General features: G+C 43.4%; 2 protein-coding genes across 2 annotated transcripts; one reads left to right on the forward strand and one right to left on the reverse strand.

The window, feature by feature from the left end:
• The first annotated feature begins 835 nt into the window (after positions 1–835).
• Positions 836–10868, forward strand: LOC139420851 (cysteine-rich and transmembrane domain-containing protein 1-like). Its single transcript, XM_071171210.1, has 3 exons — positions 836–1068; positions 1742–2093; positions 10267–10868. The coding sequence occupies exons 2-3, from the start codon at positions 1766–1768 to the stop codon at positions 10377–10379; spliced, it is 441 nt and encodes a 146-aa protein (XP_071027311.1). The 5' UTR covers positions 836–1068; positions 1742–1765; the 3' UTR covers positions 10380–10868.
• A 2612-nt stretch (positions 10869–13480) lies between these two features.
• Positions 13481–76169, reverse strand: LOC139420852 (teneurin-2-like). The gene is made up of 27 exons (XM_071171211.1): positions 76049–76169; positions 63048–63270; positions 53883–54121; positions 41500–41622; positions 39008–39213; positions 38488–38683; positions 36748–36849; positions 36202–36396; positions 34005–34205; positions 33497–33682; positions 29960–30106; positions 27874–28084; positions 27270–27389; positions 26828–27089; positions 26220–26487; positions 25554–25697; positions 24653–24905; positions 24526–24546; positions 21904–22136; positions 21144–21298; positions 19863–20737; positions 19331–19506; positions 17891–18126; positions 17222–17518; positions 15312–16932; positions 15076–15206; positions 13481–14939 (listed from the first exon to the last, which is right to left on the reverse strand). Exons 1-27 carry the CDS (start codon positions 76134–76136, stop codon positions 14202–14204), a joined length of 7647 nt encoding a protein of 2548 aa, XP_071027312.1. The 5' UTR covers positions 76137–76169; the 3' UTR covers positions 13481–14201.
• Positions 76170–144179: the final 68010 nt, after the last annotated feature.

The raw sequence follows: 144179 nt of genomic DNA on the forward strand, positions 1-144179 counted from the left end.
CCGCCCTAAAAACCAGATTCAAATTCGACACAAACCTTCAAATAGGTATGTAATGACATATTATATAAACTCTTTATAGTGTTTTATTTATATTTTAGAGGTGATAAGTTGGACAGATCGACTGAAAAAAGCAGTTTCCCCACACGGCTTATCTCACCCTTTCCCTATCACGCAGTAGGTTTCGCTTCCCCACCTGCCATTTTTAAAAAGACCCGACGGAGATCATTGCCTTCTTCAATCATGCAGAGACGGGCAGCACGAAGGCCTTGTCATTGATTTTGCTGGAAAGGGGAGAAATTGTGCTTTACAATGGTGTTCATATTACAGTTGACCTGGGAGTATTACGTTTTTTGGGTGCTAAAATAAGTTCAGTTGTACGTTACAGCGCAATGTACAAAAGAGCGTTAGCTAACTATACTACTTTACAAAAAAAGTATCTACATTTTTCTCTCTAAACAAGTGGATTATTTACTTGTATATTTAAAAAAAAAAATATATATATATAGATCTAACTTCATTGGAATATATCTACAACTTACCACAAAATCATTTTGTTGAAATATCTCCAAAAGTTGTGATGACACATTGGACATGTTTTGTTGAGCAGAGCAAATGCAGCTAGAAAAAGTGTTGGAAAAATAATTTGTTGACATCTTGTGGTCTTTATATGTATTACAGGGGGGAGGGGGTAGTTACCCCAGGGGGCTAGTTACCCCCTACTACCCTAGTAGTATTACAATGAAATGCCACCAATGTAAAGTTCAAATGTGAGTGTGATCAGCAGAGTGAAATTACTCATGGTTGTGACGTAAGGTTATAAGAGGTGGGGGGATAACCGAGTCAGATGATAGTAGGCCAAAATCGGCCGACCGGCTCAGCTGTCTCTAAGACATCAACGCACCCATCAGCTAGTTTTCCGTTGCTGCCAGTGAAAACGGAGGAGCGCGCCAGCAAGCAACACTCAATGGATTATACAACGTAAATCAAGAAAAAGGCTGTGTTGATGCCAATCCGAACCAAGAAGAGAGAAAGAAAGCACATTACAGATTACAGTTCATTCAACCCGAGGTAATACTGACATTATTCACTAAGACATACTATAGGTCGTTTTAACAAGGGAAGAGTAGAAATGGTCTGCATGATTTATTTATTCTTGAATGTCTAGAATCTGTCTAAGTAAACTAAGGAAAGTTTGAATATAACTTTGGTGCTGAAGCTGCCTACACTATAGTTGAACTTTTTTTAAACGTCAATAACTGTGAACAAATTACCCTAGAATAGTATTTTATGGATTGGAATAGCCAGCCACTGAATGGGCTCTTGGCCATATGATCCACATACTTCTTCTGATTAACTGTGTCTGTGGAAGTGGAAAGTATTGCCTATAATTGAATTCAGACCCTGGCCTTGTTCACTCATTATCATTACACTGTTAAAATAGTTGTGCCTCCAGAGTGGAATGTCACCTCTCAGACTGAGTCAGTCTTTCACAGTCAGTCACAGGGCTGACATCACCCCACTCGATGCAGCAGCAGGGCAACAAAGCTCTCATTCACTAGGTTGGACTGTTTTCAGTTAAACTTAAGCAACATGCACATTCTCCACTCCAATTACAAGACAAGGGATTCTGACAGTCAATTGTCGTGACTTTCTCATTCTGTTTCTGACATTTGGTCAGAGACATTACTTGTCACATGCCATATTTATGCTTTTGTTGTTTTGTGATTTCCCACATTCCTAGGCGGATTCGTCTTGCTGTCCACAGATGAATTTTGATCAGCCGCCTCCTTATGGGGGCCCTGGCCCCTCTGCCCCAGGATACCCTGCCCCTACAGCACCTGGGTATCCAACCCCCATGGCCCCTGTGTACCAACCCCAAGGGTTCCCAGATCAGGGATACCCAGCCCAGGGATACCCTGCTCCGGGTTATCCACCCACAGATCCATCCTACTCTAACTTCCCCCCAGGACCCCCAGGTTTATACCAAGGGCAGCCAGGTTACCAGGGTTACCAGATTCCGCCTCAGCCACAGTTAGGATGGCAGGATACACCCCCTGGTGCACAAATGTATGGAGAAGCCCCTAAGAACACAGGTGAGAGCTTGGAATTATGAAGCAGCTATGGAAATTAATACATAGAATAACCCACTGACCCACTTTTGTCTGGCTGTGTATCTGAATAGATTATTGTATACAGGGGTTAAATGTGGAATTCAGAGGTGGAGGAGCCGTATTTTGGCCGGGTTAGGTTAAGCCAGGGTTGACTTTAAGACTAAGGGTTAGAGATAGATAATAGGCCAAAATTGGGGTTAGGGTTCTTTTTAGTCTTCGTAATGGATTGCCAAATGACCTCTGAGAACTCCTTCCCCTTCACGCAATGTGATTGAGATACTTAATATCAAAGATGTTTGCAGTCACGCCACACCCTTACTGTACCAACGTGACCTGTCACTATAAAAGGCAGTGCGGTGTGACATTCTGTCTTTCTTCACTCACGTTTGTGTTTTACATTACGAGATTGCTATTAATCCCCTTCGTATTACTTCCTTACGGAATTACAATTCTTCAACAATTCGGAGGTGCTGTGAGTAGTTGATGTTAAGAACATTTTATTTGTCACATGTGCCGAATACAACCTTACCATGAAATGCTTGACAAGCCCTTAACCAGCAATGCAGTTTGAAGAAAAATAAGAGTTAAGAAAATATTAACTAAATAAACGAAAGTAAAAAAATAAAGGAGCAACAAATAAAATAACAATAACGAGGATCTATATACAGGGGGTACCAGTACCGAGTCAATGTGCGGGGGTCCAGGTTAGTCGAGGCAATTGAGGTAATATGTACATGTAGGTAGGGGTAAAGTGACTATGCATAGATAAGAAACAGCGAGTAGCAGCAGTGTAAAAAGGGGGGTGTCAATGCAAATAGTCTGGGTAGCCATTTGATTAGCTTTCCTCTAGGAGCTTATGGCTGCAGGGAAGTCCCCATCTACATTGAAAGTGTGTACGGCAGCCATCTCTATGGATCATGACCAGATTGCGGATGCATTACTACAGGCACACCCTCTAGTATCACAATTCATGAAAGGTGCTCTCAGGCTACGGCCACCCAAGGCTCCTTTAGTACCCTCGTGGGAGTTAGATGTTGTCCTACGATCATTTATGACTCCACCATTTGAGCCCCTGTCTTCACTTGAGCTATGGGAGCTCTCAGTCAAGACTGCCGTTCTATTGGCTATGGTTTCAGCCAAGCGAGTTAGAGAATTACAGTACATGCACTTTTCTACCCAACCTTCATGCCTCACTTTAGCTGAAGATGGATCTAAGGCAGTGCTTTGGCCAAATTCAACATTCTTACCTAAGGTCCTTTCATCATCACATGTTAACCAGCCCTTAATCATAGCAGCATTTCACCTGCCTCCCTACTCCTCACAGGAGAGTCGTGAGTTGCATACACTTTGCCCGATTAGGGCATTGAGTGCCTATCTTGCTGCAACAAGAACTGTTAGTCAAACAGAACAGCTTTTTGTGTGTTATGGGGAAACACTCTCTCAACCCAGATACAGTAAGTGAGCATACCGTGAACCTTGTACATACCTATCAACCATCAGTGAGATGGATGTTCGAAACAGAGGCCTTCCACTCTTGGTGCTGTTGCACCCAATTGAAGCCTCATGTTGTAAGTTATAGCTTTCAGCTTGCTTGTGTATACAGTTGTATATCACAGTTGAAATGATTTCTTATCCTGTTGGGTAATTATATTCTGTTGCCTCCTGTGGTGGATACAAGGTTTAGTTTAACCCTAACCTTTAAAAAAATATATTTTATTCTACATTTCTCTTTGGACCCGTAGTAGGGTGCTGGAGCTTTTTTCTGAATCAAAATGGTGGTGGGTGTGACAGTGGGCGTGGCCAATGGCGTCACCGCCAACCAAAAATGTTTGAGGCCCTCTTGTTGGCCCCAGTGACAAAATATTGCTGTTGTAAAGCTAATTTCCTGCAATTCTATACATTTTATAATGGGGTCTGAGATTTTTTTAAAGTACAGTTTTAAAGCTAATTTCCTGTAATTCCACACAGCTTGCCATGGGGCTGAGAGAACATTTGAAGTTTTAAACCAACATTATATTTACAAATATGTATGTATGTATATATATGTATGTGGACACTTCAAATTAGTGGATTCGGCTATTTCAGCCACACCCGTTGCTGACCGGTGTATAAAATCGAGCACACAGCCATGCAATCTCCATAGACAAACATTGGCAGTAGAATGGCCTTACTGAAGAGCTCAGAGACTTTCAATGTGACACCGTCATAGGATGCCACCTTTCCAACAAGTCAGTTTGTCAAATTTCTTCCCTGCTAGAGCTGCCCCGGTCAACTGTTATTGTGAAGTGAGCAACAATGACTCATCTGTGAAGTGGTAGGCCACACAAGCTCACAGAACGGGACCGGCAAGTGCTGAAGCGCTTAAAAATTGTCTGTCCTTGGTTGCAACACTCACTACCGACATCCAAACTGCCTCTGGAAGCAACGTCAGCACAATAACTGTTTGTCAGGAGCTTCATGAAGTGGGTTTCCATGGCCGAGCAGCTACACACAAGCCTAAGATCACCATGTGCAATGCCAAGCGTCGGCTGGAGTTGTGTAAAGGTTGCCACCATTGGACTCTGGAGCAGTTCTCTGGAGTGGTGAATCACGCTTCATCATCTGGCAGTCCGATAAACAAATCTGGGTTTGACGGATGCCAGGAAAACGCTATCTGGTCAAATGTAAATTGTAGTGGAGGAGTAACAATGGTCTGGGGCTGTTTTTCATGGTTCAGGCTCCTTAGTTCAAGTGAAGGCAAATCTTAATCATTACAGCATACAATGACATTCTAGACAATTCTGTGCTTTCAACTTTTGGGGACAGTTTGGGGAAGGCTCTTTCCTGTTTCAGCAAGACAATGCCCCCATGCACAAAGCGAGGTCCATACAGAAATGGTTTGTCAAGATCAGTGTGGAAGAACTTGACTTGGCTGCAAAGAGACCTGACCTCAACTCCATCGAACACCTTTGGGATGATTTGGAAAGCTGACTGCGAGCTAAGCTTAATCGCTCAACATCAGTGCCCGACCTCACTAATGCTCTTGTGGCTGAATGGAAGCAAGTCCCCTCAGCAATGTTCCAATATCTAGTGGAAAGCCTTCCCAGAAGAGTGGAGGCTGTTGTAGCATCAATGGGGGGACCAACTCTATGTTAATGCCCATGATTTTGGAATGAGATGTTCGACGAGCAGGTGTCCACATACATTTGGTCATGTAGTGTAATTTCCTTACATTTTACACATTTTGCCATGATTTATGCTATCTGAGTGACTCAAACATGATAACAAAATCAATAAAGAGAAAGGGGATACCTCGTCAATTGCACAACTGAATGCATTCAACCAAATGTTTCTTCCGCATTTAACCCAACCCCTCTGAATCAGATTGGTGTGGGAGCTGACTTAATCGACGTCCAAGTCATCAGCTCCCGGGGCCCATACCATGACAAAAATAAGGACCCCGTACCATGACAAAAATAAGGGCCCCATACCATGACAAAAATTAACCTGAATGCATAATGTTTGGAAATGTTAGACTGTCTAGCTTTTATTTTGGTGATTGTTAGTAAATTTGGTGATTTTGGTCATAAAAAGGTATATAGGCTCATAATCTTCTCTACATACTTTACACTGAGTGTACAAAACATTAGGAACACCTGGTCTTTCCATGACAGAGACAGACCAGGTGAATTCAGGTGAAAGCTATGCTCCCTTATTGATGTCACTTGTTAATCAGAAGGGGAGGAGCCAGGTTAAATAATGATTTTTAAGCCTTAAAAGACAATCAAGACATGGATTGTGTGTGTGTGTACAGTCATGGCCAAAAGTTTTGAGAATGTTTCACAAAGTCTGCGGCCTCAGTTTGTATGATGGCAATTTGCATATACTCCAGAATGTTATGAAGAGTGATCAGATGAATTGCAATTAATTGCAAAGTCCCTTCTTGCCATGCAAATGAACTGAATCCCCCAAAAACATTTCCACTGCATTTCAGCCCTGCCACAAAAGGACCAGCTGACATCATGTCAGTGATTCTCTCGTTAACACAGGTGTGAGGAAGGCTGGAGATCAATTTGTCATGCCGATTGAGTTCGAATAACTGGAAGCTTCAAAAGGAGGGTGGTGCTTGGAATCATTGTTCTTTCTCTGTCAACCATGGTTACCTGCAAGGAAACACGTGCCGTCATCATTGCTTTGCACAAAAAGAGCTTCACAGGCAAGGATATTGCTGCCAGTAAGATTGCACCTAAATCAACCATTTATCGGATCATCAAGAACTTCAAGGAGAGCGGTTCAATTGTTGTGAAGAAGGCTTCAGGGCGCCCAAGAAAGTCCAGCAAGCGCCAAGACCATCTCCTAAAGTTGATTCAGCTGCGTGATTGGGGCACCACCAGTACATAGCTTGCTCAGGAATGGCAGCAGGCAGGTGTGAGTGCATCTGCACGCACAGTGAGGCGAAGACTTTTGGAGGATGGCCTGGTGTCAAGAAGGGCAGCAAAGAAGCCACTTCTCTCCAGGAAAAACATCAGGGACAGACTGATATTCTGCAAAAGGTACAGGGATTGGACTGCTGAGGACTGGGGGTAAAGTCATTTTCTCGGATGAATCCCCTTTCCGATTGTTTGGGGCATCCGGAAAAAGCTTGTCTGGAGAAGACAAGGTGAGGGCTACCATAGTCCTGTGTCATGCCAACAGTAAAGCATCCTGAGACCATTCATGTGTGGGGTTGCTTCTCAGCCAAGGGAGTGGGCTCACTCACAATTTTGCCTAAGAACACAGCCATGAATAAAGAATGGTACCATCACATCCTCCGAGAGCAACTTCTCCCAACCATCCAGGAACAGTTTGGTGACGGAACAATGCATTTTCCAGCATGATGGAGCACCTTGAGTTTGAGTTTATTTTTATTTTTTACAGGGACAGTGCACATTAATCAACGTTTCAGTAAAAGTGCCGGTTTTAGCCAGCCGGCTAATTTTCAACCGCAGTCCCTGGGCAGGTTATTAAAAACAATTACAATATAGACAATAGCAGCATAGAACAAGCAAGACATAGCAACATAGGACAAGCAAGACATAGCATACAGAGCAACATAGGACAAGCAAGACGTAGCATACAGACAGAGCAACATAAAACAAAAAGCAGCAAGACAAAATTCATAAAAGCAACAAAGTGTTTCCACACCTCACAAGCTACAGACAACAGACAACATGGAAAGCGGCAACACACAGCTAGGGACCATGTTCACACATCTGATTGACCTTTAGCCATGTCTTCAAGCATTTTGTGAAAGTGTGATATGTGGTGCAGTTATGTGTGTCTGATGGCAGTGTATTCCAGACATGGGAAGCTCTCACAGAGAATGCAGATTTACTAAAGGTGCTTTTCCTTAGGGGAACTATACAGTCACCTCTCATGGCAGACCTTGTGGATCTGCTGCCATATGTCTGGGTTTTCTGTTTAACAAAAATATTGAGTGGAGGGGGAGCCAGGCCATTAAGGATCTTGAATACAAGACATGCGTCGGTGTATTGCACAAGATTTTCCCAACTCAAGAGCTCATGCTTTCTAAGAATGTGACAATGATGATGGCTATTGGGCTTCCTATCAAGCACTTTGAGAGCCTGTTTGTAGACAGACTGAATAGGTTTTAATGTTGTACAGCAAGCTTGGGCCCAACTAGTCAAGCAGTATGTTAAGTGGGGGAGTATCATAGTTTCGAAGTACAGTTTTGCTACCTCTGTAGTCAAACAATTTCGTATAAATCGGAAATTAGCTAGGTTGAATTTGGTTATTTGAATTACTTTTTTCACATGCTTTTTAAAAGAGAGGTTGGAATCAAGTATGATGCCAAGGTACTTAAAATCGGATACCACCTGGAGCTTCTCCCCTGACACATAGACATCTGGCTCAGTAGCATCTGTTGCCCTCTTTGTGAAGAACATGCAAACAGTTTTTTTCACATTGAGATGCAAACACGAGTCACTGAGCCACTTTGTAACCTGGACCATTACAGTAGTGAGTTCTTGTGCAGCTTGTTGTTTGCTCTTTGCATGCACATATATCACTGTATCATCTGCATACATTTGAACTTCAGACCCAGTACAGACAGAAGGCAGATCATTAATGTACAGGCTGAACAGGAGGGGCCCCAGTATTGACCCTTGGGGCACGCCCACATCATAGCTACGAGTGGGCGACAGCTCATTGCTCACTCTGACACACTGAGTTCTGCCTTCAAGGTATGATTTCAACCATCTCAAGGCATCAGGGGAAAAGTTGAACTTGGACAATTTTGTGATGAGAATCTCATGGTTAACAGTATCAAAAGCCTTCCTTAGGTCCAGAAACACAGCCCCCACCTTGCCATAAGGCAAAAGGGATAACTAAGTGGCTCGGGGAACAAAACATCGATATTTTGGGTCCATGGCCAGGAAACTCCCCAGACCTTAATCCCATTGAGAACTTGAGGTAGGTGGACAATCAAAAACCAACAAATTCTGACAAACTCCAAGCATTGATTATGCAGGAATGGGCAGCCATCAGTGTGGCCCAGAAGTTAATTGTCAGCATGCCAGGGCGGATTGCAGAAGTCTTGAAAAAGAAGGGTCAACACTGCAAATATTGACTCTTTGCATCAACTTCATGTAATTGTCAATAAAAGCCTTTGACACTTATGAAATGCTTGTAATTATACTTCAGTATTCCATAGTAACATCTGACAAAAATATCTAAAGACACTGAAGCAGCAAACTTTGTGAAAATTAATATTTGTGTCATTCTCAAAACTTTTGCCCACGACTGTACTGTTCAGAGGATGAATTGTAAGAGCCTTTCAACATGATATGGTAGTAGGTGCCAGACGCACTGGTTTGTGCCAAGAACTGCAACGCTGCTGGGTTTTTCATTCTCAACAGTTTCCCCTGTGTATCAAGAATGGTTCACCACCCAAAGGACATCCAGCCAATTTGACACAACTGTTGGAAGCATTGGAGTCAACAGGCTTTCGACACCTTGTAGAGTCCATGCCCCAACGAATTGAGCCTGTTCTGAGGGAAAATGGGGGTGCATCTCAATATTAGGAAGGTGTTCCTAATGTTTGGTATACTCCGTGTATATTTTTATTTTAGTTTAAGTTTACACTGAAAAGTTTTTCCATCCTGAAAAATATGAACTCATTTCTAGTCTTTTTTTGAATGTTTGGATTTTGGTGGCCCATAAAATAAATATTAGGCAGCCTGCCCAATACTTTTCCATGCAGAAAAACCCTGTCTTTGACCCAAGGTGCAGGAGCCAGGTTCTGTGAAGCTGAGGCACAACTTAACCACTGCCTGTACATACAGTATATGCATAAATCAACTATTTTACCATTTTATAGAAAGGATTCTTGATGACTAGTTGAGGTGCAGAATTGTCAGTGATATTTGTAGAGTAGGCCAGTACAACTCAATGAACACTAATATATAATTTTCCCAGTATGGAGACAGTCTGGGCCAGGCAATCTCTGGCTCTGTGACGAGGCCAAAGTGATTAAATGGATTTGAACGCTCATAGGAATGAAATTCAACTTAACCTCGCTAACCATTGAAGAGTCATGACACTAATGGCAGAACTGCTTGCTTGATCCACTTTCCTTCGGTCCCTGCTTCTGACAGTGGTCACCCCTATAATCAATGGAGTTCCACTCAGTGAGAGTCTGATCAGACCCCAGGGGCATCCAATTCCAGCTCCCAGTCTAAACCCATCTTGCTCTTGCCGGAAGTGAGGTTTTGTGAATCTGCCCTCATTCCCATTAACACACATTGACATTACTAGTAATGCGAATTAATGCCTGATAGCTAACGAGTGTCGTAACATGGAGTGGCCTAGCTCTGGCCAATTACTAGTATATGTGTCTAAATAATGGATACAAGCTTTTTGTTTTTCCAATATTATGAACATGCATGTGTGTCAGTGGAGGCTGCTGAGGGGAGGAAGGCTCATAATAATGGCTGGAATGGAATTAATGGAATGGGTTTGATGTATTTAATACCTTTCCACCGATTCCGCTCCAGTCATTACCACGAGCCCGTCCTCCCCAATTAAGGTGCCACCAACCTCCCGTGATGTGTGTAGTAGATAAGAGGGACTGGGAATACAGCACTGAATAACTTATCTTTGTCTTCGTCTCTATCAGTGTATGTGGTGGAGGACAGGAGTCGAGATGGCGGAGGCGGAGGGGAGCACGCCTGTCTCACGGCCTGTTGGACGGCCCTTTGCTGCTGCTGTTTGTGGGACATGATGACCTGATCCCTGAACCTGGCGAGACGAGACCTCATTGTTACCTCACCATGTCCTCCCCAGAGAAATCTTCCACGGTGTAAAACCGTCAGGAAGTTAACTGATCTTTTACTTCCTGTCTCTTTGTCTTATTTGTTGTAACTTTATTATGCCCGCTAAATTGTTGCATACGTGACTTTGTACATCATACGGCAACTAAAAACCTAGCCTGAACACTCAAAGTACTAAAGCTAACTTTAAAAATATATAAATATTGACACATCTTCGCCGAAAACAATGTTGATAATCGGTCTAAATAATTAACCGTTTATATTTAATTCTATTTTTTGTTTTTTTCATATTAGAGATGTTGGAAACTTACTTTTATCTTTCATCCCCACCTTTAAATATTTGCTTTTCATGGTAAAGAAAACTAGACTGAACAAAAATATAAACGCAACATGTAAAGTTTTGGTCCCATGTTTCATGAGCTGAAATAAAATATCCCAGAAAAGCTTATTTCTCAAATTTTGTCCACAAATGTGTTTATATCCTGGCCAAGATAACACCACCTGACAGTTGTGGCATATCAAGAAGATGATTAAACAGCCTGATCATTACACAGCTGCACCTTGTGCTGGGGACAATAAAAGGCCACTCTAAAATGTACAGTTTTGTCACACAACACAATGCCACAGATGTCTCAAGTTTTGTCAACCAGAGCTGTTTAATTTCTCTACCGTAAACCAACATTGTTTTAGAGAATTTGGCAGTATGTCCGACTGGCCTCACAACCACAGACCAACCACGTGTAATCACTGCAGCCCAGGACCTCCACATCTGGTTTCTTCACCTGCAGGATCATCTGAGACCAGCCACCCAGACAGCTGATGAAACTGAGTATTTCGGTCTGTAATAAAGCACTTTTGTGGGGAAAAACTCATTCTGATTGGCTGGGCCTGGATCCCCAGTGCGCCCTTGCCCAGTCATGTGAAATCCATAGATTAAGGCCTAATGAATTTATTTCAATTGACTGATTTCCTTATTTGAACTGTAACTCTTGAAATTAGTTTCCAAGTGTTTGATACTATTCCATTCATTCCGTTCCAGACATTATTAAGAGCCGTCCTCCCATCAGCAGCCTCCAATGGTTTACAGCCAGAGCTATTCACATTTAAATATGCACATTTTAGCTGTGTGTCTTAGTCAGGTGACTATATTTGCACAATTTATTTTGGGCAGTGCTCCTCACCCCTCTGGCTTAAAGCTCTCATGTGGGTTGAGTGTGGGGCCAGGGAGGTCTCTGATTCTATTTCTGAAAGGTCAAGATTTAAGCCCTGTTTATACCTGGTGCTAACACGTGTACTGATCTTGTCCACATTCTGATCACCATCAGTTATTTTAATAATCTACACCTGTCTAAAAATGTGGGCCCAATCAGAATGTGAACAAGATCAGGACACATCGCACCAGGGTATAAACAGGGCTTTGGACAGGGTGCAGTGAGTTTGATTTGCATGTGTGAAAATAGCTGCAACTCGTTCAGAACAGTCCGGACTGCTGAGTATCTCTGCTTACCGCTGTTCTATAAAGGTATGGAGGGGGCTCAGTCCTACTGTATGTCAATGGAGATGTTAATGATTAAATCTGCTTGTTAGCTTGGAGTCCCAACCTCACACTTCACTGCAGTATTCCAGTCTTTCATATACGTTAGTGCCGGGGGTCAAAGATGCTTCTGGCAGGTGCTAATTAAAATGGTAAAAATAACCTGGGAGCCATGAGAACCCACTGCAGCTGACAGGAAGAGGTTTGCCTCCAATGATCTCAATTTGAATGATACAATACCTGCCTTTAATATACATTTACCTCAGTAGTACAAAGGAAGCCAATTTGACCTGTCAATCAGTATTTGACAGATTAAATTGCTTTGATTTATTCACAATTTGCTAATTTACACTAATGACAAAAATACTGTAAGTGCTCAATGGAAGTTGAGGGTAGGTAGTTAAGTCTCCCAAATGACCCTCAGGAAAGCACGTCGATCCACAGCTGCTTGCTGAAAGTGGAAAAAGAACTTCATGCAACATGAAAAAAACACGTTTATTCTGATAAACCTTCCACATAATCCTCGTCTAGTGTAAAGAATGTTTCATGATACCTATTCATGTACATATTGACATCCGTACTGTGGTTCTTCACAGTGAAAAGATACTTTTTACATATATGGTTGGTTACAGAGAAACCACTAGGTAAAAAATGAATTAAAATCTCCAGGGGATGTTTGAGTTTTGGCAATCAAATCAGTCAAAGATCAGTATGTAAACCCCTTTTCTATGGATCTTCACAGAACTATAGTTAAACCACCTTTGAGAAATTTACAAATTAGACAGCTTTCAGGACATGGATCTCTGTTGCTGAATGAATGTGAATGTACACATTTAACTTGGTAATGTATAGGGAAACATGTTTCACAGTTGTAAAGACAAAAAAAAGTAAACAATATAAAAACACAACATACACCATCATTTAGGTAGACCTTTACTTGACACCCAGTGTCATAACACATTATGACACGGTCATAACAACTGACATAACTTGTCATAACCTGTCATTTTATGGTCATAACACTGTCACGTGTCTTGTCCTGCTCCTGCATTCATCCCAGTCATCAGCAACAGAGCACTAGCGTAGGTGCATGTCTGACATCAACGTGTGCGCAATTACAATGATAATTTAGTATGGTCAATTAAAACAAAAATATATATATATATAACAAGCATACTGTTGACACATAGGCTATGGTGTAATGGAATGTTTTGCCTTGTGTGGTAGGTTTGGTGGGTTTTGACACTTATGTAGGTGTCATAACCAGCCATAAAATAATACACCTTATGTCACAACAGGTCTAAATATATGTGTCATGACAGTGTTATGACCATATTATAACAGGTTATGTCAGATGTTATGACATGGTTCTGACCGTGTAATGACGTGTTATGATGCTGGCTATCAAGTGTTACCATATTTTATCTGTAGCATGTCTTGGGCTGCAAATTCAAATATGTATTGAGAAAACTTTAATATATATATATATATATATATATTTTAAAAGACATGTATTTCATCCTCAATACAAATTCTTCATGATTGTCATATAGTGCAAACAAAAAGAGCAAGAAAAAAACGACTATCCTGTGATTCCATTTGTATTTTTCTTGAAATTGTGAGAGAGTTATCTTGGATAAGTCAACAGGAGTGCCCAAGTGAATGTCTTGTTTCAAAGTCTACAGCACAGGAACATACAAATCTACATATATGTCATATCCTCAATCTCTGTTGTCGTTAAATTAAACCATATTTTACTATGTACTCTGAATGAAGAACAATTGAGCGTCCTTAAACATTGCTCATGGTTATGATGATGTTGGCAAGTGATGGCTCTATGTTCTTCAGATGGTGGCCTGAGACAGTTCAAGAGTTGTTTAGCCAGCCATTAGAAATAAAAGCCTCGACTGTGTTGTCATTGTCTGCGTTGGGTCAGATACGTCTGATAAGCTGTTGGAATAGCAGTTAACCTCACTGGCATCAATACCAATCCCTCAAAAAAGAGTGAAAAATAATTTAAATTTTTTTCCACATAAAAAAGTCTGTACAGTTCATATCATCAGTAGTTAAGGGTGCTTTTTTAATTCATAGTCTGAACTCATTCAGGCGTTGTTTTTGCCTTCAGCAAGACATCTGTTTTGTGAGATTGTGTCCTCTCAGATGCCCGTGCAGCACTGCCAGGGAAACCCCATGTTTACTCTCCCTAGGAGATGAAGTGTCAGAGGGGCTGTGTTGTATTGTACTCTGTTACCTCTTGCCCATCTCCTTCTGTCTGAGGAACTGGATGTTGCTGCTGCTGTCTGCCAGTTCTGGGTACTGCTCCACAGGCAGCACATAGTACCCATCGTAACCTGGCACCTTCCCTGCTGCTAGGAGCTGCTGCCTCTCTCCCTCTGCCCACAGCCTCCCACCCTCTCTGCTTTCTCTCAGACACTGCTGCTCCCTCATCCAGGCCCCCGACAGGGCCCTCTGGTGGGCCTGCTCCAGCAGGCGACCCCGTTCCTTCTCCAGCACGTCAGCCGCCAGGCCGTAACGTACACTCAGGGACAACGCTACCGTGTGGATCTCCACGGTGACGCCCCGACGAGAGCGGCCGCTTACGGTCACGTTGACGCCATTCTCCAGGGCTTTCCTCCCGCTGCTCAGTCCTAGAGACAGCAGGTCGCTGTCAGCCAGGCCCAGCTTCACAAAGAAGTGGCAGTCCTTCCCGTCTACGGTGTAGTGGGTTCCCTCCAGATAGATGGCGTTGTTCAGGACTTGGGCCACCTTACGGCTGTCCTCGCTGGCCAGGCCGGACACTCCCGTCACCACATGGCCCTCCTTGATGGCTAGCATCATGCCCCGGCCCACGATGGGGATTTTGGTGCCGAACCAGTACCCAGGCTTGTCCCGTTTGGCCCGGTGCTCCTTGTTGAGCAACCTCCCCTCCAGGGCCATGAAGGCCTGGTTATAGCGCTCCGCTGCATGCTGCACCCCTGTGATCAGCTGGAGACAGAGCAGAGGGTCAGCCAGTCACTTGATTATTTTGTTTAAATTAATAAACATAAAAAACATGGAGATTTGCCTGTGTAGTCTCAGTAATCAGTAGCTCAAATATATATGTATTTGCTACATCACTCACCTGAGCAGTCTCACAGTCCTGGCTTGCTAGTAGTTCATAAGGCGGCTCAACAAAATACATGGGGTGTCTGGGGAAGCCTGGTATGATGTTACTGAGCTGGAAACCGAACATCACCAGCCAGCTCTTCACATCTACAGTATTAATGAATTAGAACATGTCAAGATGTCATAACAACATACTTAGCTCACTTGATGGATCTTTTTGCATAAGAAAAAGCAAACTCAAATCATCCTCACCTGTCACATAGCTCTTGACGTCGATCATGTCACTGAGTGGGTTGTTGTTCTTGAACATGTACAGATTGAACGGGGATGGCTCCTTGCCAATCTTAGGTAGGAGTTTATGGTCTGGAGCAGTCCATCTGCCTGCCAGCACGTCGTAGTCTCTCTGGCCAAAGTGCACCAGCTTAGTGAGGGGGTCGTAGAGCCCTCCGTGGAAGCCCACCGCCATGTTGAAGTCAGGGTTGGAGTCGTGGTACACCTCCCCGTAGGCAGTGTACTGGAGCTGCTTGACCATCTGTCCGTTGCTGCTGAACACGGCGAGCGGCGTGCCCGTGTTGTCCGAGGCGATGTAATACTCCTCTCCGCCGGTCACCTCCATGGCAAACAGATGGCCCTGCAGGTCGTAGTAGAAAGAGGTGATCTCCCCTCCAGAGTGGTTGTACACGTGGGTTATCCTGCCGGGGTAGTTGAGATCTGCGTAGAAGAACTGCAGGTGCTCTCCCTCATTGGTCTTCCTGGAGATGCGGCGGCCCAGGCCATCGTAGCGGTAACGCACGCTCCACCCCCTGGGCGTACGGCTGTACGCCTGCTCCAGCAGCCCGTTGGAGTTGTAGAGGAAGACGTCAGCGCCGCGCTGGCCCAGGACGCCGTCCTCATCCACGCGGTACTGCATGTCGCCCAGGCGGGTGATGCGGTCGCGCAGGTCGTAGCGCAGCGGTAGCAGGCGCGCGCTGTTCCCAGGGTTCAGCAGGTGCAAGTTGCCGTTCAGGTCGTAGCTGTAACGCCAGGTGGACCAGTCGTTGACTTTGACCCCGACAAGCTGGCCGTCACCGTCATATTCATAGCGGTACTGTGTCGTGTTAGCATATGGCCCGATCTTCAGCTCTCTCTTGATGACCCGGCCCATGCTGTCATACTGTACCGTCATCCAGTACATGAGCGAGCGGAAGATCTCGTACTGCACCTCTTTGATGCGGCCGTGGGCGTCAAAGTGCTTGCTGAGGGTCATCACTGCCGTGGTGATTATCTGGTTGACGTCATAGTAGATAATGCCAAACTTGCCAAAGTGCTCCACCTTGCCTGAGATCTCATCGTAGCGGTAGAGGTCCACGGGCAGGGGCGTCTCGCCGATCACAGGCTTGATGCTGGCCACACGGAAGCTGTTGTCGTGGTAGGTGTAATCAAAACGGGCGTTAACCATGCCCTCCTCAGAGAAGCGGTACATCTGTTTGTCCACTAGGGGGCCAACTTTACGGTAGCGGATGGTGCAGGAGAATCCCCCACTCTGCAGGTTAACCATCTTCAACACTCCGGCTGTCTCGTCGTAGCCGAACGTCACAGCTGTGCCGTCGTACAGAACCTCAGACAGCTTGGCCAGCTTGCCATACTTATAGATGATGCGTCGACCTGTGCCTAGGTAAAAGGTGGCGCGGGGTCGCCCGTCTTCGCTGAAGTCGTGGATGACTGTGGCGTTGCTCTCGGGAGGGTTGTAGATGTTGCGGATGTAGCCGATGGACACGTGGGTGGACATGGTGTGTCTGGCCATGCTGGGCATGGTGACAGAGATGATACGCCCCGAGGTGTCAAACTCAAACACATACTGCCTTTGACTCTGCTGGAGGTGCAGCACCATGGACTGGGGAAGGAAGATAGAGAAAACAAAAAAAGGTACATCCATTTGTATTCTCTATTGTACATCCACAATAACAGAGACCTTGAAAAACTTCTCACAAAAAAAAAAAACTCAGGGACAGGCAAGAGTAAAAACGCTGTTCCCTTGCAGCTTACAGCACGCACGCCAGGCAGACAGACAGGCAGACAGACAGGCAGGCAGACAGACAGGCAGACAGACAGGCAGACAGACAGGCAGGCAGACAGGCAGGCAGACAGACCGTCACATCCAGTAGTGTATCAGAATGCCTCACCCTGTCCAGATAGCTGAAGCTCCACACCTTGCCGTCCACAAAGGTGCGTGAGAGGATGCGTCCGAAAGTGTCAAACTCACTCCTCTGGCTCATGCTGCCTCTCTGCAGGCCCACTAGGCGTCCGGTGGGGGAGTAGGACACGTTGACCACAGCCAGGCTGCTGCTGGGAAGCCAGGTGGCTGGACGGCCCTGCTGGTCATACATGATCCTCAGTGTGAACTTACGGTGGTCGTCATAGATCTTCTCTGTGCGAGTGTTGCGGTCAAAATCAATGGAGAGGAGGTTCCTGCCATGGGCCTGTGCAGAGTGTGAGGGAGGACATTTTATTAGTCATAGGTATAGCTAGGTCAAAAATGATTGGCACCTGACTGTACATGAAACATGAGAGGAAGACATCCTAAGCCTGTATTATCATCTGCATTCTGATAAAATCAAATGTTTTTATGGGTGAAAAACTACATTTTCTCTCTTTTGCTCAGAGCTGGCTGTGTATCATATATAGTTAAACACAACATTACTCTACAAATCCTATATTGTAGCTCTATTTTCCTTCTCAGTGATAGAGAGGGACTTCAGTTTGACAGAGAGCAAGCTGCATTGATTAAAAAACCTCCAGAAATGGATTGACATTAGAGACTGAGCACTTTAAGTGCATTGTGTCCAGCTTACTCTCAGCTTCCTGCCATAGACGGTCACTTTGCTCTTGATGAGTTCCTTCCTCATCCTCCACTCGATAGAGTTCAGCCCGCTGTCAGTGGGAAGACTGATGTTGCGCTGACCAATGGTAGGGCTGACTGAGCCGGCTAGGATATGGGGCTCTGTGTGGAAGCTGAGGCCCATGCCATTGGCATACGATACTCTTAGAGTACCATTGTAACAGAACTGGTAGTTGTTCCGTACTTGGTCTGCAGGGGGAGCAGCAGACACAGGCACACACACAAACAGGCACACACAAACAGGCACACACACACAAACAGGCACACACACACAAACAGACACACACACACAAACAGACACACACACACAAACAGACACACACACACACACACACACACACACACACACACACACACACACACACACACACACACACACACACACACACACACACACACACACACACACACACACACACACACACACACACACACACACACACACACACGTTGGATTAGAAGTGAGAAACTGAGGGCACGTTTTATTACAGAGAAGACATTACATTTGATCTGATTGAATGCTCTGCATTAGGGGAAATGCAGTCTCTGGGGCTGGATCTGTGTACTTTTCTACCAGACAATAACAAGTATCCTCTCTCATAATGACATGACCAAAGATGAGAGGGTTTTTAGTCTTTCAGCAAAATGCAGAACACGAGATTTTTATTCCATTTACATGCAGTAATGAGATCATGTACTACATTTGAGGAGGAAAGGTACCTGGAAGCAAAATAATCCATGGAGTTTAATGCGAAGGAAACTTCCCGAACACGTCTAACCAGACGAGAGTACTCAAAACCAGCTTTTAACGGCTTTCAAACTCAATTTATCTCCCTGAAACAGTAGAAGCAAACTTTGGAAGCCTTTATAGACAGATTTACTTTGTAGAGTCCATTTCAGTCAGAACTCTCGCATTAGATTGAAATAAAGTGTGCAGTTTAAGGTAGCCAAGTCGCTTTCCCTCTTTTATGAGCCCCCCAGGGCACACTTTCATATAAATCTCTTCAATTCTTATTCTCGCGGCTCCAGTAGTTTCCAGACGTACAGATGAGATTGCATTTATTTTCTGTCACACCCCCATGGGTCAGTAGGGAAATCTATACTCTCTCCTGCTCTTTCCTCCACACTGTTAAACAGCTGAAATAAGCTCTGGGATCAGGGGCCTTCTTGTTGGGCAGCAGCCACCTCCTATGGCGCCCACAGACACAGATGAAGATTTACTGTGTCCTAGGTAATGAATTTCCACCTTAATCGCATTTGTCATAGGACTGTAACAAGTGTCAGGTACCCTAGGGTGTTGGAGTTGGGGAGACAGAGAGAGCGAGCTGGGTTGGGGATTATAGTACTGTAGTTTAAATATGAGAAGGATGCTTTTAGGTGACATGTTTGCTACCTTGCACCACAGTGTAGGACGCCTCCGCAGAGGACAGGTTGGTGATGACGGTGACATCATCATCCCTGTTGGAGCTCTCCATGTCGATGTTGATTGACTGGTCTATCTCCCGGTGCAGGCTGGTCACCACTCCCGTGGGGTAGGTGACGTTAGTCAGACGCCCCTCACCATCATACCTGCATGGGAAGAGTAGGATGGAGCTGAGTCGAGGGGCCATGGAGGAAAAATCCTACATGTGCTGGAATGTTTGTCAAACGTGAGACCAACAGATGTCGTCTAGCACTCAGAGCAGTACCAGGGTCAGACACCAGACGGTGACAATGTGACATGACACATACTGTTGATTTGACTCCCGAGTGGCCTGACGGAATCCAGACTTCTTTTTCTCTCTGACTAATGCATTACTTCCACACCAATAAATGGCTATTGCTCCTTTTCTTCACCTAATATTAATACACTGCACTGTGAGCTATACCACTGAATACGTTAGGCTAATTTACAGTCACACATACACTAGTTAATTCCCACATACTCATAAAAGTTGGTCCATCCAGTCTCATCAGCCTTGGAGGACAGCAGGCCCGTGTTCGCAGCATAGCTCATCAGCGCCACCTCCTGGTTGAGGGCAGATACGGAGCGCAGGCCACCGGCAGGGTCCAACCCCAGGGTGACCACCTGGTTCTCAGGCAACAGCACCAGCCTCAGCTGGCCAGATCCGTCTCTCCTCACCCTCAGGGTGTTGTTACAGTTATCAGCAACAGCAGCCAGCTCCATGTCCGGCCCGTAGGTGAAGTTATAGAGAGGTTCCCCGGTGATCAGACTGACTGTCTGTCTGTGGAGCCCATCTCTACTGAACACATACAGCTCCTGCTCCCGGGGTGACCCCACCTCATATAGCCCCACTGGCGTGGCCACGGGCCTGTCGCGCCGCACTGCCCTCACACGGATGTTGTTGAGGTCAGCGATGAACAGCGTGCCGTCGGGAGACACGGCGAGCGAGGTGGGGGCGTTGAGCCCGGCGTCCGTGGCGTAGCCCTCGTCGCCAGAGAAGCACTGGCAGTTGACGTCGTTCTTGCAGTCGCACTCGGAGGTGGCGCCGGCCAGCAGAGAGGTCTCTCCGGAGGCGCTGACCTGCCGCACGCGGTTGATCTTCTTCTCGTCCGTCTCGGCGATGTAGAGCACACCGGTGTGGGAGATGGCGATGGCCGTGGCGCTCTCCAGGGCAGAGTGGATGGCCAGCTTGCTCAAGGAGTAGTCGATGCCCGGGACCTGGCAGTGCATGGGCCTCCCAGCGATGATGCTGACCTGGTGGTTCTCTGTGATGCGGAGGATCACGTTGTTCTCTAGCACGTACAGGGAGTTGTCTGTGGGGTTCACCGCCAGGTCTGTGGGCCACTCCAGACGCACCTGGATGAACAGTTACACAACACATAAGTAATCACAAATCCACTGGAACTCCCCAGTGCTCTTTAGATCTCCAAGTCTTTACGCAAATTCCTCTCTTTCACACACTATTCAGAAGAGAGCACAGCTAGGATAGCTTGGATAGGTGGGTATAAATACTGTCAATTGATGACAGCAAAGAGGCAGCCCTCTTTGTTGGACAGTAGTAGATGTATCCCTCTAAAGAAAAGTCTCTCATGCTTAGCGTATTTGGCCATAAGGCAAGGGGGGAAAATAGGACAGATGGGGATATCATTTAGACTGCAGACTCTCTTCCCACCTGGCTATTAAGAAAAACATATAGCCTCAGTACTACACAGGTTTCCTGCCCCAAAGGACGATTTTTTTGTCCCCCAGTTTTTCTCCCCACCTGACTGACGTCCATGCTGGAGTCACAGCTGAGTGGACGGACCGCTGTGAGGTCATTGGTCTTGATCACGGTAGAGATGATGCCGTTTTGGTCCACCCTACGGATCATGGTGGCGTCAACAAAGTACATTAGGCCGTTCTTATCCACCGCGATCCCTGACAGACAGAAAGATGGAGGCAGAGTTAGAAATCATAACATTCTGACATATCAAAACTAGTTCTACTTTACATCTGGGGCTGCTAACACAAACAGTCAAAACACTGTCAAAGTTGGGCTCATCAGGCATTCTGCAGCGTTGTAACCTCATCCTGACATCAGAATGTCTCTGTGTTAGAGTGTCACCTCTGCTGTGACACCAAGTGACAGTGTTAACACTCCGCCTGGCAGTTTGGTGTCAAGAAGACCCGCTGTTTCTGTTCCAGGTCACTGCTCTGAACAAACAGATTGCAAATCACTCGTTTACATACACCCTCCCTCCTGAGGACACCACTATATAGATACTGAGTGACAGCTAAAGACCCCAAAAGAATAGCAGGTGAACATGTGTAAACTCACACAATATGAGTGTTTCCTACAAGGGGGTATAAGTGACAGACTGTAAGTAACAGTCAGATATAACTAAATAATCCTGATGGAAATTAGATGTGTGGATCTGATTTTCTATGGAATGTGTGGAGCAGAGCATCCCTAAAATAAGGAAAGGCTTCAGTCACTGTCACCTCCACAGTAAGAGTTGATACACTATGCCCCTGGAACTCACCCCTAGGGCTCATGAGTGTGGCCTCCGCAGCCTTGCCCCCGTCCCCACAGCGGGCCTCATCGAAGGGGACACACTGCTCGCCGGTCCCAGCCACCACCTGGGCATTGTCCAACAACTGCCGCCCGCCGGTCAGTGAGCGCACGCGGTAGATCTGTCGAGAGTTGGTGTCCGAGAGAAAGACCGACCCAGACAGCGGGTCCACCGCTAGGTAGTACTTGTGTGTTGGGTTGTTCCTAGGTAGATAGGAAATGAGAGAATATTCTAGATAGATAATCCCTCAAAGGACTGAGACTATAGGAATTACAAGAGAGATGACATACAGGTAACCATCACTTTTGCTAAAGCTATATGTCAGGCAATGTTACCAAGCTGGAGGATACCAAAAGTGCTTCAACAAAGTACTGAGTAAAGGGTCTGAGTACTTACAGTACCAGGTTTGGACACACCTACTCATTCAAGGGTTTGTCTTTATTTTTTACTATTTTCTAGATTGTAGAATAATAGTGAAGACATCAACACTATGGATTAACACATATGGAATCATGTAGTAACCAAAAAAGTGTTAAACAAATAAAAATATATTATAGATTCTTCAAAGTAGCCACCCTTTGCCTTGATGACAGCTTTGCACATTCTTGGCATTCTCTCAACCAGCTTCATGAGGTAGTCACCTGGAATGCATTTCCGACAGTCTTGAAGAAGTTCCCACATGTGATGACACTTTGGTGTCACCAAAAGACACACATAAGGCACACACATAAGTTGGACCGCAGAGTGAAGAAAAAGCAGCTAACAAGTGGAACAGAGCAACCGGCTTTCTCTTCACTCTGCAGACGACGTCTGCGGCTCCCGAGTGGAAACTTTTAAAGTTCTTGAAATGTTGAAATTTTCCGGATTGGCTGACCTTCATGTCTTAAAGTAATGATGGACTGTTGTTTCTCTTTGCTTATTTGAGCTGTTCTTGCCATAATATGGACTTGGTCTTTTACCAAGTAGGGCTATCTTCTGTATACACCCCTACCTTGTCACAACACAACTGATTGGCTCAAAAGCATCAAGAAGGAAAGAAATTCCACAAAATAACTTTTAACAAGGCACACCTGTTAATTGAAATGCATTCGAGGTGACTACCTCATGAAGTTGGATGAGAGTATGCAAAGAGTGTGCAAAGCTGTTATCAAGGCAAAGGGTGGCTACGTTGAAGAATCTCAAATTTAAAATATATTTTGATTTGTTTAACACTCTTTTGGTTACTACATGATTCCATATGTGTTATTGCATTGTTTTAATGTCTTCACTATTATTCTACATTGTAGAAAATAGTAAAAAGAAAGAAAAACCCTGGAATGAGTAGGTGTCAACTTTTGTTGAAAAACATGTCATGTTTTTTTTTTTACTTTGCAAAAAATGCAGCCTTATTCTAAAATTGATTAAATTGTTTTTTTCCCACTCATCAATCTACACACAATACCCCATAATGACGAAGCAAAAACAGGTTGAGAAATGTTAAAAATTAAAAAATGAAATATCACATTTACATAAGTAAATTGGTCACCTCCCTGACCAAGGCCCTTCAATCCCAATTGCTCAGTTTGGCCAAGCAGCCAGCTCTAGGGAGAGTCTTGGTGGTTCCTAACTTCTTCCATTTAAGAATGATGGAGGCCACTGTATTTTTGGGGACTTTCAATGTTGCAGAAATTTGTTGGTAGCCTTCCCCAGTTCTGTGCCTCTACAATCTTTTCTCTTGAGGTCTAAGGACAATTCCGTCGACCTCATGGCTTGGTTTTTGCTCTGACATGCATCACATTTCCAAATCATGTCCAGTCAATTGAATTCCCCACAGGTAGACTCCAATCAGGTTGTAGAAACATCTCAAGGATGATCAATGGAAACAGGATGCACCTGAGCTCAATTTTTAGACTGATGAGACTGATGTAGACTGATGAGGAAATGTGTTTCTTCAATCAATTTTAGAATAAAGGCTGTAACGTAACTAAATGTGGAAAAGGTCAAGGGGTCTGAATACTTACCGAATTCACTGTAAAAATGTACAATATATTGATGATTTATAAAGCCAGGCACATTTAACAGTTACGCTATTGATTATAGACCTAATTAAGTTGGGGTTTCCTCTTGCCTTAGACAACTAAGGCAAGGGCTGTTTTCTCCTCTCCTAACTCCCCTGCTGTCTCCGCCCATTGTTCTCAACACCAATATGCTGGTTAACTTTGCTATTATTCACATAGCAACATGGTCTAGGAAAAGGCACCAATTCAACAGCGCAGTGATGTATTTCAGAACCGCGGACAGCGACCGCTACCCAAGCCGTAGAATTGTTATAAAATAATATCATTTTTATTAGTGTTGCACCATTGTTCTTACTTAATACAACCATATATATTTTCAGCAGCACATGTCTTAGAGTGATGGACTGTGTCATCCCCACGGCCTCCACAATAGATTAGTCCACTCAGACAGGTGTCTTGTACGACATCATTTAAAAAAAAATGGTTTGCTGCTGTTCGACTAAAGAAATCTCGGTTGACCAACAGCCTATCGACCAAACAATCGACCAGTCGACTAAATGGGGTCAGCCCTAGAGGACACACAAACATAACTTACCCATGCCTCAAGTCTTTATTTCTGGAGAAAAACAAAAGAAAACAACCCTGTTAGTTTCCACCTATCATGTTACTCATCCCCTCCCCCAATGATAACCTCTGTTCATCCGTCATGCCTGCCAACCTACCTGAGCTCCAGCACGGCTGTGGTGTTCAGAGTGGGGTAGACCCGGCGGACGAAGTTGAGGTCTCCCACATACAGGCTGCCGTCCCCCCCACAGGCCAGCGCCATGGGGGCCAGCAGCTTGTTGCCTTCAGCCAGACCACTGCAGCTGGGGCAAGAGATACTGCGCCTGCGCCCGTTCCCCATGATGCTGTTGATGACTGGAGGCTGCTGCTCTGATACAAACACGTTCTCCCCACTGCCCTTATGCAGGATCCCTGAAACAGTAGAGGCATTCCGATTCAAAACAATATCCTTTTAGATCCTAAACTTTACATCTACGCCGTGAAGAGAGCTAGGGAACAAAGACCCAGTGTCACTTTTTAATCAGCCTCTATCTTAATATTGACTTACTTATCATTTTAGACTTTAAATTCCCTGTGTACCTAAAAATAAAACAATAAAGTAATCCAATAATACTGTTCAAACTGTTGCTATAGAAACTGAGTGAGTGTGAAGGTGTGAGAGTCAGAGAGGTCTACTATTAGTGTTTTTCATCTTATTGACTCCCTGCTTGTCACTGCCCGGGCACTGGACTATTCCATTGGTTTTCAGTGGAAACCGGGTGCTGTCAAACATGGAGGCGAAAGAACACTGTTTTAGGAGATCCACAGTGGCACTGCATTGATATACAGATGCGAGACAAGAAAAGACACGACTACTTGGATGTTGAACATTCATTCATGCATTCCAAGACGTTGTCTGGTTTCAGTGACCATTTAATGTAGCTACACCATTAAATTTTTTTATTTTTTAATTCTCAACACTGACAAAAGATAACACACACGTGTAAATGATCTGTCCTGCTGTGAGTGAGGTTCGTTCTAAAATGTTCTAAGTGCGTTTTAAAAGGCTGTAGGTCGTACCACTGGCAATGTTGAGGGCGTGGTGTTTGTCCAAGGACCAGCCCCCCAGGTTGGACGGTAGCAGCTCGTAACCCTGCAGCACCGCTGTCCTCTTCTCCCATAGGATCAGACTGGGACACGTCTCATACTCAAACCCCACTGACACTGTAGAAAAACAGAGAATAGAACCTTTTCCTTCCCCATCCACACTTTAGCACCACCTCAAAGTAACACAGGGCGTCATCACACTACGTAGCACGTACAGTCATTGAATGCATTAAATGTACGGTACTCTCAATGACCACAGGAATCAAATGCAATACACATACGTGTGGACGAACGCAGCAGGTTTAGCCTGCTTCCACGAGAATGTTAATCAAGCGAGTGAGATTTAATGAGACGTGTGCGTAGGGAGAAACGTATGCAGTGTGATCACACAGTGTTTCTGTCAATGCATGGTTCACACCTACACAGCACCACACAGTATCTTACTGTGTAGGTGTCAACTTAATTAAACGCTTGTGTTGTGGCTTTCTTTTGTCAGGAAGACACAACAGAAGTTCTGCCAGCCTGTTGCGGTAATAGATGGCACGGTCCTGTGTCTTGACAGATAGAGCTACACAGTTACATCTAACATAACCGACAAAACATAATCCAAACACTACAGAATCTCACACTGCCACTCACCAGCAGCCTGGGTCAGCCCATAGACCCTCTGCCTGTAGGCGTCCGTCTTGTCCCAGATGTAGGAGTAGGCCAGGTTAGGAGAGGCGTGGAACCACTTCTGGAAGAGGTGTCCCTCCACGGCCACCATCAGGTGCACCTTGACCAGGGAGAGGGGCACCAGGGTCTGAGTCATGGTCACCTTCAGCAGGGCGTGGTACCCCGAAGCACGAGAGCTCAGGTAGCACAGCTTCAGACCTGTACCTGGGATCTCTAGCTGCTCATGAACCACCTAGGAGGAGGAGGGAGAGAGGGAGTTAGTGGAAGAGAGAGAGAAGAAAGTAACAGACACAGACAGCTAGAGGGAGGGAGAGAGAGAGAGAGAGAGAGAGAGAGAGAGCATGCTAATATATATATATATTTTAAATTGTGGTTTGATACTTTATTCAGACAGTAATGACATGAGATAGGGAGACAGGCAAATACTAGAAACAGTGGCAAGGTTGGAAGCAGGGATTGATCCCTGTTCTCAGGTGGAAAGTTGTAAGCAGAGAGAGACAGAGAGACAGAGAAGAAAGTAACAGACAAAGAGAGCCAGAGGGAGAGCTACTGATTGTATGTACAGTAAGTACCTGAGTCTCAGGGATGATGTGCCTCTCTGCAGGATGGGAGCTGAAGAAGGAGGAGAGGGGTGAGGCCACCACCACGGGGTCAGGGTGGACGTAGCCACTGAGGTCACAGGCTGGGATGGTGTTCTCCTCCGTCTTCAGTACCAGCGTGTCCATGGCATAGAACCGGTTCCAGGGCAGCCACACTGTGCGCTCTTGGCTCAAGAACGGCGCTCGCTCGAAGTGCAGGGTCAGAGACGCACCCCCATTGGCCACCAGGTCAAATCTACAGAGGAACAAAGACAGGGTGTTATAAAGACATTGATCCACATGGTCCTCCATTCACTCTAAGATGTTTGTAATTCATGGGGGAACTAAGGGACATACAGTAAATCCATTAATCATTTTAAAAAAAAGAACAAAAATGGTAGTCATTGTCATATTCAAAACCCAAACGGTCACTCACGTGCCGTCCTGTCGAGTCAGGGTGTAACCATAGTGAGGGTACTTGACAAACGTCACGTTGACCCCTACCAGGGGAGTCCCGTCCGTGGTCAGGACCTGGCCTCTGATCAACGATGCCAGGCTGCAAGAGGAGGTGAAAGAAGATACAGTTGCTTCCTAACTGACTGCCAAGGCATGAAGATGATGTAACAGCAAGTGATCCTAAAATCTCAATGAATTGCTGGCAAAGTCAGTGGTAATTACTTAGTGACAGAAAAATACACTTTTGGATATATTTGAAACTCTCATATATATTTAAGCAATAAGTGTGGTATATGGTCAATATACCATGGCTAAGGGCTATTCTTACAGCCCTTAGCCATGGTATATTGGCCATATACCACAAACCCCCAAGGTGCCTTATTGCAAGTATAAACTGGTTAAGAACGTAATTAGAGCAGTTAAAATAAATGTTTCGTCATACCCGTGGTACACGGTCTGATATACTACGGCTGTCAGCCAATTAGAATTCAGGGCTCGAACCACCCAGTTTACAAATGCTGATATCTATGGCATAGCTAGTTGATTCCATCCAAGAAAGTGAAATGGACAGATGGGTACACTACCTTGAGTTGAAGGGGTTGTTTCCAGGGATGATGTGGGTGCCATCCCTCCCCACCAGTAGCTTGACCCGGTCATAGAATGACTGGACTTTCAGGGATGGTGATTGACTTTGCTGGATGATCTGCAGTGGATCCCTTGCTCCCAGACACAGTGGATTGGTCAGGCACAGACTCTGAGTGCAGCAGTCGGGATCCATGCAGTCTGTCAGTCCGTCTGCACGGGGAAACACACAGAAATATCATCTGGACAGACAGACGGCGCCGCAGCTAAATAAGGATTCAACGGCATTCTTCATGTCAAATTGTTCCTCTTGTAGTTGGGCAGAACAGAACAAGGTGATTGCTCACGCAGGAGCAGAGCTGATAAAACAGTGCCACGAAGAAACTAATTTAACATTCAAAGACATGGCACGCATGTTTAGCATTCGGGGTGCCCTCTACACTGTGTCCATGTGAACCACAACGTGTGCATGATTCAAAATGTATAATCCCTTTCCATTCTTCTCCTGATTGTTTCATGAGACAGTTATAATTGAGCTCTTCATCTATAACGCTCTATTTTCATTAGGACGGGTGTGTGGTGTGGTATTTTCTCCAGGTTCTCCTTTAGAAGTGGTGCTCTGCAGCCTGCTCCCCGGCACAGTGCCTGCATGTCCTCCTTTTAATCAAACCCAATAACACTGGCATCAAAGTCAAACGGGACATAACGCACAACCCTGTGGGGGGGGGGGGGGGGGGGGTCTCCTCTTTTTCATCTCTCTTTACACGCCCGACACAAGCACGCGCGTGCACTCACCCGCCTCTATTTTCCTTCCCTCCCTTTTACACCTCCCATCCGCTTCAAACCTGCCAAAACAAACACTGCCAGCTACTTTCAGAGACTTTGTACACATTTTCCGTTTGATCTTTCAGGTATTATTTGGTGAAATAAAACCCAGACAGAGACAAATAGAGAGGGAGGGAGACTGATAAACACACAGACAGACATACATACACAGCGAGAGTGTTAAGGATTAAGGACGCGACTTGGAAGTATGACACAACATCTCCACGGAAGAAGGAAGACGATTGGATTAACCACATCAGCCAGCCAGTTAGGCAGCCAGGCAGCCAGCCAGTCACACATTGAAACATGCACTGAGCCAGTCTGGTAATGGAGGGCTGTTCAAGTGAGCCATGTTTAAAAACCCATTGTCCTCGGAGCCCATGACCTTATTGCTCAGACGCAGACGGGGGAGATGAAAGATTAAAGGCTTCCAGGGGCTGCATTAAGACACCTGTTCAATCACCACCCGTTTCCTTGGCGACAGGCATCCTCAATTGCATGACATGCCACAGAGAAAGCGCTCTTTAAAATTGACACAGCTCTGGCCTCTGCAAACTACTTAGCCGTTAATCAAGGAAAAATACACCTGGGTATCATTTTCATGTTAGATAACCCTGCCCTGACATGCTGACTGAGGCTGACTGGCTGACTGCTCAGAGCTGCTGCTTGCCCTGTGAAAAGCATCTATTGCCGAGGCCTCTTTGATCCTCTCACAAATGGTCACAGGAGGGGGTCACTCCATCTCCCACCAGGGAGGGAGGGAGAGGAAATAATATGGGCATCCATCTCAGCAAACTCTAGGTCACTGATCCCCACATGCTCTTAGGAGGAGGAGGAGGAGGCATTGATTCAACCAGCCTCTCCTCTCTCCCCAGCCCTCTCAGTACTCGCTCACACCGACAGAAGGATGCCATAATGGGGCCATTCAGACCTGATAGCACTAGCCCCGCAATCACACCTCTTTGATCCGCTAAAAACACTCACTGGGAGGAAACCTCTCAGAGAAACCTGGGCAGGCGTCTGGCTGTCTGGCTGACTGCTGCTCATCAGGGAGAATCAAGTAATTGTCACGCCTGAGAGACACTGCTATTATTAGGAAATAAACGGACTCAAAATCTAGACCAAATCAACAGTACAGTTGCACAAATACTGTAACTCCGCCACAGCTGGTTCAAAATCAGGGTATAATTTTTCATAGGCAAATCTACAAAGTGTCAGCCTGCCTTCCTGTGCTGCGATCCTTCACCTCTTCAACACACTCACCTCCTTCGTTGTCCTTGTTGTCAGCACAGGAGATCTCCATGGCAACGCTGCAGCCAGGTCCTCTCCAGCCAGTGTGGCATTCACAGTGCCAGTTGTTCTGTCCCAGGGTGCATTGGCCGTTCCCGTTACAGAGGCCCGGGCACCCGTCTGAGAGAGAGGGAGGAGGGAAATAGAGGAGGAGTGGACAGGGACCAGAGGAGAGGACCGATCAATAATAGTGACATAGTAACTTGTGCCAGCAAAGGGAGAGCAGCACACCAACTTGATATATTTAGTCTCTGTCTACCATTGCATCACACAACAAAGGCATAAAAAACGATTGATTACATGGCAAGGGGATTGCATCTCATCACAACAATTCTCTTCTTGTGGATGTGGATTTCATACAGCTACAATATATACCCTAGAGGCAAAAGGGAGGGTTTTGGCATGCGGTAAATTGTTTTGTTCAATATCCATTCATAGCTAAAAGTATTCAATAAAAGAAAGTACACAAGTTCACAGCCAATTCATTTGCAGTGGTTGATTTGCCTCTGGAGGCTGGCTGGGTTGTAATGCTGCCTCATGAGAGAATTTGATTAGGCAAAACTGATGAGATTACAAGCCACCTAGACTTTGAAAACAGGGAGGGAGAACAACAGGAGAAATGCTACACATTGATGACTGCAGTCCCCCTCAGCAGATGTGTAATATTCTCCCAGGCTAGGTTAATGAAGAGGACATGATGAATGCTGCTGGGACATCTGTCTCAGTGGTGTAGTACAGTCTGTACAGGAGACCAGACGTATGGGACCAGGCAGTCGGAGGGTATTGGACTGTAAACTCGCCGATGGTGTACCCACGAATTACCATCACCAAAAGGTCAAAAGAGCAAACCTCACTGAAAAAAATTATATATATGAAGTGATAAATATGAATCCATAAACTGCATTTACAAAAATCAGACACTTTCGTCAAATTAGGAAACGTCAAGATTAACATTAAGACCCCCCCCCCCTCCCCCCCAACAGACTAAAATCTCATTAAACCGTATTAACCTTTCATTTAAGCCAGCCTCCTAACAACATGTCCGCCGTCCTGTCCCGATGTGGAGCAGTACAGTCATTAGTATTCTCCCAGCAGGGATGAGCATGCAGCTTCACTGGTCCAACTCATCTATTAGTATTCTACCTACTGCTGGGCAGATGCAGCTAGAAGGCCAAGGCCATTAATATTGCCATGGAGGGAGCAGACTGCTGCAGCAGAAATAGCTGCCGATCGGTCTCCATTGAGCCCACTTAACATGGAGTAGCAACGCTAACGTACACTTCCAGCTAACTGTGTGTCTACAACAAGACGTTGATAGACAGATAGACGGACTGACAGGCCGGCAGTCGCAAACGAACACAGGAGGAACAAACTGACACACAATAGTCCTATGCTTAACAAAGCACAAGAGAGAAATCAAGGCAATGGATCCAAATGTTAAGTCTATGAGGAAGGGGTTCATCTGTAGTGGACAGACTAGTTAAACATATAAATGGTACCATCTGGGTTAACCAATATTAGGAAGTGGTAGAACGGGTGCACTAGCTGAATATCCCAATATGAGGGACCAATAGGGATTGGGGATACTAGCAAATGGGAGTTTGCATCACTCTACTGGAACTCTAAAACACCAGCTACCACTAAGACATTGAGTACAAACACTACTCAACACTTCACAATACTAAAGGAACCCTCTATACATCCCTCTTCTACACAAGAGAGTGGTCTGTTTGAGGCGTGGGGAACTAACGCACATGTCAGATCACCTCTTGTCCAAATACAATACCTTGTTCCAAGCTTTCCCAAAAGTCTGCAAGAAACCAAAATAGGCAGGTTTGATACGTTACTCGTGTGTGGAGGACAAAGTGGGATTCTTAACATGGCGTGGTTCATCACAGGTAAATAGGAGAGATAAATCTCCTTCAAACTCAACTGTCCAACACTAAGAGAGAGACACATAATGAACAGAGAATGGGAGCTAGCACAGCTCTAACAACACAGCCCACAGTGGAGCCCCAGGGAGGTGTTTTTCTCATCAGATGGGAGGAAGATAAAGAGAGGAAAATAGGAAAATAAAGCCCTCTGGCACTCAAGAGCACTCTGGGGGAGAATGAGGGGGCAGAGTGGCTGTCCCTCTCTGTTGGCTCCCAGGGAGGCTGAGTGGGTCTTAAGGCTTCCACATGCTTCGGTTCGGCTGGCACCTAGCCGAACTAGGCTAAGCAAATCAAATGAGTGTGCTGGCATACTTCCTTAAAAGACGTTCGCTTGAAAAACAAGAAAAAAGCTGCAATAGTACTGTTTGTCCATCTTGAGAAGCCGTAGCCAGTATCCACGTCCTCAAAATAGTCCGAATTAATCTAAGATATCTCAAGAAATCTGTCATTCATTTTGATGTTCTTGTTGATTAACTCTTAGTCCCGGCATTTAACATCTAACTAAGATGTCTGGTGCAGTATTTCTCAAGTGAAGAAATGTGCATGAAAAATAATAATCTATCGTAGAATGACAATAAACCCTTTATTGGAGAATCCCTACTGTTGACCAATGACCGACGAAGGGGCATAATAGACTTCAGCTATTGGGCTTGCCTTGAGCCCCAAAAAAGTGCGCACGAAGCAGGAAAAACCCTTGACGAAGACCAAAAAGAACAAAAACGTCACAAAAATGCACAATCTGTTCCGAACTGTTCTGGATGGAAAGCATGCAGACGCCTTAAGGGAGCACCGAGAGGCCTGCTGCCCAGCCTTCTCCACAGGAGAGTGGGTGACTAGGCTGGAGGGGCGAGGCTGCAAGTAGATGTGGCTGAGTACTTTGGTCATGGATGAAACATTTGCACTGTAGTGGAGAAACCATTCCAAATTAATGGGAGAGCTTCTTAATGACATGAAGGAGCAGAGCAGGAAAGGAGGGCACTCATCAGCATTGGTGGAAGTATCTGCTGCTGAGTGCTATACTTCAGCAATAAGGCCATAGAGGGGTGTGGTATACGGCCAATATACCACTGCTAAGGGCTGTTCTCAAGTACGAAACAACGTAGCATTCAGGGCTCGAACCACCCAGTTTAGAATGCTCTTTATATAGTCATAGAAAGAGACACATTGGACATGGCTACGGGAAGATGTTTTGTGTTAGGGGTGCTGTCGAGGGGGTAGGGTTTGGTGCTGAGGAGTATTTTTCTCCGCTCTGCTGACAAGTATTTTTCCCCGCTCATACAGAATTAATAAAGGCCGAGTTCACTAATAAAAAAATTATAACAGAAAAAAGTATATATTTTTTATATATATGCTTTTATTTCCCGCGGCTATGGACTGCCGGTACCTCCTCATAATCCAACCAGGGTATATAGTTAAGACAGCATAAAGGATGCTTCTTTTAAACATGTGGGGGTAGTGACAGTTCCACTCCTTGGCTGAGAGTTAGTATGGTGGGAAGATAGAAGCATGATACTGCTGTGTGTGTTAGCGTGCCAGGGTGTTGGCTGATTGGCTGGCTGGCTGGCCGGATGCATACCGATGGTGCAGTGCTCTCCGTTCCAGCCCTGTTGGCACTGACACTTCCCATCCCGGCATGTCCCGTGCTTCACACACAGCGGGTTGCAGACACGCTGGTCACACCCGGCGCCTGTCCAGCCCTCCTCACAGCGACACACACCGCCAACACACAGGCCGTGGGCGCCACAGTCCGACGAGCACACCTCTGTGGAGAAACACACATGTAGGCACATGAGCACAGTAACAGGAGAGGAAAGCAGTACAGTCGACGGACACAGGGAAATGGATGGGTTTCACAGAGGTGGTTGTCACGAAGAGATGTGGCCATGGCGTGTGTTGAGTGTCTTTCTGAGTTGTAGAGACTAGTGAGAGAAGTAGTATAATATATGCCATTTAGCAGACGTTCTATCCAAAGCAACAGACATGCATGCGTGGTCCCGGGTATTGATTCCACCATCTTGGCATTGCAAGCACCATGCGCTACCAACTGAGCTTACAGAGGGGAAGGTGTGTGTGGTATTACCTACCCATGGAGCAGTCTGGTCCCATCCAGTTTGGGTCGCAGCTACAGATGCCTGTGTCGGGTATGAAGGCACCGTGTCCGTGGCACTGGTCTGGGCACTGGGCCCTGGGATGCTCACAGAGCGGGCCGGCCCAGCCTGGCTTACAGTGGCACTGCCCACTCACACAGGTACCATGGTCAGAGCAGCCTGGGTCAAGACAGTCCACTGATACACAGATAGAGAGAAACAGAAGCATGACGTCAATGCACCTAACAAAAACGTAGTAGCAGTAGTAGTGAATAGTGAATATACTTAAAGTAGGGAATATTCTGAAAGAGAGGAGGCAAAATGGCCATTTCTGATGTATTCTCAGTCCCTCCGTATAACAAGAACTCTCTCTACTCTGCCATCACACATCTCACTTCTCTACTTACCCTACTTTTGGCTCCAACTCCACTTCATCCCAGATGAGCAGAAAACCCATCAGAACATAAGTGAATGAATCAGCTCCAGGGCAATTATTTAAAAGCGGGATCAATGGAAGAGATTCCATTCCCGTAATAACGTTTCTGATGTACAGTGGGGGTCTGAAATGATTGACGACCGTGACAAAGTTGAGCAAAGAATGACCGTGTAAAATAAATCATTTAAATACTGAGCTATATTGTATGCAAAGGATATGATATTATTTTTTTATACGAACAGAACTGCTCAGAGAACAACTCATTTAAAAACAATTCTCAAGAAGGTAGGGGGTCAAAATGACACCCCTGTTTTCAACACTTCAGGTGGTGAGGATAAAAGAGTATTTTTCTAAAATGTTTCATGAGATTGGAGAACACACTGGGAGGGACCCATGACCGTTCCTCCATACAGAATCCTTCTAGATCACCGATATCCTTCGAACTGCCCTGTTCAATTCAAACAGCAGGTTTTTAATGGGTTTCAAGTCCGCCAATTAACCATTTCTTTTTTTGAAGGTTTTTAGCTAAAATATCCTGGTACATGAAGTTCATGATGCCGTTGACCTTAATAAGGGCCCCCAAAGACCAGCGGCAGCAAAATAGCCGCATAACATCAAATATTATTTACTGATCATGCGTTCTCGTTTTGACGCCAAACCCACCTCTGGTGTGCACGGCCAAAGAGCTCTATTTTCATGTCATCTAACAAATGGAAAAGCCCGAACAGCATTGGCTCTTGGATTGGAACTGGAGCTTTGGTCTGATGACATGATACAAAAAGCTATTGTATTGTATTTGAACTATTTACTTTATACAGACAATACTTGCTCATCATTATCAAGGGTGTCAATCATTTCAGACCCCACTGTGTACACTGAGTGCACAAAACATCAGGAACACCTTCCTAATCTTGAGTTGCATCCCCTTTGCACTCAGAACAGCCTCAATTTGTCAGAGCATGTACTCTACAAGGTGTCAAAAGCATTCCACAGGGATGCTGGCCCATTTTGACCCAAATGCTTCCCACAGTTGGGTCAAGTTGGCTGGATGTCCTTTGGATGGTGGACCATTATTGATACACACAGGAAACTGTTGAGCGTGAAAAACCCAGTAGTGTTGCCGTTCTTGACACACTCAAACAGGTGCGCCAGGAACCTAGTGATACCCCGTTCAAAGGCACTTAAATATTTAGTCTTGTCCATTCACCCTCTGAATGGCACACATACACAATCCATGTCTCAATGTTTTATTTTACCTTTATTTAACTAGGCAAGTCAGTTAAGAACAAATTCTTATTTTCAATGACGGCCTAGGAACAGTGGGTTAACTGCCTGTTCAGGGACAGAACGACAGATTTGTAACTTGTCAGCTCGGGGATTTGAACTTGCAACCTTCCGGTTGCACCGCTCTAACCACTAGACTACCCTGCCACCCCAATTGTCTCAAAGCTTAAAAATCCTTCTTCAACCCGTCTCCTCCCCTTCATCTACACGGATTGAAGTGGATTTAACAAGTGACATCATTAAGGGATCATATCTTTCACCTGGATTCTCCTGGTCAGTCTATGTCACGGAATGAGCAAGTGTTCCTAATGATTTGTCCACTCAGTGTATATCACTGCAGTCTCATACTTTTTGAAACGTAATATGGCACTACATTGTGAATCTCCCTGAAGGCAGGTGTGTGTGTGTGCGTGTGTTTGTCTGAGAGTGGGCGTGAACAAGTGTGCGCGTGATCTACAGCGCTGTACACCCTACCTTCCTCGCAGGTGTCGCCGCGGTAACCTGCAGAGCACGTGCAGGAGCCCTCGGAGCAGGTGCCACGGCCGTTACAAACTGGGTCAATACACTGGCCCACTGGGACGTCACACTCTGAACCCTTCCATCCGCTGTAGCAGATACACGAGCCCTTGTCATACTGGCCATTGCCACTGCACAGGACCGGGCAGGCAGCTAGACAACGTGGGAGGAATGAGATGCAGCAAGGGAGACAAGGTGAAAGACATGGGCTTTAGGTCCTATTTGAGTCATGCTCCATTTTATTTCAGTAGATAATCACTTATGTTGAGATTGGACTCAAACTAGTCATGGTGGCTCTTGTTACGAGGATCAAGGTAGGGGTAAAATATTCCACAATATACATTTGAGTGATGCTTCATTTAAATATATCAGTATTGAGTCACTTACGTTGAGACGATCCTATTGGACATGTCTCAAAACGATGATGATTTTCAAGATAGGGGTGAAATATACCTACAGAATACACAACTTGACAGCCGAGCGCAGTGATACCAAAGTACGTACCTTTGGCACAATCCATGCCATGGAATCCTGGAAAGCAGTGGCACACGCCCGACATGCACTCTCCGTTTCCATGGCAATTCTGTGGGCATTCTTGCACTGAATCTACGATCGAACAGAAATCATTGAAAACAGACAAGTAATTACAACCAAAATATGAGATCTGATATGATACAGGATGCGATTGTTCCCACTCCTCTCACCTCCCTCTGTTTGATCCCTCTCCTGTTTTGATTAGGCAGACCTCCTCCCTCACCACCTCTTCCCTCCTTACCGTTCATAATTAGATGCGTCTAAATAATTAACAGTCGTTAACGTTTCACCGGAGGCCGAACCTGCGACTCTTTCTACAGCTAATAGAATAGTCTGTGCCAATAAGAGTTGAATGCAGAGAACGTCACGTGTTTGATGGAAGAACTACAATGAAGCGCCAGAATGGTGTGAACACATTGACATTACTCGAAAAAAGGGGGGCAGCTCCTGGGGGGGCATGTCAACATATACTCTATACAGCTTTATGCAAAGACTACAGCTCAGTAATTAAGAGGACAGGTGAAGACAGATGAGCTTTTGCGATTCGGGTCATTTATATTAAAAGAATTCTCTGTAAATATCCATTAGCAGATCATTCAAAAATGCCTTAGCACATTATTCAAACGATTCAGCGTACCAACACTCTTTTATAGCACACCCCAAATGTCCTCAAACAACCCCCCCCCCCCCCCCCCCCCCCCCCCCCCCCCTGCCACAAGTGAAAACCTCCCCCCATTACAACATTACTCATCCCCACTGCTCAGTTAAGTACAATTACTGTAATATAATTGCCTCAATCACTCAGTGTCCCTACGGCAGTAGGCCAGTGGCAGAGGCTACTCCACCACTGTATGTTGCTGCCACTGTTGCATGTCCTGTGTGCCTCCCCACGGAGGATTAGAGGTTCATGGAAGCATATAAGGCAAAGGAATAATGAGCAGATGTGTATTCATGTCCTAAGAGAGTCTACTGTTGAAGACAAAAGCGCCACTTTGACCTTGTGCATATCAATGTAGCCAGTAGGTCAAGCCAACCCATTCGTCTCAGCTCCCGTTCCCCTCTCTTTTAGTTTAAGCCCACGCCCTGTTCTGTTGCCCTTTGTTCTCCTTTTCAGTTGCATCATCCTTCAGACCAGTCTTCCTCATCACTGGTTATCATTTCAACTCATCTCTAAATCAAAAGATGTTGTTTCATGCCTTTACTGCAGCAGAGCCTGCCTGTGTGCTGTGTAGAGATAGTGTTTTTCTTCGGGGGAGCTCCTGACAGTCATGAAAACTTCAAAACCAAAGCAAGTGCAAAAATTAATGGTGTTTTTTTTCTTTTCTTGTTTTGTTCTCAGCTGTTGCAGAAATGTGTCATTCTCCCCCTGAACAAGGCAGTTAACCCACTGTTCCTTGGTAGGCCGTCATTGTAAATAAGAATTTGTTCTTAACTGACTTGATTATAGATTTTTTAAATGCAGCTTACAGACAGAGAGGACATACATCTTTTACAACTCAATCTCTCCCACTCAACCTTGCCAACACATTCAGAGTTCACTACTAATATCAGTCTAACCCAAACTGGCCAACAGGGCTGCAAACCTGGAATGGTGCATTTGTAGAACTCACTCAGAGGTGTTACTCGCTACCAGAATCCAAAAATGGTTTCCCTGCCTTTACGAAGAGAAAACAGAGATATAGAACAGGGAAATACAATAACAGCACCCACCTAGAGCCACGGTGCTGAAGGAGACAGACTCCTTGTCCTTGCCGTCGTTGTAGAAGGCCAGATGCCAGGTGCCAGGGTCCAGGTATTGAACAAAGATGGCCTCGTTCAGAACCACCGTGTGGATGCTGCGGCGCTCCCGAGGAGACTCCACCACACTCCACTTCTCCTTCCCGTCCAGACGCTCCATGTAGTCATACTGAACAGAGAGAACAGGGTTAGTCAGGAAGGAAGGGGCACGGCAAGTAGTCAACTCTGCTTAATAAACCCGGTTTATTAAATTCAGGTGGAATTAATGTCAAGGTCTATAACATATCTGTGACATATGTAATATACTTCTATGATAGCTATATCCAGGTCTAAAACATGACCTATCCAGGTCTAAAACATGACCTATCCAGGTCTAAAACATGACCTATCCAGGTCTAAAACATGACCTATCCAGGTCTAAAACATGACCTATCCAGGTCTAAAACATGACCTATCTAGGTCTAAAACAATATAGACGGCCATTGCTGGGTACCTGTGCATGGGAGGGGGGCAGACCCTTGCGGATGTACACCCCAAAGAGTGCATCTTTGCCCAGGGAGATGTTGAACTTGAGGAACAGGGGCTGGCGGAGGTGTAGTAAGGAGCGCCAAAACACTCCTGGGGGGATGTCCTGGCTCACCCGCCGACCTACCTCCAGCTCACCTGTACTTATACTACTGTTCCTGTACACCCATGGTCCTGAAAGAGAGACGGAGGAGGGAATGGGGATGGGAGAGAGAGAGAGAGAGAGAGAGAAAGAAAGAGAGGGGGTGAGTGAAAGAGAGAAGAGAGAAAGAGTAGGTTAGACATACCAAATCCAAGGTAAAGGCCCCTGTGAGTTTACCTCAGATCTCTGTCGAAATAACCCCTCTGCTGTGATAAAACCCAGAGGAAAGTCAATGTCTCCAGCTCATGGAGAGGCAATGCAAATATTTGTGTTTCATTGCGGGGGAAAGAAACCAACATACAGATGCTGTTTTACTAAGGTGTGCATTTTACAACACTATTAATCATCTCACACTGTAAAAGGGTTTTAGATTCATGTTTACATTGTAGTGCTGTAGGATGCGGCATCACACAGTTCCTGTAGCTCCTTTTCCCTATGGGGACTGGTGGGGAACTAAAGGTCTGCTACCATTCTCCTCCTCCCTCTGAGGGGGATTACCGTATTCCCAGACCTGTTTATCATGCAGCTCTCATGGGACTGAGGGGGTCGACAATAGTGAGGACTTTGCTAAATCATCGTAGTCCACCATCATCTGTGGTGCAACATACTGCATCTCCCCTTAAAAACAAAAAACGCTTGAGAAATTGATGCAGGAACAGGAAGTTCCTAGTATTAACTATAACTGCAAAGGTTGCTATCCCTCTCTGGTTTTGAGCAGTTAACCCCAAATAGTTTATTTTCCTAGCTGAGAAACCTCTAGCTGTATTAATATTGGATGAGGGAGAGAGATAAAGAAATAATGGGGTGAAGAGAGAGAGAGAGAGAGAGAGAGAGAGAGAGTGAAGAGATGAGGTCCTAGGTAGCGATCTATTCCTCCCACAGTATTAAAGCAGGGGTGTTATTCCTCCTGAACACATCAGGCAGATCTGCAAATGTCCTCCTGACAGTGAGGATCACAGACACACAGCGAGAGAGTCACACTAACCACAATGCTCTGGCTCGCCTCCAGCACAGTCTCACAGCTCCCTCTCTATGTCTTTACTGAGTGACCTCAACTCATCTAGACACCAGGATCCAAGCCCTGGAGGTTAGGGAGGCATCGACCGTTTAGTCTGGAGGTCTGCCTCACAACACAGTCTTATGAAAAACTATTCCCAGTCCTGCCAAACCCCAGAAAACCCAACGCGACTGCTGTATCTCTCAGTAGAGAGCCGTTTGATGCCATTCCCAACAGATGACAGATGTGCTCTCACTCATATCTTGTCCTTTCCACAACCTTCTCTAATTACATGAAGCCCAGCAAATTCAAACGCTCAATTTCAGCGTCTGGCTTAAACAAACTAGCTTGGCCCAGACATGCAGTGTGTGTGTGTGTGTGTGTGTGTGCGTTTATGTGTGTGTGTGTGCGGGTGTGTCGGCTCATCAGACAGCCCATGCTTGGCGGCTCCTCAGAGCCACTCCAGAGGCCCTCCATCAAAGCCAACGTCACGCTGTTGGAAAAACACTTCAGAGGACGAGTTCACAGCTCGAGTCTCCGAGAGCGATTTCACAGCTCCTTCCGCCCACACTACGCCTCCTCTAGTTGGATTAGATGGAATGTGTCGTTACAGTCCTCCTAAATTAAGACGTGCCTCTGACGCGGCCAGAAAATTCTACAGACCGAAGGGCGTGATATGGTGTTTTAACAGCAATCAAACAAATGTGCATTGGTATGTGTGAGGAATTACTAAATATTTTTCTGAGGGCTGAAGGCTTCCTTTCTAATGTGTTACTAATTCACAAGGGAAATGAGGCATTACATGCACTAAGCAGGACGGATGGTCAGCCTTGTGCCATCCTTTGATTGCGCTCCGACAGCAAACTTCAAAGCGCAAGGTAAATAACCTGAGTTCTAATGCAATTGGCAACGCTCCTTTAATAGAACCTGTGTAAGCTCTGTTGATGTGATTAGTATTCTATTAGGAGTTTTGCACCAGACGGGGTAAGCTTCACTATAATTCAAACACTCCAGACAGCAGAAAAGGGAGAACTCGTTATAATTTGTTCATTAACAAATGAAAGCCAGGGACTTCTTGTTCTTCGTTCTTGCACATTAGCAGGTTGTCGATTTCCACTACATCCTTCCCTCCATTCATAAACAAATCTAGCCCAGAGCTACCAGACCTCTAGCCCAGAGCTCCCAGAACAGCCAGAGCCTCACTAGCTGTTAGAACCCCCAGTACAGTTTCCAGTCATCCATGCTGCCTCAGTGTAGTGTAGTGAAGGGTTTCAGCACCATGGCCAGGGGCGGTAGCTGTGTGGACTCTGGCTGTTCTTACCTCTGCCTCCGGAGGGCACTGTTGCCACGTCGCTCCTGCCCGGCAGGCCAGTGCTCAGTCCGTTGTTGATCAGGTGACCATCGGCCGGTTTCAGCTGCCAGTTGAGCCCCAGCAGATTCAGAACTGATCGAGACACAGAGAGAGAGAGAAAGAGAGAGAGCGAGAGCGAGATAGAGAGAGAGCGATAGAGAGCACAATACCATAGTGTGAATATTGTAGTGTATATACCACTAATACACAGAGCTGGGCTGTTGAGCTGTGCTGGGTTGGGCTGGCCACAATGGCCAGGCAGCTTGCCCACACAGGTGGACTGGAAGCCCACAGCCCAGGAGAACAGTTTAATAAGCCTCTCACTTCACTACTTAATCACAATGGCCTTTAGGTAAATCACTTCATCCCAATACTCAAGAGAAAACTCTTTAAACAGCCATGCTATAGAGTTGGCTTTGTCTCATACCTTCCTGTATATTGGATTACATGCTGGGACATCCTAAATCTTGATTAAAAAGAGACAAATAGGCTGAATCTGAATAATAATAAAACAAAAATATATATAAAATGCTTTGAATTTAGTGACAAAGTGGCAAAGATAACTCTTCTTCTTGAGTTAATCAGCTCGTACATTCCATCGCTAGGAAAAGACCTTGGATTAATATCTCAGCAATTTTTCATCATCTCCCCAGAACTCCAATTACTGCTGCCAATGACCTTTTGCACAGAGCGAAACCCAGAGAGTAGAACATTCAGGTATATCAAAATTCCCAAAAATGTAGCTATTAGGTTGGGACAGGGATGGCATCTGCTTGAAGCACACGTCAACCTCACTATAAGTCAGACAGATCAACACTCTTATTTTATAATTGTTTTAATTGTACCTTTATTTAACGAGGCAAGTCAGTTAAGAACAAATTCTTATTTACAATGACGGCCTACCAGGGAACAGTGGCTTATCTGCCTCGTTCAGGGCCAGAACGACAGATTTTTACCTTGTCAGCTCGGGGATTCGAGCCCGCAACTTGTCTGTTATTGGCCCAATGCTCTAACCACTAGGCTACCTGCCGCTCTCTATGATAATATAAGAAACAGTGGTTTTGTCAGTCAGAGGTCCTAAGGTCATCTACATGACAACATGCAGAGTGGTCCAATGGCTGTTCATAACAGGGGTAGAAATGAAATCTACTCTACAAACGGCTACGTGGGGAGAGGCCGAGGGGGTCTTAATATTCTACCCAGTCCCTCTTACCCTAGTCCACATAGATGCACACCAGCACACACACTGACATTGGTATGTACAGGCACAGCAGTATGCAAACAAGCATACGCACGCAAACATATACACGCATGCATGCACACACACGCGCGCGCGCGCGAAGATGCAGATGTATGCAGTATCAGTGTTAATGACTCACCTTCATCTGTGCCCTACTATCCCAGCTACCCCCCCACCCCCCCCCCCCACCCCTCAGGGCTGAGGCAGACAGTAGGCTGAGGAGAATGAATGGAGCAGGATGGGCCCCTCGGTATAGCTCCTGTCTGAACTGTTCAGCTTGACTTGTGGGCAGGCAGGCTATGCTCCTGTGCCACTCCACTGTCAACCTCTCTACCGTCACAGAGATGGAGCAGCCTTTTTTCACTATCTCCATTTACTTTCGCTTTCTCGCTCTTCTCTCCTCTATCTGCTTATCTGCCACAATCTCTCTCCTTCAATCTACCTCCATCTCCACATCTCCTTCATTCATCTCACTCTGCAGCCTTTCTTTTCTCCCACAGCAGTCACTAGGCCTCTGTCCCAGATACACTTTGCTATCCAGACATTGGGCTGCTGCTGCTGATCCTGGCACAGATCAGGGACAAAGAGGTCCAGGAACGTTATCAATAATAAGCTCTCTCCGAACGCTTTGTCTAATGGGACACAATTCACTGCATTTCTGTCGATGCCGGCAAGAAACCCATGTCTTTCTACTCCGCCTGTAGAGGGCACCCTTGCTATAAACCATTGCAGAGTTCAAAGGGGAATTTTTGATTAGGTCTATGCATGGGGAGCCAAACTGCATATCGACTCGGTCTTGCAGCGAGACACACTTCTATACAGCAATGGCGCCACCTTCCGCAATTCAGGATGGTGCCAAGAGCCACATACAATCAATTGCTAATTGTATTAGATAATGTAACAACAATCAAACGATGCCATTCTAAAAATAGCACTTCTCAATGACTATTTTCAAACCATCTCCGCACGGCGTGCACACAGTCACCCTACATTTAAACACAAGAAACAACAATCAGGCTGGCTGTGCAGCTATAGTTATGCACACTATAAATGTGCCCATGGGGAGGAGTGTAGAAAAAGGATCAGAGAAACAGGCACTTTGCATACATTAGCTCAAAGACAAGAGCTGCAGCACTGCACTGCTTACTGCGGTCTGCATGCTGCCTGCACAACTCCCAAGGTTTACCTAGATAATCATTAGCTGATTGAATAAAAAGCTTGTCAATGAGGCGAAGAGACAGTAAAAATAAACCTAAATGACAGCCCCTCAAGCTGTTGGTCATCCTCAGTTAATTCTGAACAAGAACCCAAGTTCTGCCGAGGCATTAATAAATCCTCGCCTTCGGGTTCCTCCTCCCTCTCCAGCTTCTTTCGGTACAACACACGGTCTTCTGCAGGCCTCTCTAAAGACACACATATATACGTGTAAAGCAATGTAAGCTAGGTAATCAGTGGTTCATCAGTCTGTCAATGAACCAGCATGGCAAGTGTTAAATACTCTCTGTCGCTTCAATGCACTTAAGACTGCTTAATCACATCTGGGGGAAATCTTCCACAAACTCATTTTCGGCCCTGCAATAAACATGAATAATTAACAGAAAATGTGTTAGATGAGAAATTCATGAGATGGTGCATAACAATTTATGTAATCTTTATCTATAATTCACCTCCTCAAAGTGATGTATAACATTACCTAGAGAAGTACTAATCTGAGAGATGACCTCAACTCTACCGGGAAGGCACTGTGAGTTCCCCGTCTCGGTCTCTGCTGCAGGAGCAAGACGCTCCGACTTCAGGTCACATCCATCATCAAGGAACAGCACAGAGAGATACTAATGCAGTATAATTATTTATATTGGCTACCACTCACTTCAGTGGTTATGTATCAAAACTCAATGTGACGATCCAAAAAAAAGATAGTTGTAATACATTGGTCTGGGGAGTCTGATGAATTCTATGAATCTAACAGGTGAAGAGTCCTCAGTTTGAGGACCGAGACTGGGTGTGGCAACAACAAAAAAATGATTCCCGAATATTAAGCCTTTATTCTTGTAATACCCCCATGTGAGCTGCTCCCTCCAGGGGATTTCTCCTGCAAACGCAAACACAGCTAAGTCTAAAGGCTTTGAAGTTCAACTACAAAGTGGAGCAGACCCAGGGGCCAGGGGAGGGAGCTTGCCGGGCCGGCTGAGGAAAGGAAAGCAGGCCGTGCTGGGGATGAGGATGGGCCGTGATGTGATGTGATGGAGGAGCGTAGAGCTCAGGTCTGCTCGGTTGGTCCCCTGGCAGGACCAGCCTCTGATGAACCGGTAATGAAAACAGCCGTGGGCCTTGCTCCCTTGGTGCCACACCTCCTCTGACTGATGCAACTAAGTGGCAGTTCACAGCAATCTGAGGACAGGATTACAGGAAGTTAAAAGCAGGTGTGCAGTCTGTGCAGCACCACCACCACCACCCATCCCCCATCCCCGAGAGACAACTCAAATTATAGGTGTGTAAACACAGACGTTAGGCTCCAACTTTCACACACACACACACACACACACACACACACACACACACTATAAGTCACACACTTATCAACACAAACTCAAATCACCAACAATCTGCCACACACAAACACACACAAAAAAAGCGCACTGTGAAATAAAAAGCTTTTATTCCCACTGATCTCCCGGCGTGTTTCCATCTTTGAAGTCTGTTTGATTTGTCGTTCACAGCTTCTAGCAACACTGTTGTGAATACAAATGTGTGACTACGAGAAATCGACAGTGTCTCTCCTAACAATGAAAAGCCAAGCCAATAACAGCAGCCCTTTCTGGGGTCTATCCATCCCCGCAGCAGCATTCTCTCCAATCCCTCCACAGTGTGTACCTTATCCGCTGCTCTATCCTTGACCACTGAGGGACCCCAGCCTCTGAGAGATGATGAGACATGCCTGTGCTGCGGAGCCATTTTGTTGTCTGATCATCACCCTTTCTGCAGACCCATGGAATCTAAAAAGGATTACCACCCCACCAGCAACCCCCGCGACCCCCCTCTGCGAGGGCGAGATGTGGGTGTGAAGAGCAGCGTGACGAGATGGATCCAATCTATTCCACTCCGCTTGTCAAAATCCCTGAGCCCAACCATCGGTCCCCCAGACACCTTTTCTTTCTTCTATAATTACAACCTTCGTGTTATGAGTTTCTCTCTCTTACTCTTTCACCGACTCCAAATGGACCTTGTCACCATCCTGCCCATGTGCAAGTGCTGAGGAGACAATTTGTGTGACAGCGTTATATACCCCTGTCGGTCTCATGAAGGAGAGCCAGGGAGAACATCCACACATATGCCAGCAGCATACCACCCTGCATCCCACTGCTGGCTTGCCCCTGAAGCTAAGTAGGGTCGGTTCTGTCGTTCCCTGGATGGGGGATCAGATGCTGCTTGAAGTCAAGTCAATCAAATGTATTTTATAAAGCCCTTTTTACATCAGCCGATGTCACAACGTGCTGTATAGAAACCCAGCCTAAAACCCCAAACAGCAATGCAGATGTAGAAGCACGGTGGCTAGGAAAAATTCCATAGAAAGGCAGGTGTCCCGGAAGAAACCGAGGACAGGATTACAGTGGTTTTGGAGGGCCAGTAGGGGGCACTCTTCCCTCTGGTCTAAGGAGATCCCCATTTCAGGGCAGTGAAGGGGACATTGCCCTGCGTAGGGTGCCTTCTTGTGGAGGGAACGTTAAAACAGGTATCCTGACTCTCTATGGTTATTAAAAGTCCCATGACTTGTGTCATGTCAAAATGTCCAACCTGGCCCCATTCCATCATGGCCACCTAATTATCCCCCTCATTCCTAGTTGGCATATATCACTCACCTGATAGCTGATGTGTGGTGAAAATGGCACAAAAATGGTTGCTGTGCATCACCCAGGTGGGTGCTACAGTACACATTGATGGTGGATGAGGTGAGTTTCCCCCTACTATAGGAAACGCCTTGAGTACCTCAGTTGGTAGAAAAGCGCTATATAAATCCAATCAATTATTTATTATTTATTATTATTATTATTATTATTATTATTATTATTATTATTATTATTATTATTATTATTATTATATCTGGAGTCAGGCCACATGCTCAGCCTCCCTCTCTACAGCTGCAGCTCTTGTACAGCTCATACTATGTGCGTCTAACCGTAACCGGCCAAGTTCACCAATGGTGGCTGGCCATTCCAGCAATATTGCCAAGGTGCTCTGCTCTCTGCTGCTTTGAATTCGAAATAGACCTGAATTTACTATTACTATGCAGGCTGGCATTTGTTTATAGCGAGAGGTAAAAATATTAAATTAAGTGGAATGGAAATAAAGTTGAATTTTGATTGTCATTTCTGTACGCCAGAAGCAGAATTTAGAGTAGAATGAAGAGACGAGGACTCAGGGTTGTGGATTGTTTTTTCTCCAGTTTAAAGCGCGTGCATTGTATAGCATATCTAACACATCCATGACATGCGGCATAAGGAGAAGTTTCACTCAAAGCCTCATCTCCAAAGTAGGAAGGGAAGGAATTTCAGGTTAGGCTCTCTCCAGTGTACACCGGATTCATTCTGCACATTAAGTTTTGCCAGCATGAAGGTCAAAGTCTCCAAAGGCTTGGGGACATTGGGGGTCGTGTTTTCCAGGGCAGAGCCAGTCTGATGAGGCAGATATTTATAAAAAAAAAATTAAAAAAAACTGTGACAGACTAGGCGTATTGATGGAGCACTGGTTTCAACCGGAGAGAGGAGAACCACGCAGGGCTGAGGACGTCTACCACCTGTCTCACATGTTTTACCACATGGCCTGTCACTAATGATGGACAGATGACTACAATCAGAACCCACACATAAAAGTGACAACCGCCAACCCTGCTCCATCACTGATACCGGAGGGAGAAGGGGAATAATATGAGTGGATGTGCCTGTCAGGTGGTGTGTTATTCTAAATACAGTGTGGGAGAAAAGTATTTAGTCAGCCACCAATTGTGCAAGAAAAAAATCCAGAAAATCACATTGTAGGATTTTTTATGAATTTATTTACAAATTATGGTGGAAAATAAGTATTTGGTCACCTATAAACAAGCAAGATTTCTGGCTCTCACAGACCTGTAACTTCTTCTTTAAGAGGCTCCTCTGTCCTCCACTCGTTACCTGTATTAATGGCACCTGTTTAAACTTATTATCAGTATAAAAGACACCTGTCCACAACCTCAAACAGTCACACTCCAAACTCCACTATGGCCAAGACCAAAGAGCTGTCAAAGGACACCAGAAACAAAATTGTAGACCTGCACCAGGCTGGGAAGACTGAATCTGCAATAGGTAAGCAGCTTGGTTTGAAGAAATCAACCGTGGGAGCAATTATTAGGAAATGGAAGACATACACGACCACTGATAATCTCCCTCGATCTGGGGCTCCACGTAAGACCTCACCCCGTGGGGTCAAAATGATCACAAGAACGGTGAGCAAAAATCCCAGAACCACACGGGGGGACCAAGTGAATGACCTGCAGAGAGCTGGGAGAAAAGTAACAAAGCCTACCATCACTAACACACTACGCCGCCAGGGACTCAAATCCTGCAGTGCCAGACGTGTCCCCCTGCTTAAGCCAGTACATGTCCAGGCCCGTCTGAAGTTTGCTAGAGAGCATTTGGATGATCCAGAAGAAGATTAGGAGAATGTCATATGGTCAGATGAAACCAAAATATAACTTTTTGGTAAAAACTCAACTCGTCGTGTTTGGAGGACAAAGAATGCTGAGTTGCATCCAAAGAACACCATACCTACTGTGAAGCATGGGGGTGGAAACATCATGCTTTGGGGCTGTTTTTCTGCAAAGGGACCAGGATGACTGATCCATGTAAAGGAAAGAATGAATGGGGCCATGTATCGTGAGATTTTGAGTGAAACCCTCCTTCCATCAGCAAGGGTATTGAAGATGAAACGTGGCTGGGTCTTTCAGCATGACAATGATCCCAAACACACCGCCCGGGCAATGAAGGAGTGGCTTTGTAAGAAGCATTTCAAGGTCCTGGAGTGGCCTAGCCAGTCTCCAGATCTCAACCCCATAGAAAATCTTTGGAGGGAGTTGAAAGTCTGTGTTGCCCAGCAACAGACCCAAAACATCACTGCTCTAGAGGAGATCTGCATGGAGGAATGGGCCAAAATGCCAGCAACAGTGTGTGAAAACCTTGTGAAGACTTTTGACCTCTGTCATTGCCAACAAAGGGTATATAACAAAGTACTGAGATAAACTTTTGTTATTGACCAAATACTTATTTTCCACCATAATTTGCAAATAAATTCATTCAAAATCCTACAATGTGATTTTTTTGATTTTTTTTCTCATTTTGTCTGTCATAGTTGAAGTGTACCTATGATGAAAATGACAGGCCTCTCTCATATTTTTAAGTGGGAGAACTTGCACAATTGGTGGCTGACTAAATACTTTTTTGCCCCACTGTATGCCCATTCTAATCCTGTTTTATGAGTCATTAGGTTGATTTCAGTGTCAATGACCCATCTTTTTTGGTTTTATATCATGCCTAATGAAAGCCCCTGCTTATAGCCAGAGCAGCAGCTCCAGCATCAGTTCAGGTAACATGCAGTGCACTCGGAAAATGTTTCAGATCCCTTCACTTTTTCCACATTTTGTTACGCTACAGCTTTATCCTAAAATCGATTAAATGAATGTTTTCCCTCAGTAACCTACACACAATACCGCATAATAAAGTGAAAAGAAGTTTAGACATTTTTGCAAATTTATTAAAAATACAAACAGAAATACCTTATTTACAAAAGTATTCAGACCCTTTGAGATATTCAGCTCAGGTGCATCCTGCTTCCATTGATCATCCTTGAGATGTTTCTACAACTTGAATGAACTTCACCTGTGATAAATGAATTTGATTGGACATGATTTGGAAAAGGTACACACCTGTCTGTTTAAGGTTTCACAGTTGACAATGCATGTCAGAGCAAAAATTAGGCCTTTATGGTAGAGTGGCCAGATGGAAGCCACTCCTCAGTAAAAGGCACATGACAGCCCACTTGGAGTTTGCCAAAAGGCACCTGACCATGCCAAGCGTCACGTCTGGAGGAAACCAGGCACCGCTCATCACCTGGCCAATACCATCCCTACGGTGAAGCATGGTGGTGGCAGCATCATGCTGTGAGGATGTTTTCAGTGGCAGGGACTGTGAGACTAGTCAGGATAGAGGGAAAGATGAACGAAGCAAAGTATGGCGAGATCCTTGATGAAAACCTTCTCCAGAGGATCATGACCTCAGACTGGCGCAAAGGTTCACCTTCAAAAAGGACAACGACCCTAAGCACACAGCCAAGACAACGCAGGAGTAGCTTGGGGACAATTCTCTGAATGTCTTTGAGTGGCCCAGCCAGAGCCTGGACTTGAACCCAATCAAACAACTCTGGAGAGACCTGAAAATAGCTGTGCAGCAATGCTCCCCATCCAACCTGACAGAGCTTGTGAGGATCTGCAGAGAAGAATGGGAGAAAATCCCCAAATACAGGTGTACCAAGCTCGTAGCATCATACCCAAGAAGACTCAAGGCTGTAATCGCTGCCAAAGGTGCTTCAACAAATAACTGAGTAAAGGGTTTGAATACTTATGTAAATGTGATATTTCAGTTTTTAATTTTGGATACATTTGCACAAAATAAAAATAAACTGTTTTTGTTTTGTCATTATTGGGTAGTGTGTAGATTGATGAGGGATTAAAAAAAATCAATTTTAGAATAAGGCTGTAACGTAACAAAATGTGGAAAAAGATAAGGGGTCTGAATACTTTCTGAATGCACCATAACTAAGGGGATAAAAGTAGAACCAATATCAAAAAGGGGGTTTGGGAGGTGGATAGCTAAGCCTAGACATACTTGTCATTTATCTCTCCCTTTCATCATCATCATTCACCAATTAGTGTAAATTAGACCGGCTGTCCTTTAAGGGGGGGGGGGGGGAGAAACGCAGGAGCAGGGCTCTCCATCGCCATTCCCCACCTAGCATGATGATGCTAGACCTGCTCGGCTTGCATCAGGCCTGCTCACCTCACCTGTGTCCTAGCAACAGTAAACCTCTCAGCCCCTTGGATGCGGTAGGTCTGTGAGCGAGTGCGTTTCACAACAAACCACAAGGAATATAAAAAGACCTTTGTGGCAAACGAGTGTCCTTAGAGGAATGGACGAGCGGAGAGATACAAGGACAACTGGTGGGTGTCAGTCTTTCATGATGTAACAACGTCCCCGTGATTGGCCCAGTAGCTCTTCACACTCGTACACTGTTTCAAAATAGCAGATTTGGACACGCAGTGGCTGTGCAATAACATGCTACTCGTGACGTCAGAGCTCAAGGACTCATCTTCACTGTGCAGTATTGGTTTTGACTGACAGCAGTTCTGAACTTGAACACCGGGCGTGACAAGACGTCGCCCCGATCCCCAATGCTAATTGGGGAAATCGCTGTCTTTTGAAAAGACGAGACATAGGACAAACACCCGTTAGTCCAAATGTGCAGTTCACATTTCCATATATCATAAAACTCATGTCATATACAGTAGTGTCAACGTTTATGATCACTATGCTATGTACAGTTCGAAAGACATTTTGGCGAGGAACACGCATCTGAATACACCAAAATGAGGGCCCGCTTCTCTGAACTGCCTTGTGAAAGCCTAACACTGTAAGATCCTATTTAGTAATTTAGCTAGCTAGCCATGTTGCCAACAGAACACACTTTCAAATAATGCCCATCTGACCAGATTGCGATTTATAATGGACTGTTTTTGGAATGTGTAAACAACAACAGTAATTGACACGGATGCAGGGCTGTGTTCCAAAGAAAACAACTACAAGTCTACTTGCTCTAGTTCCTCAACGGCACAGCTAGGAGAGCTCAAAATAGCACCTTATAGTTGAAGACTCCTCTTTGAGACATAAAAGTGCATTCAAATTACGTAGGAACTGTGTGTGGCCACTTGGAGATACAAGTTAAACCCTCTCACTCAAAGCCGTGTCATTTTTGTCTTCTGTTGCACCTACCCCACATTGTCCAGAAATAATCTAGTCGTGTTACTGAATTTATCCAGAGTATTTACAGATTTAGTTATCAACAAATGTGGCAAATAGTACAGTGAATGTAAAATATACATACAATCAATAATGTAATGTTTGGATTAAGTCTTGCATCAGATTAACTGTTTTGCCTTCACATTTTGTCCTCACATTTAATAATTTTCACATAATCTCCAATCTGTTCCCTTTTGATTGTTACCATGGTTATGCATACACGCTTTCCATATTTCTTCTGTAAGAAACATTTCAATTTAGCCCTGTCCCACGAGTGTATTGGGTTAAGAGGCATGCTATGCAGACTCAAAAGGAGTCTAGCGTTCAACTCTTTCAGAGCATATTCTTTGTCTTGAGTCTCTGAGAGAAGTTCTCTTCAGACACTAATTCTGGAGTTCAAGAAAAGGACAGACAGCATCATTTTTTTTAGACACTTATGAAAGAGGGAAACAGAAATAGCTCATATTTGTCTGACTGCTGCGTTTCCAGATGCATTAGTGCAGATCTCCCTGGAACGTAGGCAGAGTCTGGGCTATGGCTGTGTCTGCGGTGGAGAGCTCAGCTGCAGCCGTCCAGGTCTGATCGCTTGTAAATTTTTTTTTTTTAAAGCCACGGTCACATTTATTTCTGCAGTTTGCACGCACGCACAGGGTTTGGTTCTGCTCAGAAGTCCCGGGGCCCGCTGAGTATTGGCCTGGCCCGGGGGTGCTGGATCGGAACCGCTCAGCCCATAAAGCCTCGACCCCCATCCTGGCGCTGGGGTACAGAGCGCTCTGCTTGCTGAGCTGTGGCCTTGCCTCCCTCCCTCGGTGTGCCTGAGTGCCACGCCATGCGAAACATAATCCCACAGGTAATGGGGGAGTTTCACCACGCATCACACACCAGTGCACACACACAGCCAGCTTCCACCCATGGCTGCCCAGAGACAATGAGCCAGCTCTCTCTCTCCCACTCGCTCTTTTTTTTCTCCCTCTCTGTGTGTCTCTCTCCAGATTTGAATAGGACAAGCGTGTCAACGCAATCTCACAGTGAATAAATATATCCACAAACATTGCAATTCCAAACAGTGAAGCCCTGAAAGCCGGGTGGTTGAACCACAATACCGCATAGGCTTGGCCACCACTACTAATGTATCTGTTTCTACCCCACATAGAGCCCGTAATACAACCCATTCAGGCAACTCACAATACACCCCCCCCCCCCCCACGTGATTGGCCTTAGCTGTTATTATGTGACCACAGTGAGGCTCTTGATCGGCTCATCAAAGCCCTTTGATGTGTTTACTCTCATTTTCCACCCCTCCTGTAGTGGGCTCTGCTCCCGCTCTCACTCGAGCGCTCTTACGCCTCAGTATCGACTGTGTCCACAGTCCTCTGAGGAGCAAGGCTTGGGGAGCGGCAGGCTCCCTCTCTCAGCCTGGTGTGTGGAGCTAACAGCACAGCTCACTGCACCCCGCAGTGCTGCGATGACTCACAATCACCATGTCAGATCTGAACACCGCCGGAGAGACCTCAATGCTGACTATAAATCGTTACCTCACAAAACAAAATGCTAATAGTAAATATTGTGGGATGAACCGACCATGGCGTATGGCTAGAGTAGGCCGAGTGTTCACACGGCTTTTTCTTTCTATGTGCTTCATCCTCAGCCATTCATTTGTCATGAGCATGAATACATATTCCATTTTATAATAACCAACATAATATGCTAACAGGCACACGTGGATTCATTGCATGTCAAATGTCAAGCTAATTATGATATATAAGCAAGGTTCTATAAATTGCTTTTCCATGTCAAGTGTCTGTGAATTTTAATATCATTAGTGCGATAGGCCTATGGTATTTCAGTCCACCATACCCTTGACAAGAATATTTTCAGTTGGAATATTTTCTAGTTCATTCCCAAAACAGGTGAAATGAGCCAAGCCAATCTGACAGCAGATGGCATATCAATATAACAAGGGGGGGTCTACAGTAATGTATTGTACTGTACTGTATTGTACTGTAGCCTACCTATGAAGTAGGAGAGCAGCACGGCCAGCAGGACGGCAGCAGCGATGGCCGACACGGCAGCACATTTCCAGCTGCAGTACTTGGAGGGTTTATTCAGCTTGAAGGAGCTCCTGGAGAAGGCGTTTCTGGGTAGCAGCCGCGGTGGGGGTGAGTAGACGGTCCCAGACGTCAGGGGGTACCCTGGAGACGAGCTGCTGAACAGGGGAGTGGTCCCGGACGGGGTTTTAAACAGGAAGTGCCTACAGCGAAGGAGAGAAAAGGAGAGAGAGACAAGAGGCGGACACGGAGAGTTAGAATCAGCTGCTACATGGTCTCTATTACCAATAGAATGTGCAAATTGTGTTGGAGTGAACAGTAGCTTTCAGAATATAATGAGACATCTGGAGCAATGAAGTGCCCCTCTATATTCCACCAGCAATTATTCACTGGTCATTTACATGCATTGATTTTCTTATTCACGCTACTCAAAGCGGTCTAAGGACTCTGAATTATACAGCTAAAAGCATACAGAATATACAGATTATCGCCTTCCAGACTCGTAGACCGGCATTTGATTATTATGCTCATTATCATCGTTAGCGCTTAGGCTAAGAATAAAAATCAACTGCTTCTTCGTCATCAGCAGTCTAATTTCCACCCAATGTGAAGATTAGTAAATACTGTAGCTAAGTTAGTCTGCTTCGACAGTATCTCTCGCCTAGCACCTCCTTTCCGTCCGGTGCCCAGCTTGGCTACAGGCAGACCCCAGTGCAATGCTGGCCTGTGCCAGGTGGGCGGCAGACCCTGCGGGGAGGTCTACGAGGAGGCAGATGGGATGGGGATGAAAGTGGAAGACAGTTGACCGTGCCGCTTTGATGCTGGTCGGAAGCTCTCACAAGCTGCTGCCCCACACTGAACCCAAAAACACTCTCCTCTCAGATCTTGTTCCACAGCTCCAGCCCGGACGGGGAAGGAAATCCAAAACCCCCCAGCATCAAACCTCATGGTGTCCTCCTCTCTCGCCTTAAAAAACAAAATTTCCCTTCTATTCACTCACACACAACAAGAGGACAGTTTCTTCTCCTCTCCTCAATTGGAGAAGCAGTGACTAGATCAATGGTGCACATCTACCAATTACGCGTCTCAACTCCTGAGCTGGTGTCTGATCAATCCTAGCAGTAGAACACGGAGATCAACACTAACAGGCTCTCCACAGCCCATCTCTCAACCAACCCGAAGAATCGCTGGAGAACACCAAGGATGACTTGTAACAAAAGGTCTGGGAATTACAGTTAGAAATAAGTAGGAAATCTGTCAGAGATGTCTGTTAAATCGACTATATGTGTTGTAGAGGGAAGGAACTCTTATATGAAGTAGGTAGGGGGAAGCAGCAGAGAGAGTAACAAGTGGATTGACCGTCAATCCTCACGTCAATTCTCAATTCACCGGTTTGGTGGTCTGTGTCCAAATGAGAGCGCCAGCTCAGAAATAATCATTTCATGGGGCGAGAAAGCAACAGAATGACTTAGATATAAGTAAGATAGAGAGAGAGAGAAAAAAAAACAGGTTGGACGCACAAACAAGCTGTAGGAGGCGTGCGCACATAACTCAAGGCCTTACCTCGATGCGTCTCCGTCAGTCTTTACATTTGGGATCAGTCTTTACGTTTGGGCTTCACGTGCAGGCAAGGTCAAATGTGAAACCTGCTCAAGGCAACAGCCCGATTTTCATAGCCGTGATGATGGTGCGTCGGCATTTCCTCACCCTGGAATAGCGATGATAAAGTGGGCTGACTTGCCGGTCTACCCTATTACCAGTCAATATCAAACGATGGCTGGCTGATGACATCAACTAATCCCAGGGTCTGCAGCATGTGACCTAATAATCCTCATTCAATTCACTCTAACAACCTCGTGTGGAGTGAAATAAACACCTCGAGGAATGGTTTGTCCGAACATAGTATATTGAATATACTGTACTGTCTATGGGAAATCAAAGGGATCACATAAAAAAAAACATGTTTGATGTACGTACGATTGGTTGTGTTAAATATGCGTTCAGACAGCTGGCCATTACGGGTTCATCAGAGTATCATCCTCTACACCTCCTCCTCAGTATATAATAAAAGGGATGAAGACAGTGGAAAGAGGTGTCACCGCGGCGACCTGAGAAGGTGTTAACACTTGGAGAGGAGTGAACCCCCCCCAAGCAGCCCCTCCTGACGGCTGTGTACGTGCACTAATGAAAACATGGCTGAGGTTAGCGCCCTGCCCCTTACTTTGGCCTGCCCTCCGACGCTGCCTGATTAATGACCTGTTCCTTGGTGACAGGCAGGCAAGCACGCAGGCGGCTGGCCACGGCCATCACATCACACCGTGTTAGTGGAGAGAATATCCTCTCAACTAGATGCATGTTAATTGCACCATAGCAGGCAGCAGGTAAATTAATCTATAAATCAATCATATTTTATCCACCAGGGCATGAGTCAAATAGCCGTCGTCAGAGACAGCTTTGCAAAGCAAAACAGAGATCGTATAATGGCTTTGGCAAGCACACAACAGATGAGATGGATGATATCACAGTTGATTATGTGTGGGTATTACCACCTGAATTAAACAACGCAATATTCTCCCAACACACTGTAGAGAATGTAATACTCTCTCTCCTGACATGACAAAGAAGGCTGTTTTGTATCCATAATCGGTCAATAGTGAAAATAAATGTACATGCTATTCAGCAGTTATTAAAAATGCCACTCTAGCTTACAATGACATTCAGTTCACAAGCCTACTCTGACTTTAAACAAAAAAATGAAATCTATTTCAATGTGATTATAGGACAAAATGAGCATATAATATAAAGGCCTTCATACGTTAATTGCTTTAGTTACACATATCATATCAAATCCACGCTCGAGTTGCATATTTTCAAAGAGGAGAGCCAGCATCAAAGCTGCATTTGAATAAGGACTTTTTTTTATTTCTTTCAGGTGAGCCTTTCTGTCTTTTTGTTTATTTATTTTATCCAGATGTTTGCCTTATCATCATTTTAAATAGCACTTATGGTGATAGTCTTTTCTTTCCTTCCTGCTCCGGTGTGTAAATTGGCCACAACATGCCACTCAGAGGGGTTTATCCCACACAGACAGTTTAACAAAACCACAGATGAATACAAAACCAAGCCAAACAGAACAAAAACAAAACAGCAAGACAAAACTGTGTTCATAGTCTCTCTTTCACAGTAAACACTTCTCTCATCCTGAGGGAGGGCGTGTAAAGCCAGCGCAATTAACGAGTAAATGGAGATTTTACAGATAATGAACAGGAATTCAACTGGAGTGTAGATCTATTAGTATTCTACCAGACATGCCAGGACATAATGGTAAAGCTATCAAGGGCAACAGAAATTTAGCATAAGAATTTATGTAATGAACCCTGTTTGGGATTCAAGTCACGGAGGGCTGAACTGTTGGAGGTTTCTGGCTGTTTCTCTCTCAATACCAATACCTCCAGAATATCAGGCAGGCAGGGCCAGGTCTGTCTGCAAGGTGCAACCACGACAACACATTGAGCTGGGCGCTAACACACTGAACCATACCGACGGTGCCGGAGTCAGTCAAACTAATCTAATAAAAAGCAACATCAAAAGGTTCGGGAGTAGAGTCCCCCTAGCACCATGGCTTTTTTAAGCGACCACAAAGTCATTGACTTTATTGTGTTATCCCCGACTGGTTCTTAAAATGTATGTACTGTGTGTATATGTCATTTTTTAAACTGTCAAATCAAAACCAATCAATCAACCTTTGAAGACTTCCACAACAACAAAAAACTAAATCTGACAGGACAGCAACCACAATGACGCAGTTGAACTCAGAGAAAAACATGTTATATAACTAACCCATCCATTCTCAGAGGATGTCTCTCCTAGACAGAGCTCACATAAAAAAAAATAAAAAACTGGGACTCGGTGGGGTTGAAACAGAGAAAAAAGGCATTTGGAAATTGAACAAGCTACAAACACTACCATTTAACATGGCTGCCATTAATAGTGCATAATTAATTCCAATAAACATGCCATCACCATGCAAATGCAGCATCAGTGCGTACCATAATAATCAGTGGCTTGGTCTTCATGTTACAAGAGCCATACAATATGGGCTTTCACGCTACGTTGTGAGCATACAGTAGTAGGGCTAATATATACTGTAATAGGGCTCATACATGCAAATTGGCTAAATACAGGCTATGCATTCTGTTGTTGAGAATATAGGAGGAACACCTACAGGCCAAAAGCACCATTGCACAGGTGGCCACTACTCGCTACACTTTGTGATTTTTTTATCTCCCCCAACCCTGTTTAATTTCAGGGCTCCTCAGCAGAAATCGACTGCTGGAGGAGGACATTCAATCTGCAGATAGAGAGAGAGAGGAAGAGAGTGAGAGAGAGAGGAATGGTCCAGCCTTCTCAAACAAGCCCATGGGGATACAGGGAGAGAGCAGACCGGGCAGCGACTCAGCTCACCTCTCAGGATAATGGATTTTTTTATTATTTAATTTCAATTCACCATTTCTGGAATGTGATGAGACTGGACCCTAGAGTATGACAGTGTTACAGTGCCTTGCAGAAATATTCAGACCCCTTGGATTTCTTCACATTTTACTGTGCTACAAAGCGGGATTCCAAACAAAAAAAATGTCAACAATGTACACAAAATACTCTGTAATGTCAAAGTGATCATATATATGTTTTATTTTTTGAGATAAATAAAACATTCATAACTAAAATACAGTCACTGCATAAGTATTCAGACCCTTTGTTATGGCAAGCCTAAATTAGTTCAAGAGTCAAATGTGGCTTAACAAATCACAGAATAAATTACATGGACTCTGTGTGAAATAACAGGGGTTGACATGATCTTTGAAAGACTAAACCTTCCTCTGTCCCCCATACACACAACCTCTGTAAGGTCCCTCAGTCAAGTATTGAATTTCAGGCACAGATTCAACTACAAAGAGAACGGAGCTTTTCGAAAGCCTCTTAAAGATGGTCAGTGATTGGTAGATGGGTAACAATAACAAATCAGACATTGATTATCTCTTAAGCATAGTCAAGTAAATAATTATGCTGTGGATTATGTATTAAACCACCCAGACACCTCAAAATATACAGTTGTCCTTCTGAACTGAGCTGCTGAGGGCATTGGTGATTTTATAACAGCTACAGTTTAATGATTGGGATGAGAAAAACTGAGGATGGATTAAACAACATTGTAGGGACCTAAATGACGGAGTGAAAAGAAGAATACAAATACACAGAAAGAATATATATTCCAAAACATGCAACAAGTCACTAAAACACAGCAAAGAACTACACTTTTTGCATAAATGCAAAGCCTTATGTTTGGGCAAATCCAACTCAAAACGTCACTGAGCAACTACCTCATTTTCAAGCATGATGGTGGCTGCATCATGGTATGAGTATGCTTGACATCAACAAATACTGGGGAGTTTTTCAGGATAAAACGAAACAGGATGGAGCTAAGCACAGGCAAAATCCTAAAGGAAAACCTGCTTTACACCAGAGACTGGGTGAGGAATTCACCTTTCAGCAGGACAATAACCTACAATAAATCTACACCGGATTTGCTTACCAAGAAGACAGTGAATGTTCCTTAGTAACCAAGTTCAAGTTTTGACTTAAATCTGCTTGAACATCTATGGCAAGACTTGAAAAAAGTACTGTGAGCCATGATCCCCAAACATCTTGACAGAGCTTGAATAATTTTGAAAATAATAAAATGGGTAAATATTGCACAATCCAGGTGTGGAAAGCTCTTAGAGATTTTACCCAGAAAGACTCACAGCTGTAATCACTGCCAAAGGTGTTTCTAATATATATTGACTTATGCAACAACTATATTTTAGTTATTACATATTTCTTCCACTTTGACATTAGAGTATTTTGTGTACATTGCTGACAAAAAATGACAATTAAATCAATTTGACTCCCACTTCGTTTCACTAAAGAAGGAGGATTCTTTATAGATAACATTAATGTCATCGCTGAATAATTTGGTAGCTCATTTATGCACTGTAGTTCCTTGGCGCATAAAGACTAGGGCAAGCATTTCGTGACGGAATTATATAAAATAGTGCACTATGAAAGTGTTTTTCAAACTTTTCTTGCCCAGGCAAACTGGCGACCCAGCATATGTTAGCAAAAAGGTGAACGATAATGGCAAGTAAAAATAAATACTTTATTTTAATGACTAGATTTGGTTGATAGCTTCATTATTTTGACATCCCCACAATTAATTGGAAGAGGAAGTGTCAACTCTAACATAGCCTATAAGCTGAAAAAGTAAAAGGTATCTTGGCGTCGGAGAGAACATTTAGCTGTTTTAAAGATCATTTTCTGCAATTATTCCAATTTTTTCATTGAGCTGAAAGAACATTTTGAAGATTTGAAGTTAATTTCCAGCAATTCTATACAGTTTGGCATGGAGTTGAGGGACAATTTTGCAGCTTTAAAAGCACATTTCCTGCAATTATATGCATTTTGCAATGGCTAATGCTGTATTCCTCTGCGCAAACAAAATCAATGGGCATGTGCCCTGACGTTCTAATTTCTATTCGATTGTTAGTTCTCAAACATTGTATTATGAAAAATTATATATAGTTCAATATCTTTTCTGCATGCTTTTTATCTGGTTTTGGTCGTTTAAGTTGACAATAAAACCGTTTTTCCATCCCGAAAATTACCACTTAAGACAGCCCGCCTAAGAATTTTCTATACAGAAAAACCCCTGTAATTATCTACAATGGCTGTAATTTCCTCCATATTAAAGGGATGGTTTGAGATTTTGGCAATGAAGCCATTTATCTACTTCCCCAGAGTTGGATGAACAGGAACAGCTAGCACGGTAACTGTTCCTGAAGACAGCCAGTCATTGCGCTAACGCTAGTTAGCATAGGCTCTTGAAACTACCTCTAACCTATTTCAGACTGGACGCAGAGACATAAAAAAGTTATCCACAATGGCCTTCTGTTGTAGCTAGCTAGCGAAAATGTATTAAAGAAAATGTTGGTATGTGTCTTTCTACCGTAGTCATTTGCAATATGGTAACCTTACAGTTGATTTGTTCCATTGCAAAAAAAATGGCTTTTCCAAGCCAAACCCAAGTCACTGCCTCCCTGAAAATGTGAGTGTGTGTGTGTGTGTGTGTGTGTGTGTGAGAGAGAGAGAGCATGTGTGTGCTAGTGTGTGTGTGTGAATGTACTGTATGAGTTATATTATCTCCAGCAGTGGTATGATGGACAGCATGTCGGGTGGTTCCAGGTCATAGGGTAAAGGGTCAGGCCCCAGATGAAATGTTGTTTTATGCCTATGAGGGAGACTCTGTAAAGACCAAGCAGTATTAATGGGTGAAACTAAGTAAAAGTGCTAGCGCTGCAAGATGCCCCAGACAGGGGCATCTGAAAGACAAAGAATTATGAACTGAAGTGTGTGAGGTCAGGCCCATATGCCCCGACAGAAGCTATATTAATCTGCCTGCTGAGAACAGGCACTGAGGGGGCAGGGAGAGAGGGAAGAGAGAAGAGGAGAGACGGAAGGGGGGAGAGGAGAAAAGGGCAAGGAGCACTAGAGGGAATTGATAGTGAGCGAATAGACGCAGGGTTCTTGTACTGTTTTGTTTTGTGTGTAGTTTGCATTTGTGTGAGAGTGTAAGTGTATATAGCTGTCTATGTAAAGTGTAGGATTAGGAAGAGGAAATTGGATTGCTGTCCACAGTAGAAAGGGAAGTCATAAAACCTAATAAACTAACTAACAAACAGTGGTGTAAAGTACTTAAGTAAAAATACTTTGAAGTACTACTTAAGTAGTTTTTTGGGGTATCTTACTTTACCATTTATATTTTTGACACCTTTTACTTCACTACATCCCTAAAGAAAATAATGTACTTTAAAAAAAACATTTCCCCTGACACCCAAAAGTTACATTTTGAATGCTTAGCAGGACAGAAAATGGTCAAATTCACACACTTATCAACAGAACCTCCCTGGTCATTCCTAAAGCCTCTGACCTGGTGGACTCACTAAGCACAAATGCATCGTTTGTCAAATATGTCTGACTGTTGGAGTGTGCCCCTGGCTATCCGTAAATTTAAAAAACAAGAACATTGTGCCGCCTGGTTTGATTAATATAAGGAATTTTCAATTATTCATACTTCTACTCTTGATACTTAAGTATATTTTAAACCAAATACTTTTAGACTTTTACTCAAGTAGTAATTTACTGGGCGACTTTCACTTTTACTTGAGTCATTTTCTATCAAGGTATCTTTACTTTTACTCAAGTATGACAACTGGGTACTTTTTCCACCACTGCTAACAAACCACCATACTGGAGACTTTTGGGAAAATGCATGGCCTAAAAACCTGAAAAGCAGCAGAACACAACTCATGCTGCTAGGACACCAGATCAGGAAATACAACCCTAACATCCTGAACACTGTCTCGTTATTCCTGCGTATCTCAGCTACTGTGATGGAATTGAAAAAAACTGAGTTCCTACAGTAAAAACTGATTTCCTCACTCAGTAGGAGGCATGCTGGCTGTGACTCAGGCGCCAGGCTCCATTTTGGAAAGGAGGGAACAGGCAGGTAAAGGCACCCGGCGGTAGCAGGAGTAGCAGGAGCTCCTGGCAAATAAAACATCTGAGAGACACGCCCTGTAGTCCCGGTAACATGAATTGTGCATGTGGCGTGTTTGGAGTGTGATCTGGGAACATAGAGGAGCGACTCACAACCCAGCAGGAGCATGGCAATCACACACCAAACAAAAGGCAGAACAGAGGGGGAGAGGAGGACACCAGCTTCCATCTACCAGAACACCAGAGAGAGAGAGCAGCAGGCAGGGCCTCTGCCTGTGTGCCAGCATGGCTGTGTGTGAAGATAGGCAACGGCAGAAGGGGATGTTGAGTTCAGAGCTCTAGCAGCTGGGCAGAGGGCACCCACAAACCTGACCAGAGCCTTTAAGTTCAAGGTAAAAACCTTTGTCACTTGGATAAATACAGCCAGCTGTACAGTACCAGGAGCTGATAGGAAGCATAAAGTGTTCCTGTCCCTCTGAATAGGGGGGTGTCCAAACATGAATGGATAGCAAGCAGGGAGACAGTGATACTGACCTGGTCTCCAGGGGCACGCTGCTGTTCAGCGCCCAGCTTTCCTGGAGCTGGACTGACTCTGGTGTGGAGGGGCCCTCCCCGGGGGCCACCGAGGGGGCATGGGTTTGGCCGCGGCGGCTGGCCAGGGTGTTGCGGTTCAGGGAGTTGGCCGATGACTGGTGGTGGTTGTGAGGAGGAGGGAGTGGCGGCCGCAGAGACTGACTGTGGTGGTTGTTTGGAGGACCTGAAGGAGAACACAGGAACAAATTAGGGCTTATTGTTTGACAGGAATGGTGTTCTAGCTCATAGTGTATATTTCAGTTGTTATAGCCTTGGCGGGCGCTTTATAAATGTGTACTACTTCAGCCTGAATTGACTGATTTAATGAAAGCATTATCCATTGACAGTGATGTATGTTTGGATGCTTTAGTTTCATATAGAACATTTTTCATTTCATGTGTTACAAATTGCTTTATGAGAACATGTCAGATCGAAATACAAAAACACCTCTGAAGAAATAACTAAAATTGTACAAGTAGAATATTTTACAGACTAAATCCAACCTCCTGTAGAGTGACCAATTCACCTTATCCATTCCATAACAAAAAAAAAAAGGAAACATTAATGAAAATTACTTTGTGATAGTTTCAAATGTTAATTATGATTAAAACTATCCAAATATTGGAATCAAGTGTTCTTCACTTTTAAACCTCTAATCAAATAATATGATACAAGTACTTGTATGCATTATTGTACCAGCCCTAAATCATTCCATTTAATCATTACTTCTGATTTTGGCAAATGAGATCTAAGTCTTTAAATTAAGGTATTAGAAAATATCACTAATTACTCAAGTCTAAAGAGAAATATTTGAACGATTCTAATTTCTATCTACAGATACTATATATTACAGAGAACAAATTGTGTAGCAACATGAATAAAATCTTAGTGTTTCCACCTCCACAAATTCTTTACAAAGCCTGCGTGACGGACTGATCGGACAATGGCAAAACATCAATGAATCAACATATTCCTCAAAAAGGGTCAAAAGAAAAGACTATATATACTTCTTCCATGATGCAATAACAGTCTTATTGACTAAAAGGCAACGCCTACTGTATAAAAAAAAAGCACACAAACACATACACTGAGGGTACAAAATGGCATAGACAGACCTGGTGACTCCAGGTGAAATAATGATCCCTTATTGATGTCACTTGGTAAATCCACTTCAAAATCAGTGTAGATGAAGGGTGAGGAGACAGGTTAAAGGAGGAATTTCAAGCCTTGAGACATGGATTGTGTGTGTGTGCCACTCAGAGGGTGAATGGGCAAGACAAAAGATTTAAGTGCCTTTAAAAGTGGTATGGTAGTAGGTGCCAGGTGCACCGGTTTAAGTGTGTCAACAATTGCAACGCTGCTGGGTTTTTCACACTCAACAGTTTCCTGTGTGTATCAAGAATGGTCCATCACCAAAAGGGACATCCATCCAACTTGACACAACTGTGGGAAGCATTAGTCAACATGGGACAGCATCCCTGTGGAACGCTTTCGACACCTTGTATAGTCTATGCCCCGATGAATTGAGGGCAAAAGGGGGTACAACTCAAGATTAGGAAGGTGTTCCTGATGTTTTGTATACTCCGTGTGTATTCTCCAACGGGTTTCTCCTTCCTTTCCTTGTACAATTAATTTCAGCTATTGAACCTTTCAGGAGTAACATACAAATATCAGTTACCCATACAGTATGTAATGTCAACATCGTAAAAAAACAGTGGGCCTACCTGATTACGTACACAGCACTGATAACTGAAAGAATGAGGAGTCATACCAAGACCTAAGACATGAGCTAAGAAAGGGAGAGGCCCTTTACACAAAACGTCTTGTGAAAAGAGGAGAAATGAAAAAGGGATTGGGCAGAGCTGAGATCAGTCATGGTTTGGAGGGCCAGGGTGGGTGTAATCTCCCACACCACACTGTGTAAGAACTGGAGAAAGACCCAGTGCTACAAAACCCACAGTTCACAAAAGCTGCGTTTGGACTGCAGGGACGCAGGGAACAATCTGAGCAGCACAATAGGGGCTGAGAGCAGTGGATTATAAAGTGTGACGTGTCCATCAAAGCACCACTCCACACAACAGCCCTGGCTAAACACAATGGTATTCTGGTACTAACCCTTTAATGTGCTCTGATAACCTTGGTCGGGCTCTGATCTAATGCTTCTTCCACTGTTTCCCCCTGCAAAACTGCCGTTCAAACTCAAAATCGAGCTGACAGCCATGGAGGTTGTTTACCAACCCTCAACAGGTCTGTGGGCACACAAAAGGACACACAGTCAGAGGCCTCAGTTTCTAACCTTCAGTAACGACATCCCTGTGTGAAACAGTGGAATCCCACAAACACAATGGCCGGCTCCTCATCTGTTTAAACATACTGCCGAGATCACAGTGGAGAACTGAGCAGGGGGGTTATCAAAGTCCCTTCTGTAATACGCAGATTACAGCATTCTGCAGCATGCTGGCCTTTATTAGTCTACTGTATTGTGTGTTTAATAGCTCTAATACAATGGCCTTTAAGATGGAATGAATGTCCTTTCATCCGCCTTGGGGTGGCAGGCAGCCTAGTGGTTAGAACATTGGGACAGTAACCAAAAGGTTGCTGGATCGAATCCCCGAGCTGACAAGGTAAAAATGTGTCTTTCTTCCCCAGAACAAGGCAATTAAGCCACTCTTCCCAGGTAGGCCGTCATTTTAAATAATAATTTGTTCTTTATTTATTTGCCTAGTTAAATATATCTATTTTTAATTAAGATTAAGATCCCTTTATTGGTCGATAGCACAATTTGACTTCCGCTTTTAGCTCAACCCTTCCGAAATACACACATCCAGGTTTGGAGAGGTGCAGGGGGCTGCCACACTGAGAGTCTGGGGAGCTGGGATTTGATACCAGCAACCCTCCGGATGCCAGCTCACTTCCCGCTCTGACCCTGGATTTGAACCGGCAACCCTCCAGTTACCTGCCGGTTACCTGTCACAGCCAGTCTTTCCACAGAGGATCAGCCTTTCCACTGTGGCTCAGTACTACCATCTTCATACCTACTTAAACAACATACGCCATCGTAAAAAGACAGTTGTGCTGCATAGTAGAGGAATGGCAGGGCACCTACAGTTGAAGTCGGAAGTTTACATACACCTTGGCCAAATACATTTAAACTCAGTTTTTCACAAATCCTGAGTTAGGATCGGTAAGTTAGGATCACCACTTTATTTTAAGAATGTGAAATGTCAGAATAATAGTAGAGAGAATGATTTACTTGAGCTTGTATTTCTTTCATCACGTTCCCAGTGGGTCAGAAGTTTACATACACTCAATTAGTATTTGATAGCATTGCCTTTAAATTGTTTATCTTGGGTCAAATGTTTCGGGTAGCCTTCCACAAGCTTCCCACAATAAGTAATTCTGGCCCATTCTTCCTGACAGAGCTGGGGTAACTGAGTCAGGTTTGTAGGACTCCTTGCTCACACACGCTTTTTCAGTTCTGCCCACAAATTTTCTATAGGATTGAGGTCAGGTGATGGCCACTCCAATACCTTAACTTTGTTGTCCTTAAGCTGTTTTCCACAACTTTGGAAGTATGCTTAGGGTCATTGTCCATTTGGAAGACCCATTTCCGACCAAGCTTTAAATACCTGGCTGATGTCGCTTCAATATATCCACATAATTTTCCTGCCTTATGATGCAATCTATTTTGTGAAGTGCACCAGTCCCTCCTGCAGCAAGGCACCACCACAACATGATGCTGCCACACCCGTGCTTCACGGTTGGGATGGTGTTCTTCGGCTTGCAAGCCTCCCCCTTTTTCCTCCAAACATAACGATGGTCATTACGGCAAACAGTTCTATTTTTGTCAGTCCCCATGCAAGCCGTAGTCTGGCTTTTTTATGGCAGTTTTGGAACAGTGGCTTCTTCCTTGCTGAGCAGCCTTTCAGGTTATGCTGATATAGGACTCGTTTTACTGTGGATATAGATACTTTTGTACCGGTTTCCTCCAGAATCTTCACAAGGTCGTTTGCTGTTGTTCTGGGATTGATGTGCACTTTTCGCACCAAAGTACGTTCATCTCTAGGAGACAGAACGCGTCTCCTTCCTGAGCGGTATGACGGCTGCATGGTCCCATGGTGTTTATATACTATTGTTTGTACAGACGAACGTGGTACCTTCAGGCGTTTGGAAATTGCTCCCAAGGATGAACCAGACTTGTGGAGATCTCCAATTTTTTTTCTGAGGTCTTGGCTGATTTCTTTTGATTTTCCCATGATGTCCCAAAGAGGCACTGAGTTTGAAGGTAGGCTTTGAAATACATCCACAGGTACACCTCCAATTGACTCAAATTATGTCTGTTAGCCTATCAGAAGCTTCTAAAGCCATGACATAAATTCCAGAAAATTTCCAAGCAGTTTAAAAGGTCAGTCAACTTAGTGTATGTAAACTTCTGACCCACTGGAATTGGGATACAGTGAATTATAAGTGAAATAATCTGTCTGTAAACAATTGTTGGAAAAACTACTTGTGTCATGCACAAAGTAGATGTCCTTACCGACTTGCCAAAACTATAGTTTGTTAACAAGAAATTTGTGGAGTGGTTAAAAAATGAGTTTAAATGACTCCAACCTAAGTGTATGTAAACTAGCCTAGTGGTTAGAGCGTTGGACTAGTAACCGAAAGGTTGCAAGATTGAATCCCTGAACTGACAAGGTAAAAGTCTGTCGTTTTGCCCCTGAACAAGGCAGTTAACCCACTATTCCTAGACCGTTATTTAATATAAGAATTTGCCTAGTTAAATAAAAGGTAAACAAAAAAAAATGTATCTGCACTGCTGTTTTAGTAGTTGGGGGGGCAGCGGCTTTTTCAGAATAGATGACATGGTGACTTAACCCTGCACAATAAAGAGATGCAGCACGTTTTGGTCACAGCAGAGTGTAGGGGTGCCTAACACAGCACACACATGATCACACACACATACATACACATGAACAGAAAGCAACAACATCAGCCAGGCAGAACAAGTGCACTCACACAACCTATCCCTGGAGAATTATGCCTTTTCTCTTTCTGCCTGGAAGACAATCATTCCAATTCCAAACAAAGTCCTATGAGGAGCAAGCTAGAAATTAACAAATGAGGATACAAACTTAATAACAGGCAGCCATGTTGGTAATTACCCACTCCATGGAATGAACAAACTTCTAAAAAGGTTAATAGCTTTTCTGTCAGCAAGGCAGCGCCTCGCTACAGAGTGACAGAAATGGAAATTGAGAGCGTGTCTGTTTTCTTTATATGGAATCAGAAAAAATATATATTTATTGTAAGAAATATGTATTACACAACAAGAACAACAAAAAATGCTAAATTATTTTTGAAAAATTAAAATGTTTTCATTAAAAACCATGATTTATGGCAAGATTTATCCAAGTAAAATTGGTATCAGCCAAGCTGCAGCAACATCCATATGAGCATGACTAAAACTTTGTTCTGTAGCTTTAGATCTCATCCTGCATCATAAGCTCCTTTAATGTAAAAACTGTTGGGAAACAGCACTGAGCTGTAGTTCCACCCATAAAATGATATTCATTTTCCCCTCTATCTTCTACCTCCTTTTGTTTTTCTAAATGTCATTTTTTTTACCCCCCCACCATTTAAGAGAGTTGATTCACAATTGAGTTCTAATCTACTGTGCAAACCTACAGTAACGCAAAAGACAACTCAACAAAAACACAGGGACGAGAGCCCATGTCAAATAAGCTACTATATGATGGTTGTCGTTTTGGAATCATTCCCGAACAACAACAAAAAAACTGGATGACAGCTCAAGCCAATTTGCTACAAAACTCAGTTTAAACTTGAAAAATCTCAGTTTGAACTTGAGAATCTGCTCCAACTCTCTTTGAAACAGTATGGGAAAGGAGGAAAACACACAAACACATGAAATGGTCTTACATGCCTATTTGTTCCTCCAATGTTTAGGAGTCCAGGCAAAATAACAATTGCTGTAGATAATGACCCAGGTGTAGAATGTGTTTTATAGCCACCTCAGCTATCAAAGACTCATGTAGAGAAAAGAGACAGAAAGCTGAGAGGGAATAAAAAAATAAATATCTAAAAGCAATTACAGTTCAGAGGCAACGCAGGGCGAAATGGAAGCACAGCACAACAGCTTCCCGGGTCCGCTTGTTGTTGTTGGTGGTGCATGGCGATGTTGAAATTACTGCAGCTCAGATTCGCAGGCTACGGGCTAGAATGACAAGGATTAAAATAAATTGCCCAACATGAGCGGTGGGAACCTTGGGAAAAACAATACGAGTAAAAGCATAAAATGTCAATTTGGAATGATAAAAGACACAATCTAAACAGGGCAGGAGAAGCCTCAAGACAGCGCAAGGTAATAGAAATTGTGATTTTTACTGTGACTCAGCCTGCTTAAAAATAAATGAGGTGGCATGATTGGAAAGGGGGCATTTTTCTGGTCTTCCACTATTTTGCTAGTTCTACCTATCTATCTCTTCACACAAACCAAAGACAGGTGCAAATGTCTTAATTGAAACAGGCCCAAAGGTCAGTGTACTCATGACAGCTCTCAACGCCTCAACGAGTGGTGGACGCCTGCCAAGCTGAATGGGTTAACGTTTGGCGTCGGCTGCAAATTGGTAAGAACGGTGTTATGGATATGCAAGACCCAGGATTCAGCTGAGGGTGTCCATTTTCTTTCACTGCTAGTACATCATATCATAATAGAGAATGGCAGGATTAGCAGAAGCAGTTGAATTCGTTTTTTTTCCAGGGACTTCTGTTCAGTGAATAAACTTTATGTTGACACTTCTGTTGGGCGTTTCCAGAGCGATAGGATGGGTGGCAAAACAGAACCGCAGCAACACCACACCGAGTCAGATCAGTGAGCGGCCGTGCTTGAGAAGCCGTGGATCATACCCCTACTCTTCTAAAGAGCGGAGGATCAGGAACTGCCGAAGGACAGCTCAGTTTCGGAGTGCACTACTTAGCCCTGTCCCCTTGATCTTTTTCTTTCTTGGGGATTTAATTAAAAAGCAAGATTGCAGTACGTTAGTGCAAATGAAATACAGAGACATACTGATGGAGAGAAGAGGGGGGAGATGAGACGGAGGTTGTTTTGAAATATTCAGAGCACACTATTTCTCTGCCTCGGTCACTCATCTCCACTAATTAGACAATAATAACTGTCCAGCAGCAACAGACAAGGAGAAGAGACTACTGCACATTCAACTTGAAACCCCTCCAAATCAAATACCCCAATGCTATGAAATTACATTCATCACCAGAGAGATCTGTGGCACACAATTTATTAACACACAATTAACACAACATTTAAGACCAGACAAATGAACTTTCCTTTGGTAACAAAGTGGCATAGAGAATGGAGTGATCAAACATTCAAAACACCACACAAACCTCTAGTGATTTCCATGCTGGAATGTTTTTCTACTTCCAAAACGCATAGACACCGGAAATACACCACAAGAGGGGAAAAAAAACAACTGATGAATAATGCATTGGTAGCATTAGTGCGCTAAGAGCCTGGGTCGTTCCAGGAGTAGCTACTGCGTCTGCCACTGCTCACATCCAGTTCTGGCTAAACCTTCCCAGAGAGTGTGTGGAGAGACAGGCCCCAGCAGGCACACTTGCAGTGCTGATGCCATCGACACCTCACTTCTCCCCCATGACACCTGAGAATGTGACGGCCTCAGGAAGGGAGATGGAGCGTACACAAGGTGCTAATGCTGTAGCATGGGTTAGCGCAAAAATTAGCAGGAGACTAACAATGCATACCAATTACGCACAGCCGGCACTAGGGATCAGCCACAAGCAAGGCTGAGAGTGGAGGCTTCAGGGGCAGACTATACGTTTGAAGGCCATGTTTAGCATTTGTTTGGAGAGATGCAACACTGCCACAATATGGAAGGCATATTATGCATCCAAATATGATCATGGGAATGAAAAAGCCGTTACAATAATATAAATGTAGAATTTAGGAGCAGGAAACGCAAAAATCAACAGTCAGCCAACTTCAACACACAGTGATTTAAACTGCATATTTTGTTATCCCAATGAGGCTAGAGGAGTAGAGGGGACTGATGACCGAGTTGTCATAATAATAAGGGAATCAGTCGATAACTGAACAAGGCACACGGGCAGGAAAGCCAACTGAAATGTAACCTTGGAGAATACAAAGCATTGCAATATGAAGGGGGAAGAAATGGTTCATTATCTGTTTCATCATTCGGCTTCTTGGGGGTTGTTTTGTTGGTGAAAATGTTTCCCTTTGAGAGGCGATTGTGCTAGAAAAAGTACAGATGAGCATGAAACGACAAGGTGTGCAGGCGTTCCAAAACAGCGCATCAGAATGCTTTGTAGAGAACCATGGTATCCGATTACAGAATACAGTATGTGAACTGTGTGTGCTCCACATGCAGGAACCTCAATCAAAAACGATATCAGGATTCATTATCAGAAACAGGGAAAGAGATGCCAGAGTGGAAAACAACAGGCAATTAAAATATTACTTATTCTATCCAGCTACCTAAACAATGGAGGGGGAAAAAAGGAAAAGCACACTTGACAAAGGAGGAGATGACAAGGAAATCTAAAAAGCGCTTTAGATCTGTGATACCTCTTAGAGCTAAAAAATACTCCTACGTTCCTTCCATGGAGAACATGAGGGCACAATGTCGACAGTGTTGATACATGTGCCTACCTGTCTAACAATCTGGGTTAATTGTGTTTAGTCAAAAAATTGTGTCAAAAAAATAATATCACTTCTGTTATGACTCCAAACAGGACGAGGTGAGAAGCAGAGAGTCATATCAAAGCATTTTATACAGCAGCACCAGGCCATCGACTTCCAGAAGGATGATATGCTTGGTGATATGCTATTTCATGTCGTAGACATACCACGTCATCATACCTACAAGTATTGACACTTCCGTGGAAAAATCATTCTATGGGTCTTTTAACCGCCTGACTGACTTTGATAGATTTGATTTGATTTCTTACAAAGATGGTTCATTAACTGCATGCACGTGATGAGTAAAAGCTGGTATGACATATTTTCCTAACAATGTGCATATATATATATATATATATATATATATATATATATATATATATATATATATATATAAAAAAATACGTATTCACTTGTTTAGGTCAGAAACATATTGATTCGCGTATTATAAAATCAATAACAGGAGATAGTTTATCTTTTTGCAATGTTTGCATATGCACTTTGGATGTTAAAGGGCCAATCGACAGCTGAAACAATAACAAAGGCATCCACACCACCGCTGTTTTGGTAAAAAGCTGAGGGACGGGGCTGGAGAGATGTAACCACTAAAATTCATAAACAGACCTATGGATACAAGGACTGACCATCCATGATATCCAAATGATAGTTTTAACCATGTTTTGAGGTTATACAATGTTTGTTTACATTTGTTGTTTATAAACAATCGAGTAAAGCAAGCTTATATTTTGGGATCTGATGGGGTACAACAGTTTAACTAAGCTCATGAGGCATTTATACATGTTATATTCATGATGAATCACTGGGTATATATCATTCATTTATAAGTCTGAATATGAATGAAGTAACTGCGGACTGCCCCTTTAAGGTGCCATGGTCTAATCAATAAAATAGAGAAACATTTGCATTATTTTATCTCTAAACACATATTTTAACTTTAAAACATAATACATAACATTTGTGACTGCTTCTATGAAATAACTTGTCCTTCCTTAACTATGTCTAGTTTTGTATTCATTGTTTTTATAATGCAAACAATATTGATTACGGTATGTACACCAAATACAATAGTGATGCACTTTTCTAAATAAATTAAAATCAGTGAAAATCAAATTGAAAAATTCATCATAACAAGTACTGTGTAAAAACAAAAAGTTTAAATCCTAGTACATAGGGTGACTTTTCTTTTTCAAAGTATTCTTAGTTACTCCCTGTTGATGTGGTACATGATAGGTGAACAGTGAGGAGATGCAATACTCGGTAATATGCAGTACAGCATATTTTAAGAGTAACGCACACATGTTGCACTAGAATACTGCCAGAGCAACATCTCGGCACTTAAGCAGCATGAGCACTGAAAAATGGCACATACAGTATTTTCACCAAATTGCTAGCAACCTCTAGCTGCTGCATTTTACTGTTTACTAAACTACCCTGTCTTTCTGTGCTGATTCTTTTCCCCATTTAGGCCTAACGCAAACGCAGCATGGAGAAATGTTACACTAAGACTCAAATCTCCAGAAACACAGCCTCTGGAAGAGCAGAAGGCCATGCAGCAATACATTATCGAACACAATAATTCATAGGAATATCATAGACATAGTAGTATCTGTTGAAAACAAGACCTATAAGCTACCATAATAAAAATCCAATTGTGGATTCCCCAATCAATAAGAACCATATCTGTCTTAAGAGGACTAAACTTTTCACTAACCTATTTGATAAGGGTGCTTCGCCATGATTGATGTGGCTCCTTTGAAAAGTAAACCAATTTCAGCCCTGATGCAAAGTTGATTGAAATTGGCTATAATCACGTTACTCTCGAATTCTGAACCCCCCCCCCCCCCCCATGGTTTTAATAAAGATTTATGGCTGATTAAAGGACAGACTAATCGAATTAAGACTAGACCTTGTTCCAGCAAAAAAATGGTTCCAACTGATTTTGCAAAATCCGATTTTCGTTTATGATATTGATATAACACTTACTGATTTAGATCCATAGAAGAGGAAGGAGGTCTTCTTTTACAGATTTATTCCCCTATTTCCCCATCATGCGTCAGTATGTTGACTTGATTCTATGATTATTTGGGTTATTGGCAGGTATTGCTCAGAGGGAATGGACTTCACGTGGAGCATTGGGGGTTCAAAAAGAGCCAGAATGACCAAGCGCAGAGAATATATATTTTTCTCTCTGTGTTAGTGAGGTGTCACCTCAGTCTATTCACAGCAGAAAACACATGACCCCAACAATGGGAGTCAGTGGCCTTTCAACTCAAAGGCAATGGGATGATGTGGATCAGAAGACAACTTAGGAAAAGGACAGACCCATTTCAAGGAGCACTGTCGCTACAGTGACTATGAACTTTGGACACAAAAGTGATCTGTTACCTACTAATCGGCACCATAATCAGGAACATTTGGTTAATGTAATATTCTTACTTGTATTAGACCATAATGTACTATTACTTTGTGGTACACAGACGCAGGGGGTTGGAAATATATATGTAAAGCCAACGTGACCAATGAGCTATACAATGTGTATTATTTTTAGGATCTGTGCTGGAATTCAAACGTAGGCTACAACGTCACACTGAGTGCATTTCAAAAATGTCATATTTCCGTGTAGGCCGAGCAGTTTCGCAACACTAAAAATATAAACAATACCATGTAAAAATGTGCTATTTTTGGACCATTCATTAACTACAAACAAGTGCACTGGCAAGAAAAATACATAGCCTACAGTACACAATTTAATAAAGGGAAAATGTAATACAGAACTATTCGACATGAAACCACAAAAGCCAAAAGCTGTGCTTCCTAGCCACATTTTAGAAGACATAAATATACAAGTATTATATCTTTAGTGTCGAACGTACAGTCAAAAAACATAAAAGAATGAGAGAAACCATCGGAAACCCAGACAAAGCCCCCTCTGTATCTCCGGCTACAAGCAGGGTCTCTGTTTGACATCGCAGTAATCGTCTCAAATCCTTTCCTTCCACCATTCTCACCCACTGAGGAGAATTCAGTCACCTAGGAACTCTCATTCTGAATACTGACGTGATTAGAAAGTAACAGCTGCATTCACGGTGTTTGGAACAAAAGCACACTCAAAAACGCACAATTTTCTTGCTTGTTCATGCTAGCGCAGAAAAAGGCAAAGCAATTACGGGCAGAAAATACAAAAATGAATTAAGTGGGCCTATTTCTACACCATTCCTAATGACTAATGCTTTTTAATATTGTTTTTTGATAGACATTCACAGTGGGGGGGCAGTTTCACAGATTGAACTCATTGAAATGAATTTAAACTCCACAAATTCCCTCAATTCAACATCTTTCAAGCATATTTTTGCATTTCAGACTCAATTCAATAATTCTATGTAATACTACTTCAATTTAATAATACTTTATTAAACCACAATTTATCCATTGTGATATTTATCCATTTCCAAAGCATTGATAAATTCACCAGTTTGCTTTTTTTGAACTGAAAATTAACACATAACTTCCATTTTATAAAAAATATATTCTTAGCCAATTAAAATGTATGTATTTTCTTTAAATACTAATGTACACTAACAAACTTTCCTCATTTTATCCAATAAACCACAGAGAAGAGTGGAAATATAAACCCTAAGTGTGTTCCTCATTGCATATGCAACCAGTCTCACAAGCACAGGTAGAAACTGAGTGAATGATAAGGGATTCATAATTTACTATGGAATGGTAGTTATTAATATGGAAATAATATGCTCTGATTCAAAGGAGCTGCTTTCAAAACTCTTTCCTATTTTTATGACTTTGGGTGGCATAAGAGCAAATAATTGTAAATTCATAATGACTACTTTCTTTGCTGTGTGAAAAATTATTTGGAATTGCAGTATATCAATGAATTCAATCTTAGCATATACATTTGATTTTCTACCTGAAGCGAGTGAGTCATTTCTTAAAGAAGGACTGAGGTTCATTATGATTTTAACATTACAAATGATCGTTGCAGAATGTCCTTCACCTTCAACAATATGGCATAATCGTTTACTATGCGCTTACTTTTGGCTTTTAAAACTAAATCTAAACTATTCAGAGATCTGTATCTATCCTTGAACCACAGTGAATAAAGACAGAGAGACATGCCATGGTAGATGGCGTTTTAATGATACTTTACATTGGCTGGGGATGGTCTTACCCGCAGAGGGGGGCTGGGGTGGAGGTGCGCAGGCCCGGAGTAGGTAAGAATTGGGGGAGAATTCATCGTCAGGAGGGGGGTCCAGCATGACGTGGGGGGAGCCGCTGTCCAGCAGGGGCACTTGGCACTCCCTGATGGCTGGGGGGGCAGGATGGGGAGGGCCAGTGGGTGGAGGTGGGGCAGGGGGTAGCAGGCTGGACGAAGGTGTTGGAGGTAGGGGACGACCTGGGGAGCACACACACACACACACACACACACACACACAGAGAGAAGATGGAGGGCACGTGTTACTATGCACACTGGCATTGTAAATTACAGGAGGACAATAGGTGGCGTTTGAACATGAAGAAGTGCTAGAAATTACACAACCTCGTCTCCATGTCAATACAATGCTCTTTTAGACACACTGTCAATCTCTACCAGTATTGTCAATCTCTACCAGTATTGTCAATCTCTACCAGTATTGTCAATCTCTACCAGTATTGTCAATCTCTACCAGTATTGTCAATCGCTACCCGTATTCATGTGTTCAAGCGGAGACTGTCAATTCCATTGACAGCTGAGCGATAAAATAACGATAATGAAAGACGAGAGAAACAATTGAGAAAGAAAGAGATATAGAAAATGGAGAAGTATTGCAGGGCTTTCCATTCCTTCAATCGCTCTGATAACCTTGCTCTTTAATAGCAGCACACTGAAAGGAGGTCAACTTTGATGTCCTATACAGGCTTTTAAATGAACCATCATGTACGGTATTTTATTTGCCTTGAAATAAGAACTCCTGCGTTTGACTTTGACCTTGAGAAATAAAGAGTGAAAGCCTATGAGTTTTCGTTAGGATTCTTTGTGCCATCGATGGTGCAGAATTGTCTTTATTTTGCCATAGTCATGGGGGATCTACCTCCTTTTTATCTATTTTGCAACCAAACCAGATGGCACTGAGAAAATAACATTGATTTGCATGATTAAGCCTGCAGTAACACTAGAGTTCAACATTTGGTTAAAGCAGAATGGTTGACCCCAACAGAAAATCCAAGGGGTAGCCTTATGTTTATTTATTATTTCATCCTAAAACCTTTTCTCACATCCTATTTTAGGCCATCAAATATTTGGTTTGTAAAAGGAACGAACCACAAGTATTTAACTTGTGAAATGGGACATAAACGTGCATATTAGGACATTTCAAGGAGATAACAAAGGAGATTATATTAATAAATGTGTTTTGAGAATGATCAAAAATGTATGATCAATTGTGGCCTAGAAATTCCAGAAAATACTAATTCTTCAATAAAGACAATTCGTTAGCAAAGTACATTCATTCAAGGCTACCATTTCTCAAAATAATTATTGCTCCATTTTCTGATTTCAGTCAATTACAGCATTTTATTTATTACAGCAACATATTTAATATATTCTGTTTTCCTACTTATGTCCAACACAGCAATGGAGAAATTAAGGCTGATTCCCTCCCACACATCCATGGTGTCCTTTTAGATTAGCATGTTTTGATGCAGCTCATCAAGATCACAGACACATATATCAACCCTACACCTTGTTGTGGTGTGATGGAATGGTGTCACCAAGGCCCTGCAACTGTCAGTACAAGGCAAAGCACTCCCAGCTCGTGTGAATACTCTCACTAATAACATGAGCACCACCACCCACTTTGCCTCTGAGCAAGTCGGCAGATCCAACATCCACGGCTGCTTTGGCAAACGTGTCCTTGTATAGAGGCCGGGTGATTTTGACTTCATGTCAGTTCTTGTCATGCGTGGTTAAAAAAAAAATAATAATAAAAAAAAGTGGCCTGCTTTTGCTGAATAATATATGCCTGCTTCAAAGTCCCGGAGTGGAAGATAACCATTGCATCACTAGCTTGCTGCCACACAGCACTCTTCAAAGTCCCGGAGTGGAAGATAACCATTGCATCACTAGCTTGCTGCCACACAGCACTCTTCAAAGTCCCGGAGTGGAAGATAACCATTGCATCACTAGCTTGCTGCCACACAGCACTCTTCAAAGCAAATAGGCTAGCAGAACATTGGAATGGGCAGTGGAGGGGACGAGCACATATAGTACAGTATAGTACAGTACTGAGAAGCCAGAGAGTAGAGTGGCTGGACGGCGATAGAGGGCAAATCTCTCTCTAATGATGAGGATTCATCCTCCTCTCCTGTCGACAACAGGCATTCAGAACATCCAACATAAAATAGGAAGGTTTTTTGAATGGAAGATTGGAGGATGACATCGGTTCCTGCCACAGAGTATCAGAACAGCCCCTCATTTCCTATTCCAGTGTGGATGTTTGGCACAGGCCTCCATTGTGGCTCATTTGGAGCCGTTATCGCGGTTTCAAGCCTTATCCTCTGCTGTTAGCGTCCCTGTCCTCTGAGTCACATAATGTGTTGGGAGGCAAACACACACCACCCCCCCCCCACTCTCCTCCTCGCTGACTCCTGCTGAGGCTGTCTACACACAGCAGGTCTAGCTGTGACATTTGCAGAGATGTATCATATCAGTGTCCTCCTACATCACACAGCAAAACAAAACTAGAGGACCAAAAGAAACCAGAGCTCCTCGCCTCTGTCCTCTTTGTCACGTTTAACACGGCTCCAAACGCTGACATCAAGGGGCAAGAAAGAGAGAGGGAGAGAAAGTGAGCACAAGCCAGCTCTAATGTGACAAGTCGACAAAGATTACTTCACAAAATGTCACTTGAAGAGACATCACACTATCTAACGCGCCTGGCATTACATTATGAGCATCTGATTATGTTGCTATTTTGATTGCTGAGGGCTTTGATGTGCACCATAAATAGTTTAATATGCACCTCAAATGTAAATTAATGCTAAGCTTTTTCTAAAGTATTTTTGTACCAAGTAGTACAGTACTTTTTCCTTTCTATTGCCTGATATGTTTTAATTTTTTATTTAACCTTTATTTAACTAGGCAAGTCAGTTAAGAACAAATTCTTATTTACAATGACAGCTTACCCCGGCCAAACTCGGACGACACTGGGCCAATTGTATGCCGCACTATGGGACTCCAATCATGGCTGGATGTGATACAGCCTGGAATCGAACCAGGGACTGTAGTGACGCCTCTTGCACTGACATGCAGTACCTTAGATCTATGTGCCACTCGAAGACCCTGTTAGGTATAGCATCCAGATGTGGGGGCTCCATAAAAGCTCATTTCTATCCCTCACTGCCCCCTCTCTCTCCTGGGCCAGGGCCTTTTCAAGCAACAACATTCAGCGTGGTCTGAAAATAACTGTCTCCAATCGGCCTGACTCCATTTTGTCACGGGCCTCTTTGTGTCATCACTCCCCGTGACTGGGATGGCTCCGTGCTGCATCCTCAGCACATTCACGGCCCCAGTAGCCCCATGCCCAGGCACCATTGTTCACATGAAACCACACTTTATTTCTCTAATAATTTTCCACACACTCATGGTGGGATTCTGCACCATTTACAAGGTAAAATAGTGGAAGATAAATGGCCCCCAACCACCAAATTATTTTTGTCCCACAACTTCCCATTGCCTCCATCTCATGCACTTATTAATCTCTGTGTGGCTCTTCTCTATAACTGTCTAAACCAACATGGCCTCGGATTGCTGTTGATTTGATCCTATTGTTTCCTCCACAGGCACCACCAGGCCACTATTATACACACTGCACCGGCACCACCAGGCCACTATTATACACACTGCACCGGCCAGTCATCACCACATGCACCAACAGGCCACTATTATACACACAGCACCGGCCAGTCATCTCTTCAGACTGCCAGTCCCTGTGATCTCACAACCACAAACAGTTTCACAAACACTCAGGAGTATGTGGTCCCTTAACAACAGGCAGTAGTGGCATCTCCATGTCCAAATTGAAATGGAAATCCAACTTTGTTCTCATCAGCCATGGAGACAACTCTATTGTGTGATTTCAATATCGGCTCAGTTGTTCAATTTCATTCGAACAAATGGGTGAAATGATCCACCACAATGTGATATGGTGATATATGTGTGCTACGATATACGAGATGACATGACACCGGCGTCACAACAAGTTAACCTCACCCGTCAACCCCCTCCCTCCCTCATTAACCTAGCTACCCCTCCTCAACCCAACAGAAACACAGATGGTTTTGGAGTGTTTGCTAAATCCTGCAGCACAAACAACACAGCAGCAAACCCACATCCCTCCTACTGTCCTGTGTGTGTGTCTCGCTGCTGATGTACAGATTAGCCCAGAACATGGCAATGTGGAACAGCAGGAGGGAGGCAAGAACCAAGACTTAGGCTCAGCTGCAAAGCACATCGGAAAACCAGACTTGAGCAATAATATCACTATCATCTCCCTTTCTATCCTTGTATGTTTCATTACAAAGACAGCTGGGAAACGGGTTAAGATGTGCTGACTCGGCTCTCCATCACACAGAACAAAGCTCCACTTAAAGATCCACTTCTGCCATCAGCTGTAGACTTTTAATATATGTACGGTATAAATTACTTATTACATCGCTGCCTTTGAAGTAGGATGCTTCCATTCTGGCACTATTTTTAACCGGTGTCGCAAAAGTAACAAAAAAAAAAAAAGGACTTACTTTTCTATAACGCCGACTCATCCTCGAGCCTCCCCCCTCCCCATACTGTTACACCTCCTCCCCCCCCCCCCCCCAATCTGCAGTCCTAAGAACTCTTTGCCCTCACACAGGATCAAAGCAGTAAGAAATTAGATTCCATTCCAAACCAATGAGAGCAGCCTCTCCCCCCTAACAACACGTTCCGCATAAAATCACAGCTTTTTTTGTTTGTTTGTTTTCCTAGAACCTGAAAATCTGCAAGCCTCAAATCTTCTCTCTCTCTCTCTCTCTCTCTCTGCCACTTTCTCACTCTCTCTCTCTGATTTTAGGTGTCTTGTGATCTTTCACTTGAAGAAAGTATTTTTCCTATGCCACCAACCCGAAAAAACTCATAATCCCAAAATAAGGTAATTACTCAAATGAACTGATGCCTTTGAAGTGGGGAGAGAGATTTTGTCAAAGACACACCATATTGCTTTGAGTTTTATTTGAAGTAGGTCTCAACGGTAATGAGTTTGAGTCACTGGCCTCAGAGAATGCACTTTTATCACAAAGACGCCACCATCTTCATTAATTTACTCAAATCAACATATTGCACTGTAAACATGTAATTTGAACCAAATGAAAGAGAACTAAAAGGCTTGTTAACAGACCAACCTGGTCTCAGAGCATTTCGTATTATTCTGAACGGAAATCCTAGACACTCCATTTAGTATGATGTTACATTTCTTATGGTATGTATTCATTTGTGGATGTCCATCACCCATTTTGTATACGTTACGAATTTCAATTCCATTTAAATTTACGAAATAGCAAAACGTACAATATGTTACCAATATACAAAGCATATGATATGTTAAAAATTCTGCTAGGTGGCTAACGTTACCTACCTCGCTAACGTTAGCTAGGCTAGGGGTTTGGGGTTATGGTTAAGTTTCAGAGTTAGGTTAAAGGGTTAAGGTTAGGGTTAAGCTAACTTGCTAAGTAGCAAGTAGTTCAAAAGTTGCTAATTAGCTAAAATGCTAAAATTGTGCGTGATGATTCAAACTCGCAATCTTTGGCAACCATGTCACGCCCTGACCTTGGAGATCCTTTTTATGTCTCTATTTTGGTTTCTATGTTTTCTATTTCTTTGTGGTTGGCCGGGTATGGTTCTCAATCAGGGACAGCTGTCTATCGTTGTCTCTGATTGGGAACCATACTTAGGTACCCTTTTTCACCACCTGTGTTTGTGGTAGGCTGGCTTTGTTTAGAGCACTTTGATGGTGAGCTTCACGGTTTGTTTTTGTAGTGCTTATTGTTTTGTTTGGCGTCATTTGGATCAATAAAGGAAATGTACGCTCATCACGCTGCACCTTGGTCCGCTCCTTCCAACAGCCGTGACAAACCACCCCGATCCAACCACCCTCATTTTGTTTTTTCCTTAAGTGACTATCCGTCTTATGTAACTATACCAAACATAACATATCATACTAAATTGAGTGTCATGGATTTATGTACAGAATAATACAAAATGTATTATGTAGGCATGCATGCTTGGGTTGGGCGGTATCCACATTTTCCTACCATCAAAGTTTCTGTTCCATCGCAGGGTATACGGTATTATCGGAAATGCACACAAGGGGGAAAATTTCAATGTATTATTTTTACGCACAAAAATATTTAGGCAACGGGGATCTTCATCCAGGAGGAAACTGAATGTCTCTAGTCTGGGTACCAGTCTTTTAGCTAACATTCCACTCCTTGCCACACCATGTCATTGCAAGAGACTGGCCTTTCGGCAATCTCAACGTTCAATATGCAGTTGGATTTAAGGCAGAGTTGGTTGTTGAAAATAACATTAATATTTTCCATGACAACATGTTGAGCCTCGAAAATTTAATTATGATGTCAAAAACAAGCAGCTGTTAGCTAGACAAGTTGTTGTATTTTGAGGCTTAAATCAAAGCAAATAGGTTATGTGGTTTACAGTATGTATTTAGAGAATTTAGAGCTAGAATCTTTTGACAGACTGGTTTAGTCTGGATAAACAAAAAAATTGATACCAATGTGTTCTGTGGAGAGAAAAAAGTGATTGAATGCCAATATTTGGGTAATTGTTGTTATTGGATGATCGCTGTGAGGGTTATCGAATCAGGATCAACTCCTCTGTCCTCCTTGAGTTCATTAATGATAGAATGTTCATGTTTGAATATGGCAGAAAGGTTCAGCTCTTTGGCAATGACAAGGAGTGGCAAGGAGTCGTTAGCTAAAGCAACTGGTACTCAGGCTGGAATGTCTCTGCTGTAAACCAAGAAGTTTAGTCTTGACATCTAGCCACTTAGCTAGCTAGCAAGACAGCAAACAACATCATTTATTTGACACATCTTAGATTTCTTATAGTTATACATATATTTATAAACAGTGGTCGGTATTGAAAATCATACTGTAGGTATTTCAGAATACCACAGTATTCGGTATAAAACAGTATATCGCACAAGCCTAGAGCTCGCACAAATTACTCACACACACACACACACACACACACACACACACACACACACACACACACACACACACACACACCTCCTAAACCTTTATAGTGCCTTATAAAATAAATGTCAGAATGTTTTAGCTGAATCCCAGAGGCAAATGCCAGTCACATATTAGCCATCTGACAACTGGTAACATAAGTGTCCAGGGGACCCGAAGTCTGGTCCTGGGGACAGCAGCAGGACACAGGTCATTAGTGACCAGCAGCCCACTGGGCACTGTGACTGCACCAGGCTGCAAGGTGACAGGGCCATCGCTGTGACATGCAGCGCTAGGCCAGCCAGTAGTAGGACCAGCCCCACTACTCCAGGCTCTGGGATCAGCACACACAGCACACTGAGGCAAACGCTGCTCCTCTTTGCATCATCTGACCCCGAGGAGCAGGTTGGCTGATGTTGTTCTGCACAGCTCCCCATACAGAGCCCCACAGTGGATGCGGCAATACCCTGCAGCACTGACGCACACCACAAACAAACATACATGTGCTAGGCATTGTCGGTCTTTCCCTCTCATACACCCCCCACGTACATACGTATGATGCACATTTACTTGGCTGTACTGTACGTAATGCCCAAATCAGACATGAGCATGTACTCACTTCACTTAACACAGAAAAAAACACTGCCTTGAAAAATCGAAGTGTGCTCCTTCCTTGGACAGTTCAAGGATAGTCAGTGATACACACACTCCAGTATTCATGAAGAGCAGGTATATCGAGCCTCTCCAACCAAAGGAAGTCATACAGTTTTCTTCACTTATGAACTATGTTTTCTTTTCTAGTTGTAAATGAGATCCTTAGTGTTTAAATCATTAGTGTTTTTCCTACATGGCTAATACATTTATTACAAGTGTCATCAACCCAGCACTAACTATTCCCCTTTCGGCTAACCCATACACTGATAACAGTGAATGTCTTGGTAGGGTATTGCTCATTTTGACTTATTAAGTGAGAAATGGTTCAAACGCCTATGCCCCACATATAAGCTGTCTAAGAATATAGCTTTAGAGTATTATAATCACCAAGTTAACCATATTTACACCTCTGAGAGGTTTATAGTTTGGCGCCCACATAGTACCCTACATTTCCAACAATAAGCTAGCCTTATGTATAACCTTAACTCTCCAAGCAGCTCTCTCTCGCTACCTCTCTCTCCAGCTAGAACTTGGCAGATGCTTTGAGAAGGGATGCCTCCGTGTGGTGAGGGCACATATCAGAATATATCAGGGCTGGGAATTGCCAGGGACCTCACGATATGATATTAGCATGATACTTAGGTGCCAATACAATATGTACTGCAATTCTCACAATTCTATATGTATTGCGATTCGATATTGAGATGTTGATTTTGATCGGCCATGAAAATAAAAGTGATGAAAACATGTTGGTTCACTATTTAAAAAGAAGATGGAGAACAAGCTATAGGATGACAAATCAAGTTTTTTGGCGTATCAATTTGTACAAATTGATACTTGGAGTCAAATATTGATATAATATCGTCCAAAACAAATATTGTGATATGTAACTCTATCAATCCCCCCCAATAACTAAAATATATTAGAGTAATGCACTATGAATTGGACCGTCCAACATGTCAATTAGTAATAACATTATCAGCTTTTGAGACATGGGCACTGAGTTGACCTGAAAAGAGGCAGAGAAGGAAAAAGCAGCTCTGCTAAGTAAGAATATTGCCTAGTGACACGAAACACAGACAGTGATGAATACACTACTACGTAGATAGTAGTTATGAGAAAAAAGAGGCACGACTGTTGCAGCCCTGTAAAGATGGAACATGCTAATGAGTATGTGTCTAAAGCCTTTCTTTCATATATATCAAGCTCCCTGAAAGCATTTATGTAAACACTTTATGTAGGCCAAACAAGGGCTGTGGAAATCCACTGTAAAAAAAAACATTATCAGCCAAAATCCAGAACATATAAAAAGTATATACATCTTCAAATTCAAAACCCATCACAGGGCATGTCCTAAAATAGATATAGAAGATGGTGCAATACATGTTGATGATTAGTAAATCAGATTCTCAGTGGGAGATGAATATATGGTTACATATACATTTTCCTGAGACTGACAATTACCCGAAGAATGCTAAAACACAAATATTTAATAACAGGTGGACTACATCGGAAAATGCTGATTATTTGAGGAAGAATGTAGAATAACTTAGCATTTTAAGCTGCCAACCACTCCCCCTTACTTTGATTGCAATCAGTTGTTCTGGGAGTGTCCCTAGACTCCATTAAAACGTCACGATTATTCTAACAACAAAATCAAACAACGTTCATCAACCTAATTAAATGCACACACACACACATTTAAAATGCCCTTAAGAGTGTAGATGATGCACAATTTCGAACACATATCAAAACGAAGTTCATTAATTGTATATAGATTACATAAGACGCTTCAATTATGATAAAAGGGGATACATTGTTTATGTGATGTAAAATAAAACAATTATAGGAAATGCAACCAGGTGTTGCTGGATGAAGCCCTAATACAGAATAGATTGCCTACAGCTCGAATCCTACACGACATCCTAAAAAGCAGATGTTGGAATGATTTATTCCAAAAGACGCTGACATTATCATGGGATGGGAGTCAGAATTCAGAACCAAAATTCCGTTCCAAAAGACTCAACGGGCTGAAATAGGAGATCTCACGACAGATGCACCCCCATATGTCAACCAACTTTAAAACCACATTCAGAGGGAACACACAAACCGCCTAATATTATTTTAACAGCATCCAGGCATAGTTGAATGAGCCACACACAGCAAGAAAGATGGGTCGATTTATTCGGCTTACCTTTGTTTTTCACCATGCTGCGAACTCGGTTTCTTCTCTACTCATGCAAGGGAGGTATACATTTTTCCAGCATCAGCAAAGAGCGCCGTGTTCCGTGTCGGCTACACAGACGTGCACCAAGAGAAGACAGTGAAAGGCGCGAAACTGAGGTTGTTAGCATCCGCGGCAGTAGCTTTGTCTGGTTGCTGATGTGTTTGCATCGAAACGAACAGACAGACATCCAACTTAAATCTTCAGCGCTACAGTGCACTAACGTTACCATGAATTACGCGCAGGCAAACTGACAAAGAGCCATGCAGTTAGTGTCCAGTACAAATGTTGCAGAGGGGCGGGCTGGTGCGTAAAGGTGAGCTCATGGTGTCATTATAGGGTGTGGATTTGTCTGTACCTCCTGTATGGTCAACTAGGCAACTCCTATCTCTCTCTTTGTTATGCTGCCTTTGCAGCAAGTGTCTCAGGTATACATTTAGTGCCATTATGCTCTCGCTATGGGGTCAGTCAAATTGTGTTTAGATCATCATGCCATGCACCATAGGGCTTTTACGGATCCGTCTCCAGCTCTTCACTCCTACAGTCTACACACACACGGTTATGAGCCTTTAGAATACCCTCCAGTGTGCGGTATTGTACAAGCTGACATGTCAGTGTCCCTCTAGTATGGGTGAATTCTCCATGGCATGCTGCAGTTGCCTAGACAGACTGGGGAAAAGGGTGGTTTTCATGTTGAGAGTCTGGGGGTGCCACCCATATAGATTGCCATCACAGATAGGCTATCATCTCCCTGATTCCTTTACATTTTATATAACAACCTTCTTGCCTGTGTGTTTACCTATATATTCATGTACAATATATTGCTGAATATTACAAACCATGTCCATGAAACCAAATGAATCAATAGTCCAGAAGTAGATTCATCTGTGTCTGTTAAACCAGTTCCAAACCACTGTCTCTGTAGTCCAGAAACACAGTATTCTAAGGCTAATCAGTGATAAAATTGTAGTTCTTGATGTATGCTATAAAACCAGATTCAAGCCTAGTTCTGGAAACATATAATAGCCTATCTGTTGTTCATTCAGTGTGTGTGTGTGTGTGTGTGTGTGTGTGTCTAAAGTGAGATTGAGATGATAAAATCTGTACAATGTCCATTGTTCTATCTTTAGACCACAAGAGATGAACAAAAAGGAAACTTACACCAAGGACCCACTTACAAGCACAGTGCCGCTTTGCTTCGGTTTCAACAGCTTTGTGCTATGAGGTGAGGAAATATCATTGTCAACTACACTTTCCTCCCTTTTAATATTTGTGGTGTGACACTAAGCATAGAGCATCAACCCACAGTTAAGTGAGAATAAGAAGTGAGAATAAGTAGTAATCTAATTAGTGCTAATTCAGAAACTGTCTTTGCTAAACCCGCATTTCTGGGCAGCTCTGTTTACTGTGTGGCAATACTTTGACTGCTTCCAGGAGCCTCCCTTTTGTACAGCGACACTACAAAGCGCCAGCGCTTCCCACGCATGGGCATCCGTCCTCATTAACCACGGCAGTTCTCGACTGCCAGCGCTCACAAAGAGCGCCATGGCGCAGAAACTCGGCTGTGCCACAGAAACACGCCGGCAGTGGAGAGTTGGGGTTGAAACAGAACAATAGTAGAGGCAGAGAGAAAGAGGGAGAGAGACAGAGAGAAGGAGAGAGGGGGAAATAGAGGGAGAGCGAGAGAGAGAGGGAGAGAGAGGGAGAAATAGAGGGAGAGAGTAGAGAGCGAGGGAGAAATAGAGGGAGATAAGATGTGGAGGCTGTGTTCTTCCCTTTGTTGTTTCCCTGACAGGAAAAAACACATGGAAATTGGGTAAGAAAATTGATGAAAATGTTTCCGTATCCCTGAGGCCCCAAACCCTGGACCCAGCTGCACTCACACTCACACTCCACAGCCTTACAGAGCTAAAACAATAGAGGCAGACCTTTGTTTAGCTCACAGCATTCAAAGCTGCAGGCATGCAGATTGTACAGTACGTCACCCAATAACAAAGGCAAAACGTACACATGTGCACATACTACACACAAGCACACACACAAAAACGTACACACAGTGACACCTAAGACACTCTGGGCTCCCTCCTGAGGTTGTGTAGCCCTGCTAAAACATGCTGTCACTCGCAATTCTCCCCAGTGCCCCTTAGAGGTGAGAGCTGGCCTTTCCCCTCTCACAGCATACTTAAATGAGAGAAAATGAAAGAGCCCAGCCCAACTCTATGGGGTTTCTTCACACTAAGCTATCAAGGCTCGCTCCATGAACACATCAACAAACAGTTTAACCTTAGCCTAAAAATAACAGGGCAAAAACACAGCTCACACACATACATGCATGCACGAACACACGCACACGCACGTGCACGCGCGCACACACACACACACACACACACACACGCGCACACACAGGCAAGCATACGCACGGACACACACAGAAACACATACACCCAAGAGGGCCATTTATCAAAAAATGACATAAAATCCATTTAAATTCTATTAGAATCTGCTGCAGTATGATACTGTATATACACACCAGTATAATTTCACCCAGCAATCCCTTCTGACTCCACCTATTGCCAGCATGAACCTCTCCATGCCTCCACTCTGTGTTTTCATCCTTCCCCCAAATACACCGAACAAAAATATAAATGCAACATGTAAAGTGTTGGTCCCATGTTCCAGCCACTTCGCACAGCCATTGAAGAGTGGGACAACATTCCACAGTCCACAATCAACAGCCTGATGAAGTCTATGTGAAGGAGATGTGTTGAACTCCATGAGACATATGGTGGTCACACCAGATACTGACCGGTTTTCTGACCCACACACCTACCTTTTCTTTAAGGTACTGTATCTGTGACCAACAGATGCATATCTGTATTCCCAGTCATGTGAAACCCATAGATTAGGGCCTAATTTATTTCAGTTGACTGATTTCTTTATATGAACTGTAACTCAGTATAATCTTTGAAATGATTGCATGTTGCGTTTTATATATATTTTTCAGTATAGTAGAATACATACTCCAAATCGTGTCTGAACAGATAACATAATATTTTAACTATCCTCTATGGCCACCTTAACACACATATCAATAGTTTAAAAATGCAGAAAACGATTCACTGCTTCACCCAAAGCTGAGAATTGATTTGCACCACAAACAATAACAGACGTTTTCCAATTTGTTGATGCAAACGATTTCAGAAAGCAATTAGGCATTTTTCCCCGAAACATATTCAAATGAGTTATTTTCTCCTCTCGTAGGGATGTTTAATCATGAGCACTTTTAATCAGGTGGGCTGGCAGATAGGTCTCGATCACCATCATGTATAAACTGGAAATAAAGACAAAGGCCCGCATTTGTTTCAATCAGAGTGGAACAAAGCCCTGTATATCACTTCCAAATTGACTTAGGGGTGCTCAGCATTTCAATGGGAGAAAGTTTGTCCCACATTATGTAAAAATGAATTTCTTGACGTGAGTTTGTGCCCCCAAGGGGAGTGGGCTGTTTGCGGAGGAGCAGTGACTGGAACCAGAACATTATCCACACTAATGAACCTCTCAGGTGTTCACAGGATCCAGGGATGGGAAGGGGAAGGATGGGAAATAAATACAGGGTAAACACAGCAGGAACATTTGAGCTAAAGCAGTGCAGTTACACTATGGCCCTGTAAATCCAGTCAGTTCAGAAAGCTATGCATTCCTATGAACACGTCTCATGTCCAATTCAAAAAGGAATGGACAATACCCTCCTGTACAGACAGCTGTAGTGCTGGTTCTGGACTCTCCTCTATCTGTCCTTGTCGCTCCAGAATACACACACACATACACATGAAACCATCACTTACCTTTGCTGCATATGGACTCAACCCGTTGGAAATGAATGTTACACTGTTACAATGCTACTGCTTAATTGCTATAACAAATTAAGAAGGGGATTACATTTTAATCCTAAAAATAATATTTCAAGGGCAATGGATCCTGACCTGTGATTTTAATTGTTCACTGTAGATTTTTTTCACAAAGCCATTGGAAAGCTGGCAATGTTGATAAAAAAAAAAACATATCTGTAATGTAATGTTAATTTCAGAGATATGAAACAGAACAGTTGCGTCTATCTGTCCTCTACAGCGTCTGGCTCTCCTTGCCGGAGTCTGTTTTTTTAATACAGGTGGGCTCTCAGTCATGCTCTGCATTCTCTTTTATGCCCCTAACTCTGCAACACACTCTCATTCTAGGGTGTGTGTCTGTCAAAACAGCACCGCTGGGTATTATCCACAGAGAGAGCCTTTGAAAGTGCACCAGATCCATCCTCCCTATTACTTCTCTCAGTAGGAAGTGGAGGAGACGGAATAACGTTGGTGCAGTGTCAGCAAGCGGATTGTTCGCATTTCCCCCAAAAACCCTATCCCCACAGGTGTGTCAGTCTGTGTTTAAATTCTCGTTATCTGCCTCGCTCTACCTTTTGTTCTATGTGGCGCGCCGTAACAGTTACTTTTGGTGGGATTGGTTTGTTTACATTTCACGTGTGTGGAGTAAATTCCTCTTTTCAAGCCCCTTACCATGCAAAATGTCCTTTGCTGTGAACCGCTCCCCAATCAAATGTCACAGGAAAGACTCCCTCTCTTTCTCTCTTTCTTTTAAATTGAATATTTACATCAGATAACCTGACCTAATTTGGTTTCTAGCTGGTCGCCCCCCAATGAAGTCTAAATGCAGTTATCAGCAAATGTTTCAGTAAACAGCAGCAACGGTCTGATATCACACAACAGTCAAGTAAAAACATGGACATTTGCATGTATTCCGGCTGCATTAGCTGTTGTCATACAGAACTGAATTACGTAACTTGCATCCACAGGCCACGGAGACCAGACCACCACTGAATACCTAATATTGTTGCCACCCAATAGTTGAAGCTTGTGAGGAATAGAGAAAGACAATTTATGCAGTTTATGACTATACTCAGTACTATGAGTTCCCCTGTACCAGGGGAGTACGGCTCCAGTCCTGCAGGTCTGCTGCATCGTTTCACATTTCAATCAGCAAAATGATAAGGCATGGGAAACCAGGTTTGATTACCATCCAATCAATGCCTGCCACTGATCAATTATGTGCTGAGGCTAAACAAAAACCAGCAGACATTGCAGTCCTACAGGAGTGGAGTTGTATATTCCTATTCTATGTCATTGCCAATACTTGTCCTATAGACATCTGAGGCGGTAGGAGGGAGGGTCGGTAGCAGGAGGAGAGGCAAGGCAGCAGTAAGCCAATGTACGGTTTTACTTGCTTGCTTTCCCAATATCCTCGTATTCATGCTCAGAGAGCCCCGATTTCTCCCTCAAAGTATCTGTCCCTGTTCATTAAATTTCACTTAGCAGCTAAGGACCATCAGAGGTGGAGCCACTGAATCATGGCCCTCTATCTGGAATTGGCGAGAAAAACGAAGCAGCGGGAGGGTTCCCCCAGTCACTCAGGCGGATGGCCAGTCCCTGAGCTTATTAGGGAGAGGAAAAGGGAGGGAGGCTGAATGGAGAAATGGAGGTGCAGGCTGACAGAAAGCTCCAGAGACAGGGAAGGGCACAGGGAGGAAGGGTTTGTGTGTGTGTGTGCTACACTGAATTAACCACTGTGAATGTGTGAGTTCTTGCTGCCAAGTGCCGTATGGAGGTAGTAGAGCAGCCAGGAGGTCGTTGCAGAGGTAACGGGACGACTTACGCTGCCGGAGGCACGCTAAGGTGTAGGTGTCATTTTTCCAGCTATGATGTAAAGAGATGGCTATGCAAATGAGCGAACGAGAGAGAAATCAACGGGGGAAAGTGTTGAACGTTCTTTGTTTGTGATGGAACTGTTAAAAATGTTTATTTTGTTTTCTCGAGGATTATTTTTCACATAAATTATATTCCATTTCCACTGTATGCTGTCCTTGAACCTAGGGTTCCACTCAGTTTTCTGAACCCAAAAGCATAGTCGGTGAACAGCGGCATTGTATCCGTTGTGTAAAAGCCCCGCAATGAATTTTGACCGTGCAACTTTAAAGTCAGAAGAAAGTCAAGTCATTGACAGTTTGCACAGTGCAAAATATCAGATGAATTGAATTCAGCTATTCTAGCCAGTCCGGACAGAGAGGTGTGTGTGTGTGTGATTAACCCCGCTGTTGTCCAATGAGCCTGCGTGCATGGTACACACACCATCCTCCCACCCATCCCAGTGTCATTAAAAGGAGTGAGTCACCAAGCTCACCTGCGCTACACTGCTGCTGCCAGCTGTTAATAAAGTGCTTATTGGATTACCTTCCCTCTAATGAAGTAATTTAATCAGGGGACACAAAGCACGAGTAAAGCCCGGTTCCTCCAGGACAACTAATGTCCACCTCTGGTCTAAAGCTCAATATCTGGAGCAAGACAGATAGATTTTATTGAGTACTCTTACTTAGAAAAGCAGTCATGTCCGTGCTGCCATTTTGGGTGCAGGATCAGTGACTGGAGCCAGGAAAGGAATATGCCAGGGTAGACTGATACCGGCATGGTCAGTCTGGACACACATGCTCTCTGGCATTGGATATTCGGCCCGACAAACGCTTCAACAGTTTTTCTAATCTCAGACACTTCCCCTGCAACAAAGGCTTAAGGACTGTAGGCCGATACAAACAGCATATGGAAATACCTCTGTGTTATGTAAAAATATGCAGATACCGTGTGAGCCACTGCTCCACATCAACAGGCAAATGTCAAACAAATCAGAGCTAAACCCACACATATGTCTCCACACCCTGTTAAGAAGACATCAAATCACCTTAAAGGCTTTTCAAATAATGCAATACACATTATTACAATACAATTAAAGTAATGTGTTTACTCCTTCAATATTTATTTGGAAATGCCTCCTGTTTCCTAACAAAGACTGCCAGAGCACCAGAGCTGCTGCCATCTAGGTCTAGCCGGCAGCTTTGAAACGTTGCAGGACCGTGTCCTAAGTTCCCATGCTGCCCCGTCCACCCAGGGAGGGGAAGTGAACCCGAAGATCTGAGACAGGATCAGGAGAAGCAGCGAGACACACTGTGGAGAATCAGATTACTGGCACTGCTCTGCCAGAGTCCTGCCCCTGTTTTATCCCATTACAGCAATATGTCTGAGTACTGGATCCTCTTTCTGCAGCAATTACAAAACCTTTGGAGAGATAAAATGCCCAGTTCCTCATGGCAAACGCCATCCATCAAACATTTAGCCTCCTGAATGTGAAAGACTTTTTGTGGTTCCCTGCTCACATTTGTAAACTGCGTGGTTTCTCCACAGCGAGGACTTCCATTCACTGTCACATTATCTTCCTAATGGATGTTTACATAGATCTTGTTGCTTTCTATCAACACATGCATATACAAGCAACACAATACACAACAATGCAAACCCTACTACAAATAACATCATAAACATATGAACGCATTCCAGGTTTAATGGCTTACACAGCACAACAGATCAACATGTCTAAAAACCCTACAGTTTCCTACACATATTTTCAGTGGCGCATGATTTGTAATAAATCTCGACTGGATGGAAAGGAGTGGAGTGTCAGGATACAAAGTGGCTTGCCCTAGGCGTCGATAGGAGAAGGGGAGAGAGGGAGGGAGGGATGGATTGCGGTGGGGGGAGGGGAGTAGATGGAGTGAGGGGGCTGTAACACAGCCAGGTTGGTTGAGAGAGTGACACTGAGGGGAGCCAGGCGGCAGGGCTGATGAGATAGGATATGATGTGCCCTTGCCAGCTGTGAGAGTTTAATTAAAACCTGGAGTCACACCGCCACACACAGAGAGAAAGGGAGGGAGAGACAGAGAGAGAAGAGAGCGAGGGGCGGTGAGACAAAGAGAGACTGGGGGGGACAGACAGACAGAGGGAGATGAGAGACAGACAGAAAAGGGGAGAGGGAGAGCAAGACAGCATGCCAGAGAGAGACAGATGAAGGGAGAGAGAGGAGGACACTCCAAAACAAATAGGTAAATTAGAAAGGGAGCGTAGTGGGGCTGGGGTGCTAGGTTGTTAGCGACATTGGGACGTCAGAGAAAGTGCAGCACATTAAGGACAGTGATTCACTCCGCTGGTATCTCGCTGCTGACTCCAGGATGTTAATAAGGGCCTGTGATGGGGCTTGTTAGTGGCTAACGAGCCATGGCACTGATGTCACCCCACGGACCAAAAACAGGGAGAATACAGTCTCCCACACCTTTGGAGCCAGAGATAGATGGGCTTCTTGACGGGTAGTCCTGTCACACACGGATTCAAAGTGGTCTGTCTGTACCCATGCAAGCGTTAGCTGATTCTCGGGAAAGAGAATCAAGATCCAAAGACTGGTGTTGAGACTAGTTTGTGAAATCAAAGACGTGACAGATACAACTGCCATTTACCTATGAGTATACTGTACACCTATGTACTATAGGTGTACCTGGGAAACAGGACACTGCTCTCGGGAAGTGTTAGTGAGACAAATCTATCCATCAACAACCTGTTCCAACATGTAACAGTCATCTTGTCATCTTACAGTCCTAACACAGCCTTCCAGCTGAGGGAGTGATGGAGAGAGAGAGAGACAGAGGAAGAGAGAGAGATAGAGAAAGAGAGAGAGACAGAGGAAGAGAGACAGAGGAAGAGAGAGAGAGAGACAGAGGAAGAGAGAGAGATAGAGAAAGAAATGACAGGGCAAAGGGCAGGATTACAAGAGACAGACTGAGGAGAGAAAATAGGACAGAATCTAAAGGGTACAAGAATAGGCAAGATCTATCTAGTGACGCACTGACCCTGAGGCCAGAATGGAGGATAGAGGGTGAGAGAAAGTGGGGGATGAGGGAGACAGGCGAAAGAGAGAGAGATATGAAGGCGAGAGTGGGAGTGAGAGGAGAACGGAAAAGGAAGAATTTGAGGAATACGTTTGAGGGTCTAATAAGAGAGGTGACCTATCGATCATGTGGAGGGAGAAGTGGGAGGAAGGCATGGTGGAGTGGAGCTGGCTGCATGATAGGGGTTTTGCGAGAGAAGAGCTAGAGGAGGATAAAAGGAGGGGGGGTTACTGTAGAACAACAGCAAAGGCCTAATGCCGTCCAAATGAGCCGAATCAGGAATAGCCTCACAAAAAGGGAAAGTGATTTATTATCTGACAATATCCGTCTGTAATGCTTCCCTCGCTTCTTTCAACCCTGTCCGTTTTTAACCACCGTTGCCAGATGCGGATTAGCGACCCCGACATTGACGACTCATTGTGTGGCAAACGCCCACCACTCACTGGGACACCAGCGGTAATGTCAAGGACCTGGGACCGTCTAGTGTAGAGGCGAGAAGATATCAGTCAACCAATGATTAACCACACTTGTCGTCACTATCATTACAACTGCTTTCTACGACTGAATGTCATTGGCTACTGTTCAAAGACCACAACTGTCATTGTTTTGACAGATGTAAACAGTACATTTCAGGTGGACAATGAATCGATTTAGTTATGCTGGACAAGTCACTTGGGTGCCTCTGATAGCCTGTTGGTCATATGCATGTTTACAGACTGCGATTCAAAACGTCCTTCTCTATTCTTTCATGGAGGGTGATTGTGGCAATCCGCTCTCTCTCAACCTCGCCATCTCCTTTCAGTCTCTTTTTGACCACATCCTAATAATAAATGAGCACAGCATTCACTCCACACTGAACGTAGCAGATCCGACTAAAGCTCACAACTAATACTTTGTGTTTTCTCACTGAATTTCCCCATTATCGTATCTGAAAGATTGCGTTCTGGACCGGCACGGACTAAGGGGGGGTTGGTGCATGTATACTGTATGTACAGTATTTATAGTGCAAAAGGAGCATCATTCGTTCCGTTAGGATCACACAGTCTTTGGACCACCGTAGACCATCACATGTAAGCCCCCCCCCCCCCCCCCATTGGTATTTTGAACAATCAGATCGTCTGCCAATAATTGGGCTGCCTGTGTAAACGCACCCAGTGAAGTTCAGGGATGTTACCTGGCCACCTAGATAGAACTCCTGCAGCGTCACATACACAACGAGAGAACAGTAGGCCAGGTGACACACACAAAACACAGCAGAGCTATTTCTGCCCCACGATTTATGGACTGTCAATATGAGCACTGTGCTGGGGGGAGAGAATCCAATTACCTTATTTGGGTGGGGTGTGCTGTGTGAGGGTAAACAGCTCAGCTAAAACAGTGGCAGGCACATCAAACTGCACATCAACAGCAACCCACTTTCCCTGCTTCCAAGGAGGTATAGAGAGGGATATCGCTCGACTGTTTGATTGGACAGCTCTGGGCCTCCAGTGAATTGAATGGCATTGGCTTTTGCTTTTTAAAAGCAGATCAATTATGAAACGCAACATTAACGGCAACAAAATGGACGGGGGGAAAACTTCACCTGGGAGGATCTAGAGAGAAATAAATATAACTCCGACACTGACCCCCCCCCCCCCACCCCCATCTCTCTCGCTCTATCTCTCTTTCCCTCTGAAAAGAGGAGTGAGTGATGGCAAAATTCTGCAGTCAAACAACATTACAGTGAATAAATTATGCAAAGAGAGGCATAAATTACTGGGTACATCTCCAGGCATAGAATCCTGCATCAGATAAACATAAGTCTTAATTTAGAAACTGGAACACATGACATGGTATTGTTTATGGGCATCGCAAATCATCTAGTTGCTGACTTGTTGCACCACCGAGCAAAACAAAATCCATAATGGACATCTTGTAACCACTGTCTGTCTCAATCCTACGTTTGTTTAAAATACTTTTTTTCTTCATTTCTTTTAATTTCTCCAAAGAAACCCTCCGATGCAGAATGGCTGAAGTCCCAGGGGATGACAAATTATATGGGAGAAAACCAAGGGCTAAAAATACTCAGCTGGCTTCATTATTGAAAAGGTAGCCATCCTCTGTCTTAGCCTACCTGTGGTGAACCACACAAGACAGAACTCAACTCAGGCCCTGGTTCATTACACTCTCCTCCCTCCGTCAGACTTAAGTCAGGGCCGGAAGGAAGCTGTGGGAGATGAACTCTAATTCCCAATATTTGAGCTGCCTGACAGGGGTGATGAAAGTTGCCTTAATTAGCAGAAATAAAGTTAGCTGAACTGAACTTTAATATATATATTTTTTATTTTTATTTAACCTTTACTTAACTAATGGGGGACAGAAAAAGAAGGAGCCTCCTCTGGTCTCTGTTCACTGTGGCCCTGGTAGCTCCTCCAGTCCTGACAGCTAAAACTGTCTCTATCAGGTGCACTACGCTCTGACAAAATCATCAGCCAATTGCTTTGCCCTCCCCATCGGCCATCAGAGGGGCGATTTAGAAGACGTGCCTTGCAATTAAAGCCTTCATGGCACCTGCTGCCTTAATGAGATTTGTGAGCAACACTCTCCCTTCGTTTCCAGCCCTGCACACCAAGGATATCTGCGAGGAGGCATTCCCCACACATGGGTCACCCAGGACTGACTCTCTCTCTCTCTCTCTGCCCTTGACTTTGTGGGCTCTAACAGGCAACATGGCAGGCATCTCCAGACTGGAGGGAAAGACAGAGAGAGGCTAGCAGGGCTCTTCACATCAGATAGCCCCTCCAGGTCCTGTGTTGTGTTCTCTTCTCTTAGAGAGAGAGAGAGAGAGAGAGAGAGAACGAGAGAAAGATAAATACATGTAAAAAAGAGAGGAGAAAGAGAGAGGGAAAGAGAAAGAGAGAGAGAGAGAAAGGAGGGGAGAGAGAGAGGAGGGATAAAGAGCGATGGAGGAGGGAAAGAGCTGGACCTGGATGCCAGACAGGTACAGCAGGCTCATTAGTGCTTCCTTAACAACAGCAGGTTCTGTTCTCACACTATGCCCACACACACATTTTCATCTTTTAAATTAATTTAATTGATTATTCAACTTAATTTTTAAGCCCAAGTTGTATCTTCATTATTTATAAAAAGATCTGTCAGCTGTGTTTTGCAGAGGGGGCACACTGAATGGTCCAGGCAATTCTCCCTATTCTCCCTAGTAAGTGATTCCTTCCAAGGTGCAATACAGAGCAGAAATATGCTAGGCAGGACGCTAGATACTCTAAGTGCCCTCAAACTCAACTCTGGACCTTGAAGCCAGTTTCACTGCATTTTTCATTGTTCTCCTCTAATCAGGGACTGATTTAGACCTGGGACACCAGGCGGGTGCAATTAATTATCAGGTAGAACAGAAAACCAGCAGGCTCCAGACCTCGTAGGGTAAGAGTTGAATACCCCTGCTCTAGTGCGTGCCGACAGCATCGTCAGTGGAGGAGGAGATAGAGTGTCGAGTGACACGCACAGAGTTTGATTTGATTTTAGCTGCCGGTGATGGGCAGGACTCCCAGGAGGTATGTTTGTAAATTAATTTGATCACGCTATGTAGCCTATTGATTCCTTCTTGATGAATAAATACAACAAAAATGCTGTTGTTTCTCTGTAATTCTACCCACCTAGCAATTTTATTCTGGTGTATGTGACAATTAATCTATTATTTTAAAACATTTTTAACTATCCAGATAGATAATCTCCCAACCTCATAACTAGCTACCAAGCCAATTCAGGCTATCAATCAAGTTAGAGTTAGCTAGCTTGTCTAACTATCTTAGGTGGCATTCCTGCTGGCAAGATTGCTAGACTTCATAAAATGCAGAAATTGCTTTGATTCTTGGGTTATGATACTATATACCAGTGTGGCAGTTGTACTAAACTCCTAAAGGCATAAAAGTTCTTAAAGGGTGACTGGACTTCTTCTTATCTAGCCTCGTTTTATATTTGGTTTGTTTTAGATTTGGTTCATTAAAGCCACCATAATAATATTTTTAAATATATTTATCTAATAAATCACTGTGCGTTTTTTTTTAATGTAACTACAAAATATTGTTTTTCTATTTTATTTCCCTGAGCCTCCGTTTCATTTTCTTATATACTGTTATACTGTTATTAACTATGAAGTTGCTTAGCATTATCCTTTGAAAATAGATAGATTATAAAGTAAACACTCGTGAATTACACATTTTGGAATGTTTTCTGTTGTTGAAAGTAAATAAAGAAACCAGACTGCAATTAAAGGTTGTTGTCATTATTCATCGTAAACAGTGTTATAATGAAAGTCAAAATCAAAGCATGTAAGTATGTTTCCAAGTGAATGTTTTCCAACTCAAGCTCTGGAAGGTATAACTCACAGTAAAAGGCATTTCTATTCTGATCCTTAAAAAATAAGGAACACCTGTTTTAGTGAGCTTTCCTAAATCATATCATCTATCACAGGGTTATTCAACTCTTGCTCTATGAGGTCTGGAGCCTGTTGGTTTTCTGTTCTACCTGATAATTGATTGCACCCACCTGGTGTCCCAGGTCTAAATCAGTCCCTGATTAGAGGGGAACAATGGAAAAATGCAGTGGAACTGCCTTCGAGGTCCATATACATTCATTCTTGCATTCAAAAGCCAGAAAGCGTACACATTTTTTCGCAATCATATCACAGATAAACATGAGATATGTAGCTAGCTAATCATAATATACCCTCTCTTTTTCTTCTGGCTGGCTGGCTAGTCTACTAATCTAATCAAAAAACAGTTAATTCAATGTCAAGTTGTGCATTTTATTTTGGACAGTCATGAAGGAAAACATTAGCATCAAAAAGACAAGACACGAGCTAAACCTAGTAGGCTACCTTGGTCTGTTTTGGGTGACTGACTGACTGACTGCAGCTTGAACAACAGTCAACAGGCTACCTAGCTAGCTAGCATTAGTTAGCTCACAGACTTTGGTAGCTAGCAATCTAGCTAACATTATTTTTTTTAACTAACCCAAGATAGACCAGAGCCTGTCGTTTCCAATGGGAGCAAATTAATCATAGTGGGGAGAACAAGCAAGGAGTTGGGCAGAGCCAAGCACGATTTAGTGAGATCCTATTGGCACGTTCTAGCATTTTTTGCATATTTCCATTAGGGAGTGCCTACTCTGTGAAGTGCATGTGTGCAATAACTCAATTCGCCTTTGAACTCCTGAAAGAAATCGAAGCTGAAAGGCTGACATGTCTGACATTTGTTTTAAACAGCTCTAACACAGAGGGCATTATCATAATTTTCATAATTTCAGTGTTAATTTAACCTTATAGTGGAAAAATCATTAAAGAAAAGTAAGGAGAGGCGTTCTACCTCCTAGAGATGAACGTACTTTGGTGCGAAAAGTGCAAAACAATCCCAGAACAACAGCAAAGGACCTTGTAAAGATGTTGAAGGAAACGGGTACAAAAGTATCTATATCCACAGTAAAATGAGTCCTATATCAACATAACCTGAAAGGCCGCTCAGCAAGGAAGATGCCACTGCTCCAAAACCGCCATAAAAAAGCCAGACTACGGTTTGAAACTGCACATGGGGACAAAGATCGTACTTTTTGGAGAAATGTCCTCTGTTCTGACGAAACCAAATAGAACTGTTGGCCATAATGACCATCATTATCATTGGAGGAAAAAGGGTGAGGCTTGCAAGCCGAAGAACACCATCCTACCTGTGAAGAACGGGGGTGGCAGCATCATGTTGTGGGGGTGCTTTGCTGCAGGAGGGACTGGTGCACTTCACAAAATTGATGGCATCATGAGGTAGGAAAATTATGTGGATATATTGAAGCAACATATCAAGACATCAGTTAAAGTTAAAGCTTGGTTACAAATGGGTCTTCCAAATGGACAATGACCCCAAGCATACTTCCAAAGTTGTGGCAAAATGGCTTAAGGACAACAAAGTCAAGGTATTGGAGTGGCCATCACAAAGCCCTAACATCAATCTTATATAGACAATTTGTGGGCAGAACTGAAAAAGTGTATGCGAGCAAGGAGGCCTACAAACCTGACTCAGTTACCCCAGCTCTGTCAGGAGGAATGAGCCAAAATTCACCCAACTTATTATGGGAAGCTTGTGGACGGCTACCCGAAATATTTGACCCAAGTTAAACAATTTAAAGGCAATGCTACCAATGACTAATTGAGTGTATGTACACTTCTGACCCACTGGGAATGTGATGAAAGAAATCAAATCTGAAATAAATCATTATCTCCGCTATTATTCTGACATTTCACATTCATAAAATAAAGTGGTGATCCTAACTGACCTAAGACAGGGAATTTTTACGAGGCTTTTAATGTCAGAAATGTTATAAAACTGAGTTTAAATGTATTTGGCTAAGGTGTATGTAAACTTCCGACTTCAACTGTATATCTCACTAGGTCAGGGTTTTTAAGCCTCCATATATCCACTAATTCCAATATATCCATGACTTTCATGATTTCCTTAAGTGCCTGAGGGTGATAGTTTGTAGTGTGATTTCTTTTACGGTCCATAGAGGTGTTTAAAACCGCATCCAAACCACTAGGCTAAAGACTTTTCCAAAGGCTAATTGGAGTCAGGAGTCAGCTAACCTGGAGTCCAATCATTGAGATGAGATTGGAGATGTTGGTTAGAGCTGCCCTGCCCTATAAAAAACACTCACAAAATTTGAGTTTGCTATTCACAAGAAGCATTGCCGGATGTGAACCATGCCTCGAACAAAAGAGATCTCAGAAGACCTAAGATTAAGAATTGTTGACTTTTAAAAAGTATTTCTAAAAGCCTTGATGTTCATCAGTTCACGGTAAGACAAATTGTCTATAAATGGAGAAAGTTCAGCACTGTTGCTACTCTCCCTAGGAGTGGCCGTCCTGCAAAGATGACTGCAAGAGCACAGTGCAGTATGCTCAATGAGGTTAATAAGAATCCTAGAGTGTCAGCTAAAGACTTACAGAAATCTCTGGAACATGCTAACATCTCTGTTGACGAGTCCACAATACGTAAAACACTAAACAAGAATGGTGTTCATGGGAGGACACCACAGAAGACGTCACTGCAGTCCAAAAAAACATTGCTGCACGTCTGAAGTTCACAAAAGAGGACCTGGATGTTCCACAGCGCTTCTGGCAAAATATTCTGTGGACAGATGAAACTAAAGTTGAGATGTTTGGAAGGAACACACAGCACTGTGTGTGGAGAAAAAAAGGTACAGCACACCAACATCAAAACCTCATCCCAACTATAAAGTATGGTGAAGGAAGCATCATGGATTGGGGCTGCTTTGCTTGCCTCAGTGCCTGGACAGCTTGCTATCATCAACGGAAAAATGAATTCCCAAGTTTATCAAGACATTTTGCAGGAGAATGTAAGGCTATGTGTCAACCAATTGAAGCTCAACAGAAGTTGGGTGATGCAACAGGACAACGATCCAAAACACAGAAGCAAAAGAAGAAAATACGCCTTCTGGAGTAGCCCAGTCAGAGTCCTGACCTCAACCCGATTTAAAATGTGGCATGACCTCGAGAGCGGTTCACATCAGACATCCTAAGAATATTGCTGAACTGAAACAGTTTTGTAAAGATGAAGGGTCCAACATTCCTCCTGACCGTTGTGCAGGTCTGATCCACAACTACAGAAAATGTTTGGTTGAGCTTATTGCTAACAAAGGAGGGTCAACCAGTTATTAAATCCAAGGCTTCACATACTTTTTCCCACCCTACACTGTGAATGTTTACACAAACATACAGTGGCAAGAAAAAGTAAACTTACCATTAAAAAGTAACATGATGATTGAGTGTCTATATACTGTAGCTGTAGCATGATATTTGCATTGCTACTAAGTAAACCTCCAATTGGTCCCCACTATTCCACCCGCTAAAACCCCTCCTCATCCCGAGTTGTCATCCCAATGCCCGGCAGACCACCCTCGACCCTCTGGATTCCATGGCCCTGGAGAGACCGGGACCCATCCTTTGAAAAGAGCACACAGTGCCACCCACAGAACAGAAGCAGATCAACTGCCAAATGCATTTCCATCGCCCTCATCTCGATTTGTATTATATATAGCCATTAAAAAATATAGAGTATATACAGTGCCTTGCGAAAGTATTCGGCCCCCTTGAACTTTGCGACCTTTTGCCACATTTCAGGCTTCAAACATAAAGATATAAAACTGTATTTTTTTTGTGAAGAATCAACAACAAGTGTGACACAATCATGAAGTGGAACGACATTTATTGAATATTTCAAACTTTTTTAACAAATCAAAAACTGAAAAATTGGGCGTGCAAAATTATTCAGCCCCTTTACTTTCAGTGCAGCAAACTCTCTCCAGAAGTTCAGTGAGGATCTCTGAATGATCCAATGTTGACCTAAATGACTAATGATGATAAATACAATCCACCTGTGTGTAATCAAGTCTCCGTATAAATGCACCTGCACTGTGATAGTCTCAGAGGTTCGTTAAAAGCGCAGAGAGCATCATGAAGAACAAGGAACACACCAGGCAGGTCCGAGATACTGTTGTGAAGAAGTTTAAAGCCGGATTTGGATACAAAAATATTTCCCAAGCTTTAAACATCCCAAGGAAGCGATAATATTGAAATGGAAGGAGTATCAGACCACTGCAAATCTACCAAGACCTGGCCGTCCCTCTAAACTTTCAGCTCATACAAGGAGAAGACTGATCAGAGATGCAGCCAAGAGGCCCATGATCACTCTGGATGAACTGCAGAGATCTACAGCTGAGGTGGGAGACTCTGTCCATAGGACAACAATCAGTCGTATATTGCACAAATCTGGCCTTTATGGAAGAGTGGCAAGAAGAAAGCCATTTCTTAAAGATATCCATAAAAAGTGTCGTTTAAAGTTTGCCACAGGCCACCTTGGAGACACACCAAACATGTGGAAGAAGGTGCTCTGGTCAGATGAAACCAAAATTGAACTTTTTGGCAACAATGCAAAACTTTATGTTTGGCGTAAAAGCAACACAGCTGAACACATGTCACTGTCAAACATGGTGGTGGCAGCATCATGGTTTGGGCCTGCTTTTCTTCAGCAGGGACAGGGAAGATGGTTAAAATTGATGGGAAGATGGATGGAGCCAAATACAGGACCATTCTGGAAGAAAACCTGATGGAGTCTGCAAAAGACCTGAGACTGGGACGGAGATTTGTCTTCCAACAAGACAATGATCCACAACATAAAGCAAAATCTACAATGGAATGGTTCAATAATAAACATATCCAGGTGTTAGAATGGCCAAGTCAAAGTCCAGACCTGAATCCAATCGAGAATCTGTGGAAAGAACTGAAAACTGCTGTTCACAAATGCTCTCCATCCAACCTCACTGAGCTCGAGCTGTTTTGCAAGGAGGAATGGGAAAAAATGTCAGTCTCTCGATGTGCAAAACTGATAGAGACATACCCCAAGCGACTTACAGCTGTAATCGCAGCAAAAGGTGGCGCTACAAAGTATTCACTTAAGGGGGCTGAATAATTTTGCACGCCCAATTTTTCAGTTTTTGATTTGTTAAAAAAGTTTGAAATATCCAATAAATGTCGTTCCACTTCATGATTGTGTCCCACTTGTTGTTGATTCTTCACAAAAAAATACAGTTTTATATATTTATGTTTGAAGTCTGAAATGTGGCAAAAGGTCGCAAAGTTCAAGGGGGCCGAATACTTTCGCAAGGCACTGTATAATTAAAAATTCAGTTTATCTTATTTTCTATAAATAGCTATTAATATTTATAGTAATGTAGCATATTTTAGTTGTCTCATTAAATTCTTTCAATATTTGTATTTGAATTTCTACAATTTCTAGTTGGTTTGAGGTTTTTAAGTCATTGACATTTGGAGCTATTGACATTTAAAAATATTGTCCCATGTACATTGTGTAATTTACTTATGGTCCCTAACTAGCCCCATAGGGATATCAAATGTCAAACCAAATTGACCATGACCACTATGATTGGGTCCCTTGCAACTGTGCTCCTAATTGATGATTACTTGGGTACTGCCAGCCGTGGGCATGTGGGTAGGATTAAAATAAACCCAACCTACGGAAAAGTGTTACGGTACCCTTCATTTTTTTTACATTTTTTTTTTTTTTTTTACATAGAATTAGGCGTAATGATTATGGCTCTAGATTGCAGGAACAAGCAGTTTCAGGTGTTTGAAAAATGCTAAATTCTCATGTACTTCATGCCCCCTCTAAAATAATGGATGCGAGACGCCCCTGCACACAAAGACACACAGCTCAGAAAAAGAGAGGCTAACATAAAACCTCACCTTTTTCACTACAAAATATGTAAGGTTGAAGCCCCAGGGAATTCAGACTGGAAAATGTATTGATAGTTGTTTTCCTGTGAGATTTTTTTAATGCACACTAATTATCTTCCCTGGAAAAAAATGTGTGGGAAAAATGTACACACACTGTGGTGTGACTATTGATAAGGAAAACATTCAGAATGGACATCTGTTTGTTTGATGGGGCTGTTGATAAGGTGTGATAGTGATAAAGCTTGTGTCTGTCTCTTCCCCAACTGGCAGCCTATGCCAGCCAAGCCTGTTGATCGGAATGCTGGATGAACAATGTGCTTCAGCCAATGGAAGCACCTTAGAGGAGGAAGGGGAGGACCATCCTCCTCAGGGATTTTCATAAAAATAAAAATATTGAAGCATTTAAAAGGTTATACTTTTTAGAAAAAACTATTCCAAATATATTCACGCCACCAAATAATTGATTAAAACACACGGTTTTGCAATGAGGGTCTACAGTAGCCTCAGGTAGCCTGAGGACAGCTAGATTCTGTCCTCCTCTGGGTACACTGACTTCAATACAAAACCTAGGAGGCTCTTGGTTCTCACCCTCTTCCTTAGACATACAAAGTAATTTTGACAACTTCTGGAGGACGTCCTCCAACCTATCAGAGCTCTTGCAGTATGAACTGACATGTTGTCCACCCAATCAAAGGATCAGAGAATATAGTACTGAAAGCATAAGCTACAGCTAGCTAGGACTACAGTGCATAAAATGCGTTGAGTAGTTCACTCAAAGAGAGAGAAAGATAATAGTTAAACAGTTTTGAACAAATTAATTTCTTCCAGAATTAAGGAGAAGCAAGAAAGAGAGAGATTTGGTTGTATTTTTTCAAAACTTAATGCAGCTAGCTAGTTCAGCCTACTCAAACACCCGGCTCAAACAGAGAGGGATGCTATGTTATCTAGCTGGCTATGGCTATCCAACACTGGAACTCTTCCAAGTTAAGGTAAGCTTTTGGTTTTATTAATTTATTGCCACCGGGGCCTGCCGGTGTAAATGCTAAACTGAGTTCTGACTGTACACTGTACTGCATGATTGTAGCGGATTTACTAACACGTTAGTTCCAGTCTCAATGTTGACTATGAGGTGACACCAGTGTAGGCTGTGCGTAGCAGTTAGCAGTCATGATATGTTTTGGCTCGGAATGGTTTTTTCGCTTGGTCATAGATAGCTGATGTGTTGTGCACTGAAGTCCCCAAGCGAAGGAAAAAGGTGAGAGAAGGAGAGCGGGTAGCAGTTGCGAGAAGGAATTATGTATACAATGAGCAAAGTGATCATGGTGTTTTAATATGGCTGCTATGAAAGTGAATTGTGTTCAGCGTGCGATCAGGGGTGTATTCATTCTGCCGATTCTGTTGAAAAACATTTCTTAAACTGAAGCAAACGGAACAAAACAGGGATAAACATACCTGAATTCCTCCAATGGAAACTGTCGTTTGCAACTGTTGGATTAATGATTACACCCTAGCTAGATCAGCTAGATGCAGGCAAGAGTTTGCAAGGTGGTATTGAATGTGAATGATTACTCAAAATTCTCTCGACCTTTCCACCTACTTGTAAACTTTCATTCATAGGCTAGGTTGTAGCAACCTCGTGATGGGTACAGGGAAAATGTGAGTATCATGCAGTAGCCTAAACCTATCAATGTTACATTGAGCTGGGAATGGAATATGGAATATGAATGACAGTCTTCCAATATGCTGTAATAGAAATAAGGCCACAAAAAAATCCTCCCTCATCTTAAACGTCACCGACAGCCACTGGCTTCAGTGATACGGTATTTTAACTTCAAATGCAGATAGCAGCAGATCTTTGCAAGCAAACATTCATATTCCAAACACACATTTTGTCTTTCATGTTTTAATGAAGCCCATTTTGTTACCATCGGACATGATTATGAGGATGATATGTTTGAATGTAAAGCAGCTGTGTGGGTGAAATGCTGTAGATGTAGCTAGTGATATCAGGCCTAGTGGGCCAATACCTTTCAAATGATACAAGGACGATCTTGTCTTTTTTAATGGAAATGTAGTAGGCTTACTCTCTCTCTCTCTCTCTTTCTCTTTCTCTTTCGCTCTCTCTTTCTCTCTCTCTCTCTCTCTCTCTCAGTGGGTGCAGTGGGTGTCTGGCTGCGGGTAGAGCTGGCTAGAGATCTCGCCAGGGAGCATCCCTTTGACATTACGCATTCTCCTCTCTGCTTCACGCGTCAGGAGGCTGCAATACATGAATTCCGTCGTGTATCTAGAGGCCCACTTGCGTTATCTGACAAAACAGCTTTCTTCAAAGGGGAAGTAGATGGTGGGAATGTGCAGCCGGAGGAAGACTGCAGGCCTGGGCTCCGGGCCTGGGGCCCACTGCTGAAGCTAGCTCTCTCTCTCTGTCCCCAGATAGCATTCATTTGAGGGCCTTACTTAATACATCAGACAGGCCAGGCAACACACGCATCATTAAGGCCTCATGATGGAACCGCTTACGGCTCGAGCTCATTAGGATTAACATTATTACAGAGAAAATGGGTGTCACTTATTCTGAGTCAAGAAAAGCAAATGAGGCCAGGAGCAGTAAAAGATTGAAATTCCTCCTTGTTTATTAAATCAAACCTTTTCAAAGTGCTCTAATTGAGGAGTATTAGCGCTGTGGCGGGCGGGCAAGCATTGTAGCCTGGCTTAACACATGCAAAACAACCTGTCTTTGGCAGCAGTTACCATGCAAAACTTAGCATGCAAATCCAGAAGGTCAATGAGCCGACAAACAAGCACATTAGCAGCGCCTCCACTCTAAACAAACCCATTTGCCCCACTTTGTATGCACTCTTTCTGCATTCTGTATGCGTGCTCCCTGAACCAAACACAAGCACGCAACCTTATTCCAACCCTGCACACCTCCATGTCATGTGTAAAGTGAACCATTTAACTAAGGCTTATTTAACACACAAAAAAATCTGACTGAAAATGAGCTTGAACTGTTGGAAGGATAAAACAACAGGAAAACGAGAGGCAGGTTCCATTCTGATTGACTGACTGGGGTCTGGCCTATCTGAAACATAATTTGCGCCTCATCTGTGATTCCACCCAGGTGGAGAGAGGGTTAAAGTAAACACTTCCAAATGACACTATCGCCTTTCATATTTTCATATTTCAAACCATCACCTTGGCTACGAGGTGGGTATTTTGCATTTCACACCATCAAAACAGAAGCAGAGTCATTCCATATTCTCAACTTTACAGATTCACACAGACACAAAGACAGGGAAAGGCTCTGTCTACGCTGGCGTCATTAGGTTGAAACTTTTGTGGAAAATTGTGGAGTTAGTTTGGAAGAGTTTCCTTCCCTCCCCTGGGCCCGGTGCTCTAATTGAGATTCCTGCAGAGGACCTGATCCCTCTGATCCTGTCACATTCATTTCCTGCTCCCGCTTCACACCAGAATTCCAATTACACCTGTCTGCCTTCTCCCTGCCAGGCCTTCACGCAGGCAGCCACACACACGCCTCTGTTTGTGATGAGGCTGTGTTTACCAGCAAGAAAAAAAAGAACAAGAGCTTTAATTAACAGGGAGATGTTAAATTAAGTTACTGATTCAGATGGGAAGGGAGACAGATAGTTGAGGAGCAACTCATCAATGAAATGCTCATCAGGTTGAGATATTGGCCACATTGAATACTGGTCACTGATCAGTTTTACATACTGTTTTAGCACTTTATATTTATTCCGGACTCTGACATTGCTAATTCTGATATTTTTGGGGGATTTTAGATTTTTGTACTCATATTGTTATTTTTATTGTTAGATATTACCGCACTGTTGAGGCTAGAAACATAAGTATTTCGCTGCACCTGTGATAACATCTGCAAATCTGTGTATGTGACCAATGATTTGAACTAGAAAACACTGTTCCTAGTTCAGACCCAAGGCCTCTGCAGACCACTTCAACTAACGGCGTTCTGCCAGCATGCATAGCCTACTCTAATACTCCCTCTATTCTACCTGGCCTTGTGTAATTTCACTGTGTGTTTTACTCATCCTGCCAACTGAAATCCCATTTCAACAGCACTCGAGACATTTCAACATTTCATCTCGGCTAGCAGCTGATGTTGATGTGTTCATCCTGACTATAACAGTGTGAAGATTTACAACAACAACAGTTCTAGTCTATAGCCATGCTTCTGACCTATCACAGCTCGGCGTGGACCTGCCAATGGAGCTCGGGGCCCAGACGGATGTCCTCCTGGAAGTGTCAGCAGCGGAGGGATTCCTGGCACATAATTGGTCTGTGAATGGAGCTGCTCCACCCCCTGTCTCATTGTCATGCATGGCTGTCTGTGAGATTTCTGCCTGCGTGCCGAGTGCTGAGGCAAGGGCGTCAGACTGTGAAACGACCCTCCGCCACTCAAACTGGGAGCTAATTGGGTGTGGCTGAAACAATATGGCTCCCCATGGCTCAATGGAAACGAATAGTCTCTCTCATCAAAATACCTGCTGCCGCACTTCGCTTCTTTATCGCACCTGATCAACAGAGTCGAACACAGAACAACAATAAACCAGGCTAGATGTTCACCAGATATACTTTTAAATGGGGAAAAGACTGGAGAATGCTCCCCACCACCTATGATCATTATAATCAGAGAGGGATCACATTGCTTTGCAGCCTCACAGGTAGCTGTGAGAGATGATCTTTGGGCCTGACAGTAATGGAGACCCAGGAATGATGATAAGGCACTGCACACTGGAGTGTCACTCATGCCTGCTATAAATGTCACTCAGGGCTCCACGTTATCGAGTGAACGGGCTAGATACTCCTGCTATGAAGTAAAACATAAAAAAACCCACTGATCTTGCAGTGAGTTCAGAATGTGCAGGCTACGACTTCCAGTTAAGAGCCGAGCACGGTTTTTCATTAGATCATCTAATACAGCAATTAGCAGCAACCATTTAGCTGTAGAGAATGGTGCTTTATTCAGGAGAACGTACTGTATGCCTGCTACACATTATCAATGAATATGAAAATAGCACATTGCCTGTAATTGCCTATTGATTTATCAAATTCTACTAGCATGCCATCAACAACTTAATCCATGCTCTACTGAGAAGAAAGAAACATTCCTCATGAACCACGGTTGATGTGAAATGGATGACAGAAATAATGTAATAGTTTCAGCTACCTCAGGTGTGGTAAACCTGCTGTTCTGATACTCCCAGTCCCACAAGTAGCCAAATGATGCTGATATAGCCTGCAGCTATACCACCCTGCCTGCTTCGCTCTGCTGTTCGATGCTGAAGCTAAGCAGCTTCGATCCTGATCAGAGGGAAACTGCCATGTTGGGTGCTGGTGGAAGGGAGAGCTACATCCATGCAGCGCTAAGCATTGAGTTAGACAGAAATACAGTTAAACCATCCACTCAGGCCTATCCAGTCCATAACACACACTCTTAAGAAAAAAAGGTGCTATCTAGAACCTAAAAGGGTTCTTCAGCTGTCCCCATAGGAGAACCCTTTGAAGAACCCTTTTTGGTTCCAGGTAGAACCCTTTTAGATTCCAGGTAGAACCCTTTCCACAGACGGTTCTACATGGAACCCAAAAAGGTTCTACCTGGAACCAAAAAGGGTTCTACATGGAACCCAAAAAGGTTATCCTATGGGGACAGCCGAATAACCTTTTTATAACCCTTTTTCTAAGAATGTACCAGATGCAAGCAATTAGTATCCCCTCCACACATGCACGCACACGCACGCGGACACACACACTCTTTTGAGAGTGGTTAGGAGCAGAGCAGTACACGATGAGGTTCAGGTAATTAAACCCTATTCATGTTGCCATGGAGGATCAATACCTTCTCTCTCCCTTACTCTCTCTCTCCATCTCTCCCTTCCTCTCTTTCTTTATCTCTCCCTTCTCCCTTCTCTCAACAGAGTCCAAAGTCCAACTGTTATCTGCTAAGTGAGGCCAGAGAGGAGCATAAAAATATGAAAAAACAATATATTTAAAAAACACTCCTCTAGCCTTTTGCACAAAGCAGAAGGGGCCCACCACTGACAGGGCGGTGCTCCACCCGGGAAAGACCCCAGACAATTAGTGTCTGTGTGGGAAATCAAACACACCCTTGCCTTCATGTAAAATGTAGATTATGGCAATTGTGTCATCCAGCCCTCCAGGGATAGAAGCTTTAACTGCACTTCAGAGGCAGAAGAAAGAGGAGCACGGACCCTGGGCAGGGGGCAGGATTGGCTGTGTTTTGGCAGCTGCAGGGTTCCCTAGGAAAGAGTCTCTAAAAGGCCCAGCCACTGGGCTTAAAGAACACAGCATGTCTAATGCTTGTAAAATATCCGGTTCTCGCTCTGTGTGTGAATTACCCTTGAGACCTAACACATCAAGACCCTTGCAACCCCATGGCCTGCGGACCAACGTTCTCTACTGTACATAAATCTCTCCATCCATGCTAACACCTCACACACAGGAAGCACAGGCACACACACGTGTAAAAAAAAAAATATAGGGAGCCGATCCGAGACGAGAGTTCAATTGTAATTAAAACAAGCCCATAACATCTCGGTTAATGGGAGCTGGAGGCCCATTGGCATGGAAACATAACAGCATGTGCTGCCCCCCCACCAGACGGAAATTGGCAGACAAATCAAGCCATACATCACCGGGCCGATATGAGAGCATCACTCTGAATAATGGGCAGTGGAGAAGCAGCGCTGCCTTATCAGAGGCATCCCACAGCAGCACACAAACACTGTTATTAGGGGCCTCCATTACACTACTCACACAGTCATACAGATAGAGCTAATGAAGATGTGTGCTTTATGTCAGGCACCCTGCATCAGTTTAGATAGCTACAACGGAAAAAAAGAGTGTAGGAGGTGACGTCAAACGAGAAGATTTGCTCAGGCTCAGTCCCTTAACAAGGGAACACCGGCCTACTTGAGTGAGTGCTGCTGCTGACGTTACATAAAGCCCTTCTGAAAATGTCAGCAGCATTGTTTTTGTAGGTTGCCTGTCAAAACACAGGCTCAAACCCCACTCACACCTGATGTAGATAGATGGATAAATAGACAGCTACCAAAAACATTGATGACTGCACTGGAGCACAATAAGGTGGGCGGTAGTGACTCATTCACACTGTTTACAAGCTGATCAATGGCCAACTGGAGGAACCTGCTGCAATGCTCCGTTTCTCTAGAAGTCTGACAGACAAACTCGGGGGCTGATGAAGATGAAGTTTAGGCATTTGTTGAAGAGGCCACAATTTCAGAGACATGTTATTGAAAGCGGGCCTCCCAACCCCGCCCCCAGCGAGACACTTTCTTCGTGATATTCCAGATAAGAATTATGTTTGTGGGCATTTACTCACAAATGGCAATTGTTGTTTTTTTAATCACCCATAGACTGGCAAAGAGATCCAAATGAAATTAAACATATCCTGCAACACCAATGTCATTTATTTAATCAGGTGTCCATGCGGATGAGCATATGTGGGAAAGACACACATAGCGCTTAAAACAAGAATCACAGAAGTTGCATAAGTTGCATAAGAAACAATGATATCAAATGTCCCCTTGCTGTGCGCTTTTCCCAGGCAAAGCACAACTTGTCCTCTCTCTCTGCTACTTGGGAATTGAACATGTGAAAATGTCATGTGGAGAGGGCGATACATTTCCTCAACACTCTATTTACAAGAGGTCTAAACGGGGAACTAGATATAAAACCGTTTCTATAATGTGTTCAGCTCACAGGGGGTTGCTTTTTGCCATTTCCCCTATATAATATTGTATACAAAATGATTGTCACGCTTGTCTCACCCGTTTTTATCCATCGCACACCTACTGTGTATTACTTGACGTGGATCAACAAACCTAAATGTATTCATGTTTTTACATATATTTCTACTGTGTAATAATTATTGTGATGTTAGCATATTATATGTATTCAATTGACTGGATGTACATGCCTCTAGAGGTTTTTAAGTAGGTGTGTTTCACAGTGGTGTGTGTGACCTGATGAAGATCCAACTCTGATCGAAAACGTTGTCTTTTTTGTGCGTCTGGTTAACGGGAGCATACCACAGAGCATACCAGATTTTTATTTATTTGATACATTATTCTGTTCTGTTGGATGTGCATATTTTCTCTTTTTAACAAAGATACAGATACATTTAAAAAATAGTCATGGACGATGGGTACTTTGAGTTAGTTAATGTTATGTCTTCCGCCTGCCCTTGCTGTTGTCCAGAGAGGAAAACTGACAGACAGAAAACTGACAGTGGGACATGGGACAATAGCTCAGCCAGGTTAGCCGTGATACAAGTCAGTATTTGTCGTCCATTCATGTCTGAGGAAATCGGGACAACCGGCCACTAGGGGCACCAGAGAGCGCTGTTAACTTCAAACAGGTTTCGGTTTTGGTACAACAATCCGGATGTGGATGGGTATAAGCATCTGCCTCTGATTCCAAAGGTTGCAATTTCAAATCCAGTGATAGAAAGTTGTTTTTATATTTTGGTTTTAACCCTATCCCAAACCATAACCCTTTAACCATTCAGAATTATTGTCTAACCTTAAGAAATTGGAGTTAATGCCTGAACTTAACACTAACCTTAAACATTTGGAGTTGATGCCTAAACTTAACCTTAAACACGTCACAATTTGACGTTTGGAGCAACTTCGAAATTTTATGTTTGAGAAACATGAATGAACGTCTAATTCTGATGTGAGACTGTAAGAGCTGGTTGCGATAGCTAACATGCACACCTAATTAGAGGGACCATCAGATCCTCACAGCTCTTCTCTCTCTCCATTGATCTGTTTTAAACCGAACCCTGTCTGATGAACCAACTTCCAACTCCAGTGGTCAGCCTTAACACCTATTTCTAAGGGGAAAACCACACCTAAATACAGAACAATGAATACACCTCCCTTTAACCTTGTTGTTCCACCTTCCACTCCCCCACTGTGGGGCTCCTTGGTGGGTCTGTAAACCAGCTATAAAGCCCTGACTTACACCATAAAGCAGAGGGGGTGTGGTCGCTGGGATGACACAGGTACACGGTCTAGTGAGGACAAGTCCCAGGATAACAAACAGTCAGATCCCCTCCATCCCTCTCTAAGCTAGGTGGGGACCTGGATGAGCTAACTAATGGCTTCATTTTGGAGTGTGTCAAGAGCTGTATTGGTAGTAGAAGGAAAGGGGCCGGCTGATTCTCCATCCATTGATTCCCTTTCCAGGCACATTGTGGATATTGATGGTGGTTTTTGCCAAGAGCTGTTCTCCGACGCACGCTAATCAAACAGTTCCTCTGATGTAGAACGTGAAATGGGGTTGGAGACTTTATTCATAATATCGATGCAAAAAAAAACACAGCACACATTTGTATGAGCACGGACATTTTAAATCTCAGCCACTTGTGGAATTTGAAAGCTGAAATTCTCTTGTGGAATTTGAAAGCTGAAAAGACGCACAGGACTAAATGTAAGCCTTCTATTAGCTTGCAGTTTGAAGGTCACAACTCCACTGGTGGTATTTGAGAGTGAGTAACAGATTACCAGTGGCCAGCAGTGAGGCTAGGGGGGGTAAGGCGAGCAGGGCGAGGTGACAGACGCTTAGCATCTCGCTCCAGCCTGGCAGGCAGGCAGTACGGTGTGTGTCTGTGTGCTGAGGAATGGCCTCTGTGGGCTGCCTGACGCTGAGCCCTATTGATGGATGGCCCCCCCCCCCCCCAGTTTACCGCTGGTTATTTGTCACGTCTGTCACCGCAATGATCCTCTCACAAGGAGGCTGGCTCCCACTACATCACTGTCTCCAAAACAAGGTGATACAGCAACCTCCTCCTCATCCAGCCACTGCCTCACTTCCTGCACCTCTTATGTGCGTGGAGCGGTGTGTTTGGGCTATATTCAGCCAGGATGACTCAAAGGCAAATGTCAGAAAGCAGCAGTGATCTGGGCTTTGCTTTCAGCCGCATTCACATTTACTATGTCTCACCTTTTAAAAAAGCATTGCAATTTCATCGAAAAGGATTTGATACAACCCCTGCAGTCCCACACCCAAGGACACAATTCTAGTGCTATTTATGAAAACACAAGTAAAGGTTGTGACAACAGGGTGCACAAACTGTATGATGATAAACTGTAGACCACACTCTCTACCTAGAGAGTTTTCACCTGTAGTTTTCGTAGCTGTCTACATACCACCACAGACCAATACTGGCACTAAGACCGCACTCAATGAGCTGTATTCCGCCATAAGCAAACAGGAAAACGCTCATCCAGAGGCGGCGCTCCTAGTGGCCGGGGACTTTAATGCAGGGAAACTTAAATCCGTTTTACCTCATCTAAACCAGCATGTTAAATGTGCAACCAGAAGGAAAAAAAACTCTGGACCACCTTTACTCCACATACAGAGATGCATACAAAGCTCTCCCTCGCCCTCCATTTGGCAAATCTGACCATGATTATATCCCCCTTATTCCTGTTTACAAGCAAAAAATGCAAGCAGGAAGCACCAGTGACATGGTCAATAAAAAAGTGGTCAGAGATGAAGCAGATGCTAAGCTACAGGACTATTTTGCTAGCACAGATTGGAATACGTTCCGGGATTCTTCTGGTGGCAGTGAGGAGTACATCACATCAGTCACTGGCTTCATCAATAAGTGCATCGATGACGTCGTCCCCACAGTGACCGTAAGTACATACCCCAACAAGAAGCCAGGGATTACAGGCAACATCTGTACTGACCTAAAGGGTAGAGCTGCTGCTTTCAAGGAGCGGGACTCTAACCTAGAAGCTTATAAGAAATCCCGCTATGCTCTCCAACAAACCATCAAACAGGCAAAGCGTCAATACAGGACTAAGATCGAATCGTATCACACCGGCTGGTCATGGCTCACATCAACACCATTATCCCAGAAACCCTAGACCCACTACGATTTGCATACCGCCACAAACAGATCCACAGATGATGCAATCTCTATTGCCCTCCACACTGCGCTTTCACACCTGGACAAAAAGGAACACCTACAGTGGCTTTTGAAAGTATTCACCCCCTGTGCTATCCCGGGGGGTGGTAATAGAGGGGAGGTACGTGCTGCGACGTTCGTGCTGCGACGTTGGCTCCCTATGCTGGGAGTACACGAGCTGGGCACCCCAACACGGATGGCTCCAAGTGGAGGTAATTAGGGGAAAGTGCCAACCAGCCGTGGAGGACACATAAAAAGAGCACTGTGGCACACCGCGGGAGAGAACCGGGAGAGACCAACACAGAGTCAAAGCTGAGAAGAAGGACCAAGCCAAACCTACGTGATTTTTCTTTGTTATGTTTATTTTATGGCCTAGTAAAGTTGTGTTTGCTGACTAAAACGGTCTTTGTGTCCCAGTCTCTGTGTTAATCTCTGCATGCTCAACCCAACACCCCACGGGTTACCACACCCCCCTTGGCATTTTTCCTATTTTGTTGCCTTACAACCTGGAATTAAAATTGATTTTTTGGGGGGTTGTGTCATTTGATTTACACAACATGCCTACCACTTTGAAGATGAAAATATTTTGGGGGTGAAACAAACAAGAAATAAGACAAAAAAACTGAAAACTTGAGCGTGCATAACTATTCACCCCCGCAAAGTCAATACTTTGTAGAGCCACCTTTTGCAGCAATTACAGCTGCAAGTCTCTTGGGGTATGTCTCTATAAGCTTGGCACATCTAGCCACTGGGATTTTTTCCCATTCAAGGCAAAACTGCTCCAGTTTCTTTAAGTTGGATGGGTTCCGCTGATGTACAGCAATCTTCAAGTCATACCACAGATTCTCAATTGGATTGAGGTCTTGGCTTTGACTAGGCCATTCCAAGACATTTAAATGTTTCCACTCAAGTGTTGCTTTAGCAGTATGCTTAGGGTCATTGTCCTGCTGGAAGGTGAACCTCCATCCCAGTCTCAAATCTCTGGAAGACTGAAACAGGTTTCCCTCAAGAATTTCCCTGTATTTAGCGCCATCCAACATTCCTTCAATTCTGACCAGTTTCCCAGTCCCTGCCAATGAAAAACATCCCCACAGATTGATGCTGCCACAACCATGCTTCACTGTGGGGATGGTGTTCTCAGGGTGTTGAGAGGTGTTTGGTTTGAGCCAGACATAGTGTTTTCCTTGATGGCCAAAAAGTCCAGTGTTAGTCTCATCTGACCAGAGTACCTTCTTCCAACCCTGATCTGTATGTCTCCACAACTTTGGTAAGCTCCTTGGTCTTCATGGTGCCACTTGCTTGGTGGTGCCCCTTGCTTAGTGGTATTACAGACTCTGGGGCCTTTCAGAACAGGTGTATATATACTGAGATGATTTGACACTTAGATTGCACACAGGTGGACTTTATTTAACTAATTATGTGACTTCTGAAGGTAATTGTTTGTACCAGATCTTATTTAGGGGCTTCATTTTTCTGCACCACTTTTCCGTTTTTTTGTTTGTTATTTGTTATTTTTTAAATTTCACTTCACCAATTTGGACTATTTTGTGTATGTCCATTACATGAAATCCAAATAAAAATCTATATAAATTACAGGTTGTATTGCAACAAAATAGGAAAAATCCAAAGGGGGATGAATACTTTTGCAAGGCACTGTATGTGAGAATGCTATTCATTGACTACAGTTCAGGGTTCAACACCATAGTGCCCTCATCACTAAGCTAAGGACCCTGGGTCTAAACACCTCCCTCTGAAACTGGATCCTGGACTTCCTGACGGGCCACTCCCAGGTTGTAAGGGTAGGTAACAACACATCTGCCACTCTGATCCAGATTCCCTCTGTCTACCCAAGGACGCCAGAGGACAAAAATCAGTTAACCACCTAACTGAGGAACTCAATTTAACCTTGCGCAATACCCTAGATGCAGTTGCACCCCTAAAAACTAAAAACATTTCTCATAAGAAACTAGCTCACTGGTACACAGAAAATACCCGAGCTCTGAAGCAAGCTTCCAGAAAATTGGAACGGAATTGGCGCCACACCAAACTGGAAGTCTTCCGACTAGCTTGGAAAGACAGTACTGTGCAGTACCGAAGAGCCCTTACTGCTGCTCGATCATCCTATTTTTCTAACTTAATTGAGGAAAATAAGAACAATCCGAAATTCCTTTTTGATACTGTCGCAAAGCTAACTAAAAAGCAGCATTCCCCAAGAGAGGATGACTTTCACTTTAGCAGTGATAAATTCATGAACTTATTTGAGGAAAATATTATGATTATTAGAAAGCAAATTACGGACTCCTCCTTAAATCTGCGTATTCCTTCAAAGCTCAGTTGTCCTGAGTCTGCACAACTCTGCCAGGACCTAGGATCAAGAGAGACGCTTAAGTGTTTTAGTACTATATCTCTTGACACAATGATGAAAATAATCATGGCCTCTAAACCTTCAAGCTGCATACTGGACCCTATTCCAACTAAACTACTGAAAGAGCTGCTTCCTGTGCTTGGCCCTCCTATGTTGAACATAATAAACGGCTCTCTATCCACCGGATGTGTACCAAACTCACTAAAAGTGGCAGTAATAAAGCCTCTCTTGAAAAAGCCAAACCTTTACCCAGAAAATATAAAAAACTATCGGCCTATATCGAATCTTCCATTCCTCTCAAAATTTTTAGAAAAGGCTGTTGCGCAACAACTCACTGCCTTCCTGAAGACAAACAATGTATACGAAATGCTTCAGTCTGGTTTTAGACCCCATCATAGCACTGAGACGGCACTTGTGAAGGTGGTAAATGACATTTCAATGGCATCGGACCGAGGCTCTGCATCTGTCCTCGTGCTCCTAGACCTTAGTGCTGCTTTTGATACCATCGATCACCACATACTTTTGGAGAGATTGGAAACCCAAATTGGTCTACACGGACAAGTTCTGGCCTGGTTTAGATCTTATCTATCGGAAAGATATCAGTTTGTCTCTGTGAATGGTTTGTCCTCTGACAAATCAACTGTAAATTTCGGTGTTCCTCAAGGTTCCGTTTTAGGACCACTATTGTTTTCACTATATATTTTACCTCTTGGGGATGTTATTCGAAAACATAATGTTAACTTTCACTGCTATGCGGATGACGCACAGCTGTACATTTCAATGAAACATGGTGAAGCCCCAAAATTGCCCTTGCTAGAAGCATGTGTTTCAGACATAAGGAAGTGGATGGCTGCAAACTTTCTACTTTTAAACTCAGACAAAACAGAGATGCTTGTTCTAGGTCCCAAGAAACAAAGAGATCTTCTGTTGAATCTGACAATTAATCTTAATGGTTGTACAGTCGTCTCAAATAAAACTGTGAAGGACCTCGGCGTTACTCTGGACCCTGATCTCTCTTTTGAAGAACATATCAAGACCATTTCAAGGACAGCTTTTTTCCATCTACGTAACATTGCAAAAATCAGAAACTTTCTGTCCAAAAATGATGCAGAAAAATGAATCCATGCTTTTGTCACTTCTAGGTTAGACTACTGCAATGCTCTACTTTCCGGCTACCCGGATAAAGCACTAAATAAACTTCAGTTAGTGCTAAATACGGCTGCTAGAATCCTGACTAGAACCAAAAAAATTGATCATTTTACTCCAGTGCTAGCCTCTCTACACTGGCTTCCTGTCAAAGCAAGGGCTGATTTCAAGGTTTTACTGCTAACCTACAAAGCATTACATGGGCTTGCTCCTACCTATCTCTCTGATTTGGTCCTGCCGTACATACCTACACGTACGCTACGGTCACAAGACGCAGGCCTCCTAATTGTCCCTAGAATTTCTAAGCAAACAGCTGGAGGCAGGGCTTTCTCCTATAGAGCTCCATTTCTATGGAACGGTCTGCCTACCCATGTCAGAGACGCAAACTCGGTCTCAACCTTCAAGTCTCTACTTAAGACTCATCTCTTCAGTGGGTCATATGATTGAGTGTAGTCTAGCCCAGGAGTGGGAAGGTGAACGGAAAGGCTCTGGAGCAACAAACCGCCCTTGCTGTCTCTGCCTGGCCGGTTCCCCTCTTTCCACTGGGATTCTCTGCCTCTAACCCTATTACAGGGTCTGAGTCACTGGCTTACTGGGGCTCTCTCATGCCGTCCCTGGAGGGGGTGCGTCACCTGAGTGGGTTGATTCACTGATGTGGTCATCCTGTCTGGGTTGGCGCCCCCCCTTGGGTTGTGCCATGGCGGAGATCTTTGTGGGCTATACTCAGCCTTGTCTCAGGATGGTAAGTTGGTGGTTGAAGATATCCCTCTAGTGGTGAGGGGGCTGTGCTTTGGCAAAGTGGGTGGGGTTATATCCTTCCTGTTTGGCCCTGTCCGGGGGTGTCCTCGGATGGGGCCACAGTGTCTCCTGACCCATCCTGTCTCAGCCTCCAGTATTTATGCTGCAGTAGTTTGTGTCGGGGGGCTAGGGTCAGTTTGTTATATCTGGAGTACTTCTCCTGTCCTATTCGGTGTCCTGTGTGAATCTAAGTGTGCGTTCTCTAATTCTCTCCTTCTCTCTTTCTTTCTCTCTCTCGGAGGACCTGAGCCCTAGGACCATGCCCCAGGACTACCTGACATGATGACTCCTTGCTGTCCCCAGTCCACCTGGCCGTGCTGCTGCTCCAGTTTCAACTGTTCTGCCTTATTATTATTCGACCATGCTGGACATTTATGAACATTTGAACATCTTGGCCATGTTCTGTTATAATCTCCACCCGGCACAGCCAGAAGAGGACTGGCCATCCCACATATGCTCTCTCTAATTCTCTCTTTCTTTCTCTCTCTCTGAGGACCTGAGCCCTAGGACCATGCCCCAGGAATACCTGACATGATGACTCCTTGCTGTCCCCAGTCCACCTGACTGTGCTGCTGCTCCAGTTTCAACTGTTCTGCCTTATTATTATTCGACCATGCTGGTCATTTATGAACATTTGAACATCTTGGCCATGTTCTGTTATAATCTCCACCCGGCACAGCCAGAAGAGGACTGGCCACCCCACATAGCCTGGTTCCTCTCTAGGTTTCTTCCTAGGTTTTGGCCTTTCTAGGGAGTTTTTCCTAGCCACCGTGCTTCTACACCTGCATTGCTTGCTGTTTGGGGTTTTAGGCTGGGTTTCTGTACAGCACTTTGAGATATCAGCTGATGTACGAAGGGCTATATAAAAAAAATATTTTTATTTTTATTTGATTTGATTTGATCCTCAACACAGGGGCCCCTCAGTGGTGCCTGCCCAGTCCTCTCCTGTACTCCCTGTTCACTCATGACTGCACGGCCAGGCACGACTCAAACACCATCCATTAAGTTGTGCCGATGACACAACAGTTGTAGGCCTGATGACCAACAACAACGAGACAGCGTATAGGGAGGTCATAGGCCTGGCAGTGTGGTGCCAGGACAACAACCTCTCCCTCAACGTGATCAAGACTAAGGAGATGATTGTGTCCTACAAGAAAAGGAGGACCGAGCACGCCCCCATTCTCATTGACGGAGCAGGTTGAGAGCTTCAAGTTCCTTGGTGTCCACATCACCAACAAAGTAACATGGTCCGAGCACACCAAGACAGTTGTGATGAGGGCACGAGAAAACCTATTCCCCTCAGGAGACTGAAAAGATTTGGCAAAAGGTTCTACAGCTGCACCATCGAGAGCATGGTTGCATCCTTGCCTGGTATGGCAATTTCTTGGCCTCCGACCGCAAGGCACAGAGGGTATGGTAGTGCAACAGGCGATGTCAGAGGCAGGTCCTAAAAATTGTCAAAGACTCCAGCCACCCTTGTAATAGACTGTTCTCACTGCTACCGCATGGCAAGCTGTACCGGAGCACAAAGTCTAGGTCCAAGAGGCTTCTAAATAGCTTCTACCCCCAAGCCATAAGACTATTGAACATCTAATCAAATGGCTACTCAGACTATTTGTATTTCCCCCCCCACCCTATTTTACGCTGCTGCTACTCTCTGTTATTATCTATGCATAAGTCACTTTAGTAACTCTACCCACATGTATATATTACCTCAATTACCTCGATTAATCAGTGCCCCCGCACATTGACTCTGTACCGGTACCCCCTGTGTATAGCCTCGCTATTGTTGTTTTACTGCTGCTCTTTAATTATTTGTTACTTTTATTTCTTATTTTTTTAGGTATTTTTCTTAAAACTGCATTGTTGGTTAAGGGTTAAGGGCTTGTAAGTAAGCATTTCACTGTAAGGGCTACCCTTGTTGTATTCGGCGCATGTGACAAATACATTTTGATTTGATTCGACACAATTTCATCCAGTTCAATCAGCGGAAACAAATAACCCACCCACTTCGAATAAAAACAGGTTATGTTTATCATGAAATCATTTACACCTGGGTTCTTACCTGAGAAAAGAAAGGAAAAGATAGAGAGAGAGGAAAAAGAGGGTAAAAAGAAAGAAAGTTAGAAACTCAGGAGAGAAAGCGAGAGAGAGAGAACATGAGGAAGGGAAGGAGGTAGGGAGGGAGGGATGGAGAGAGGGGGGAAGCGTAGAGGGAGGAAGATAGAGAGTGGTGGGGTAATGGATCAGAGGGTTTCTGATGAGGGAGACGGAGAGCACATGGAAATGCCACATGCAAATGAGTCGCTAGAAAAGAGAACTGGGTGAAGTGAGCCGCAAACTTAGGCCTGGATGAGAGCCTGCCACTGCCAGTCTCCAACTGACCACTGAGACACCCAGGAGCCCTGGCCAGCCAACCATACAGTTACATCTACAGGCAACTGCCAAAATAAAGGAAACGCCAACATAACGTGTCTTAATAGAACAGCTTCAATGCACCATGGCATAGATTCTACAGGTGTCTGGAACTCTACTGGAGGAATTCCATCATTTGGTGTTTTGTTTTTATGGTGGTGGAAAATGCTGGGTTTCTCTCCCGTAAGCGTTCAATTGGGTTGAGATCTGGTGACACACATATACACACACACACACACACACACACACACACACACTTTTGAAATACTTTATTTGAATCCACCAATCAAATTTACAAATAAAGGATCCAAACCCTTCAGAGGTCCCTGTATGCATGACACTAAAGGGTACAGAAAGCACCTCCTTCTCCAAATAGCTAGGCTGCCCACAACAGCTGAAACAGAGCAGTACTTAGCCAATTGCTTTGCCCTAATTTTTGTCAGGCCCGCAATCTGGAGGCCATGCACTGCAAGCCTGTGTACATGGCTGAGACTGTCGAATATCATCGCCACCAGCTTGCACCTCCACCCGAGGCTGTCCATGCGTGCCACGAGTGGCTGGTACTTAAGCAGCTTCTCAGCAAAGGCCTGCTCCATGTAGTCGTCAATTGAGCAGCCACTTCCAAAATGAACACCTCCCCTGGCCTCTGGTGATTGACACACACACACAGACCATATAAAACCTCTATGCTCCTTTGAGACCCCCCTTTCAAAGTCACTGAGATCTCTTCTAGCCATAATAATGGGCAATTTTTATACATGACCCTAAGTATTATGTGGATGTTAATTGCTTAATTAACTCAGAAAGCACACCTGTGTTGAAGCACCTGCTTTCAATATGTTGTATCCCTCATTTACTTATGTGTTTCCTTTATTTTGGAGTTTTGCAGTTACCTGTACATACACAAGCGTGCGTGCGCGCACACACACACACACACACACACACACACACACACACACACACACACACACACACACACACACCACGTCAGCTGACAGTGGGCTTTATCTTGCTTTTGTCAATATACATGGAGGTTATAGCATAATAGTTTGTTACAATGACTCACACACAAACACACAGAATAATGTAAGTGTGGGGAAAGGATCATGAGGGGCAGCCTGGAACCCGATTCCATGTGACTTTGCAGCTGTGACCTTGAGCTGGATAGTCCCTAAAGAGCAGTAGCTGTGTCAAAGTCCCCTGCACCTCCATCTGAGCCCACATACAGCCAGGCAGCCTCCCAGGAGCAGAGGAGGTACAGCCGAGGAGAGGAGAGAGAAAACAACACACATACAAGCCATCACAGCCATAGAGTTAGATAGGGGACTCTAGATGGATATAACCTATTTTGGCATTGACAGTGCCATTGAGGGCTTCCACCATTTTAAAGTATTCAACTGAGTGAGACTTCTTATGGGTTAAGGAAGCTGACCGTGTGCTCACAGATGCCATAATACAACTGATACAATAATGTACTCTATCATTCTCTATGATCAGAGCAGGAATAATACCACCTCCCTCTCCCTCTCTTTCTCCATCTTGGGAAGACTGACCTCCAAGGTCTCACATTTAAAGATAGGGAGCAAAGGGACCTGTGGCATCTGCTCTGGACATTTGCTCTTAAACAATGTAGTTAGTTTGTTAGCATGCAGGCCAGCAGTTAGGCAGTTTGATAGTATGCAGGGAAAACAGACTGTAAATAGCTCTTTTAGGCCAAATACTCTGTTCTCCTTTTCCATCTCTCGTTCTCTTTTTCTACCATATCTACGATTCAAATGTCAAAGCGGATTCTGTGCTATACGTGCATGACAATTTCTGTTTGGTTCACAGCAACAGACAGCAACAGGAGACACAAGCTGATCGAATCTCTGTCTCACTGCTCCCTCTTGGGGGCCACTCAATCAAAACAAATCGCCCAAGGCCGACATAGCGTTATGAGAAGATGTTTTTTTATTATTTTTGTATTTTTATTTTTTTAACCTCATATCAGTGATAGCCAAAGCAGAATTAACTTGTATCCACTGGCTAGGACATGGGATGCTGCTGAGGTGACAGAGAGCACAATCCTAGATAAGACTCTATATGAAATAATAACCAACAGGATTTATACCTTAGTATGTATCAATGTCCGTGTCTGAATACCCATACTTGCGTTCTAAATTGTAGGCATTTTGGGTATGCTAAAAAAATTATGTTTTATCGCATGTGAAATTTTAAAAATCTAGTATGCTTTAAATGCCAGGATATCATACTCATTAATAGAATTCGCTGCACACTATTGAGGAAAATAATCGTCTTTCAAGACACAAGTGTGTCTGACAACAGCTGATAATCAGCTGAGGGGACGCACGCGCTCTACCAAAATTAACGAATGAAGGGAATCAATGCAATTGAGCATTAGATGATCCATTCTCATCCTACTGATCCATTCTCAGTAGGATGAGCCGAGCATGCTGATATTTGTGGCTTACTGTTTTCATTTTTACTAAACAGTACTTTCTAAATAGTATGTACAGTATTCATACCCCTTGACTTATTCCACATTTTGTTATGTTACAGCCCGAATTGAAAAGGTATTAAATTGCTTTTGTTTCTCACCCATCTACACACAATAACCCATGATGACAAAAGGGAAACATATTTTTAGACATTTTTACAAATGTATTGTAAATTAAATACAGAAATATCTCATTTACATACTGTATGTAGGCCTATTCACACCCCTGATTCAATACTTTGTAGAAGCATAGCATAGTCATTAGTAGAATTTGCTGCGCACTATTGAGGAAAATAATCGTCTTTTGAGACCCAAGTGTGTCTGACCACAGCTGATAATCAGCTGAGGGGACGCGCTCTACCAAAATGAACGAATGGAGGGAATCAATGCAATTTCTCATTAGATGACCCATTCTCAGTCGGATGAGCCGAGCATGCTGATATTTGTTGCTTACTGTATTCAGTTTTACTAAACAGTACGTTCTAAACATACTGAACTAAAATATAAACGCAACATGCAAACCTTTCTAAGATTTACTGAGTTACAGTTACAGCACCAGTCAAACGTTTGGACACACCTACTCATTCAAGGGTTTGTCTTCATCTTTACTATTTTCTGCATTGTAGAATAATAGTGAAGACATCAAAACTATGAAATACCACACATATGGAATCATGTAACAACCAAAAAAGTGTTAAACAAATTAGATTTGAGATTATTCAAAGTAGCCACCCTTTGCCTTGATGACAGATTTGCACACTCTTGGCATTCTCTCAACCATCTTCACCTGAAATGCTTTTCTTCAACAGTCTTGAAGGAGTTCCCACATATGCTGAGCACTTGTTGGCTGCTTTTCCTTCACTCTGAAGTCCAACTCATCCCAAACTATCTCAATTGGGTTGAAGTTGGGTGATTGTTGAGGCCAGGTCATCTGATGGATCCCTCCATCATCCCTCCATCATTCTCCTTCTTGGTCAAATAGCCTTTACACAGCCAGCCAGCATTAACATCTGCTAACCATGTGTATGTGACAAATAAAATTTGATTTGATTTGATTTGTTGAGTCATTGTCCTGTTGAAAAACAAATGATAGTCCCACTAAGCACAAGCCAGATGGGATGGCGTATCGCTGCAGAATGCTGTGGTAGCCATGCTGGTTAAGTGTGTCTTCAATTCTAAATAAATCACGGACAGTGTCACCAGAAAAGCACCCCCATACCATCACACCTTGCCCTCCATGGAGATCATCCGTTAACCTAATCTGTGTCTCACAAAGACACAGTGGTTGGAACCAAAATCTCTACATTTTGATTTCTTTGCAGCAATTTGACCATGAAGGCCTGATTCATGCAGTCTCCTCTGAACAGTTGATATTGAGATGTGTCTGTTATTTGAACTCTGTGAAGCATTTGTTTGGGCTATCATTTCTGAGGCTGGTAACTCTCATGAACTTATCCTCTTTAGCAGAGGTAACTCTGGGTCTTCCTTTCCTGTTGCGGTCCTCATGAGAGCTTGATGGTTTTTGCGACTGAAACTTTCAAAGTTATTTACATTTTCCGAATTGACTGATCTTCATGTCTTAAAGTAATAATGGACTGTCGTTTCTCTTTGCTTTTTTGATCTGTTCTTGCCATAATATGGACTTAATCTTTTACCAAATAGGGCTATCTTCTGTATACTAACCCAACCTTGTCATAACACAACTGATTGGCTCAAACGCATCAAGGAAATAAATTCCACAAATTAACTTTTAACAAGGCACACCTGTTAATTGAAATGCTGGTTGAGAGAATGCCAAGAGTGTGCAAAGCTGTCATCAAGGGAAAGGGTGGGTACTTTGAAGAATCTCAAATATAAAACATATTTTGATTTGTTTAACACTCGTTTGGTTACTACATTATTTCATATGTGTTATTTCATGGATTTTGATGTCTTCATTAATATTCTACAATGTAGAAGATAGTAAAGATAAAGAAAAACCCTTGCATGACTAGGTGTGCCCAAACGTTTGACTGGTACTGTAATTTATGGATTTCACATGACTGGACAGGGGTGCAGCAATTAGTGGGTCTGGGAGGGCATAGGTCCACCCACTTGGCAGCCAGGCCCACCTACTGGAGAGCCAGGCCCAGCCAATCAGAATTAGTTTTTCCCCAGAAAGGGCTTTATTACAGACAGAAATACCCCTCAGACAATCCTGCAGGCGAAGAAGCCCGGATTTCGAGGTCTAGGGCTGTCGTGGCTACACGTGGTCTGCGGTTGTGATGCCGGTTGGACATACTGGCAAATTCTCTAACACGACGTTGGAACCTTATGGTAGAGAAATTAATATGAATATCTGGCAACAGCTCTGGTGGACATTCCTGCAGTCAGCATGCCAATTGTACACTCTGTGGCATTGTGTTGTGTAACAAAGCTGTACATTTTAAAGTGGCCTTTTATTGTCCCCAGCACAAGGTGCCCATGTGTAATGATCATGCTGTTTATTCAGTTTCTTGATATGCCACACCTGTCAGGTGGATGGATTATCTTGGCTAAGGAAAAATGCTCACCAATAGGGATATACAGTGGTGAAAAAGGGATTTAGTCAGCCACCAATTGTGCAAGTTCTCCCACTTAAAAATATGAGAGAGGCCTGTAATTTTCATCATAGGTACACTTCAACTATGACAGACAAAATGAGACAAAAAAAATTCCAGAAAATCACATTGTATGATTTTTAATGAATTTATTTGCAAATTATGGTGGAAAATAATTATTTGGTCAATAACAAAAGTTTATCTCAATACTTTGTTATATACCCTTTGTTGGCAATGACAGAGGTCAAAAGTCTTCACAAGGTTTTCACACACTGTTGCTGGTATTTGGCCCATTTCTCGATGCAGATCTCCTCTAGAGCAGTGATGTTTTGGGGCTGTTGCTGGGCAACACGGACTTTCAACTCCCTCCAAGGATTTTCTATGGGGTTGAGATCTGGAGACTGGCTAGGCCACTCCAGGACCTTGAAATGCTTCTTACAAAGCCACTCCTTCGTTGCCCGGGCGGTGTGTTTGGGATCATTGTCATGCTGAAAGACCCAGCCACGTTTCATCTTCAATGCCCTTGCTGATGGAAGGAGGTTTTCACTCAAAATCTCACGATACATGGCCCCATTCATTCTTTCCTTTACACGGATCAGTCGTCCTGGTCCCTTTGCAGAAAAACAGCCCCAAAGCATGATGTTTCCACCCCCATGCTTCACAGTAGGTATGGTGTTCTTTGGATGCAACTCAGCATTCTTTGTCCTCCAAACACAACGAGCTGAGTTTTTACCAAAAAGTTATATTTTGGTTTCATCTGACCATATGACATTCTCCCAATCTTCTTCTGGATCATCCAAATGCTCTCTAGCAAACTTCAGACGGGCCTGGACATGTACTGGCTTAAGCAGGGGGACACGTCTGGCACTGCAGGTTTTGAGTCCCTGGCGGCGTAGTGTGTTACTGTTGGTAGGCTTTGTTACTTTGGTCCCAGCTCTCTGCAGGTCATTCACTAGGTCCCCCCGTGTGGTTCTGGGATTTTTGCTCACCGTTCTTGTGATCATTTTGACCCCACGGGGTGAGATCTTGCGTGGAGCCCCAGATCGAGGGAGATTATCAGTGGTCTTGTATGTCTTCCATTTCCTAATAATTGCTCCCACAGTTGATTTCTTCAAACCAAGCTCCTATTGCAGATTCAGTCTTCCCAGCCTGGTGCAGGTCTACAATTTTGTTTCTGGTGTCCTTTGACAGCTCTTTGGTCTTGGCCATAGTGGAGTTTGGAGTGTGACTGTTTGAGGTTGTGGACAGGTGTCTTTTATACTGATAATAAGTTCAAACAGGTGCCATTAATACAGGTAACGAGTGGAGGACAGAGGAGCCTCTTAAAGGAGAAGTTACAGGTCTGTGAGAGACAGAAATCTTGCTTGTTTGTAGGTGACCAAATACTTATTTTCCACCATAATTTGCAAATAAATTCATAAAGAATCCTACAATGTGATTTTCTGGATTTTTTTTCTCATTTTGTCTGTCATAGTTGAAGTGTACCTATGATGAAAATTACAGGCCTCTCTCATCTTTTTAAGTAGGAGAACTTGCACAATTGGTGGCTGACTAAATACTTTTTTGCCCCACTGTAAACACATTTGTGCACAAAATTTGAGAGAAATAAGCTTTTTTTTATTTTTTTATTTCAGCTTATGAAACATGAGACCAACACTTTACATATTGCATTAATATTTTTGTTCAGTGTAGTATGTACAGTACCTTCAGAAAGTATTCATACACTTTGACCTTTTCCACATTTAGTTGTGTTACAGGCCGAATTCAAAATGTATTAAATATATATTTTTCTCTCACCCATCTACACACAATACCCCATAATGACAAAGTGAAAACATGTTTTTGTTCAAGTGTGCAAATGTATTGAAAATAAAATAGAGAAATATCTCATTTACGTAAGTAGGCCTATTCCCACCACTGAGTCAATACTTTGTAGAACCACCGATTACAGCTGTGAGTCTTTCTGGGTAAGTCTCTAAGAGCTTTCCACACCTAGATGTGAAACATTTGCCCATTATCATTTTCAAAATTCATCAAACTCTGTCAAATTGGTTGTTGATTATTGATAGACAACCATTTTCAGACGTTGCCATAGATTTTTAAGTAGATATAAGTCAAAACTGTAATTCGATCACTCAGGAACATTCACTGTCTCCTTGGTAAGCAACTCCAATGACATTGTGTTTTAGGTTATTGTCCTGCTGAAAGGTGAATTCATGTCCCAGTGTCTGGTGGAAAATAGACTAAACCAGGTTTTCCTCTAGGATTTTGCCTGTGCTTAGCTCTATTCCATTTTTAAATGTTTTTTTTATAATACTTTAACCCCTTTTTCTCCCTAATTTTGTGGTATCCAATTGGTAGTTACAGTCTTGTCTCATCGCTGCAACTCCCAAACGAACTCGGGAGAGGCGAAGGTCTTAGAGCCGTGCGTCCTCCGAAACACAACCCTGCTTCTTGACAAAAAAAAACGGAAGCCAGCTGCACCCTGCCGGCTAAACCCTCCCCTAACCCGGACGACACTGGGCCGATTGTGCTCTGCCCCATGAGTCTCCCGGTATACATATACATATGAAATGAGTAATGTAGGGTATGTAAACATTATATGAAGTAGTATTGTTTAAAGTGGCTAGTGATATATTTTTACATCAATTTCCATTATTAAGGTGGCTGTAGTTGAGTCAGTGTGTTGGCAGCAGCCACTCAATGTTACTGGTGGCTGGTTAACAGTTTGATGGCCTTGAGATAGAAGCTGTTTTTCAGTCTCTCGGTCCCTGCTTTGATGCACCTGTACTGACCTCGCCTTCTGGATGATAGCGGGGTGAACAGGCAGTGACTCGGGTGGTTGTTGTCCTTGATGATCTTTATGGCCTACCTGTGACATCGGGTGGTGTAGGTGTCCTGGAGGGCAGGTAGTTTGCCCCCGGTGATGCGTTGTGCAGACCTCACTACCCTCTGGAGAGCCTTACGGTTGTGGGCGGAGCAGTTGCCGTACCAGGCGGTGATACAGCCCGACAGGATGCTCTCGATTGTGCATCTGTAGAAGTTTGTGAGTGCTTTTGGTGACAAGCCAAATTTCTTCAGCCTCCTGAGGTTGAAGAGGCGCTGCTGCACCTTCTTCATGACGCTGTCTGTGTGGGTGGACCAATTCAGTTTGTCCGTGATGTGTACGCCGAGGAACTTAAAACGTACTACCCTCTCCACTACTGTCCCGTCTGCTGTTTCCTGAAGTCCACAATCATCTCCTTTGTTTTGTTGACGTTGAGTGTGAGGTTATTTTCCTAACACCACACTCCGAGGGCCCTCACCTCCTCCCTGTTGGCCATCTCGTCGTTGTTGGTAATCAAGCCTACCACTGTAGTGTCCTCCGCAAACTTGATGATTGAGTTGGAGGCGTGCATGACCACGCAGTCGTGGGTGAACAGGGAGTACAGGAGAGGGCTCAGAACGCACCCTTGTGGGGCCCCAGTGTTGAGGATCAGCGGGGTGGAGATGTTGTTACCTACCCTCACCACCTGGGGGCGGCCCGTCAGGAAGTCCAGAACCCAGTTGCACAGGGCGGGGTCGAGAACCAGGGTCTCGAGCTTGATGACGAGTTTGGAGGGTACTATGGTGTTAAATGCTGAGCTGTAGTCGATGAACAGCATTCTCACATAGGTATTCCTCTTGTCCAGATAGGTTAGGGCAATGTGTAGTGTGGTTGCGATTGCATCGTCTGTGGACCTATTTGGGCGGTAAGCAAATTGGAGTGGGTCTAGGGTGTTTGGGTGGAGGTGATATGGTCCTTGACTCGTCTCTCAAAGCACTTCATGATGACGGAAGTGAGTGCTACGGGGCGGTAGTCGTTTAGCTCAGTTACCTTAGCTTTCTTGGGAACAGGGACAATGGTGGCCCTCTTGAAGCATGTGGGAATAGCAGACTGGGATAAGGATTGATTGAATATGTCCATAAACACACCAGCCAGCTGGTCTGCGCATGCTCTGAGGATGCGGCTGGGGATGCCATCTGGGCCTGCAGCCTTGTGAACACGTTTAAATGTTTTACTCAAGTCGGCTGCAGTGAAGGAGAGTCCGCATGTTTTGGTTGCGGGCTGTGTCAGTGGCACTGTATTGTCCTAAAAGCGGGCAAAAAAGTTATTTAGTCTGTCTGGGAGCAAGACGTCCTGGTCCGCGACGGAGCTGGTTTCTTTTTAAAATCTGTGATTGACTGTAGACCCTGATTAAAACATTCCCAAACCAGAAACCGTGGATTGATGGCAGCATTCGCGTGAAACTGAAAGTGCGAACCACTGATTTTAACTAGGGCAAGATGACCGGAAACATGACCGAATACAAACAGTGTAGCTATTCTCTCCGCAAGGCAATCAAACAAGCTAAGCGTCAGTATAGAGACAAACAAGAGTCGCAATTCAACGGCTCCTCCTCAACGACACCTCTTGTGTCTGAGCCGTTGAATTGCGACTCTTGTTTGTCTCTATACTGACGCTTAGCTTGTTTGAATGCAGAACACAGTATCCGCTTCGGGAAAGTCATATTCCTGGTCGTAATGATGGTGAGTTGACGTTGCTCTTATATTCAGTAGTTCCTCCCGACTGTATGTAATGAAACCTAAGATTACCTGGGGTACCAATGTAAGAAATAACACGTAAAAAATCTAAATACTGCATAGTTTCCTAGGAACGCGAAGCGAGGTGGCCATCTCTGTCGGCGCCGGAAGTCAATATGTTATGTTTATGATTGTATTTCAACTACATTGTTGAAGCTATTCATATGTTTGTATATACAGTAGGTTTGTGACACCACCCTGAGATGGTGCTTAAACTCAAGGTTAATCTGAGTTTGACCTCCCAGCAATCTCAATGCAACAGAAGCCCCTGTGGCTGAGTACCAGTAGTGACCATCAAGCGGGGCTACTGCCACGTGCACGCTACTACACTACACTACATTACACTACACACGGAAGAAGACACCATTACTCTGTTGTTGCCATTGACACCAACAAAGATCAACAGCAGGTCCAAGCTGGCCTTGAGCAAGAGAATGGCATTATCTATCAAGAAGTTTCAGACCTGCCAACCATTACAACAACACGTTGATGTGTTCATGTGTCAGTATTTGAGTATGCATAATATTTTTGTGTGCCTCTATGCATGTGTGTGTGTGGGTGCACGAGCATGTGTGTGTATCCCAACAGTCTCCTGTTTATCAGGGCCCTCCACACCTCTAAGCCGCTTCCATCACGCACATCCCATTAAGATGCTCTTGATGAAACAGTCCGTTTACACTTCAGACACAGCAAATTAACAAATTGTCAGCTTATAAAACAATAATAGAATTGTATGCGTTCCCCAATTCCCCTCACTGCTAATGTGATGCTGGAGTGGCCCTTTGCCTGCAAGGTTAATGGAATCCATATTTTCAATTCAAACCTTCCTTCTCTTTTTTTTTGCCAGAAAAGATGCACAAGTGGGTGTAATTAGTCTGTACTGTAACAAAGGAGCTTGCTGGACCAATGGAAACAGACCTGTATTCCACTATCATTTATCCTATCCCTCTCTCCCTCTCCAAGCTGCAGAAAAACAGCATGAAATTTCGCTCTTGTTTCACAGTGGCGTGTGATCAGGGTGGATGAGAAATTGCGCCTTCTACAAACACTGTTCACATAGCAGTGTGGTACATAGAGACTGACAGAGGTGAGGATTGGTGTGCAGAATCCCCCCTCCTGAACCAAGAGCAGTCAGGATTGATATGGACAAGCTGCTGAAAGATGCCTCTCTGCTGCTCCTCATAATGCATGCTGTACCGGAGTCTGGGAAGCTTTTCAATCACACGCCCTCTCCCGCTGTCTGTCATAAGGTTTATGGGTCCTAGGCTGAGGTAAATTGCTTCTTGCCGGTCAAATTTGAAGAGCCTCATAAAAACCTGGACGTGCCTCAGTCACCCCCAGCCTCCTCTGCACCCCACGCTGCACAGATGTGACATATGTAAAGGTGAAACCTCCACAACACACCCACACACACCTTGACTGGGCAGAAAATTGTTTTATTTCCGTCTCCTCTCCCTCTTTCATGTCCTCTCCCTCTCTTCTCCTGTCCTCTTAACTGTGCCCATGTTTTCAGCAGGAGGATTTGATGCTGAGAGAGCCAAGACTTCCTCTAATTTCAGATATAGAGAATGAAATGGAAATCTGTCCCACTGCTTCGAATGTCAAATGAAGCAAAGGTATGTCTTGCAGACAACCAATGCTAATCCCGCAATGATGTGGAGAAGGAATAAACACTAAACACATTTTTAGAATATTTATGAGATATATAACTATTTTCCTGAAATCATGGTTGGGGTTCTCCCAAGGAGGTTGGGCCCCCCCAGATAGCATATGAACATGTCATAAATTAAAAAATATATATATTACAGGAAATTAGCTTTAAAACTGCAACATTTTCTCTCTGGCTCATGGCAAAATGTGTAAAATAGCATGAGATTAGCTATAAAACCACAGATTTAAGAATTTGAATAATAGAATGGACATGAGCCGCGTTTTGATGGCCTAAATGTCAGCCATTTTGGTCAGGGAGTTTGCAAACCACAGTTTGCCAGTGTTGTGATAAGATAGCGTAAAATAATGCATTTTAAGAATGTATCTGCACTGTAGGCCTACTATGTTTGTTAGCTAGCTAGCCAGATAGTTTTAGATGAATAATTCCATACATTTTTCTAAATGCCAATATTCCATTCAAACAATGCAGTCAATCTACAGCCATACATTGGCCGAAATCAGTTGATGATAGGACTTGCAATGCAACAGGTACTGATATAGTATCATATCACAGCTTTCAAAGAAAATGAAGACATTTATGGTCTGTTTACATATATGTATAGGCTATTTATACACAACATTTGTATAAAACCTGTATAAACTGTATTTATATTTATAAGACAATATTTTAGGTTGACGGTAATTCGATTACACAATTTCTGATATATCACATGCCTTGCTTTTTCATTCCTGCATAAGAAAAATCTGGATTATGCCTCTACTGCCATTAATTCCAATTAGACTGGTTTGGATTTTTCACTGACCAATATGGATGCCATTTTCACTCCATTCTGGAACTTTGAAGGTTAATGACATAGCCTCTCAAAATGTAATAGGATTTCTATGTATAAAACAGCACATTTATCTCTCTGCCCCAGTTTTTCGGCCTGTGAAACTGTGCGATGCCACTGCATGGTCTGGTTCGTTTACAACTGTTTGGTTCATATGTAAAGTGCCTTCAGAAAGTATTTTTCCACATTTTGGTGTGTTACAGCCTGAATTTAAAATGAACTAAATAGAGATTTTGTTTTCAATATACCTTAATGTCAAAGTGGAATTATGTTTTTAGAAATGTTTACAAATGGCATCATGTTATGGGTATGCTTGTAATCATTAAGGACTGGGGAGTTTTTCACAATCAAAACATTTACGGAATGGAGCTGAGCACAGGCAAAATTCTACAGGAAAACCTGGTTCAGTCTGCTTTCCATCAGACACTGGGCGATGAATTCACCTTTCAGCAGGACAATAACCTAAAACACAAGGCCAAATATACACTGGTGTTGCTTACCAAGAAGATAGTGAATTTTCAGTTTTGACTTAGAGACTTACCCAGAAAGACTCAGCTGTAATTGCTGCCAAAGGTGCTTCTACTAAGTATTAGCTCAGGGGTGTGAATAGGGCTACTTACAGTATATAAATGAGATATTTCTCTATTTGATTTTCAATAAATTTCCTAGAATTTATTAAAATATTTTCACTTTGTCATTATGGGGTATTGTGTGTAGAGAAAAAAATCTATTTAATCCATTTTGAATTCAGGCTAACAACTAAATGTGGAAAGGGTCAAGGGGTATGAATACTTTCTGAAAAGACTGTACATACTACACTGAACAAAAATATAAATGCAATATGTAAAGTGTTGGTCCCATGTTTCATGAGCTGAAACAAAAAAAATCTGTTATATTTTCCACACGCACAAAAAGTTTATTTCTCTAAAATCTTGTGCACAAATGTGTTTTCTCTCTATTGATGAGCATTTCTCATTTGCCAAGATAATCCATCCACCTGACAGATGTGGCATATCAAGAAGCTGATTAAACGACATGATCATTACACAGGTGCACCTTGTGCCGGGGACATTTTTTGTCCCGGCAATAAGAATGTGCAGTTTTGTCAGACAACACAATGCCACAGATGTCTCAAGTTTTGAGGGAGCATGCTATTGGCATGCTGACTGCAGGAATGTCCACCAGAGCTGTTGCCAGAGAATTTAATATTAATTTCTCTACCAAAAGCCACCTCCAATGTAATTTTAGATAATGTGGCAGTATGCCCAACCGGCCTTAAACCACGTGTAACCAGACCACATGTAACCAGTAATAAGTTAAGGAGTACGAATAATTTCTGAAGGCACTGTATGTGTAGGAGTGGGAGTGTGTGAGGTGTGTGTGTGTGCTATGAATTGGTGATGCTCCATTCAAGTCAGTTTTATTACATCTAAATTGCATCTCTCCCTTTCAACCAATAATAAAACAGACCAAAAATCACCAGTGAGAAATTAGTAATTGTACTGTAATAAATCTAATTAAATCTCAGTATTATGGTGAATACCACATAGGCCTATAACAGTGTAGTAGACTATTTTTTTTAAAGTGTTTATTCAAAGTTAATATCTGACATTTGATATTATATTCAACCTCCCCAAGAAATTATGTTACAACATTTGAAGTTACTTTGAGGATTTTCAGGCATGCTATTTGGAGGATGCTAACAGGGGTCCTGTCACTCACATTGTTTTGCTCTGATAATGCTAATGCAATAATGTTGCTATGTAAACAATCAGCTCAATCTTGGGTTGCTAAATCTCGAGGTAGAGTAGGCTATTTTCCCCAATTTAAAAAAAATATGTGTAATTTAGGTGAATTATACATTTAACAACACGACAATACACATATTACAACCATTAATGGTATCTCAAAAACCAATATAATGATGCCAATACACTTCAACATGTAGTCATAGGCCTACTGCTTTTTATAGGAATTATAATCACAGGCTTACAAATAATGTATTAAAATGAGTTTACCATCAACAGAATAAGATATTTCCTTTATATATGCATTCGGCATGGGTGCAACTAATCACAACACATAAAGAGGCACAGGTTTTTCTCAAGCGTTCCGTCTGTCATTCGATTATGTGAAGATGATGCACATCTCCGTTGATATTTTAGACAGATAAAAATAGGCGGAAAGGCGACTCATAATAGACTAATGAGATTAACGGTTCTGCAGCAAACATACAGAGATTTTGATGCATATTATAGCAAGTTATTGTCCAGGTTAATCTCTAATTTCTCAATTGCTCCATCTCAAATAACAACCCTTACAAGTTTAACAGTTCTGTTGTCTGTTGTCAATCTAACAGGTACACTCACGGAGTGACCGCACGCACTTCCTGCCTATGAAAGAAAGCGTGCGAGTTAAAAGGGTATCCTTACCTGGCTCTTGTAACAGCCCTTTCGTTCTGTGCAAGCCAGACTGGTGCGTCGCTCCCCGCATATCTCCGCACAAACGCGGCCACTCTCTCCGCGCTTTGAACTCAATTCTGCAGCAAAGTCTCAAAGCAACGCGGGTCCGCAATGTTCAATAATACTTCTAAATCAAAAGGTGTTGGCACTAGGCGCGGACAATTTCAGTTTGTGGTAAAGTTTATTGGAATATTGTGTTGCATCTCACTCACCCTTACACAACATGTAGTACGAGTTTGCGAAGTAAATGAGTGGAGAAAAATATATCTGGGAGTGAGGAATAGAACGAGAAAAAGGGTTGGGCGCTTTTCAAAGAAAGAGCTGCTCTGAAGTGAGGGAGCATGGAGCTTGCTGCCTCATCGCTGTTCTGCACAAAGAAGAAGCTACCAGCAGAGAACAGAGGGGGGTGGAATGTGGTAATGCATGTTCTCTAGGAATAAGGAGATGTGGAGAGTGAGAGGGAGCGGGGAAGAGAGAAAGCAGGAGAGAGAGGGCAATTTGATTTTGAAGATTGTTGGTCAGAAAATGTATTACAAACAACATAGAAGAGATTGTAATGATGGTCTCTACCTCCAACATAGATCAGTAATTGGGGAGTAATTCAAGACAGTAAATAGGCTACATTCATTTCCAATCAGGAATCCCAGTGGTATTTATTCCCACAAAGGAATTTGTCATTGAAATAACAGAGTATGCTTAATACAAATGTCAATGAGGGGTCACCACACTATTTTATTTGAAACGTTACTAGCCTAATATCACTATTCTATGCTTTGAGCAGGCTATGCCTGAAGAGTAGCCTAGGCCAAGGTCTCATCACCTCAGCTATGACAGTAGCCAGTGCTGGAGCAAGCTGTGTCCTGTCAACAGCCGATGCTCCTGTGAAGTTTCATGCTGCCACCCGGTCCAAAACTCAGTGGAGAACTGGGTTCCAGGAGGACATGCTGGCTTCCTGCCCTCCATCATCTTCCACCTGGGTGACTTCCTGGTTCAACAGGGCTGCAGAGCTGGGACCCGGGCTGCTCAAATATCAAAGGATACTGATCCATAGCTGCAGTTCTGGTTGAGTAGGAGTGTGAGAAAACTCCTGTTGTCTTTAGTCTAAATTTAAAAAGCCCAATCTGGAGTGTTGGACACAACAGCACAGAGTCAACCAAACTCTGTTCTATATGCAGGTTGGCATTTATGGTCATGAATCTTGCCCTGGAGGAAGCTCTGCAGAGTGGTCACTAGCTGGCACACTAGCTGGTTTTAAAACTAACCCTAACCTTAACCCTAACCACATTGCTAACATAATGTCTAACCTTACCTTAAATTTTCAGGAATTTGTATGACATAGGCAATTTTGACTTTGCAGCTGGCCCACCTAGTGGAAATCGCTCAGTTTTGCCCCCAGGGCAATGTTCATGACAATAAACGTCAACCTGCTTTCTAAATTTAACATACTGGTCTGGATGGATTAGTCATCTTCTAACAACATGGTAAGTTGGCCTATTTTAGGTCACATGGAAGGCTTTTGATACATGATTTATATATTTTAAAGAGAGCTGGTAAACTAGTGGTATGTCATTTTTCTATGGATCACACAATCTTGTGAATGCAAGGCTCCTACTATGCCACGTCAGTTAAAATAAGTCAGCTTGGCGCCATGGTAACACATCTAGAAAGTAGTATAGCTTGACAACTGTCCACCTCTGCTTTGATATCCCAGTCATTTTAATGAGATCAAATATTATTCTCTCTAAGCCGTGAGAACATAAGATATCACAGGAAGAGAATCAAGTTATTCATATTCACATGTTTGTTACAAGTGTAAATTTGATCTTCACAGGCTCTGCAATTTCATTCTTCCCGACCTGTAAATATGCATACTCATACTGCGTTATTCCAACGCCACCACTGAGTTCCGTCTCCAGCAGAACTTTGATCAGGTAGACATAACTGGAAATCACTAGACAGACACTAAAATACCCACCACAAGCAAATGCCTGAAGTATGAGAATCAATATTTTATGGAAATAGCAATTTAGCTTATTTCAAATGTTTGGGCTCACATTATATTTCGGCAACAGCCGTCGTTAAATTATGCCTCTGTGTGTGTGTGTGTGTGTGTGTGTGTGTGTGTGTGTGTGTGTGTGTGTGTGTGTGTGTGTGTGTGTGTGTGTGTGTGTGTGTGTGTGTGTGTGTGTGTGTGTGTGTGTGTGTGTGTGTGTGTGTGTGTATGTGTGTGTGTGTGTGTGTGTGTGTGCGTGTGTGTGTGTGTGTGTGTGTGTGTATGGAAGCAGAGGACCCGTGTAACAGGAGGGGAGGGAGAGGGGATTTGAGCTCTGATTGAGCCTGGCCGTTTGTCTTCCTGTCAGAGATTAAGCAAAGATTGGTTAACCTTTACAGGAAACTAAAAGGAAAATAGACAGGCAGAGAACAAGGAGGGAAAAAACACCTGACAGGTGAAAAAAAAAGCCAAGCAAGAGGAGTAAATGTGACTGGTAGGGGTAAATACAGTAAGGCTCATCTCCTCTACTGTGTGATGGACTTCTGTTGGGCCTCAGCTGTTTCATCACGGGCCCATTGGGTACTCATTTACAGCCGTCCCTGAGGACACTACACTATACTGCACTATACACACACACACAATATATCAGAGAGTAGGCCTGCTATTACTGTTGATTTGAGGGAAATATATCTGAGAGCCAGGCATGTTTTTCATACCTTCAACCTATCTGAGCCATATTGCAGTTTATCATCTAATCTTGGGTATATTGTGAAAATTGGTTTGGGGAAAACTAAGTAATATCAGTAGTGTACAGATATCAGACATTCACAAATGTCTATAAAGCCAATCAGAACATAACCATGCCCATGTTGTAGTGTTTCACATACTGTATAAGTAATGCCCTCAGCTACAGTATCATTTATCTGAATTAACAGAGACCCTCCTGTGTTGACAGTGGGTGTCAACGATTAAAGTGAATGGATGTTCAGCACCAAAGACATTCAAATAGAGGAGAAATTTAATTTAGTGAGGCCTACTATGTACTGCTGGAGTTATCAAGACGATATGGTAAGGGACACATTTTCTGTCCATCAAAAAAAGCCCTCACAATGTGCGATCCCGTGTGAAACAACTACAGTGCCTTGCGAAAGTATTCGGCCCCCTTGAACTTGCAGCCAAGAGGCCCATGATCACTCTGGATGAACTGCAGAGATCTACAGCTGAGGTGGGAGACTCTGTCCATAGGACAACAATCAGTCGTATATTGCACAAATCTGGCCTTTATGGAAGAGTGGCAAGAAGAAAGCCATTTCTTAAAGATATCCATAAAAAGTGTTGTTTAAAGTTTGTCACAAGCCACCTGGGAGACACACCAAACATGTGGAAGAAGGTGCTCTGGTCAGATGAAACCAAACCTTTTTGGCAACAATGCAAAACGTTATGTTTGGCGTAAAAGCAACACAGCTGAACACATCATCCCCACTGTCAAACATGGTGGTGGCAGCATCATGGTTTGGGCCTGCTTTTCTTCAGAAGGGACAGGGAAGATGGTTCAAATTGATGGGAAGATGGATGGAGCCAAATACAGGACCATTCTGGAAGAAAACCTGATGGAGTCTGCAAAAGACCTGAGACTGGGACGGAGATTTGTCTTCCAACAAGACAATGATCCAAAACATAAAGCACAATCTACAATGGAATGGTTCAAAAATAAACATATCCAGGTGTTAGAATGGCCAAGTCAAAGTCCAGACCTGAATCCAATCGAGAATCTGTGGAAAGAACTGAAAACTGCTGTTCACAAATGCTCTCCATCCAACCTCACTGAGCTTGAGCTGTTTTGCAAGGAGGAATGGGAAAAAATTTCAGTCTCTCAATGTGCAAAACTGATAGAGACATACCCCAAGCGACTTACAGCTGTAATCGCAGCAAAAGGTGGCGCTACAAAGTATTAACTTAAGGGGGCTGAATAATTTTGCACGCCCAATTTTTCAGTTTTTGATTTGTTAAAAAAGTTTGAAATATCCAATAAATGTCGTTCCACTTCATGATTGTGTCCCACTTGTTGTTGATTCTTCACAAAAAAATACAGTTTTATATCTTTATGTTTGAAGCCTGAAATGTGGCAAAAGGTCGCAAAGTTCAAGGGGGCCGAATACTTTCGCAAGGCACTGTATATGGCATTGTCCGAACACGATAATTTGCCCCTGCATGGATAAGAGCAAAGGTAGCATAGCCGCTTCACCACAATATTCCAATTGCATTTTACAGCGATTAAAAGAGCACAGGGGAGAGCAAAATGCCCATGTAAACATTCATTGCTAACTCAAAGTGAACACAAATCTAAATGCTTTAACTTACTGTCCTTCATTGTATGTGTCAGGATGCCTCGTAGCCTCGTATTAGCAGACTGATGAAAGGTGAATTGATATCCCAGTATCTGCTGGAACGCAGATTGAACCAGGTTTTCTGACATTTTGCTTGTGCTTAGCTTTATTCCGTGTTTTTTTTTTTATTCTAAAAAACTCCCTAGTCCTTGCCAATAACAAGCATACCCATAACATGATACCGTCACCAAGATCAAAGGGATATTCAATGTCTGCTTTTTAAATGTTTACCCATCTACCAATAGGTGCCCTTCTTTGTGAGGCATTGGAAAACCTCCCTGGTCTTTGTGGTTGAATCTGACCTAGATGAGGAAGTCATTAAAAAAAAAAACACTGTGCCGGTTTACAAGGTATTTGAGGTAGATACGTATGTGGGTTCTTACACTGATTCGGTGTCTGTTGAGAAGAGTAAATTGGTAACTTAGTGACAAGGTGCCAAATAAACTAACAGGGCTGACCGTAACAGGGTTGACTGTAACAGGGTTGAACATTTCATTTAAAAAATATGCCATAAATCCCCTCTTGACAGGGGGAATGGAAGCTTGTTGTGTGCAACAGGGAGTGGCAATTGAATAACAAAAAAATGTAATTGCAAAAACATTTCTAGGCTGTCTATCTATAGATAACAGGGTTCACGTGTTTTGCTCAACCCACTCAGTTTTCCCTCACAAAACACAAGAAAATGGCCAAAAATAGTCAAACTAGCTCATCTGCTTTTACACTCTGATATGAGTATTAGATGTTCAATGTTTCTTTTGAAAAAAAAAATATTAAAAAAGCAATAGTTTCACTATATTAAAATGAGAGAATGAGGGACAGTCTAATAATAATAATCTTCAGAAATGACTATGTCAAAGAAACAAAACAACTAGGGCTTTACATTGATGGTGAAACCTGGTGTAATAGGATTCCCCTTCATTCCACATTGTTCTTTTTCGTGATTGATGTCTCATCTGAGGTTGTAACGGGCTTTCTTGTATGCATTCATGTCTGTCCCGTTCCTTGTAACATGTTGACTACACCAGTCACATGCGTGTCCACGTCCGCCCTTGCGCGCATATTGATTTTGTCCATCCACACCAGACGTGATCATGACACACAGATTAAAATATCAAAACCAACCGACTATTTTCATTTGGGCGCATGTTAAAACACTAAACATTCATGGACATTTAGCTAGCTTGCTAGCTAATTTGTACTGGGAGATGATCATTGGGTTGTTAGTTTGATTACTCCTGAGGTGCTGACCTGTTGCACCCTCTACAACCACTGTGATTATTATTATTTGACCCTGCTGGTCATCTATGAACATTTGAACATCTTGGCCATGTTCTGTTATAACACCCAGCACTGCCAGAAGAGGACTGGCCACCCCTCATAGCCTGGTTCCTCTCTAGGTTTCTTCCTAGGTTCCTGCCTTTCTAGGGAGTTTTTCCTAGCCACCGTGCTTCTACATCTGCGTTGCTGTTTGGGGTTTTAGTCTGGGTTTCTGTACAGCACTTTCTGGCATCGGCTGATGTAAAAAAGGGCTTTATAAATACATTTGATTGATTTGATTGAGTTAACTGAAATGCATATGGTACTTGTTTTTGCTGGATCTTCGTAGAATTTTGAACCGGAGTCATACAAAACCTGGTGTTTCTCGACTCCGACTATTAACACTAGAAAAGCTGAGCATCTAGCAATACCCTTCTGAGACAATTCATTCTAACAGTCTAATAAATACATTTCATATATGAAAAAAAAGTATAATTTGGTTGTATTTATGAAGGTTTTAGGTAGGCCTACCATTAGAATTCGAAAAAACTAAATATTTTCATTCGTTTGTTAGTGTAGGCTAAATGTAAAAATGAGAAAAACCCAAAACATCACAACTCAAGTGTTATACACCATCACAAATACATAATGTATCATTTCATTGAGGCAAAAATGAATAAAAAATGAATGAATTGTATTTCAAAATAATAGAATATCATATTTTAAGTTTAATTATGTTACTAGTCTGTGCATAGCCGCAAACGCTCATATGTAGAACACATTGAATAGCGGCTGTAATATTCTACAATATATATATATATTTCTAAATAGAGCCCATGCATTAATTACATTTGATTCATTTAGCAGACACATTTGTCCAGAGCGACTTACAGTAGTGAGTGCATACGTTTAAATACTTTTTTTATACTTAAAAAATTACATAACAATAATGAGGCTATATACAAAGGGTACTGGTACAGAGTCAATGTGCGGGGGTACATGTTAGTTGAGGTAATTTGTAAAGT

Source organism: Oncorhynchus clarkii, chromosome 12 (genome assembly GCF_045791955.1).
Source record: "Oncorhynchus clarkii lewisi isolate Uvic-CL-2024 chromosome 12, UVic_Ocla_1.0, whole genome shotgun sequence".
Taxonomy (NCBI): domain Eukaryota; kingdom Metazoa; phylum Chordata; class Actinopteri; order Salmoniformes; family Salmonidae; genus Oncorhynchus; species Oncorhynchus clarkii.

Bases quoted from the DNA above. Each gene is read 5' to 3' on its own strand.
- LOC139420851 (XM_071171210.1), top strand. From the start codon at position 1,766: ATGAATTTTGATCAGCCGCCTCCTTATGGGGGCCCTGGCCCCTCTGCC. The intron at 2,094-10,266 runs GTGAGAGCTTGG...CGTCTCTATCAG, and splicing joins AGAAGCCCCTAAGAACACAG to TGTATGTGGTGGAGGACAGG.
- LOC139420852 (XM_071171211.1), bottom strand. From the start codon at position 76,136: ATGCTGGACCCCCCTCCTGACGATGAATTCTCCCCCAATTCTTACCTA. The intron at 33,683-34,004 runs GTAGGTAATACC...GTTTCTCCACAG, and splicing joins GGGACCAGACTGCTCCATGG to AGGTGTGCTCGTCGGACTGT. The intron at 19,507-19,862 runs GTATGTGGGAAT...CTTCCCATGCAG, and splicing joins GGATGGACCAACTTTTATGA to GTATGATGGTGAGGGGCGTC.